The sequence below is a fragment of the Arachis hypogaea genome, chromosome 16 (assembly GCF_003086295.3).
Source record: "Arachis hypogaea cultivar Tifrunner chromosome 16, arahy.Tifrunner.gnm2.J5K5, whole genome shotgun sequence".
NCBI classification, from domain to species: domain Eukaryota; kingdom Viridiplantae; phylum Streptophyta; class Magnoliopsida; order Fabales; family Fabaceae; genus Arachis; species Arachis hypogaea.
In genome coordinates this window covers 141,153,960-141,298,138 of record NC_092051.1, presented here as the reverse complement: position 1 = coordinate 141,298,138, position 144,179 = coordinate 141,153,960, and the positions used below count along the sequence as shown (strand labels likewise).

The window sequence follows — 144,179 nt, the reverse complement described above, 5'->3', positions numbered from 1 at the left end:
AAGAGGTGCAATCCTTCCTTGGAAAAGTTAATTATCTTAGAAGATTCATATCGAATCTTTCAGGTTGAACCCGTGTATTTGTGCCTTTGGTAAAACTTAAGAATGAGTCACAGTTCCAATGGTTAAAAGAACACTAGGAAGCTTTCGATTCAATTAAAGCTTATCTGTCCAAAGCCCCAGTAATGGCAAATGTTCGCCCCCATGAGCCTTTAAAGTTATACAGTGCAGCATCCATGAATACAATTGGGTGTATGTTAACCCAAGATGATGAAAATGGACATGAACGAGCCACTAGTTTGGAAAAAGGGCTTTAGAAGTTCAGATCCTTGGGGATTCGCAATTAGTTTTAAAACAGTTATCAAAGGAGTTCAAATGTAACAATGAGAAGTTACGAAAGTATTTAGCAATGGCAAGGGAATTATTAACTTCTTTTTGGAAAGTTTTATTAGTTCATATTCCAAGAATTCAAAATGAAATTACTAATGAGTTGGCCAAAATTGCTTTGAGATACAAGATATTCCCAGAAATGCTAAGAAAACTGGCAAAAATTTGTCAGATTTTAGTGCCTATCGATGAGAGATAGGCTTTGTGTTCAGATGAATGGGAAGATGATGATTGGAGGAAACCCATTGCCATTTATTTAAAAGCTCCCAAACTTCAAGTTGATAGGAAAGTAAAGTTGAAAGCGTTGAATTTTGTATTGATGGCTGACGAGTTGTATAAGAAAGGAATTGATGGAAGCCTTTCAAGATGTTTAAGTCAAGCTGATAAGGATATTGCTTTAGGGAAAGTCCACAAAGGTATATGTGGGGCTCATCAGGCTGGGATGAAAATGAAATGGGTGTTACGTCGAAACCATGTCTATTGGCCTTCTATGATTAAAGATTGCATTGATTATGCAAAAGCATGCCAAGAATGCTAACGTCATGGAGTGGTACAACAGATACCAGCATCTGAATTACATTCGATTATTAAACCATGGCCTTTTCGAGGATGGGCTTTAGATTTAATTGGATTGATACATCCTCCTTCATCAAAAAATCATAAATTTATTTTGGTAGCAATTGATTATTTCACGAAGTGGGTTGAAGCTGTTCCCTTAATAGAAGCTGGGCAAAATGAAGTGATAGATTTTATTGAGGAACATATAATCCATCAATTTGGAATTCCCTAAACCTTGAGTACTGATCAATATGGTTACTTCAACTCCATATTATGCGTAGGCCAGGATCAACAGGTACTTCTCCTTATAAATTGGTGTATGGTCACAACGCAATTTTACCATTAGAGGTTAATCTCAATACGTTGAGAATTTTGAGGCAAGATGACTTGCCAGTTGACGATTATTGGAATTCAATGTATGATGAGTTGAATCAGTTAGACTCGGAATGTATATTGGCACTCGAAAATATGATTCAACAAAAAGAAAGTGTTGTTCGAAATTATAATCGTAGCATAAAAGAGAAATGTTTCAATATAGGAGAATTGGTCCTAAAAGTTGTATTACCAATGAAAAAGAAGTCAAGATTCCTTGGCAAATGGTCTCATAGTTGGGAAGGACCTTTTCAAGTAATCGAATTGTATTCTGGAAATGCATATCTAATTAAAGATATCGATTCTGGGAACGTAATTAGTTCGATAAATGGAAAATACTTGAAGTAATATCGATGTATGCCGAATCAAGATCAATAATATAAATAAATAAGTAAGAGCATAAAAAGAGTTATTATACATAAAAGTGCTTAATTAGGTGGAATAGAAGGTACTAAGAGTTCTGCTAAGTCAGAGTAAAGTTGGACTCCTTCACTGTTCAAGGTAGAAAGTGCTTCGATTTGCTCATATTCTTCACTTTGAGCTTTGTCAAGCTGCTTCTCGCATTCTTCTTGTTTGGCTTCTACAATGCAAAGCTCCTTGAAAAGTGTTTATTGCTTGTTTCGAACTGAAGCCAAGGGTACAACTAAGCCAGCTTTCCTTTTTTGAATTTTGGCTAATTTTTCATTAATTTGGTCCTATTCTGCTTCAAGTTCTTCCTCTTGCTTGTCATAATAGGCTTGAGCAGTGAAGACTTTTCTTTGCAGGATACCTTCATTGGTCGAAGAACTTTGCTGATTTCTTCTGTCTCAGTCTTGATTGCCACTTTTTCCTTAGCTTCTTATAACTTATCTTGAACAATGATGCAGTCATTGAAAACCTTTATAAACTTCTTGACTATAGCAGGGAATTGGAGAGGAACCTAAAATTCAATGGAAGAGCTCAAAATATCAGAAAGGAGTGAATTCAGGTTTGATTGGCCAGTCCATTTAGTAGGTGGATGCAATAAGAGCCTAAGAAGGTGGTTAATTGTCTGCGGGTGTGTCGATTGAGTTCTGAAGGAAAGCCGGATGTAGAAGGGTCTGTAGGAGGTGGAGTTGAAATCGGTACTTCATCTTCTTGAACAATTTGAGTCAAGTAGGCAACCAGTTCATCAAGATCAGCATCGGACGGTTGAGAAGGTATGTAAGAGACCTCAAATGATGGTTCTGGACTGTGTGAAGTAGAAGGCTCAATGTTTTTGTTTGGGCTTGGAGATTTTTGGGGAAAAGGTATAGTCCCTGGATCCTAAATAGGTAAATCGGAAATATGAGTAACAGGAGACTCATTAAGAGTTCCAGTTTGAGTTGGAGATGGAAGATTGTCGATGTTTTGGTTTTGAGATGGTGAGAGTTGCTCTTACGTCAAGTCGACCACTTGAGTTTCAGTCGGTGTTGGAAAAACAATCTGTATAGGTTCAGCAGATATGACAGTCTGAACTGATGAGGGGGATTCTTGTTGTTCTGATCTTGGTTGGTCTTGTTGAGGTGATTGTCCAGGAGCAAACGAAGAAGATGTGGTTTGAGCAGTTGTTGTAATCTAAAATATGACATTTAACAGGTTAAATCTTTCCAATTAATTTGACATATTCGAAATTGATGTAAAATTACCGGAGTGGGTCTTTTTCGAATCAGATTGGAGACTAATTCGATTTCTGAATCATCATCTGAATTGGAAGAGGCAGCAAAGATATTTTGTGTTGGCTATTCACTGTCTTTTGAAGAGCTCTCGCTTGATGACTAAACCTGGTAATGAAAGAAGATTCGAAATCAAGATGTGTCCAAACGAATATAGTCGAGAAAGGTTTAGAAAGGTGTGATTGAAAGATTACCCTTTTAGAAGTTTTGGTAGGAGCTTTTCGAGTTCTCTTTTGTGGCTGCTTTGGTGGTACTGTAGCTTCAATTATTCTTTTTGAAGTTCTTTTTGGTGAACTTTCAGTAGTTGGAGTGATCTTGATGGCAGAATTTTTTATCTCATCAAGGATACAACTATATCTGGAAAAATATGTAGTCCATCAGTTGAAGTATGATTTGATTATGTATGAACTACGCTCATAAATAAGGTGAGTATAGTTTGTTTTTTGTTGTTGATTAGAGGAAAGACAGAGTTCAAGTTGTTCCTTCGAATTCAATTCGACGTGACAAAGAGGTCGATTGTTTCGAGGAAGAGGAACTGGAATGGTTTGGGAGAAACCGAATTTCCTGGCAGTATAATGAGGAGCATAGAGAGTTGTTTTGAATTATTCCTTTTTGTGTTGAGGTAATCCAGTAGGGATTATCTGAACAGCAATTAAGTTGGCCCAATTCCTGTTGGCAATTTCGTCCTCTTATCATTGGGAAAGAGAAAGCGTTTGAGCCATGAAGGACCACAGTTTTGATATAGAAAGGGGGTAAAATTGAGATCATTATTGTTGAAGTTTTTGCAAGAGTGAAAGAGAGAAAAAACAGCCTAGGAATGGTCCTCAGTCGACTGGACATCTGGGAAATTTGGTCGAAAGGACCAGACGGAATCGTTCGATATGTTGTTTACCAAATAAACTGTCTGTATCCTTCTGTATGAATTTTTCAAAGACTACATTCAACCAAAGCTGGAGAAGCCAGAGAGGACCTCCTACATTAATCGAAGAGTTATTTCGGAGGCAGTTGAATAGGTGGCCAAGTTCTTCGAATAAGTGTCCCAGAATCAACTTTGCCAAATTGAAATTATTACCCTCATGTAAAAGAGATGCCAGAGGATGAAAGAGTTTTTGTATTTGGACCAACGTTCTGAAAATCGGACCGAACTGAACTGGCCGGTTCAACTGGGTTAATCGGTCACTTAGCCAGTCCGGTCCACATGCAAAACCGCGCTACAAAAAACCAGTGGAAAAATCGGCTGAACCAGTGGTTAACCAATGAACCGGGCAAACCGGCCCGGTTTTTCCTCCTGCTAATGAAACGGCGTCGTTTGGCTATTTTATAAAAAAAAAAGAAAAAAAGAAAAACAGGCTGAACAACGCGTGTAGAAGCACCATTTTCACCCTAAATCCCTGTTCTCTCAAAGTCTTCGAAGAACACTCCACTCCCAACCCTAAGCTCGAGGCTGGAGCTTCTGCATACGACGGACGACCGATGCCGTGAAGAACACTCCCACCGTCGCTCACCGTCGCGGGTTCTGGGTTTCTGGCTTCTGGGTTTTTGGCTTCTAGGTTTCTGGGTTTCAGTCGCGGGTCATTGGGGGTCGTCGTGCACCGTCGCGGGTTCTGGGTTTCTGGCTTCTGGGTTTCTAGCTTCTGTTCATGCTGTTTTCTGGGTTCTGTTCGTTCTTCTCTTGCGGTAAGTTCTGGGTTTCTGGCTTCTGTTCGTAACTTTGTATGTTGAATAAATTTATTCTTCAATTTTTTGTATGTTGAATAAATTTGTTGAAATGTTGAATTTGAAAATAAATTTGATGTATGTTGAATTTGAGAATTCTGCTCTGCTCTATTCTTCAATTTTTTTTATTTTTTCAATTTCGCTCTATTCAATTTTTTCATTTTGTCAATTCTGCTCTGTTCAATTGGATTATGGGTTGCTGGCATTCTGAATTTAGATGGAACAGTCACAAAATGATCAGCAACAACAACATAATGTTGTACAAGAATCTCAGACATGTTCCTCTCGAGGAAAATCTGACCCGGCTTGGGAATATTTCACTGTGAAATATGATAAAAATCATAAGGCACAGTATACATGTATCTTTTGTTTGAATACTTATAATGGAGGGGGGATATATAGGATGAAATATCATCTTGCGAAAATTCCTGGACAAATTAAAGTATGTAGCAAAGTCACTGAAGAAGTTGAACTTCAATTCAAAAGGATTCTGATGGAAAACAAAAAAAATAAGATGGAAAAAAGAAAATTTGAGGAGGAGTCTTATGGTGGGGAAGCACCTGTAAAAGAGGCTGAATCGCCTAACCATGTACAAGCTGTTGTTCCTACAACAACGAGAGACAAAGGAAAGAGAAGAGCTGTAGTAGCTACACAAATTGAAAGTTACTTTAAAGAAAGGACTACTCCAGGATCTCAACCGACTTTGAAAAGTGTTTTGGCTAGTAAAGAAATTGTGCACAAGGCTAAGTTGGGACTTGCCAAATGGATTGTTGATGCACGTATTCCTTTCAATACAATTCAATCACCTTACTTTCAACCTGCATTGGATGGTGTTGCTACAATTGGACCTGATTTCAAGGGACCATCATATGATGAAATGAGAGTTCATTTGTTGGCTGATCTTAAGAGAGAGTGTTAGTTGCTGGTTGAAAAGTATAGGAGCTCATGAAAAAGCACCGGTTGTACGCTGATGGCAGATGGGTGGACTGATCAAAGGCAACGAACTTTAATTAACTTTCTAGTTTATTGTCCTGCTGGTATGTCATTTGTTAAGACTGTTGATGCTTCTGATGTGATAAAAACTGCCAATGCATTGTTTAATTTGTTTGCTGATGTTATTGAGTGGGTTGGGCCTAGTAACATTGTGCATGTGGTCACTGATAATGCTGCTAATTATGTATCTGCTAGAAAACTTATTCATGAAAAATACCCAAATATATTTTGGTCTCCTTGTGCTGCCCATTGTATCAATCTTATTTTGAAAGATATTGCAAGTATCCCTCACATAGCTGACCTTGTTTCCCGTGCTTCAAAAGTGACTGTGTTTGTCTACAATCATATGATCTTATTGTCTTGGCTTAGAAAAAGAAAAAGTTGGACATAAATTGTTCGACCAGGAGTCACACGTTTTGCCACTGTTTTCATTACTTTGAAAAGTATATATGATCACAAGGAAGAGTTGCAGTCATTGATGGTGGACAAATATTTCACTTCTCATAAGTTATCCAAAAGTGCCAATGGAAAGATTGTTAGTTCAATATTCTTGGACAGTAAGTTTTGGCAAGACTGAGTTACCACTGTAAAAATTGTTGGTCCTCTTATTAAGTTGTTGAGGCTTGTTAAGGCTTGTTGATGCTGATGAAAAACCCTCTTTGGGAATCGTGTATGAAGGCATGCAAAGAGCAAAAAATGCTATCAAGACAATGTTCATAAATCGAAAAGCTGCTTATACGCCATACACGAGTATCTTGAAAATGAGGTGGGATAAGCATTTGAAGCGTGATCTCCATGCAGCAGCGTACTTTTTAAATCCAGGAATTTTCTATAGTGAGGGTTATGTTGAGAAGGCAAATGTTTTGAGATCTTTACTTGATTTGCTTGATGTTGAAATACTTTGTGATGACTCAGTTGATGCAATGCAAGAGATACAACTATATCGAGATTGTAAAGAAAGTTTTGGGAGGGAAAGTGCTAAGACAGCGGCATCAAGACTCGAACCTGGTAAGTTATTTGACTTATTTCATATCCAAGTTCAGTTTAGTTCCAAAGTTTAATATGTTGGGTGATAAACATTAAAAAGTTTTTTATTTTTGTATCTACGTAGGTGAATGGTGGAGGCTACACGATGAGAGTACTCCTAATTTGCAAAAAATGGCAGTCTGTCTTCTTCATCAAACCTCTTCTTCATCTGGATGTGAGAGGAACTGGAGCCTTTTTGAACAAATCCATTCAAAGAGGAGGAACCGGTTAGAGCATCAAAGGCTAAGTGACATTGTTTATGTCACCTATAACCTACGCCTTCAATCTAGGTTGCATCAAAAGAAGAGGAATTATGATCCAATTGACATTCAAAGCATTGACACAGTAGATTTTTGGGTAATGGCAGATGAGGATGATCCTGAATTTACTACTGGAGATGTTGAAGGCACTGAAAGTTTAATATACACTGATAATGCTATGCCTTTGTATCCTAATGGTGAGTGACATAGCAATCTTTGTTTCCTTCCATAAAGATACATGTCATTAATATTGATTTCTTATTGAGTTTTCTTTATATTTTATTAGATGGTGGAGACATGGAAGTTGAAGTGGATATGCCTGATGTTGTAATTGAATCCTCAAATACTTCTTTTGGTGGTATTTCTGAAGATGCTGGCTTTGGATTACCTGTTTATGATGGAGACATCGGAACACTTAATGATGATTATGACTTCTAGTGTCTTTGTTTAGTTGAAGTATTGTTTGTTGAATATTGTTTCTTTTGGTTGCAAAACATTGTGTTTGTAATTTATGTGCATTTTAATTTCTTTAGTTATAAACTTTCATATTTGAGGTTGTTTATGACCTTTTAATGATAACTTATGTATTGTTTATTTTGTGAAATTGTTAAATTTTGAATCTTTTTAGTTTAAAAATTATTGCATTTAACTTTTTAAAATTATGTATTGAATTTTTTATAATTTTACTCTATATTTAATTAAACCAGTTCAACTACGGTTCAACTCTGGTTGAACCATTGAACCATTGAACCAGTCACTTGATCAGTTCGATTATCGGTCCGGTTCTCGCAACCTTGATTTGGACACTTCAAAAGCAAAAGACAATGGCATTCAACTAGTAGTATAGAAATGCAACGTGCTCATCATCAGTTACAGGTTCATTTTCTTGACCCATGTTTTGAGCAATAAATTTGCTATAGAAAGTCCTATGGATTATCCTATAGTCTCGATTCGGTTGCACATCAGAGGTTAGTTCAGGAGAGCTGATTGGGAAGCCAGTAATGGCAGCCACATCTAATAGAGAAAGGTCAATCATCCCATAGGAAAGGTGAAAATTGTTTGTGGTCCTGTTCCAGAAATTGAACACTGTCCCAATCATCCAAGGATGAGTTGAATGGGTGAAGTGAGAAAGTCGAAGTAAGTCTTGGATACCAAGAGCCCTCCAGGCGGCGTTATTCTCTGAATGGAGGTGTCTATGCCAAACTCGAAAGTCAACTCCTCGTGGGGTGATTTTAGGATTGTTACTGAAGGGTTTCTGAGGATTAAAGAAAGGGGTTATGAGAAGGTTGTGGTTGATAAGCAAATCTTTCCCTTGTGCATTGGGGAAGAAGTGAAGACATTTGTTGGCACGCTCTAAAGTTTGAATAGGACCAATGAAACAGTGGGTTTCGTCACCAATGTTAAAAAGTCTGAGGATCCTTGGGTTGTCGATTTGTGGCTGAGGGTCTTCAATAATCTCATCGTTGATTTGGTTGAGTATGTGCAAGGTTGGGGGAGCCTGATGCTGAGCCATAGGGCCTTTGCCCTTGTCCTGAGCAGTAACGTGAGTTGAAGGAGAAGCCATTGATGAGTGAAATGAGAAGTTGGTAGAAAGATTGCAGTTGCAGAACAGAAAGTTTAGAGGAGAAAAAGAGATTGGAGCTTCAGAAAGTTAGAATTCGGGAAGTGAGATGACGGAAAGAAAATTTTATTTAAAAAAAAAGAGTTGTTTTTAACCGTTGTTGCAGAAGAAAATCTAAAAAGGGAGGCAACTTCCTAAAGAAGGTGAAGTGGTGGAAGAAAGAGACTGTAAATCGTGGTGAAGGTTTAAAATTAAAAATCGATTTGCGGGATCACTTGTTGAATAAAAGATTAAAATATTTAAAATAATTACTATATTTATTTAGTGAAATCCAAAATATTAAAACTTTTAGTATATACTAGTTATATACTAGTTATTAAGATTCAACAATAATTTGAGTTCTATCATATAAATATTTTATATTAAAATATTAAGATTCAACAAGTGATTCGACAAATCGTTTTTTTTAATTATTGAGTTCTACCATATAAATTAAACAATAATAAAAAATATAATTTTAAAAATTTAAAAGATTTAAATTTTTAAATATATATTCAACAATAATTTGATAAATTCGTTTAAATAAAAAAATTTCACTATAAAAAATTACAATTTGAAAAGGTAAAATTTTAAAATACAAATGACAAAATAACTTTATAACAATTTAATTATTTTATGTAAAGAGAATTTTGTTTATTAAGGTCTAAAAATAATATTAAAATTAGTAATATTAAAAAATATTTTAAATTTAATATTAGGAAAAAAATATATAAGGACTAATTTGATTAATTTTTAAAATTTTAGGGATGAAAATGACTTACGTCTGAAATTTCAGGGATTATTTTGATTATAAATAACCTTTTTACATGTTAAGTGACATGTGGCATGCTATGCGACACTGACATGACACGTTAATGACACGTTAACCAATCATCTGTGACACGTGGCACTTAATGTGACACATCATCATCTAACTAACGGAAGGACCAATTTGACTTAGATTTAATCTTTCAAGGACTAATATGACTAAAAAAATCATTTGAGGACTAATTTGAAGAATGGGTAATCTTTTAGGGACGGATTTGACTATTAAGCCATTATTATAATTGTATTTACTTGTATACAACTAAATAACAAAATGTTGTTATAGCAACCTTATCACTCGTCACCAAAAAATGATTCCCACTTCGTTGGAAGAGAGAGGCTTGTGGGCTGTGGCCTGTGACACGATCCTTACGACTTTACGACTGCGACTACTACGTGTCAGGCGTGCTCTCTCTCTCTCATTTTGTCTTTTTTTCTCAACCCCCGCACTCTCTTCTTCGATTAGCCCTCTCCACTCCTCTTTCTCTCTCTCACTGCTCATTCACACTTCTCATTTTTCCTTTTTTTTCCATTGTCACTCTGCATCGACATGAACGGCCACGTCAACTTCCATGTTGCCAACGGCCATTCCAATGGCCCAGTCAAAAATGACTATCCCAACAGCAATGCTAATGTCAATATTAGCAGCAGCAGCGGCAGCGAAAGAAGAAGCAGTAGCAGCGCTGGAGGCAGCAGCAACGTTGACGGCGGCAGCAGCGACCGCAACGGGGAGACGTCGAGGATGATGACACGGACGTAGACATTGTTGGCATTGACAATTCAAACAACAGCGACCGCGGCGGGGGTGACGTCGAAAACGATAACACAGACATAGACATCGTCAGCATTGACACCGACAGCAAAGCCGTTAACGGAGACATTGGCAGAGACGGCGACAATAGCGACGTCAACGAGGAAAGTGACGGAGGCGATGAGGAAGGCGACAGCCAAAATGCGGAAAGCCACATCGACCATGAGGAAAGCGACTACCACGGCGATAAACCTTAATCGTATCTATAAAGGTCCACTCATTCTTCTATATTATATGATTTTGAATATATTCCCTTATTTGCAAGCACATGATAAACAGATTGATATGCTAATCTACTGCTTAATTAATTCTGTTGTTTTGGACGGACATTATTTTATTTTGTTGCCTTTTATTGAATGAGAATCTTCTAATTGTCTCTACTAAAGGGATCTTAAAACTTAAAAGAGTATTTTTGGTATGGTTCAAGATGATTCCCACTTTGTTGGAAGAGAGAGGCTTGTGGGCTGTGGCCTGTGGCACGATCCTTACGACCTTGCCATTACTACGTGTCAAAGCGTGCTCTCTCTCTCATTTTGTCTTTTTCCCTTAACCCTCGCATTCTCTTGTTCGACTAGCCCTCTCCACTCATCTCTCTCACACTACTCGTTCACACTTTTTAGCTTTTCTTTCTCTCCTATTATCACTCTACATCAATATGAACAGGCACGCCAACTTCCCTGTTGCCAACGGCCATCCCAAGTTGCCCAACAGCCATCTAAATGGGCCCGTCGAAAACGGCTATCCTAACGGCAATGACAATGCTAGTATTAGCAGCAGCGGCAACGAAGGAGGAAGCATCAACAGCGGCGGCAGCAGTAGTGGCGACAGAGGCGACCGCAGCAGGACAACGACATCGAGGACGATGACACAGACGTAGACATGGATGGTATTAACGATTCAGACAACAGTGACTGCGGCGGGGCAATGTCGAGGATGATGACGGAGCCCGACAGCCAAAATGTGGAAAGCCACCAACAGCATTGACACCGACAGTGAAGCCGAAGAAATTGGCGGAGACGGCGAAAGCAACGTCAACGAGGAAACTGATGGAGGCAATGAGGAAGGCGACAGCCAAGATGTGGAAAGCCATAGCGACCATGAGGAAAGCGACGACCACGTCGATAAACCTTATTCTGTTGTTTGGACGGGACATTATTTTATTTGGTTGCCTTTTATTGAATCAAAATCTTCTAATTTTCTCTACTAAAGGGATCTTAAAATTTAAAAGACTATTTTTTGTATGGTTCAAGTGTGTTATAGTTAAAAGTATAGTGTACGCACAGCCTAAATATTGATAATGTCAAAATTAATTAGCAACCTTACCACTCGTCACTAAAAAAATGATTCCCATTTCGTTGGAAGAGAGTGCCTGTGGGCTGTGGCCTATGGCACGATCCTTATGACCTTACCACTACTAGCGTGATCTCTCTCATTTTGTCTTTTTTCTACAACCCTCACACTCTCTTCTTCAACTAGTCCTCTCCACTCCTCTCTCTCACTGCTCGTTCACACTTCTCAGTTTTCTTTTCTCCCCATTCTCACTCTACATCGACATGAACAGGCACACCAATTTCCCTGTTGCCAATGGCCATGCTAATTTGCGCAATGACTTTTCCAACGGGTCCATCAAAAACGGCTATCCCAACGGCCATCCTCATACGCCGCCGCCAACGGCCATCCCAACGGGCCCGTCGAAAACGGCTATCCCAACGGCAATGTCAATGACATATTAGAAGCAATGGCAGCGAAGGAGGAAGCAGCAGCGGCGGCGACCGTAGCAGGGTGACATCGAGGACGATAACACGGACGTAGACATCGACGGTATTGACGATTCGAACAACAGCGACAGAGGCGGGGCAACGTCGAGGATGATAACACAGACATAGACATTGTCGGCATTGACACCGACAGCGAAGCCGGAGACATTGGCGGAGACGGCGACATCCGCAACGTCAACGAGGAAAGTGAGGGAGGCAATGAAGAAGGCGACAACCAAGATAAGGAAAGTCACGACGACCACGGCGATAAACCTTAATCGTATCTATAGTGGTCCATTCTTTCTTCTATATTATATGATTATGAATATATTCCCTTATTTGCAAGCACATGATAAACATATTAGGCTAATCTACTGCTTTATTCTATTGTTTTGGACAGGGACATTATTTTATTTTGTTGCCTTTTATTGAATCAAAATCTTCTAATTGTCTCTATTAAAGGGATCTTAAAACTTAAAAGACTATTTTTTGTATAGTTCAAGTGTGTTAAAGTTCAATGTATAGTGTACGCACAACCCAAATATTCATAATGCCAAAATTAATTAGCATATATCGATATTAATAGTTGCTATTTGTTATTATAGTTACATATACCTGTATATAAGTAAATAATACAATGTTGTTACTAAAAAATGATTCCCATTTCGTTGGAAGAGAGAGGCTTGTGGGCTGTGACTTGTGGCACGATCCTTACGACCTTACCACTACTACGTGTCAGGCGTGCTCTCTCTCTCATTTTGTCTTTCTCCCTCAACTCTCACCCTCTCTTCTTCGACTAGCCCTCTCTACTCCTCTCTCTCACAGTGCTCGTTTACACTTCTCAGTTTTCCTTTCTCTCCATTCTCACTCAACATCAACATGAACGGGCACACCAACTTCTTTGTTGCCAATGGCCATGCCAACTTATCCAACAGCTTTCCCAACAGCCATTCTCATTCGCCGGCCGCCAACGGCCATCCCAACGGGCCCGTCAAAAACGGCTATCCCAACGGCAATGCCAATGCCATATTAGCAGCACGGCATCGAAGGAAGAAGCAGCAGCAGCGGCGGTGACTACAGAAGGGCAACGTCGAGGACGATGACACGGACGGACGTAGACATTGACGGTATTGACAATTTGAACAATAGCGACTGCGGTGGAGGCAACTTTGAGGACGATGATACGGACATAGACATCGTCGGCATTGACACCGACAGTGAAGCCAAAGACATTGGCGGAGACAGCAACATCCGCAACGTCAACGAGAAAAGTGAGGTAGACAATGAGGAAGGCGACAACCAAGATAAGGAAAGCCACGACGACCACGACGATAAACCTTAATCGGATTTATAATGGCCCATTATTTCTTCTATATTATATGATTATGATTATATTCCGTTATTTGCAAGCATATGATAAACAGGTTGATAGGCTAATCTACTACTTTATTGTATTGTTTTGGACGGGACATTATTTTATTTTGTTGCCTTTTATTGAATGAAAATCTTCTAATTGTCGCTACTAAAGGGATCTTAAAACTTAAAAGACTATTTTTTGTATAGTTCAAGTGTGTTAAAGTTCAAAGTATGGTGTACACACAGCTAGGGGTGGCAAGCGGGGAAGCCCGCCCCGCCTCGCCTAGTGAGGCGGTCCCAAAATCCCAGCCTGCCCCGCCTAACGGCGGGCTGGCGGGCCAGCGGGCTAAGCCCTCCAAATATCTTTTTTTTTTTTTACTTTTAACTATTAAATAATATATATAAAAACATAAAAAATCTCTTCTATTTTTTACTTTTAACTATTATAATTTCTAAAAGTATAAACAAATTATAATTTTTATATTCACAAACATTAAAGTCTTTGTAATTATAAATATTGTTCCCAAAACAAAATAAACATAATCTAAAACATAATTATAAATAGTCTCTAAAACAAAATAAACATAATCCAAAACACTCAATTTTCATCCTCATTCTCTTGTAAGTTGGGTTGGGGGAAGTTGGGTTTTGGCAAAAAAAATTGTAAAAATACCCCTTGATAAAAAAATACTAAGCACGGCGTGAAAGCCCGCCCCGCCCCGCCAAAGCTCGCGGTTTAAGAGGTGCGGGTTATGCGGGCTTTTGCTATTTGGCGGTCTTAATTTCCCAGTCCAGCCCGCCTTTTTTGACGGGTTACGCGGGCCGACCCGGCGGGTTTAGGCCCGTTTCCAACCCCTACGCATAGCCCAAATATTGATAATGGCAAAATTAATTAGCATATATTAATATTAATAGTTGTTATTTGTTGTTATAATTATATATACCTGAATACAAGTAAATAACAAAATGTTGTTATAACAACCTAAACACTCGTCACCAAAAAATTAATTCCCATTCTTACGACCTTACCACTACCACGTGTCAGGCATGCTCTCTCTCTCATTTTGTCTGTTTCCCCCAACCTTCACACTCTCTTCTTCGACTAGTCCTCTCCACTCCCCTCTCTTTCTCACTACTTGTTCACACTTTTCGGTTTTCCTTTCTCCCTCATTCATACTCTACATTGACATGAAGGGCACGCCAACATCCCTGTTGCCAACGGCCATCCCAACTTGCCCAACCTCACTTGTCGGCAGTGAACGGCTATCTCAACTTGCCCAACGGGCATCCCAACAGGCCCATCGAAAACGGTTATCCCAACGGCAATGCCAATGCAAACATTCGCAGCAGCGACGGCAGCGAAAGAGGAAACAGCAGCGTTGGAAGCAGCAACGGCGGCCACATCGAGGACGATTACACAGACGTTAAAATCGACGGCATTGACGATTCAGACAACAACGAACCGCGGCGGGGAAAATGTCGAGGACAATGACACGTAGATATCGTCGGCATTGACACCGACAGTAAAGCCGTCAACAGAGACATTGGCGAAGACGGCGACAGCATCAACGTCAACAAGGAAAGTGATGGAGTCAATGAGGAAGGCTACAGCCAAGATGAGGCAAGCCGTGACTGTAAATCATATTGCTTGTATGCGAAGTTTGTATTCGTAGGTTTTGATGAATGACAAACCAACAAACGACATGAAAGACAAACCAACAAACAACTTGAATGAACAAGCATATTGAAAGATCAACCAACATTCAACGTTGAGGAATGAAGAGTTGAAAGCAACACAACAACAACAAGAAACTCAAGTCCACAACATTTGAAGACAAGTATAGTGTCTTAGGACTTAGGTAAATTCTTGTTAAGAACCAATTGCTAAATCTCTCAACACACACTCACAAAATGTTTTGATGCACATCTTGCAATTCGATGCTAGCCAAATGGTTTAAAAACTTGTTTTCAAAGGTACAAAAGCATAGGAATTGACTCCAACAAGTTTGAGATCAATCCTAAGCATTTTGAAGTGATTTTAAGCCATTCTTTAAGGTTTGCATCGATGCACACTCATCTTGCATCGATGCAAAACATGCAACGACTTGTTGCATCGATGCAAAGATGTTTGCATCGATGCAACCTAGCTGAAAATTCAAATTTCAGCTTCAAAGACACATTTGCATCGATGCAAAGTGTTATGCATCGATGCAAATGATTCAAAAACATAAAAAACGGCTAGTTTTAACAAAACGGCTCCATCCCATTAACTCCCTAACGTTTCTAAAGTTTGGGAAGTCTATAAATAGATGGATTGAAGCCTTATTTCATATATGTGAGTATTTGCAAACTATCTTGTTCATATTCTTTCATTCTACACATTTTTAAGGTGTTATAATACACAATTTGAGAGAGCAATATCAATTGGTTCAATAGTGCTAAACTTGTTGTTATACACTCTTCTAGAGAGTACTCATTTCATCTCAACAATTCTTTGAGAATTGTTTTCTTGTAACACTTTGTAAATTGGAGTGTGATCTCCAAGGTTGAGTCAAGAGTTATAAACACTATAGTCGGTGAGGATACCAAAGAAGTATACTAAGTACTCAAGGCAAATCTTAGAGAAGGAATCTCTAAGTGGAGTGGGTTAGTATACGAGTGGTGATCATATACCGTGAGGTGTTAGAAACTAAGGACTCAGATTGTAAAAGGTTTTGCGCGAGCACCTTGAAGCTTGGCAATAGTGGAACTTCTCAATAGCGATTGAGAAAGAAAGTGGACGTAGGACAAGGATTGTGCCGAACCACTCTAAATAGCGTTTGCATCTCTCCAAACTCATCTCTTCAATATTATTGTCTTTTACCTTTGAGCAAATAAATTGTGATCGAAAAGTAGCTTCGTAAGTACTTAAGGAATAGCTTAAGTCCGATTGGTGAAAAGCTTGATCAATTTATTTGAGTTGGTATCTATTGGAAAGTAAAAGCTCCTTATAAATGCTTAGCAATTGAGTTAAGCTCTTGGAAAAATACTAGTACAATAACACTTTTGTATATTGTCTTTAACTTTCGCAAAAAGATTCATTGTTGTTGCAATACTCAATTCACCCCCCCTCTTGAGTAATTGTGCATAAGTTCTACAAGTGGCATCAGAGCTTAACCCTTTGAAAGACTTAACCGTTTAAGGGAAAAGATCATGGCAAGCACAAGCTTTAACAACAACAACACTAGTGAAGGTAACTCAACCGCTAGACCTCCTCTTTTTAGCGGAACAAATTACTCTTATTGGAAAAATAAGATGAGAATTTGGATCCGTTCTCAAGATGTGAGAATTTGGAAAGTGATTGAGAATGGAAATCACATTCCAACAAAGACAACAAGCGCTAAAGAAGGAGAAGTCTCCGTCTCAAAGCAAGTACCGAAAGGAGAAAATGAATATAGTGACGATGATTGGAAGAAAGTGGCAATGAATGATAAAGCCATCAACTTCATTCATTGTGCACTTAACGAGCATGATTATATGAAGATCTCTACATGTGAAACCGCTAAAGAAATTTGGGATAAACTCCAAATCACTTACGAAGGAACCGACCACGTTAAAGAATCAAAGGTATTTATGTTGGTTCATGAATGGGAGAACGAGGATGAATCCGACTCCGATGACGACGAGGTTGCAAATCTTTGCTTAATGGCAAGCGAAGAAAAGGTACGTGTTGGAGCTAAAGATACAAATTGGTATGTTGATAGTGGATGCTCCAAACACATGACCGGCGATGAATCAAAGTTCACCGCAATAGAGCCTACAAACGGAGGAAAAGTGATATATGGAGACAACAACACCGGCAAAGTAATCGGCGTTGGAAAAGTTGGTAAAAATTCTTCTACCTCCATAGATAATGTTATACTTGTCAAAGGTCTCAAACATAATCTCATTAGTGTTAGCCAACTTTGTGACAAAGGAAACTTAGTCACCTTTGATTCAAAATGTTGTTTGATAAAAAGGCAAGACACTAATGAAATTGTGCTAATTGGGCACCGTGTTGACAATGTATACATGATTAATCTAGATGAAGTTTCCTCAAATGATGTGAAATGCCTTGTTAGTAAAAATGATGAAACTTGGTTATGGCATCGTAGAGTAGCTCATGCTAACATGGACCATCTTAGCAAGTTGGTCTCTAAAGAGTTAGTAATTGGCTTACCAAAGCTACGTTTTGAAAAAGACATCCTTTGCGACGCATGTCAAAAGGGAAAACAAGTAAAGGCCTCTTTTAAATCTAAAAACATTGTTTCGACAACAAGGCCATTACAACTTTTGCACATGGATTTATTTGGTCCTTCCAGGACTATGAGCTTTGGTGGCAATTACTATGCTTTAGTTATTGTTGATGATTACTCTCGATTTACATGGACCTTGTTTCTAGCAAACAAGAGTGATGCATTTCGAGCATTCAAAAGATTAGCCAAAGTTATTCAAAATGAAAAGAATTTGCATATATCATCTATTAGAAGTGATCATGGTGGAGAATTTGAAAACAATCTTTTTGAAACTTTTTGTGAAGAAAATGGCATTGAGCATAATTTTTCCTCTCCTAGAACACCACAACAAAATGGTGTGGTTGAAAGGAAAAATCGTCATTTAGAAGAAATGGCGAGAACTATGCTCAATGAGGCTAATATTCCTAAGTACTTTTGGGCGGATGCGGTTAGTACCGCGTGTTATGTTATGAATAGGATTATCATTCGACCTATTCTTAAGAAAACACCGTACGAATTGTACAAAGGAAGAAAGCCAAATATTTCCCACCTTCACGTCTTTGGCTGTAAATGCTTTATTCTAAATAATGGAAAAGATAACTTAGGCAAATTTGATGCTAAGGCTGATGAAGGAATCTTCTTAGGCTACTCTTTAACTAGCAAAGCTTTTAGAGTATATAATAAACGCATCATGACTATGGAAGAAAGTATTCATGTCGCTTTTGATGAAACTAACCGTTGTTATGCTAGAAAAGATTTTGATGAAAATGTAGAAAACTTTGATTCACTAAATTTGAATGGTGAAGACAAAGAAAAAGATTTAAATAAAGCCTCTACAACAAAGGATAATGTTCAAGTTGAAGAAATTGCACCATCACAAGCACAAATAAATGCACTTCCAAAGGACTGGCGTACTTCAAAGGATCATCCTCTAGACAACGTCATTGGTAATGTTTCGAAAGGGGTAACAACTCGATCCTCTTTAGAAATTTATTTACATATAGTGCTTTTGTTTCTCAAATTGAACCATCTACCATTGAGTCCGCAATTGATGATGAACATTGGGTTATGGCAATGCAAGAGGAGCTTAACCAATTCAAACGAAATGACGTTTGGGAATTGGTGCCTAAACCAAGTAATCAAACAATTGTCGGAACAAAATGGGTTTTTAGAAATAAACTCGATGAAAATGGTACAATTGTTAGAAACAAAGCTAGATTAGTAGCTAAAGGTTATAATCAAGAGGAAGGCATTGATTATGACGAAACTTATGCTCCCGTAGCTAGATTAGAAGCTATTAGGATGTTACTTGCTTTTGCATCCTCTTATAACTTCAAACTTTATCAAATGGATGTTAAGAGTGCCTTTCTTAATGGTTTCATTCAAGAAGAAGTATATGTTGAACAACCTCCCGGTTTTGAGGATTATGAAAATCCTAATCATGTTTTTAAACTCAAGAAAGCTCTTTATGGTCTTAAACAAGCTCCAAGAGCTTGGTATGAACGTTTGAGCAAGTTTTTAATAGAAAAGGGTTTTAGAAGAGGGAAGGTTGATACAACTTTATTTATCATGATTGAAAACAAAAATATCCTTTTGGTACAAGTTTACGTCGATGACATAATATTTGGTTCAACTAACGAATCACTTTGCAAGTTTTTCTCAAACCTCATGCAAAGTGAATTTGAAATGTCCATGATGGGCGAACTCAACTTCTTCCTTGGTCTTCAAATCAAACAAGGAAAAGAAGGAACTTTCGTTGGCCAAACCAAATATTGCAAGGAATTGCTCAAAAGATTTGGAATGGACAATGCTAAGGCAATGGACACACCAATGAGCACTACTTGCTACCTTGACAAAGATGAACAAGGTAAAAACATAGATGTAAAGAAGTATAGAGGCATGATAGGATCATTGCTTTATCTAACGGCAAGTAGGCCAGATATCATGTTTAGTGTATGCATGTGTGCGAGATACCAAACTAATCCTAAGGAATCTCACTTAAGTGCGGTGAAAAGGATTATGAAGTATCTCCTAGGAACATTAAATGTTGGATTGTGGTATCCGAAAGGATCCACTTGTGATTTGATTGGTTATTCCGATTCCGATTTTGCCGGTTGCAAATTGGATAGGAAAAGCACTAGCGGCACTTGTCACTTGCTAGGAAACTCTCTTGTTTCATGGCATAGCAAGAAACAAGTAAGTGTAGCCTTATCTACCGCCGAAGCCGAGTATGTAGCCGCCGGTAGTTGTTGCGCCCAAATTTTATGGATGAAACAACAACTTGTGGACTATGGACTCATGCTTGATCACATTCCTATCAAATGTGATAATACTAGTGCAATAAATTTAACCAAGAATCCGGTTCAACATTCAAGAACCAAGCATATTGAGATTAGACATCACTTCATAAGAGACCATGTTGAAAAGGGTGATGTGGTTATTGAATTTGTCGAAACTAGTAAACAACTAGCGGACATCTTCACTAAACCTTTATGTAAAGAAAGTTTTTTTAACATCCGAAATGAACTTGGTATCTTGGATTCTAATCTAATATGATTTGTTTGAATTCATTGTATTTATATTGCTATTTTATCTCTTACTAACTTAAGCATTGGAGATATCCAATTAGCCATTGTTTTGTAGGTTTATGAGTTGATGAATGAGTGATTAATCTTGAGGTAGATTGAAGAATTTGAAGATTATAAACAATGGAGGATCAACAAATTGAAGTTTATAATAGTTTAAATGAGTATATACATGATGGAACTCAAAGGATTGAAGAAAGAACCACCAAAGGATGAAAATTTGGTGATTTTGGGCAAAATGATGCATGTTGCATCGATGCAACCAAGCTTTGCATCGATGCAAAGCACACGACGTGCTATGTGCATCGATGCAAAGCCCATTGCATCGATGCAAACAAGACCAAATTGCATCAAAACACGTAAATTTGGCATTTTTGTGCAATAAAACCCCACTTTTTCATCATCTTCAACCTCACAACTCATATCTCCACCTCCAAACCTCCATTACCTCCAAAAAAAAAAAAAAAGCTCACATATAGCTTCATACAACTCACAAAACTTAGATACCCACTACAAACAAATTACATATTTGAAGTCCCCACATTCTCCTCTACAAAACCCATAAAACAAAATCATCCACAATGCCTAGAATCAAGAGAACCGTCAAGAAGTCAAAAGGTTCTTCAAGTGTGGTTCCACCTCCAAATAATCATCCTTTGGCAAGGTACTTTGCTTCTAATGAAGATCTTCAATTCTATGAGGCAAGGCTCGCCGGAAGAAAGGAAATTCCTCCGAGGTATTTGGATCCGACCCTTCTTGTCATTCATAACTTTGATACTCTTAAGGCTATTCTAGTTCATCAAGGTCTCATGGATTTTGTTCAAATTAAGAGTAAATTTTATCCAGATTTAGTTTCCATAGCCTATAGTACACTCATGATTGAGATTGATGAGGAAGATGAATCAAGTTTCACATTATTCTTCAAGATAGGAAGAAAGGATTATAGGCTAGATGGTGATGAGTTAGCCACCATTTGGGAGCTGCCAAATCAAGGTGACTTGTTTCAAGGTGGTAAAACCCCAATTGATGAATGGGGTTATTCAAAGGACAATGCCATGCATTTGTTCAATCTTGTACAAGGAGCTCATTCCAAAATTAGTTGCAATTCAATGAGTGCGGAACATAGAACTTTGTTATATCTAGTCACCTATGTATTGCAACCTAGAATATCCGGGCATGCGAATGTAAATGATGAAGATTTGATTGTCATGTGGGCTATGATGAATGGAATTAAGATTAATTGGCCATACTTTATAATACAACATATGGTTAGGCTCAAGATGAAGGATAGGAATGGTGGATTAGGATTCCTTTGCCTATGGTCTAAAGTCTTTGATTATGTTGGTATTGATGTATCAAATGAGATTACCAAGGAAGTACCACCTCAATCTTGCATCAACACTCATATTCTCAACAAAATGGGAAGAAGAAATGTTGATGAACAAGGTCCTCAAGAGGAAGCTCCTCCACAAGCACCTCAAGCTCAAGAACCACCCTCCTTGGTTGATATAATGAGAGAATTACAATCCATCAACCAAAACATCCAAAGGATTGACGTAGAGCATGGTAGGCAACTTGAAGCACTTAATCGTCGTGTGTCTCGTGTAGATCGTCGCACGGGTCGCTTGGATCGTCGTATTGATGACTTATATGAGCATTTCGGGATCCACCTACCATATGAAGAGGACACTGATGATGATGAAGACCAAGATTGATTGTCTCCTCTTCATCAAGTCACTTTTTATTGCTTTATGTTTATTTCATTATATGAATTGTTAAACTAACTCCTAGTAAGCTAAGGATTTCTATTATGGTTTTAATATTTTGATATGCTCTTCATAATTTTGTTTAATGATTAATGCTTGTATGCTTATTTGGTGAATAACTCAAAATAGGCTTGGTACCCCTATTTTAAGTTAATGAGCATGCTTTAATATATTTCACTTATTTAGGGGGAATTATGCATGCTTGTTTTATATATAAAAAGAGAAAATCAAATTCTTTTTGAAAGGGGGAAATATCTATTTTCATTGTTTTTATGCATGCTTCTATGACACATTTCAAAATCCTTTCTTTTTTGATAATGTCAAAAGGGGGAAGAGAAGTTTGAGGATATTTGAAATTTTAAACTTTTGAAAAAGAAGAAGTTTAAGGATTTGAAAAGAAGAAATAAGTGTGCGAAACAATGTTTTCAAAAAGACTTCCGCTAAGCAAAAACTTTGATATCTAAATTGTTTTCTTTGATAAACGCCCATTAAGGGAACAAATGCACATATTTAGGGGGAACTCCTGCAAAAGTTTTTTGTGAAGTCTTCTCCAAAGCTTTCTATAAAACAAAGGGCATTATTGTTGCTTTCAAAATCATTTATAAATGCATATCCTCAAAATTGGTTTGTCATTATCAAAAAGGGGGAAATTGTAAATCATGTTGCTTGTATGCGAAGTTTGTATTCGTAGGTTTTGATGAATGACAAACCAACAAACGACATGAAAGACAAACCAACAAACAACTTGAATGAACAAGCATATTGAAAGATCAACCAACATTCAACGTTGAGGAATGAAGAGTTGAAAGCAACACAACAACAACAAGAAACTCAAGTCCACAACATTTGAAGACAAGTATAGTGTCTTAGGACTTAGGTAAATTCTTGTTAAGAACCAATTGCTAAATCTCTCAACACACACTCACAAAATGTTTTGATGCACATCTTGCAATTCGATGCTAGCCAAATGGTTTAAAAACTTGTTTTCAAAGGTACAAAAGCATAGGAATTGACTCCAACAAGTTTGAGATCAATCCTAAGCATTTTGAAGTGATTTTAAGCCATTCTTTAAGGTTTGCATCGATGCACACTCATCTTGCATCGATGCAAAACATGCAACGACTTGTTGCATCGATGCAAAGATGTTTGCATCGATGCAACCTAGCTGAAAATTCAAATTTCAGCTTCAAAGACACATTTGCATCGATGCAAAGTGTTATGCATCGATGCAAATGATTCAAAAACATAAAAAACGGCTAGTTTTAACAAAACGGCTCCATCCCATTAACTCCCCAACGTTTCTAAAGTTTGGGAAGTCTATAAATAGATGGATTGAAGCCTTATTTCATATATGTGAGTATTTGCAAACTATCTTGTTCATATTCTTTCATTCTACACATTTTTAAGGTGTTATAATACACAATTTGAGAGAGCAATATCAATTGGTTCAATAGTGCTAAACTTGTTGTTATACACTCTTCTAGAGAGTACTCATTTCATCTCAACAATTCTTTGAGAATTGTTTTCTTGTAACACTTTGTAAATTGGAGTGTGATCTCCAAGGTTGAGTCAAGAGTTATAAACACTATAGTCGGTGAGGATACCAAAGAAGTATACTAAGTACTCAAGGCAAATCTTAGAGAAGGAATCTCTAAGTGGAGTGGGTTAGTATACGAGTGGTGATCATATACCGTGAGGTGTTAGAAACTAAGGACTCAGATTGTAAAAGGTTTTGCGCGAGCACCTTGAAGCTTGGCAATAGTGGAACTTCTCAATAGCGATTGAGAAAGAAAGTGGACGTAGGACAAGGATTGTGCCGAACCACTCTAAATAGCGTTTGCATCTCTCCAAACTCATCTCTTCAATATTATTGTCTTTTACCTTTGAGCAAATAAATTGTGATCGAAAAGTAGCTTCGTAAGTACTTAAGGAATAGCTTAAGTCCGATTGGTGAAAAGCTTGATCAATTTATTTGAGTTGGTGTCTATTGGAAAGTAAAAGCTCCTTATAAATGCTTAGCAATTGAGTTAAGCTCTTGGAAAAATACTAGTACAATAACACTTTTGTATATTGTCTTTAACTTTCGCAAAAAGATTCATTGTTGTTGCAATACTCAATTCACCCCCCCTCTTGAGTAATTGTGCATAGGTTCTACAGTGACGACCATGAGGAAATGGCGACCACGGCGATAAACCTTAATCGTATCTATAATGATCCACTTTTTCTTCTATATTATATGATTATGATTATATTCTGTTATTTGTAGGCATATAATAAACAGATTGATTATCATATGATATACCTTAATTCTGTGGTTTTGGACGGGACATTATTTTATTTTGTTGCCTTTTATTGAATGAGAATCTTCTAATTGTCTATACTAGAGGAATATTAAAACTTAAAAGACTATTTTTTGTTTGGTTCAAGTGGTTAAAGTTAAAAGTATAGTGTACGCGCAACCCAAATGTTGATAATATCAAAATAAATTAGCATATATTGATATTAATAGTTTTTATTTGTTATTATAATTATATATCCCTGTATACAAGAAAATAAAAAAATGTTGTTATAGCAACCTTACCACTCGTCACCAAAAAATGATTTCCACTGCGTTGGAAGAGAAAGGCTTGTGGGCTGTGGCCTGTGGCACGATCCTTACGACCTTACCATTTCTACGTGTCAGGCGGGCTCTCTCTCTCATTTTGTCTTTTTTCCTCAACCCTCACTCTCTTCTTCGACTAGCCCTCTCCACTCTCTTCTCTTTCTCGCTGCTCGTTCACACTTCTCAGTTTTCTTTTCTCCCCAATTCTCACTCTACATCGACTGGAATGGGAACACCAACTTCCCTGTTGCCATTGGCTATGCCAACTTGCCCAACGGCTTTCCCAACGGATCCGTCGAAAACAGCTATCCCAACGACCATCCTCATTCGCTGGCCGCAAATGGCCATCCCATCGGACCCGTCGAAAACGTCTATCCCAACGACAATGTCAATGCCATATTAGCAGCAGCAAAGGAGGAAGCAGCAGCAAAGAGCGACGACCGCAACAAGGCGTCGTCGAGGATGATGACACAGACGTAGACATCAACGGTATTGACGATTCGAACAATAGCAACTGCGGCGAGGGCAACATTGAGGACGATGACACGGACGTAGATATCGTCGGTATTGACACCGACAGCGAAGCCAGAGACATTGTCGGAGACAGCGACATCCGCAACGTCAACGAGAAAAGTGAGGGAGGATATGAGGAAAGCGACAACTAAGATAAGGAAAGCCATGACGACCATGACGATAAACCTTAATCGGATTTATAATGACCCACTCTTTCTTCTATATTATATGATTATGATTATATTTCGTTATTTGCAGGCATATGATAAATAGATAGATAGGCTAATTTACTGCTTTATTCTGTTATTTTTGGACGGGACATTATTTTATTTTGTTGCCTTTTATTGAATGAAAATCTTCTAATTGTCTCTACTAAAGGGATCTTAAAACTTAAAAGACTATTTTTTGTATAGTTCAACTGTGTTAAAGTTCAAATTATAGTGTACGCATAGCCCAAATATTGATAATGTCAAAATTAATTAGCATATATCGATATTAATAGTTGTTATTTGTTGTTATAATTATATATACCTGAATAAAAGTAAATAACAAAACGTTGTTATAGCAACCTTACCACTCATCACAAAAAAATGATTCCCACCCCGTTGGAATAGAGAAAGGCTTGTGGGTTGTGGCCAGTGGCACGATACTTACGACCTTACCACTACTATGTGTCAGGCGTGCTCTCTCTCTCATTTTGTCTTTTTCCCTCAACCCTCACACTCTTTTCTTCGATTAGCCCTCTCCACTTCCCTCTCTTTCTCACCGCTTGTTCACACTTCTCGATTTTCCCTTTTCCATCATTCTTACTCTACATCGACATGAAGGGCACGCCAACATCTCTGTTGCCAACGACAATCCCAACTTGCCCAACGGCTATCCTAACGGACCCGTCAAAAACGGCTATCCGAATAGCCATCCTCACTTGCCGGCCGCCATCGGCCATCCCAACTTGCCCAACGGGTCCGTCAAAAATGACTATCCCAATGGCAATGGCAATGCCAACATTAGCAGCAATAGCGACAGTGGCAGCGAAGGAGGAAGCAGCAGTGACGGCCACGTCATACGATGACACGGACGTTGAAATCGACGGTATTGACGATTAGGACAACAGTGACTGCGGCGGGAAAATGTCGAGGATAATGACACGGACGTAGACATCGTCGGCATTGACACCGACAGCAAAGCCTTCAACGGAGACATTGGCGAAGACGGCGACAGCAACAACGTCAACGAGGAAAGTGACGGAGGCAACGAGGAAGGCGACAGTCAAGATGAGCAAAGCCACAATGACCATGAGAAAATCGACGATCACGGCTATAAACCTTAATCGTATCTATAATGGTCAACTCTTTCTTCTATATTATATGATTATGATTATATTCCCTTATTAGCAAACACATGATAAACAGATTGATAGGCTAATTTACTGCTTAATTCTGTTGTTTTGGACGGTACATTATTTTTTTGTTGCCTTTTATTAAATGAATATCTTCTAATTGTCTCTCCTAAAGGGATCTTAAAACTTAAAAGACTATTTTTGGTATGGTTCAAGTGTGTTAAAGTTAAAAGTATAGTGTACGTGCAGCCCAAATGTTGATAATGACAAAATTAATTAGCATATATTGATATTAATAGTTGCTATTTGTTGTTATAATTATATATACCTGAATACAAGTAAATAACAAAAGAGTAGTGCTAGGAAGCCAATGGTATATGCATACAATCTGTACAATGGGCTAAAATTTTTGGCCCAATATAAATTTTTTTTAAAAAAAACCCAGATTTACCCTAGTGGATAAGTGATGTTCAATTTAGAAATAACCACCCCACAAAATCAGGAATCCTAATTTTCCCTCTACCCCCTTTTCTTCCGTTACCGTCACGTTAGAAAACAAACCTTTCATATTCTATTTTGAACATCCCATCGTCTCCCCCATTGGAACTCTGATCAGCGCTGACCATCCTTTAACGCGACCATCCGTTGCGTGTCTCTCGCAAAGCAGAATCCACCGGCTCTCTCGTCGTCATTGGTGCACAACACGCAGGCGGCTCAGCCCAACCTCTGCCGTGCCTGACCATCAGTGCAGTAAGGAGAACAAACTCTAAGCTTTCCTCAGCGTCATTTCACAGTAGCAACTCCCAGCTTTTTTGCGGCACCACCAACCCCGGCCTTCAACCTGCCATTCCACTATTAGTTAGGCGCATGCAGTCCAAACCGAAGGCTGCGCGCAAGTTTCATGTAGCCGCAGGTTAGTGCGTAGTGTCTTTTTTTTTCAGTCATTTGAATTGCTTTTTGTTGTTCCTGGTATGACATGCATTGACCTGTGTGTTGGTGTTTGATTTTAATTAATGATAACATAAAATGTTCGATTTCCAATGGGCTAAAACGTCCCCAACCAGCTGTAGGGGTAGAGGTTTACTATTTAAAAAGTCTTGGCGCAGGAAGGTTTTCAAAAGTTTGTCCTGTTGTTGACTAGTGTTGTCCTGTTACTGAAAGTGTGTCGATGGTTACCGTAGCAAGCTTTCATATGCTTATTTTGGTATGCATTTGGATGTTGTTCAATTTTTAATGGTTGCTGCGATATTCATTTTTTAATGTTTGCCGGGTAGGTCCGTGCTTTATCACAGGTGGTTATAATTGTCAATCATTCAGCCTTATTTAATTCTTCCCGAGCAAAGAGTTTCATATTAAATTGAAGTTTTCCGGATTTCTGTTTGTGCCGTATCTAGTGCTAGATGCTGTTTATCTCGATTTGTTGGCGAATTTCTAAACCTGAAATCTTGACCTTGCTGCATTTTATTGTGCGGGATCATGTAGTTTAGCATTGTGAAGTGAATTCTTTTGCTTTTGATGTCAGCTGGGTTATTTTATATTGTGAATCTATAGTCTTTCCCCACTCTAAAGGCTGTAGTTTGTGCAGTAAAAAATTGTTTAAGTATTTTTATTTATGTACTGATTTATTTTCATTTTTTTAGTTTAACAGAATAGTAATTTTAATAATAATTTAGCATGCCAGATTGATGTAATATGATATAATAATTTCAATTTTTTGAATCTGTTTATTTCCCCTTAAACAGTGAAGTCACCCTATTTATTCCTACTTAAGTATCTATTGACAAATGGAAAGGTGTTTATTTCACTGAAGTCAATCTCAGATCTCAGTCGGTCAATCATTTAATAGTTTGAATTCTGCTCTGTTTAATAATGCCACTTCATGTTCAAGTTGCCATCATATTAGTTGTATGGTTGTTTACCTATGAAAGTGGATGATTTGTCGGTTCTTTGTAATGGTCTGCATGAATATTGTGCAAGTGCTTGTTTTTTACAATTTTTTCCTCAGTTCTTCGATTTAATGTTCCTCGACAGGTTATTTTAGAATGTGTCTTGACACTACTGTTTCACTCTTGGGGCTGTGATTGCTTTAAATAAATATTGTTTTAATATTTGTAATGGTTTAATTAGTTTTTTCCCTGGTTATTTTTTTCCCTTTACATTTACTTAAAAATAAAAAAATTAAACCAGGACAAGTTGTGATCTATTTTAATATTTTCAATGCTGTTCACCCTTGGTTATTTCATTATTTACCAAGCCAAGCTCTCCAGGTTGCTACTCATTCAGAAACATTTTACCGTTGTAAAGGTTTTATTGTTTTCTGTAAAACTCAAGTTAATGAACTTGCTCAGTGAGTTAGTCACTTAAAAAATGAATTTCCATTGTCTTTTGTGTGACACCAACATATCGAGGTTCCTTTAAGTTTAGATTTATGGGTGTTTAACTATGAAGGTGGCATCTTTGAATATTTTACGTACTTTTATTATGGTTTGATTCTTTCAATGCAAGTGCTAAATCAATAATTTTATCTCAATGCTTGATTTTAATTTTATAACTAATAAAGGGTTTGTTTTGCATGTCACTTGATTGTTCTCATCCACTTTATTGGTGCTGATTTGGTTGAAACAATTTTGTTGCCATCGTTCCTCTTATTCTATCATTTTTCCATTCCTGTTTTTTTTTCATCCAAAACGAAATTATTTAAAAAAGTCTACCATGTGACTTGGCTATATAATGTTTACGTTGCTTGGGTGTTCATTTTGTAAAAAATGAGAAGATCACAATGCTGAATGATTATTGTGCCAGAACTTCTTGTTTAAAATAGTATTGTGGAGTTGGTGGCTGTAATGTTTTTTTTCCTGGCGATAGGTATTTGGTTCCTTAGTTTTGAGTATGTAGATCTCTTATGTTGCCTGCATTTGTTCGAAATTATTAGATCGTAAACTCTGCATGTTATTGAAGGGTTGGTTTTGATATGGGATTACCTGTTATTATAACTCTACTTTTACCTTGGGTGCTGTACTTTGCCCCTTTTAATTTGACGCATACCCATCCACCCAAAGGCAGGAATGAACATCTAATATCTTATGGAAACAAACATGTAAGTTAATTCTGTCGTACATACATGTTATTTGATGTATCCAAGGAGTATCTACATAACAAAGCATCATGTTTCAAGAGAATTTTAGACTTCCAACTTAGACATAATAACTTTGATGTCATTCTCTTTAAGGGGGCATTGCAGATAAATTTATTCCCACACTGCTATGTGTGAGGATTAATCATGTCACTTTATCGGGTAGAAATTTATTTATGATGAATTAATAAAATATACACATTGGTGAGACTAATTACTCATACATTCCTTCCAGGCACGAACTTGTTTGGATTTTGATCTATTGAGGAAAAGTCTGATGGGGAAAAAGGTAATCCATGTTGCATCATTCAGCAATCTTCCTTTTCATGGCTTATACCTTGTTTTATTGATGTACACAGAAATTAGTAGAAACGCGTTGTTCACCATCCTATATCAATGGCATGGTTACCCATCTGAAAAGCATTAATGCCGTGGAAAAGCTACTGGAGATCGACACAATTGGTTTTGGTTTTGTGAAGAGGATTCCAAAATGGCTGGTGAAGCAAAGTATAATGAAACAACTTGCGTTTGCATACGATGTGGATACGAATACGCTTATTGTGGACGTTGGAAACATCCGCATCAATTCTGAGTTGATAGGGAAGGCATTAGGCATACGAGACGGGGGTCAGATACCAATGTTCCATTTTTAGTATTTACTTAACATATCCTGATTTGATACCCTTGTCGTTGCGTAATAGTTGTTGTTCACACTGTTCTACACTTGATAATGTAGGTGATTTCATACCCGAACTTGACAAGAAGAATCCGGACCATCGCGCCATCAAAGCACAGTTTCAAAAAAAGACAACAACCCAGTTGCGCGATTTCGTGTATTCCTGTCCCATGGATACTGAAGCGCAACGGGCAGATTTTAGAAGGCACTTCATCCTTCTGGTGCTAAAAATGTTCTTATGCCCAACGAGTCAGCAAACCATCTCTCCATGGCACATCCCTCCTATTCTTGATGTGACCAACCCCAGCAGATTTAATTGGGCTCATAAAACATTCAAGTGGTTAAGGCTAGCAATTGATAAATTCCAATCTAAGAACCACAAAACCTGTGGTGGCTGCATGTTCGCCCTTTTGGTAAATTGTAATGTTTAGTTGGTTTTTTTAATTGATTAGTTCTAGATGGCAGACCATAACATTTCTAAATTGGCTTTCAGCTATTATACTTCCAGCGATTGCAGCATGGTTCACTTGAGCGATGTCGAGAGCAAGAACCATGGGTCATTGCATGGACTGCTACAGAACTTGAGAAGAAAGCCGCCAATGTGCTAGCTGAGGTACTATGCTGGTTAATTAATTCCTTCCAATATGCTAACCCAATACTAGGATTGTACATTATTGATTTCTAAATACCATTGACGTGTCCATACTAGGGTTGCATCGGAGATAGGAAGAGAGGGATCAAGGAATCAACCTCCACTAAACAAAGCCAACGGAGGGCACCGAAGAAAAGAGAGGCGCACAAGGTAATGTCTTTCGTAGATTTTTAGTTTAGTACATTGTGTTTATAATAATGGTAGTTATAGACATGATGATGTAATCTGTCATCTCAAAAAATATGTTACATAAACTTTTGTTTGCATACCATCCTGGTGTCTCTATTATATGTGTCAATTACTTACGTAGCTCGTTCACATACCAGGAGGCCCGTACAGGCATGCGTAAAAAGTTGCTGATCATCAGGGGCAGATCCCGCGACAACAGCACAGCAGCTCATGAAGGCCCAAGTTGCAACGAGAGACATGTTGAACCTTCAGAATCCGACGAAGACGATGATGTGCCCATTGCTCAACGAAGGCGCTGACCTGTTGTTCCTTCAGACTCCGACGATGACGATAATGTACCTATTGCTCAAAGAAGACGCCGACTCTTCCAAGACAACTTGAACCCAAATGGTGAGAACGTAAATGAGCAAGACAGTGCTTTTCCTGCATATAATCCGGATCCAATTATACCCTCTTCAGCAGTTGTGGAAGTTCTTGATTACGATTTTGACAGGCAAGTTCTATACAAGTAAACTTATTTGGTCCCCTCACTTATCTCTTTCTATTTCAACGTATTAACTAATCGCGTTAAACCATAGTAGGTAAAATTATGTAGTTGTAATGAAATTAAACTAGAAACACGTCTTCAATTAGTTGTAACATATTACACATAAATGACATTGATTATTTCCGCTGACAACCTGTTGTCTGGATCAAAATTGCATGCCTTAATTTTACTATGATTTCAATGGTTTCTACACGTGTTTTGTAAGTATAGTTGCTTTCATTGCAGAGAATTCGACGTGAACTTCGTGCAGTGTCAAGAAGTTGAGGAATTATTGGAAAAGTTTGAACAAGGTGGGAACACAAATCCAATTAACGTGAAACCCCTTCAAGTGGTCGTGGCTAACAAGTCACGCTATCACACTCCGAGTCCTGGAAGGCCTAGCTTTTCCCTTGGCTTGACATAGCTAAAGAATTCACCAGCCACACCCCCCTCATAACGGTCCATCCGAACCTTAAGGGTGTGAAGTTAGGCGAGAAGAAGGAGGAAATGGTCCGGTGCTGGATTCTGAACTCTCACCTTGACAAACACACACCATTGGCAACATATGAAGGTAGGTCGTATCTTAAGCTGTCAAGGTTGGATTTGTGGACTCTGAAAGCACGCGATTGGGTCAGTGGCAATGTAAGTTATTAAAAATCATGCTGTATTTTCAGTTAATTTGTTTCTTGTATGCTGGATTTCATGTGTAATTACCTTTTCTACGCAGATTATTTAATGGATGTGCAACACGTTTAACGATGCTCCGACGGCGCGCTTCAAATGTGATTTCTATTGCATGTCTACAGGAATATTGGTATGAAGATTGTAATTTTTACGAATTCTCCTAATAGCTATAGCATCACTGGATACTTCTTTGGCAACAGGAAATGGTGATAACACAGCATAAGTTGGATGCATTCCAGAACGGGCCAGTTCCGGTGTATGATGGATTTGGTCCGAATTTCGGAGACGACAACAGATTTTTTGACAGAGTGGAAGCATCAAAAAGAAATTGGGTTAGACATTATTCTTTTTTTTTTTACACGTGGTTACCCTTTTTAGGATAATAACTTATCTCTCCGGTTCACTTATTCTTCTTAAACGGATGGAAATTCTGAGAATTTTTAAAGGTTCTCTCATATGTATTCTGCATGCACCTATTCATGCGTACATCCTATATGTGAAAGTTACATTGCTAAGTCATTTAACCAATAATGGTGAAGATTGAACCAACCTGTGAAGTTTATGATATGTTTGTCGTGCATCTTACTCCATGGATTAAATATTTGCATGAGTTGTTAATTGTGCTTTCTTCTTGCAGTGGTTTATTCCAATGTGTTGGAAAGGACACTGGTGGCTATATGCTTTTAATGTGGCGGAAAAACGGGTGTTGGTGCTTGATAGTCTGAAATGTAAGGAACCTACTGATGAAAGGAGGAAACTAGATGCATATGTGGTAAGTTAGGACCCCAAGTGTGTGACTTTTTCGAATTCATCGATAAATAACTTCAACAGTTAACACAGTATTGTTGATTTTTTTACAGGGTCGATTTCTTGAAGACATGTCCAAGGTGGCTATCCCAACTTACGAGCATACTTTGAATGGCCCAACTATTGCATATGCATCAGTCCCCGTGCAACCCAATGGGTAAGTATTAGTAATCGCCGCACATAGCAAGTTCATGCTTTAGCAATTGCTTTGACATTAATATCACACTGATTGTACCCTCGTTATTTACATAGCTGGGATTGTGGCATCTTTGTAATTAAATTCATGGAGTTATGGACTGAAGATTGTAGACTACATGAATATGATGATGTAAGTTATTCTATCTCTCATTTACAGATTTTTAATTCCATTTAATGTGTCTTGCAAAATTCAATCACTATCCTCATCATGTAAATACCCACAGGATATGCTTCTAGATTTGAGAGTTCAGTTAATGCTGGACATTGTGATGGGAGCGCACAATGAGAGAATAGGACAGGTGCGAACCTTGTTGGAGGAAAATGAGAAATCTGCTCGCCAGAACCCTGGAAGACACAAGAAAAAGGAGGTCCAATCACCATTCACGGCACCAAGTACAAGGACATTAATGAAACGGGTCGGGGAAAAACCTATGAAAAAAAAACGAAAACGGAGAGCTCAATAGTTGAACATAGTCTTAAGAACATAGAAACCTTTATTAACTTATGTTGATTTTTGGCTTAGGTGTTTATTGTCTTTTGCAGTTAGACTCTTGATATAAGATATATGATGTACATGGTTGGTTCTCTAAGTTCTCTGAAAATAACCATTCAGTTAACAACAGGGTTGATCATCCACTTTCCTATTTAAATGAACATCCAGGTGAAAATAGCTCGGCAGAGAAATGCTAGTTCCCAAAAGTAACTATTCAGTTAAGAGAAGGATTGAACATCCGCTTTCCTATTGAAATGAACATCCAGGTGAAAATAGCTCGGCGTAGAAATCCTAGTTCTCAAAAAATATCCATTCAGTTAACAGTAAGGTTGAACATTCGCGTTCCTATGAAAATGAACATCCAAGGCAAAATTTTGGTATAACATTACACACAATAAGCCACGCAAATCTTATATTACCATCTGCATATAAGAAGTAACCATCCGCTGTCTTAGATGTTCGAACATCTGGATTACGAATAACACTAAGATAAAAACCAAAATTCACCTAAATAATACAGAATAACCATCTGGTGATACTAAGAATTATAAACATCTGACATCCCATTGAATTGAACATTTAATGGAAAATGCCTGAAACTGATCTCACACATGCACGTTACCTATTCCAAAACAAGTATACGCAGAAAGCCTTGAATAAACATGTGATTTCTGTATTGATTCTTACATCGAAGTTAACACACTAATTAGAAGTCATAAAGAATGCAACATGTTAAATTGGTTTATTTGCAATAAATAGGACTTGTATATTGCAGTAAATCATGAATAGATTCTTGGAATAACTTCATTCAACCCCGTAAAATCAATATTCATAACATAATACTACCCACCTCATCTATTACCCATGGTACATGAATGCCATCCGGAATAATATGTACATGAAGATGAAAAATAAACACACGCACACCCATGTCCCCCATATTCTAACTTTTGTCAAACGAGCTTAGCAAAGACATGAAGCTCCCCACTTGTTCGGGCACAGTCCGGGCAATAGGATCACCAGTGTTTGTATCCTGATAAGTATTTGACCGAACCACCTGCTAAATGACCCAAAAATAACAATATTGAACTAATAGCATAGTATAATATCAAAATTAATAGTTCAAGTCATATTGACACAAGAATTGTACCCGGGAAGCATTCTTGTTTTTCCTCCGACTAGATTTGTTTAAGGACTTCTCAAGGGTTGATCCGAGCCTCTTACTCTTTGGCCAGCCCTTTGTAGTGACCAATGGTGGTGCTTGGATGTCAACAACACCGAGAACATTCGAATGTTGTGAGCCAATGCTGGTGTGGTTCTCCGCCACGCTCTCAGACCTTTTCTTAGCACGGTGCTTGCTCAGCTTGGCCCTTATTTCTTCTAAAGCAGCATGCAGCAATGCTGTTTCATCGTCATCATTTACGAACTCTTGCGCAATGTTGTAAAAGTGTGCACATAGTCCCTTGAATGCATCATGACTTACATCTGACCGACTGACGTCGTGACTGCTCTTGATATAAGTATGCTTGCGCTTTATATTCTTGCTCCAACGTGGGAGAACATAGCAGCTAGGTACTTTATACACTTTAAACGAGTGAAAAACTTCAAGACAGTGACAGCACAACACACCTGAACTCTCAAAAAGATTGAACTCACAACGAACCTCTTGTGTGGAGCGGTCAAAGTGGACAACATACGAATCACAGATCATAGTATCATGTACTAATTTTTCCTCTTCCACCTTCATGCATACCAATGGCCAGTCTTCAGTAACTACAGATGCTCTGCAATCAGCCTTTTTCACAAACTCAACTTGAACATCCCTAAACATGCTAGTAGTGTACTCCTGCTGAAATTGTTTCTCCATAGGCGAGCTCGTTGCACAAGGTATTACCCCCCTGGAGTCTACTACATCATCCTCCAATTCCCTCTGCTCCTTGGATCCAAGCACATTATCGTATTCGTGAACAAATTGGACTAAGCTAGTCTTGCTGTGTAAGATTCCACCATAGAATGCGTGCATGCTCTCACTCCTTTGTGTACTCCTCATGGCAGCCCAAAATTCACCCTTGAAGAATATAGGCACCCACATGCGTCGATCATCATAAAGATCTACAAATAACACACAGTTTCTATATCAAAAACCTTTCACTGAACTCATTGTTACAAAACAAATAAAGCCAGCTACCGCATTATTATGAATTGGAAAGCAAAACGTAATTGAAAAACTACAAACCTGACAGCCATGTGTTGTCATGTAAATTGTACTCCTCCATAAATTCAAACCATTTTCTCTCAAATGACTCCTCCGTCCGAGAGTTAAAAACAATGTTCCTGAGGTCGGCATACAACTCTCCGTACCGACGATAACCTCCAAGCTTCTGAGGAAACTTCTTCATGATGTGCCATATGCACCAACGGTGACGTGTATTGGGTAACGCCTTTCTAATCGCACCAAATATGGATCTGCATTGATCAGTAATGATGCACTGTGGAGCTGTTCCCATGCACGTCAACCATTGGGTAAAAACCCACTCATAACTCGGAATTTCCTCGTTTTCCAACAGCGCACATCCAAGGAGGATTGACTTATCATGGTGGTTGACACCGACAAACGACGCAAACGGTAACCCATGTCTACACACATAACCATATGCCATTATGAATTCTCAGTCACAACCACGTGGGAAAAAATTACCAAAACCAATAAAACCAACTACAACACCTGTTACCTGTTTGTACTGTAAGTGCTATCGAGTGACACAACGTCTCCGTAGTATTCATAGGAAGCCCTGCACCTTGCATCAACCCAAACTGCACTCCTAAATCTACACTCATCGTCCAATTGCACTGCATAGAAGAAGTTTGGATTGATGTCTTTCATTCTCATAAAATAGTTCATCATCTCCCTAACATCCGCATTTGCGTTGCTTGTTCGGAGTCTTACTGTAATATAGTTTCTTAAATCCTTTTCTGAGAATCCCAGATTCGACGGGCCCCCAGCTTCATTGGCCAAAGATAGGAAGGTCTTGTTTGGTCGAATCTCAGCCTCATCATTATTCTGAATCACGTACTTCGCATGCATGCTCAGCTGCCTATACTCACGGTAGTGCACTGCCTTCTTCGCCGAACATGGGTGCGTATGCCTCAACTCAACCTTGAAAAAAAGCCACTCTTGCTTCTCCTTATCAAATTTCACATATATTCTTGCCTACACCCAGCGGCTGAAATCGGGTTTTTGCGCGTTGGTGCTTTGACACGAGACCCGCGGATGCAATCCCGATTACAGTGGATAGCCTGGTTAACGGGTTCCTTCGTGATCTTGTCAAATGTTGTCGTCCTTATCTTAGTTGCAAATCCAACTTTCTTGGCGTAGCTAACATAAAAATCATGAGCTAGTTGCAACTTCGCAAACCGCATCCCGACGCTTGGTATTTCATCTTCCTCCAGGGTACCGTGATCAGGCAACTACGTATCAAATAAAAAATAATAGAAACAAAGCCATTAGTTATGACATAAAAAATGCAAATCCTGACTGCACAAATTTAAACTAAAATCCAAACCTCGTCCCAAATATCCATCTCATCACTACCAACATCAGTAACATCCAACATTTGCGTGGCCTGCACTTTCAACATAAACACACAAATTACAACAATAAAAAAAAGGAACAATTTTTATTCAACATCATATACATGAAACCTCACTTACTAGCACAAAAAAATTCAAACTAAATTTATAGATCAATTCATCCACCCAACCAGTATAGGCTTTACACCAAAGTCATCTAAATGCTACTCATGGTAATTGAATCAATTAATTCATTTGAAATATTATACAATTATTGTGACTACTACCTACTCTATTTCACGTTAACACTGCATACCATACAGCTGAACATGCATCATGTACAAATCCTATACACAGTTCCTTCCTCGGTTTCCCAGCCACTGGTGCATATTTTTACTTTAAAGAGATGCTTTCTTTATGCATACATTGAGCATCATGGATAAATGTATCTTCTAATACTAACGTGCAGGAAGCAAATACAATAAAAGCATCAATATATTACTCCTGCATTCCTCCTTTTCATTATCAAAATAAATTCTCCATATCTATTATACCATTGACTACAACTCTAGTTCAATTAAAACCTCTTGCACTAGCATTGCCTACATGCCCCTGTATTTTATTTATGAGGGAGTATAGATTATTTTAATGAGTTTTCATATAAGCTTCTTCAACATATAAATATTTTCTTCCAGAACCACATTTCACATACATATAACAATAGAATGATATGTCAAAAACTTCCTAAACTTCGTTGACTAATTCATGTTGTTCATGCATCTGAATACCAATTAACAACATACACTTAAACAAGCCACTTGCATTGATTCTAAACTGCCCAGTCAAATAAAAATGACAATCCATTGAAGAGCATTTCGTACGTAACGATGCTCACCTTAGTCATTTGCACATGATCGACGACGAGAGGTTCAACTATATTTTCATTTGAATTGGATGAAATCTCATTTCCGCCGGGAGATGGAACACAATCCACCGGTTCAACCACAACGCACTCCATTAATGAACTCCGGCGGGGTGACGGGGTGGAAGAGCAACCACACTTGAAACCCCTTCTACTTGCGACGTCGACATCAAGCACAAGAACCACAAGCTCTCTCTTGCTGTACACGCTGGATGTCCGCGTGGTTGCCGTTCCAACGCAGATCGAACAACAAGCATGTTGCTGTTGCCGGAAGAGGGCCTTTGCGGCCTATGACGGTGGTGATAGTCGAATCCGACGGCGGTAAGTGACGGGTGGGAGAGTAGTTTTCGTTGAGACCTGGAGATGACGGAGACGAAACGGTATTGATAAACTGCCGTCTACGTTGTGCTTCTATAACTGCTCCTATTCCTATTTTTTTCATAATTTAAATTTGAATTAATTCAAAATTAATTAATTATCCATTATTTTAAATTTTAATTCAAAATTAACCCCCATTGTATGCATTGTACATCAAGCACATTGGCTCCCTAGACTTTCTCATAACAAAACGTTGTTACAGCAACCTTACCACTCGTCCCAAAAAATTATTCCCACTTCGTTGGAAGAGAGAGGTTTGTAGGCTATGGCGTGTGACTCGATACTTACGACCTTACCACTACTATGTGTCAGGCGTGTTCTCTCTATCATTTTGTCTTTTTCCTTCAACTCTCACACTCTCTTCGTCGACTAGCCCTCTCCATTCCTCTCTCTCTCACTGCTCGTTCACACTTCTCAATTTTCCTTTCTTCCCAATTCTCACTCTACGTCGACACGAACCGGCACGCCAACTTCCTTGTTGCCAACGTCCATCCCAACTTGCCCAACAGCCATTCCAACGGGCCGTCAAAAACGGCTATCCCGATGGCCATTCCAAGGGGCCGTCGAAAATGGCTATCCCAACGGCAATGTCATTGCCAATATTCACAGCAGCATCGTCACCGAAGGAGGAAGCAGCATCGATAGAGGGAGCAGCGAGGGCAACTGCGGCGGCGACCACAGCAAGGCGATGTCGAAGAAGATGACACGAACTTAGACATCGACGGCATTGACGATTCGGAAAATAGCGAAGACGGCGGGGGCAACGTCAAGGACGATTACGCAGACGTAGACATCGTCGACATTGACACCGATAGCGAAGCTGTCAACGGAGATATTAGCAGAGATGGTGACAGAAGCAACGCCAACGAGTAAAGTGACGGAGGCAATGAGGAAGGCGACAGCCAAGATGAGGAAAGCCGCGACGACCATGAGGAAATCGCGACCACGGCGATAAACCTTAATCATATCTATAATGGCCCACTCTTTCTTCTATATTATATGATTATGAATATATTCCCTTATTTGCAGGCACATGATAAACATATTGATAGGCTAATCTACTGCTTTATTCTGTTGTTTTGGACGAGACATTATTTTATTTTGTTGCCTTTTATTGAATCAAAATCTTCTAATTGTCTCTACTAAAAGGATCTTAAAACTTAAAAGACTATTTTTTGTATGGTTCAAGTGTGTTAAAGTTCAAAGTATAGTGTACGCACAGCCCAAATATTGATAATGTCAAAATTAAATAGCATATATCGATATTAATAGTTTCTATTTGTAGGGCCGTCAAAATGAGCTAAACTCATTGGGCCAACCCGCTTACCCATTTAAATGGGCGGGCTTTGCCTCTAAAATTAAGCCCGTTTAAATTTCGGGCTAAACGGGCTGAGGCCGATTAACCCAAAAAAATGACGGATTAAACGGGCTATCCTGCGGGCTAAACAGGTGGCCCGTTTATTTTTTTTTACATTTTTTCAAAAAAAGCAGTACTTTTAGATGATATTTCTCCCGGTCTGACCCGAAAATCCAACCCATCAACTAAAAAAATTTTTTAAAAGAGGTTTTTGACCTAAAAGTGGTATTTTTTGTCAAAATATTTTTCAAAAAATTAAATTAAATAATAAACAGATTAGCCCGTTTAACCCACCGGGCTTACCATAAATGGTCCGGACTATAAAATTTTGGCCCGCGAATAAAGCAGACTTAAACGGGACAGCCCATTTAACCCACGGGCTTAACGGGCCGGCCTTAAATGGGTCGGGCTAGCCCGTTTGGCAGCCGTAGCTATTTGTTGTTATAATTATAATTATATATACCTGAATACAAGTAAATAACAAAGTGTTGTTATAGCAACCTTACCACTCGTTCACACTTCTAGGTTTTCTTTTCTCCCTCATTCTTACTCTACATCGACATGAAGGGCACGCCAACATCTCTGTTGCCAACGGCCATCCTAAATAGACCAACGGCTATCCTAACGGATCTGTCGAAAACGGCTATCTCAACAGCCATCCTCACTAGTCGACTGCCAATGGCCATCCCAACTTGCCCAACGGCCATCCCAACGGGCCCGTCGAAACAGCTATCCCAACGGCAATGCCAATGCCAACATTAGCAGCAGTAGCGGCAGCGAAGAAGGAAGCAATATCGGTGGCCACGTCAAGGACGATGACACAGACGTTGAAATCGACGCATTGACAATTAGGACAACAGCGACCGCGGCGGGGAAACGTCGAGGACGATGACACGGACGTAGATATTGTCGGCATTGACACCGACAGCAAAGCCGTCAACGGAGACATTGGCGAAGACCCAGCAACGAGGAAAGTGGCGGAGGCAATGAGGAAGGCGACAGCCAAGATGAGGAAAGCCACGACGACCATGAGAAAATCGACAACCACGGCGATAAACCTTAATCGTATCTATAATAGTCCACTCTTTCTTCTATATTATATGATTATGATTATATTCCGTTATTTGCAGGCATATGATAAACAGATTGATAGGCTAATTTACTGCTTAATTCTATTATTTTGAGCGGGACATTATTTTATTTTGTTACCTTTTATTAAATGAAAATCTTCTAAATGTCTTTACTAAAGGGATCTTAAAACTTAAAAAGACTATTTTTGGTATGGTTCAAGTATGTTAAAGTTAAAAGTATAGTGTACGCGCAGCCCAAATATTGATAATGTCAATATTAATTAGCATATATCGATATTAATAATTATTATTTGTTATTATAATTATATATACCTGTATACAAGTAAATAACAAAATATAGTTATAGCAATCTTACCACTCGTCACCAAAAAATGATTCCTACTTCGTTGGAAGAGGCTTGTGGGCTATGGCCTGTGACAAGATCCTTGCGACCTTACCACTAAGGCGTGCTCTCTTTCTCATTTTGTCTTTTTCCTTCAACCCTCACACTCTCTTCTTCGTCTAGCCCTCTCCATTTCTCTCTCACTGCTCGTTCACACATCTCAGTTTTTCTTTCTCCCAGTTCTCACTCTACATCGACATGAACGGGCATGCCAACTTCCTGTTACCAACGGCCATCCCAATTTGTTCAACAGCCATCCCAATGGGTCCGTCGAAAATGGATATCCCAACGGCCATCCTAACCGGCCCGTCAAAAATGGCTATCCCAGTGGCAATGCCATTGCCAATATTAGCAACAGCAGCCAACTTTCCTGTTACCAACGGCCATACCAATTTGCCCAACGGCCATCCCAACGGGTCCATCAAAAACGGCTATCCCAACGGCTATCCCAACGGCCATCCTAACCGGCCCGTCAAAAACGGCTATTCCAATGGCAATGCCATTGCCAATATTAGCAACAGCAGCGGCAGCGAAGGAGGAAGCAGCAGCGAGGGAAGCAGCGGCGGCGGCAATGACTACGGCGATAACCTTAATCGTATCTATAATGGTCCACTCATTTTTCTATATTATATTATTATGATTATTTTCCCTTATTTGCACACATATGATAAATAGATTGATAGGCTGATCTACTGCCTAATTCTGTCATTTTGGACGGGACATTATTTTATTTTGTTGCCTTTTATTGAATGAGAATCTTCTAATTGTCTCTACTAAAGGAATCTTAAAACTTAAAAGCATAGTTGTCAGAACCAAACCGGTGATCGAACCGGTGAAGTTATTGGATCACTAGGTTACTGGTTCAATCGGTGGGTCACTGGTCGAACCGGTTAACCTAGTATAATTAAATAATTATGTAAAATTTAATTATTTTTTCTTTATTATAAGTACTTTTATTTTGTTTTTATAAAAATAATCATCATTTTCAAATTTTAGTATTTTATTAATTAATTTATATTTATTGTATTATTATATTATTATAAGTAAAAATTTACATACAGTTAATTTTCATGTGAAGTTGATATTTAAAAATAGTTAGATGATTTGACAAGTTTAACTAAATATCATCTAACGATTTTCAATTATTAACTTTATATGAAGATAACTGCATCTGAGTCTTTACCTATTATTATATACTACAAGTATTTATTGAAAAAATAATATTAATAGATATCATATAATCATAAAAAGAAAAAATAAATTATGGTTAATAATTTTTTTATCTATATATATATATATATATATATATATATATATATATATATTAATTAATAAAATTTATAGCTAAATAAAATATAATTGATTTAAAAATGAGTGACTTTAAAATTAAAATTAATTGAATATAAGTAAAATAAAAAATTACTATATGTATTTATTAAAAATAATATTAATATATTATATAATTATGAAAAAAATAAGTGAGTTTATAATTATTGTTAAATAAAAATATAATTAATTTAAGAATAAGTGAGTTTTTTTTTTTTTTACCAAAGATATGAGACTCGAACCCGCAACCTCTTAATTGAGTATGGGGAGACTATTCCATTTGAGCTATTACAAGAATGAGTGAGTTTATAACTAAATTTAAAATAAATTAAATAAAAGTAAACTATTTGATGAAAGATATCTATATATATATTATAATTTGCATATATATTATTGAAAATCAACACAGTTCAGCGGCAAGGAGAGGTTTTGATTTTACAAAGAAGATAGGGTTCGAACCCTATATCACATATTTTGGATAATTTTGACTTTCAAATGGTTTGATCAGACTGATCTTACCGGGTTTGACCGGTTCGTTCCAGTTTCATACCTTGTACGGTCCAAATGTCAAATCGGACCGGTACTAAGTTTGGTTCACCGGTTTTTCGGTCGAACTAGTCGGTTCGGTCCGGTTCTGCTAACTATACTTAAAATACTATTTTTTGTATGGTTCATGTGTGTTAAAGTTAAAAGTATAGTGTACGCGCAGCCTAAATGTTGATAATGTCAAAATTAATTAGCATATATCGATATTAATAGTTGCTATTTTTATGGGTTAATAGTCAAATTCGTCCTTAAAAGATAACATATTCTTTAAATTAGTCCTCAAATAATTTTTTTTTTAGTCATATTAGTCTTTGAAAGATAGAACGTAAGTCAAATTAGTCATTTCGTTAGTTAGACGATAACGTGTCACGTTAAGTGACATGTGGCATGATGACGTGTCTCCAGATGATTGATTGACGTGCCAGGTCAGTGACACCCAGTACGCCACGTGTCACTTGACATGTATAAAAGTTATTTCTAATCAAAATAGTCCTTGAAAGTCCAAACGTAAGGTATTTTCATCCCTAAAATTTTAAAATTAATCAAATTAGTCCTTATATAATTTTTTTTATTTTTTTCATAATATTAAATTTAAAATATTTTTTGATAATACTAATTTTAATATTATTTTTAAACCTTAATAAACAAAATTCTCTTTACATACAATAATAAAAATAATTAAATTATTATAAAGTTATTTTGTCATTTGTATATTAAAACTTTACCTTTTCAAATTATAATTTTTTATAGTGAAATTTTTTTATTTAAACGAATTTATCAAATTATTGTTGATTATATATTTAAAAGTTTAATATTTTAAATCTCATTAAAGAATATAGTAGTTATTTTAAAATTTAAATCTTTTAAATTTTTAAAATTATAATTTTTATTATTGTTTAATTTATATGGTAGAACTCAATAATTAAAAAACCGATTTGACAAATTACTTGATGAATCTTAATATTTTAATATAAAATATTTATATGATAGAACTCAAATTATTCTTGAATCTTAATAACTAATATATTCTAAAAATTTTAATATTTTGGATTTCATTAAATAAATATAGTAGTTATTTTAAATATTTTATTCTTTTATTCAACAAGTGATCCCACAAGTCGGTTTTTAAATTATTGGGTTCTATCATATAAATTAAACAATAATATAAATTGTAATTTTAAAAAATTTTAAAAAATTAAATTTTAAAATAACTACTATATTATTTAGTGAGATTTAAAATATTAAATTTTTAAATATATAATAAACAATAATTTGATAAACTCATTTAAATAAAAAAATTCACTATAAAAAAAACTTACAATTAAAAAATGTAAAACTTTAAAATACAAATGATAAAATAATTTTATAATAATTGAATTATTTTTATTATTTTATGTAAAGAGAATTTTGTTTATTAAGGTCTAAAAATAATATTAAAATTAGTACTATCAAAAAATATTTTAAATTTAATATTATGAAAAAAATATAAAAAAAATATGTATAAGGACTAATTTGATTAATTTTTAAAATTTTAGGGATGAAAATGATTTATGTTTCGACTTTCAGAGACTATTTTGGTTATAAATAACTTTTTTTACATGTCAAGTGACACGTGACGTGCTAGGTGTCACTTACTTGACACGTCAACCAATCATCTGGTGACACATGGCACTTAACGTGACATGTCATCATGCCATGTGGCACTTAACGTGACACGTCATTGTGTAACTAACGGATGGACCAATTTGACTTACGTTTTATCTTTCAAAGACTAATATGACTAAAGACCAATTTGACTTACGTTTTATTTTTCAAAGACTAATATAACTAAAAAAATTTATTTGTGGACTAATTTAAAAAATAAATGATCTTTAGAGATGGATTTGACTATTAACGCTAATTTGGTATAACAATGACGTATATTATCACAAAATGATTTGATAATGTGTTATTGATATGAGTATTTTATATATGGTCAAATTAGTCTCTAATTTAATGTATGGTTTAATTACTCTATTGGTCTTTATAGTTTCGTGAAATTTTCAATTAGGTCCTTATATTTTTTTTTAATTGGGTCCCTACACTAATTTTTTTTTTCAATTAAGTCCCTCTTAGTAGTAATTAGCTTAATTTTATAGGGATCCAACTAAAAAAAAATTTGGTATAGGGACCTAAATAAAAGGAAAAAAACTGTAGGGACCCAATTAAAAAAAAAATTGGTGCAAGGACTCAATTAAAAGGAAAAAAAGTATAGAGACCTAATTGAAAATTTTGCGAAACTATAGAGATCAACAGAGTAATTAAACCTTAATGTATAAATTATTATAGTATTTGAAATCTTTTAAAATAAATGTGTAAAATATAATTTTGTCTTTTGGTAAAAAAGTTTAAAAAATACCACTACTATTAATTTGATTTAATTTTTTTTCTCAATGTTTGAAATAAATTTAAATCTTTTTTTTATCATTAATTTTTTTACGATCAATAGTTAACCAATTTATTTTTTATAATTTTATTCCTCTATAATTATAAACCCAAATTCATTCCGAATTACAACCTCTAACTTTAATTTTAATTGAACTCAATTCAATCTCATTTCTAAACTTAAATTCAAATTCAACCCTAATAACTAATGTTTCTCGTTCTATTGCCACCACTTCTATACTACAGTTAGCACCATCTTTTTACCCACAAATGGGAGTGTTCAAGACTCATTACGTCGGTCCGAAATTCGGTTTAAATTCGAGACATATTTTGTTGAATTTAAATTTTGATTTTTTATCCGGTGTTATTTTTAGATTGAATTCAAATTTTACTTTGGGTCATTTGATTTGGTTGAATTTAAATTTTGATTTTTTATTCGGTGTTATTTTTAGATTGAATTCAAATTTTACTTTGGGTCATTTGATTCGGTCTGAAATTATTTTTTACAATAAAAAATATATATATTTGAGTTAATTAATAATATTATATTATATTTTTATAATTCAATTAATATTTTTTATATTATACAGTATTATTTTTATTTTAAAATAATTTATTTTAATATAAATATGATATAATATTTGTTAAATTTATTTTTTTAAAATAAATTTTTATTATTTTAATATATAAAATTTATAAATTTATATAAAATAATGTTTCATCAGATCGACCCGATTTAACCTGACTTTTTTCGAGTCATTTTAGGTCGAGTCAAAATAGATATGTTGTTCTTTTAAGGCCAAAGATGGATCTACTTAAACTTAATTTGATCCGACCCATGAACACTCTTACCTACAAATAGGAAGAGATGATGATCAGAACATATATAACAACAAAAATCAAAAGATTTTTTTAATAATATTTTGATTCTTGAGATTAATAAAATTATTTGTTTTGTTCCTTAAAATTTAAAATATTATTTTATTTTTAATTTTAAAAATTAAAATAATTTATACATTAAAATTTGAAGATTAATTTAATCAGATATAAAATAATAACATGATGACATGTCATCAAAATATTTTGTGACATGGACAATTGGACATGGTCAAACAAAATCAGCATGCCACATATCAAACAAAAGGTGTAATAAGCACATAATTTACTTATAGTTTTTATATTAATTTACTACACGGAAGATGAAGGAATGACCCATGGAAAACTACTATACTTCTTAAGAGAGGACAAAGGGGAGTCCCTAGCTGCTTCACTATCACTATCACCATCACTGTTGCTATAGTTGGTGGATAACAAAATTATATGGAAGCTTCTTGGCTAGTAGGGTCAAGATTTTTGGTGCTGGTCTTAAAACTCATAGTAATAAGTTAACAACTTCTATGTTTAGTTGATTTTTTTTTTTCCCAAGTACACTGAATTTTGGTTTGATCCTAAAGTTTTTTCTTTTCTAGTTTTAGTCCAAACATTTTGTTTATGTCCCAATAATTATTTGTTTGGATTTTGCCATAAAAGGTTTTATAGAGATCAAAACCTGATACTTCGGAAAATAGGTAGAAGGAAGGTACAATAATTATAGAAATTAAAAGAAAGTAAATATTTATCATATTTACAAGAATAGAAAAACTTAATAATGTCTTATTTCAGTTTTTGACTATTCCCAATAATCTAGAAGACAATCTTGGCATGGACAACGCGTATTGGCCCTATTTTTCCAAATGGTAACTCAAATCCGTGAGTTATTATTGAAGATAAATTTATGAATGTTCGTATGAAATTAACAAACAACAACCGTCCTATTTGATTAGGTGGGATCTACTATATAAATTAGACAATATTATTGAATTCTATTATATATATTGTTTATAGTGAGATTATTTATATATAAAATACAAAAATATTTTTTATCATTTTATCTATAATTTTTTAGATTTTATTCTATTTTTATTTTTTGTCTATTTTTTATCTCATCCACTATCTTAACTTATTTATAAATCTTCTTTTGACATATCAAATCATTTAAGACCAATTTTTACAATTTTTTAATAATAGATATCGTTCCAATTTTTTCTTTTATATCTTCGTTCTGAAATTTAAAAAAAAAACTTATTATTTCTTCATAATATTCTATTATGAAAACGCTAATTTAGTAAATTTTTTATTTTTTAAAGTAACTTATTAAAATTAATTTTTTTTAAAATTATAACATTTCTGTTTCGAATTAAAAATAAATTTTAATAAATATAAATAACAGTAATTATATTTAGTAAAACAAATTTAAAAATTTAGAAAGACCATAACAAACATAAATATAAAATTTCCTCTTATATTTATTGAGTAAAAAGGATCTTTATCATATTTAATCCGAAATTAAAAGGATATGATTTAGATTCAGTATCTTATAGTTCAATAATGCCTTCAAGAAGTGGTGTCGTCTGGACTAATAGGATACTTTTGAGACCGAAATAGGATGCTAAATCGTAATACAAGTAAATGTCCAAATTTGTTATACTTAACTATACTTTTATATTTGTATAGATATTCAAATAAATTTAAATGTGTTCGGCTTCGAAGTGCTTTTTAAGATTAGTCGCTTGTATAGAAAAAGTTTATGATATTCTAATTGTTTCATATTAGTTCTTTATTCTTTTATTGAGTTACTTCTCATGCCATGAGTGAGGTGACACGTTCTTTTTACATTGAACTAAACAAAACAACGTCGTTTTAGTTTTGGTGCTAAATTATTAATAAAACGACATCGCTTAACCTTTATGGTCATACATTTTTTTGTGAGGATAAGACGTTTTGTGTTCAATAAGATTAAATGATGTCATTTCATCAAGTATTTAGTGTGAAAACTAAAGTAACGTTGTTTCATCTAGTCTAACATGAAAGGTTATGTGCCAAGTCACTCAGCGTAATGAATATATCTCAACAAAAAAGTGTGAAAACTAATATGATGCAATTAAAATCTTGATAACATTTTTTTATGAAAAGTAGTCAATTTCAGAGATAACTTCGTAGTTTATCTCAAATTTAAACTATATCTACATATTTAAATAATGAAAAATTATATAGCTTTAAGAGTTTTGGATTAAAGTGGTCCTGCATTACACTATTGATGACTTCAACAACTAGATGATGAGCTCCTTAAATCTCTAATCATAATTTTAAAGCCACTTTTTAAGTTTGGTCTCTACTGTATAGTTATCATTTGCTAGAATCTCCTAAATTCGTTTGTTGGCACTTTAAAAGGCAACGATTCACCAGATATCGCTAATTTATTTTTTGTGATGGTTTAAAACCGTCACAAGTTTATTTTAAAATTGCTACTATTTTATGTGTTCTTTGTAGTATACAATTATTTTTATTAATAAAACATGTACATTACATGATGGCCCAAAAAAATTAATAACTCAAGGGGAAAAAAACTGCAGACCCACACACAATAGCCCCCAAAGCACAACCACACTCTATCGATCTTCTACTCCCAAGCAGTGCTGCAGTGAATCTATTTCAATTTGTTGTCAGAGATTCGATTCACGCAAGTTGATTGAGTTACCTGCATAGGCAGTAAGAAAACTTGAAAACAAGAGATCCAATTGAAAAATTATATATATTTAAAAATCCTCATCAAATCTCTTATCCGATAAGATCATTATTTGGATATGAAGCATGTTTTGTGCTTCCAATTTAAGAAAGTTGTTTCTAGGCTTCGATTAGCTGAAATAGATTATTATTCTAGAAGATGGAAGCAAAGGAATGAGCAACCCAAGAAAAGAAGGAAGAAAGTGCAGAAGGATAAAAAGAAAACGAAGAAAGTGTACAAAGAGAAGGTCTGCACATACAAGGTGGCGAAGGTGGTGAATGGAGAGTGGAGAGTGAAGAGTTCAGATATGGCGATAAGGGAGAGAGGAAGAGGGATGTGAAATGGCTAAAGTGCAACAAGAAAGCGAGTTGAATCTTGCTTAAAGACTTTTTCAAAAGAAACTTTTAAAGTTTATCAAGTCTTAAGAATTGTGATAAGCCAAAGAAATTAGTTCAAACTTAGGTTGGATTTTAAATCTATTTTTAAGGATTAAGAGAGTATGAAATCTTAAGCTTTAGTTTTGAAATTAGTTTATGCGATCTTTAAATAGATATAACAAATGGTGCTAGAGGAAAGAAGATTTCAAAAGGTGGTACACTAAGAAATATATTGGTTCGACTAATATTTTGCTTATGTCTAGTTATCCTAAAAACAGATTGAGAGCACTATAAGAAAAATGTCGAGTATTGTTGGATTTATCGTTGAAAAAATGAAAAAAAAAATCATACGATAATTAACTTACCGTCGAACGAAATCAGATGGTATAAATTTCGCTAATAAATATTTACCGTTAGAATTTTTTCGTTCGATGATAATTACCATCGAATTTAGTGATAAAATATAATTAGCATGAAAATGGAATATGTGGGGTGTTACCGTCAGAAATTTTTTAACAGTAATATTGACGCCACATCACCCGTCTCCCCCGCCATATTACCAGTGGAGTAAGCCGACAGAAATATTTTTAAAATATTTTTAAAAAAATTTGACTGGGCTGTTATCGTCGGAATATTCCGTCCATAATTTTGATGGTAATATTTTTATTTTTTTAATTATCTTTATTTTCCCGTCCATCTCTAATGTACCCTAATAATTAACAATTGAAATAGTGCTTTTAAAAACCGTTTTGGTTTGGTTCTTTTGAAGAAGGGATTTGCTTTTCAGTTTTTCCTTTCTTTGCTACTGACACACTCACAAAGGAGGGGGTTGGGGGAAGGGGGCGTGAATGTTGAGTCAAGCATGGGGGTTCTTTTTTTTATTTTAAAATCTTATTAACCAAAACGGCGTCGTTTAGAGTGAATCGGCCAGTTTTCGGTCCGGTCCAACCAACCAAATTCCGTCTGGTTCAGCGGTTTTTAGGTGGTTTTCAAATTGGCGGTTTTTGGCATCGGAACAGACCGTTTTTATCGTCGGTTTCCGATTCGACTGGCGAATCCAATCCAGTTTTTAGAACCATGTTTAAACCGAATGTAAAATACAAAAAATATAAATTACAAATACGGAATGATGGTAACTGAAATATCTGAATCAATGCTAACTATGTTACATTCATAGAACTATGTTTACATTCACTGAAATATATATTACAAATATGCAAAGTTTCTTAAAGAAATACATATCATAGAACTATGTTTACATTAATCCTAGTCAGATTCATCATATTCTTCCTCTGGTTCACCATCCTCCTCCTCCGATATAGTTTTCTAATTATCATCAAACTCGTCTTCCTTTTTTTCATCACCATTGACCCCATTTTTTTCATGAAGATCGTCGTCCTCTGGTGAAAGCGCGTCGACATCTAGTCCAAGGTCAATGATATCATCATGCATAACAGTAGACCTCAGGGTGATTGGCTCACCGGTATCAGCCACCATTTTCGAAGGAGTTCGGTCCTCAATCTGGTAAGGTTTCTGACCCTTTATCCTATCATCAGACTCAATGCGGCCTCTTGACTTAGTCTTAACCACAACCACCCAACTAGACTTGCATGAACTCAGATAAGGAAAATAGTATACATGCCGTGCATTTTGAAGTAGTATAAAAGGATCATAGTGCCTATATTTCCTGGTTACGTTAACTTCAGTGATGTCGTAGTCCTTATGCTTTCGTGTTCCTTGTCGCAAACTTGGATTATACCATTCACATTTAAACATGCACACCTTGTACGTAGTGCGACAGAAATACTGTAATTCAATTATGTTGTGCAATACACCAAACCAATCTGAATGACCTCCACCTGAATCCCACGAACCCAAACTCCGGTGTTATCTATTTTCTTTCTAATTGACCACTGTAAGGTATGGAACCGATATTCGTTAACATTGTATATCAGGTAGCTAGTGACCTTATTCATTGGGTCACAACTAAGTGTCAGTTAGCTGAACGCTGACGTATTCTCTGAACCGACATGGAAAATTATTCAATGGGATATCAGGATTTGCCTCTTGGAATAACCTACACGATAGAATAGGATAACAAAGTTTTAACTAGATTAAAAAGCTAGTATCTTACTAATTGTAATATTTACGAAGACTTTAAAAACTCACATGAGGTACGGTAAAATTTGGTCACAGTTAAGAAAGACATGCAGATGTGCAGCATCGATTTCCTTCTATTCTAACCAGTAGTCACTACCCGCACCCATTGCAACTCCTTCTGAAACAAAGATTGGGTATGTTGTTCCACTTGACAAGGATTCTTCCCTCTCACCTTGTAACCCTTGTTCTACGTGACTCAATATGAGACTGAAAATAGAATGAGCAAAATGCGAAAGTTTTCTTAGCTAGGAATGCTACGCAGATGCTGCCCTCAATCCGAGCTCTGTTCTTCACGATGCGCTTGAATGAACCAATCATCCTCTCAAATAGGTACATCCACCGAAATTGGACTGGCCCATATAGTATTGCTTCATATGGTAGGTGGATTGCTAAATATTTCATAACGTTAAAAAAGGATGGAGGGAATATCCTCTCTAGCTTACAAAGTATGATGGAAATGTTCTTTTTCATGACTGTGAGGTCATCAATGCTAAGTTTCATAGCACATAACTCCCTAAAGAACTCACTTATTTATGTGAAAGGTTTCCAGATGTTGATTGGAAGTTCTCTGAACATGACAGGGAGCAAGGACTCTATGAAGACATGACAATCATGACTCTTTAACCCAGCAAGTCTACCCTGTGACACGTTTGCACACCTGCCCAAGTTAGAGGTGTAACCATCAGAAAATCTTAATCCTCTAATCCACTTACAAATATTTTGTCTCTACACCTTCGTTAGAGCAAATACCGCCTTTGGTTTAGTCCACCGCTCGTTATCAAGTCTTTTTAAGTTCAAATCTGGCCGCCTGCAAATGTCCATCAAGTCTAACCTAACCTTATCATTGTCCTTTGTTCACTCATCATCCATTACTGTGTGCATGATGTTATCAAACACGTTTTTTTCAATGTTCATCACATCAAGACAATTTCGAGAAGGCGTCACTACGTGACCTTCTCCCACTTCTATCCTAAAACTCTATTTTAGAAAAAGTAAGTCCAACATAAAATTTAAACAATTCATTATATTCAAAGATAGAAAACCAACCTAGAATATTACTGCAAGGACAACAAAGAAGAAAACTCCAATTGAGCTTAGAGGAAATAACATCATCCTAATAAAAAGAATTACTTATTAAATTCACAAGCTGAAACTAATTCGAAAACTAATTTAAAAGAATAGGTAAAACTCATTACTTCAATTAATTAAAACCTAATTCTTAATTCAACCAAACTAACAAGAGACATGACAAATTCAATTTTTACTTACATTAAATTAACACAGCTACTCCTAATAATATTAACCACAAAATTAAAAAAAACTTAGCAAAATGTTAAACTCGTAAAATAATATGAAAAATATAATAACCATACCAACAAATCAATCTGATGATAGTGGTTGCAATCTCATATATATTTCGTGGTGACAGAGGTGGCAGTGACAGCGATGTGAACAGCAACCGCGACGGAAGATGCGACGGGGACATCAGCAGTAACAGATTCGATGAGCACATGCAGCGGCAGTGATAGTGGGTGCTCCAGGCGCGATGGCGACGTCGATGGCAAGCTTCGACGGTGGCCACGGTGAGCGCTGAACAACGGCGGAGAGAGAGAGAGAGAGAGAGAGAGAGAGAGAGAGAGAGAGAGAGAGAGAATGGTGTCATACAAGTGAGGGGGAAGAGCTTCGCGTTTGAATTTAGCCCCAATTTTACTGTCGGATTAATCCAATCTGACGGTATCTCAAGAAAATGACGCATTTTATTAAAGGAAGATACTGTCGGATTTTGCCGTCGCTAATCTGATGATAGAATTGGCGTGCGTGACTTCTATCTTCACCCCAACAATTACCGTCGGATTTAGCGACGAAAAATCTGTTCCAACGGTAACCTTTTATGGCGAAAAATTTTTTCTTCTTTCCGTCGGAAAATCTGATGCTAAATCTGCTATTACATATCGACGCTAATTTTAACGATAAACCCGATGATACTCATCATTTTTTTGTAGTGGAGTTCTACTATTTAAATAAATTTTATAAAATATTATTTTTTTCGAGTCTTTTTAGACTAAGCTTGACTTAGATCATCATTGAATCTAAAAATTTTATATATTATTGCCTCAAGTCTTCTCAAACTAAGAATTATGACTATTAAATCAAAATACAAAAAGTAAAAAAATAATGTGTATATGATAGATGTACAAACATTGTGATATCCATTTATATATATGTCTTTTTCAAGGATTTTATATATATTAGTTTGTCATAAATTGCTTACAAAAATTCACTAAGCAAACTGTTAAATATTAGTAATAATTTTTAAATTAAATTTGCCTTGTTAATCATTAAATTCATTGTAAGATATGAAGCGTAGCATAGTGGAAAGGGGAGAAGTGCATACGGAGGGGGAGTGGTCACCCACCAAAGAGGGGGAGTAGATGGCGGGCCCATGGACAGCTCGATTCTATTTTTGAAGTGTTATCCTTTATGGGCTTACTATTGCATATTGGGCTAGGACCATTTTTATAGTACAAGGTCAAGAGCCCAAAAGCTGGTTGCATGGAGCCTCCTCCTGGGATTAGCAACAACAACAACAACAACAACAACAACTAATAATAATAATAATAATAATAATAATAATAATAATAATAATAATAATAATAATAATAATAATTGTTCTGAGAATTATCTGAAACTGTGTTGCTTTTGGGTTTGAACATGAGGTTCAGACTCTTTTTTAGGCAGTGTTCAACTTCTTCTGATATTGAAGTGCCACCATCCGAGTTTCTCGTGAGAAAGTGGGAGTAGTACCTGCAAAGGACTCCGATACTTAAGTTAGAAAGAGTTTAAGTAGACTTTTAGTAGATTGGATTCTGAATATATTTGAGGATGTCAGTGTATTTATAGTAAAAAAGATAACTACCTTTTAGAGTAGTTACACCTTTGATAGTGGATGACCATTCCCTTTTTCTAGGGAAGTTGTTGAGAGCTCCTTTTTAGATGAATGAGAGATATCTTAGTGATTAGTTACTTGTTCAGATAAATAGAGTTGAGTTGTTTGTCGTTGCGCCCGACCTCTATGAGGTCGGGTATGTGTAGATGAGGCCAGCTCTCTTAGGTAAACTTTTATTCATTTTGGGCTTGGCTATATTTTTGGACCAAGGTATGAATAGTTCCCCTACTTGAGTCTAAGTTTTATGAGGTCGGACTCGAGCATTTGTAGGTTAGACTGGTATCTTATGGATTAGAACATCAGCTCGGGCAAAACGCCTTCCTTGGGGCTAGGTCGAGTACTCGATGTGTTTTAAAATTTGAGGTGTTACGTCTTTTCGTAGTTATGTGCACGTTATCCTATGGTTACCTTGGTAATCATGCGCCATAAATGAAGGGGTATGAAATTACTCTTTTACCCCTATTGTCTTATAAATACCTAAACTCTTTCTCTTTTTTCTTTTCTGTTCCTTCTGAAACGTTTTTGTTCATTCCTCTCCATCTCTTTAGATTTTTCAACTTCTTTACTGTGACCATTCTTTCATTCAAGATTTTCTTATCTTTTGAAGGCTTTTCTTATGCTTTTTTTTAGAGGAACGTTCGTATTTTTACTTGCTTGTGTGCGCTTCATTTCGCTTTTTAATCAAGGTTGGTCTTCCTTCTCTATATTTGCATTCTTGGTGATATGCTTCTGTCTTGAATTTTCATTTTAGCAAGATTCTTTGTTCGTTTGATGTGTATTTGAAAAATTTTTTTCTTAAATTTTGATTGTTGTTGTCTCTGTAAATCTGACTGTGAAATTTTTCTCTGTGTTGCCCTTAAATGGTGCCATTTTATCTATTAAAGATGGCACTATTTTCATGTTTGGTAATGCTGTGTATTTGTTTTGTGTACAAGAAGTTGTAAGAAATATAACGTTATTTGGGTTTGTTGAAGACTACCCGACCTCCTACAGACTTGCCTGAATACTTGTGTTGTTGTATCTGACTTGTTGTGATGATATTCTTTTGTTGTATTGTACGTGTAGTTTTTATGTCTTGTTCAGTAATTCTCAACATGTTATCTAAAGTCCCATCCGACTTAACTTGGGCAGATGTATTTGTTCTTTCTGCCGTTACCATTATTGATAATGAGTATGCTGAGACCCTTCGCAGGTATTATAAGTTGTGTGAAAACCGGGAGGATGAGCATAGGTATGAGGTCATAGTTGTCAATCCTGAAGAAAGGGTTTGTTTTTTTCGACTTGACAAGTCAAAACGTCATTTCATATATGTGTATGAGTGTTTTTTTACAAAGTTGGGGGTTATCTTCCTTTCACCGACTTTGAGTCCGAGGTCCTTAGGCTCTGTAAAGTCGCTCCTTTTCAACTGCACCCCAACTCTTGGGTTTTCTAAAAATTTATCAACTCCTCTGTCGTGAACTCAACGTCCCTCCTTCTGTTAAAGTTTTCTTTTACCTTTTTGTATTTACCAAACTTTTTAGTTCTAGGAAGCAGGGTTATATCTCCTTCCGAGCTGTTCAAGGGAGGAAGGTCTTTGCCATCTTTTATGACTCTTTCTACGACTTTAAAAATTACTTCTTTAAAGTCTGATTTGTTGAGGGTGTCCGACCTTTCTTTCTGGATGAGAGGGATAAACCCCTTTTTAGCCTGTATTGGGAGAAAAACTCTGTAGTTATTAAGTACAACTTGGATGAAATTGAGGAGAGTGTAGTCGCCTTATTCCAAGAGTGTTGGGGTCAAGCTCCTTATTGGACACCAAACAATATTTAGAAAATCCAAGCCAAATCAAATCCGAGTTAGATAGCATTTTTTCATTTTGTAGTTACAATTTAATTGATTATTTTGTTGGCTAATATGATCTAACTTTGATGTCGTGCAGAAAAAATGATTGGAAAGTCAGCTACCATGAAAACTACTCTTTGTTCTGCTAGGAAGAATGTTGTTACCCAAACTATTCAACTAAAAGAAGCCGGCAAGTCAGGCGATCTTCCTTCTCCTTCCAAGTCGGAATCGGGTGCCTCTGCCTCCCTTAAGGTTACTCCTGATCCAACTCATCCTCCTCTTACTCCTCCTTCTAACTTTAAAAATCAAGCAATTCCCCTTGCGCCTCCTTTTTCCCGAGCCTAAGCCTAAAAAACGTAAGACTTTTGAGTCAGGAAGCATCTATGAACCGGGCTTTGATGGTATAGAATTTTGTGAGAAACACATCCTTTCACATAGCTTTATTAGTATGGATGATGTTTCTGTAAAGAACCATCTTCAAGTACTTGCCTGAGGTGGAATTCGGACGGTCGGGGTGTGCTCTGCTTTGCTGAGGGAATTGGAGAAAACTCTCCCAGGTGCCACTCGACGCTCTTTGGCTGACCTGCAAGCTAAAGTGGCATCTTTGAGGGAGTCCAAAAAAGGAGATGGAGGATAAAAAAAGAGGTGCTTATTTCTGACGTTGCGAAGGCTCGAGAGAGGGTGAAACAATCCGAAGCCACTTGTGCCATGGCGAAGGGCTTAAAGAAAAGGCTGATGAGAGCTATAACAGGGTCTTCGGGGATAAGCTAGATTTGGTGGATGAGGTCGCTAAGTTAAGGGAGAGGCATGCGGACTTGGAGGAGACTATAGCTTAGGAGATGGATGAACTAGTTGATAACCTGAAGGCCCAGTTTTGAGTTATAGCTCATGAGGTAGACCTCTCTTTTATCAGTCCTGATATGATCGTGGTTGATAGGAAGATCATCCCCGCTCCTGATAACAAAGAAGACACTCCCATGCCCGACCCAAAGACTTCAGATGTCCGAGTTGAGAGAGCTTTTCAGAGCTTTCCGACTCGGATGGAAGACGAGCTTGTTTCCTATCAGCCTGAAACTCTCCTATCTTCTTCAGTACAGGCCGAAGACACCACTAACATGACTTCCAATGAGCAGCTTCCTCCCTTTTAGTTTTACTTTGTGATATCTAATGGCTCGACTTGTGGGTCTTTTATGAACAACCTTTTATAATAGTTATCGTTTGGATATTTTATTTCTTTGCTTTGCTATGTTTCTTAAAAAACCTTTCCCAACTATTATGATTTGTGGTGGTTTTTTGTATGAATGTCTTTTTTCTTGGATTGCCTTTAGTCAGTGTAGTTGTTTCCATAGTTTTTTGTGACTTAATAAAATTTTTGTTAAAGTTACCTGATAACTTTTGATGCTAATTTTGTTAAGTTGCTAAAGATGTCGGTCAATAGTAGGTCAGTCACGACATTGATCTTTTTTGTAAGGTCGGGACTATATGCTTCCCTTAGTTAGTTTTGCTCTGACTTTAAGTAGTCAGTTTTAATAAGTTATTTTTGCGATTCATTTTGGGCTTGCCTCTTTTTAAGTTTTAATGAAGTCAGACTACAATCTGCTTATATAACTTCTTACACTAATTTGGATTTTGTCGCTTTATCTTGTCGACCACCTAGGTCGGACAATAATTTTTGCGGTTTTTTTTAGAGTAAATTAGTGCATTTTAGTTGAAACTTAGTAGAAAAATGAACTATCATTAATGAGAAAATAATTTACATAAGTTACTTTGATACTAAGAGTTTTCTTTATCATTAACTCTTAGCCCTTGCTATGATGCCTCGTTAAAACCTCCTCAAGGAAAATCTTTCTCAGAAAAAAACCATGAAGTCGGAAAAAGAGTACACCAGGGAGTAAGATGTGCTTTTAACTATAGTACCTTTTCAAGTTACATGCATGCCACGACCTGGGAAGCTCGTTCCCCTCTAGGTCAGACACTTTGTAGTAACCTTTTTCTAAGACTTCAACAATTTTGTAATGTCCTCTCCAGTTTGCAGCCAACTTTTTGTCGTCTGACTTTTGTGTTCCAATGTTATTTCGGATTAATATGAGGTCATTTGTGGTGAAGTTTCTTTTGATGACTCTTTTGTTATACCTTAAGGCCATTCTTTGCTTTAATACTTCCTCTTTTATCCGAGCTTGTTCTCAAACTTCTGAATGGAGATCAAGTTCTTCCTTTTGAGCTCAGACGTTTCCTACTTCGTCATAGAATCTAACCCTTGGGGATTCTTCATTGACTTCTATAGGGATTATGTCTTTTATATCATAAGCAAGTCGGAAAGGAGATTCCCCAGTTGTTAAGTGGGGGATTGTCCGATATGCCCACAAGACTTGAGGAAGCTCATCAGCCCATGCTCTCTTTGCATCTTGTAGTCGGTGTTTCAGCCCGGCCAATACAACTTATTTGCAGCTTTTGTTTGTCCATTAGTTTGGGGGTATTCTATCGACATGAACTGGTGCTTAATTTTGAGACTTGCTACCAAACTTCTGAATGCTAAATCAGTAAACTGAATTTCATTGTCTGTGGTGATGGAGTGTGAAACTCCAAACCGGATGGCAATGTTCTCGTAGAGAAATTTCTGACTTCTTTGAGCTGTGATGGTTGTTAGAGGTTCTGCCTCTATCAACTTAGTGAAATAATCAATTATAAGTATGAGGTACTTTACCTGTCTGGTGCTTGTGGGAATGGTCCGAGGAGGTCTAAACCTCCATTTTGCAAATGGCCAAGGTGAGGTAATGCTAATGAGCTTTTCAAAAGAGGTGTCACATGGAAGTTAGCAAATGGCCAAGCTGCCTGTCTTTGTAAGGTCGGTCAAAAGAAGCCAGCTCGGATCACTTTCTTAGCTAGTGATCGTGCTCCTAAGTGGTTTCTACATATGTCACTGTGAATTTCCTCTAAGACTTCTTTAATTTTGAAGGTCGGGACGCACTTTAATAGCAGTGTAGATATTCCCCTTCTATAGAGGATGTTGTGAACCAAGGTGTAGTTTTGTGCTTCCCTTTGTGAACCTCCTTTCTTCTTTAGAGATGATATCGAATTTAAGGTATTCGATGATGGGAGTCATCCAACCCAAACCTAGATTGGAGATAGCCATTCTGCCATTGTGTCCGACTTGTGAATTTCTTTGGCCATTGATGGTGTCTGGAGAGTTTCATGGATCAAGCTTCTATTGTTGTCTCTTGGCTTGGTGCTGGCCAACTTGGAGAGGACATCAGTTCGGATATTTGATTTTCGAGTTATATGTCGGACCTCTGCTTCCAGAAATTGAGCTAATTGCTCCAGTATTTCTTTCAAGTATTTTTTCATGTTGGGATCTTTAGCCTGATAAGTCCCATTTACTTGAGAGGTTATTACTTGAGAATCGCTAAACACAATCAACCTTACAGCTCTGACCTCTTTGACTAACCTCAAGCCAGCAAGTAATACTTCATACTCTGCTTGATTGTTAGACGATGGAAACTCAAATTTCAATGAAAGTTCTATCTGAGTTCCTTCTTCATTCTCAAGAATGACTCCTACTCCACTTTCAGCTTTATTAGATAATCCATCTATATATAAATTTTAGGCTGTAAGACTTTCCTGGGTTCCGGTGTACTCAGCCACAAAGTCGGCCAAATATTGGGATTTGATTGCTATCCAAACTTCATACCTTAAGTCGAATTCGGACAAATCTGTTGCCCACTGAAGCATCCGATCTGTAGTATCTGTCGTTTGGACGATATGCTTCATAGGTTGATTGGTTCAGACTTTTATAGTATGAGTTTGGAAATAAGGTCAGATCCTTCTGGAAGTGAGCACAAGGGCATATGCAAACTTTTCTATTTTCTGATAGTCTAGTTTTGCCCCCGTAGAGCCTTGCTAACAAAATAAATTAGTTGTTGTCCGTTCTCATCTTCTCAGACTAAAGCTGAGGCTATGGCCTTACTTGCAACTGCAAGTACAGTAGGAGCTCTTTTTCTGAAACAGGTCGGGTGAGTATTGGTGGTTGACTCAGGAAATTTTTGAAGTCTTGAAAAGGTTGCTTACATTTTTTAGTCCATTCAAATTTACACCCTTTCTTGAGTATTGAGAACAGGGGTAGAGACTTCAGGGCTGATTCTGCCAAGAATCTGGATAAGACTGCTAATCTTCCATTCAATTATTGGACTTTCGTGAGATAAGTCGGGCTTTTTATCTCGAGTATTGCTTTACATTTTTCTGAGTTGGCTTCGATGCCCTTTGGGTGAACATGAAGCCTAAAAACTTTCCGGCTTCTACTGCAAATATGCACTTTGAGGGATTTAGTCTCATCCCATACTTTCTTATTGTGTTGAACACCTCAGTTAAGTCAAACAAGAGATTAGTGTCCTCCTTTGTTTTGACAAGCATGTCATCAACGTAGACCTCCATTAACTTACCAAGGTGGGATGAAAACACCTTATTCATTAGCATTGATATGTGGCTCCAGTATTTTTTAATTCAAAGGGCATCACCACATAAAAATAGTTGGCCTTTAAGGTGATAAAGAGGTCTTCTCTTGGTCCGACTTATACATCGGAATTTGGTTGTACCCCGAGTATGCATCCATAAAAGACAAGTATCGATACCCTGAAGCTGAATCCACCAAGGTATCAATGTTGGAAAGTGGGTATGGGTCTTTAGGACAGGCTTTATTGAGGTCGGTGTAATCGACACACGTTCTCCACTTCCCGTTCTGTTTTTTCACGAGTACCATGTTAGCTAGCCACAAAAGGTATTTTACCTCTCTTATAAATCCGGCTTCTAATAAAGCTTGTACTTGCTCCTCCACAACTTGTGCTTTTTCAGGACCAAGCTTTCGTCCCTTTTGTTGAATAGGTCATGAGCCTAAGGAGACAGCGAGCTTGTGGCTCATGAGGTCGAAGTGTATCTCGAGCATGTCGGAGGCTTTCCAAGCAAAGAGATTGGAGTTTTGTTTTAAGAGCTTAACAAAATTTGTTTTCAATTCTATATCCAGGTTAGCTCTTATGCTTGTTGTTTTCTCTGCTTGATCTCCAATTTGAACCTTTTCGGTCTTTCCACTAGGTTGAGGTCATAGTTCTTCTCGTGCTCGGACACCACCCAGTTCAATGGTATTGATTTCTTTTCCCTTAATGCTTCCCCGTAGATTTAAGTTTTCATTATAACATTTTCACGCCAACCTTTGATCTCCTCTTATGGTAGCGATTCCCTCTGAAGTCGAGAAATTCATAAAGAGATGAGGAGTGAAAATGACTACAGCTAGTCGGTTAAAAGTTGTCCGACCTATCAATGCATTGTAAGTTAATGCTACGTCGACCACAATGTAGTCTATACACAAAGTTTTAGACTTCAACCCTTTACCAAAAGTGGTATGCAAGGAGATAAAGCCAAGAGGTCGGATGGGCGTGTCTCCTAATCCAAAAAGATTGTCGGGATAGGCTCTTAGCTCTTTCTCTTCTAACCTGAGCTTGTCGAAAGTAAGTTTGAATAATATGTCGGCCAAGCTCTTCTGATCTACCAGAGTTCTGTGAAGGTTTGTATTGGCAACTATCATTGTAAGCACAACAGGATCGTCATAGCCAGGGGTTACTCCTTGAACGTCTTCTTTGGTGAATGAGATTGTGGGTAAATAGGGAACTTCGTATTATTCACCGACTTGGTAGACTTCTTTTATATGTCTTTTACGAGAAGACTTGGTTATCCCTCCTACTGCAAATCCTTCAACTATCATGTGGATGTGTCTATCAGGGGTTTGTGGTGGCCGATCTCGTCGATCTCTGTCTTCATCACCCCTCTTCCGTTTTCCTGGATCGTCTGATCTTTCTACGAGGTATCTTTTTAACCGACTTTTTCTGGTCAGTTTTTCTATCACATTTTTTAAGTCATAGCACTCATTGGTAGAATGTTCATATAGTTTGTGATACTCACAGTATTTCATCTGACTTTCAGCTTTCTTATTCTTGATGGGGTGAGGGATGGAAGTTCTTCAGTATGGCAAATCTCCCTGTAGATGTTGACAAGAAAAACTCAGAGCGGTGTGTAGTTGTGGTATCTTCGAGACTTGTCCGAGTTGTACTCATACTTTTCCTTTGCTTATTTATCTTTATCCCGAGCTTGATAAGGAATATTTTGCTTTGGAATTGGCTCTCTAAGTTAGGAATTCTCCTATATGTGGATATACTTTTCTGCCCGTTCTTGTACTTTGTACCGAGTGGTCGGATGTCGCTTGGATATAGATTGAGAAAACGGCCCTTCTCTGAGACCGTTAACCAAACCCATTATCACTTCTTCTATAGGTAAGTTTTGAATCTCCAAACAAGCTTTGTTGAATCGTTATAAACTGGGAGAGTTTCTCTGACTTCTTGTTTAACCCCTAGAAGGCTAAGAGCATTCTTGACTTTATCTTTCTGAATTGAAAAGCGGATGAGAAACTTTCTTCCAAGGTTGTCGAAACAAATTACTAACCTAGGTGGTAAGCTATCAAATTACTTCATCGCCGCTTTGGTTAACGTCGTCGAAAAAGTTTTGCAGCGAGTTGCATTGGACACATCAGCCAAATACATTTGACTTTTAACATTACTGAGGTGGTGTCTCAAGTCGGTCGTTCCATCATAGAGGTCCATGTCAGGGATTTTGAAGTTCCTATGGACCCTAGCCCGTATGATCTGTTTTATGAATGCATCTTCTCCTCTAAGAGGGCTTTCCTCCCGATCTCCACGGTTGCTCCGATTTCGAAGGTCAGTTTCTTGTCTTGAGAGCTTTTCTTCTAACTCTCTTCGTCGCTGCACCTCCTTTCGTAAGACTCTTTCGGCTTTCCTTTGTCGCTCGATCTCTTGCTCAAATTGCTCTAATCAACCAAGGTACCCATGTACGAGTCCCATGATTTCTGTGGGATGCAGGAGTTCTTCATTCTCTGGTGGTGTATTTCTGAATTAATTCTCCTAGGTAGGAGTTTCCCGATATTCCCTCCCTATTAGGACCACCTTCTCTATTATGTTGGAGGGGTATGATGAGTGCTTGGTCATCATTTTGAGATTTTGGTTCTGATTTAAATACTGTGTATCCGTCTTCAAACTGATTGTCCGCCATGGTAGGGTGTAGACTTTTAGGTCTCCGACAACAGTGCCAATGTTTCGAGGGTTACCTGAAATTGGGTTGCTTTTGGGCCTGAAGTGAGATCCAGACTCCTTTTTAGGTAGTGTTCGATTTCTTCTGGTATCGAAGTGTCGCCGCCCGAGTTCCTTGTGTGGAGGTGGGAGTGTACCTGTAAGGGACTCTGATACTTAAGTTAATAAGGGTTTAAGCAGGTTTTTAGTAGATTAGGTTCTAAATATACCCGATAATGTCAGTATATTTATAGTAGAGTAGATAATCATTTTTTAGAGTAATTCTACCTTTGATGGTGGATGACGGTTTCCTTTTTCTAGGGAAGTTATTGATACCTCCTTTCTAATAAATGGAAGATATTTTAGGAATTAGTTACTTATTTAGATAAGTAGAACTGAGTTGTTTGTCGTTGCGTCTAACCTCTATGAGATTGGGTATGTGTAAATGAGGTCAGTTCTCTTGAATGGACTTTTATTCATTTTAGGATCGACTATATTTTTGGATAATAATAATAATAATAATAATAATAATAATAATGCTGTTTTAAAAAAAAATTTAGAAAGAAACATGGTGGAGGGGCAATCCAGGGACCATCCACTTTGCCGCAAACAATGGCACTGATTATTATCAGATTTCATAATGGACACCGAGAACTCGGCAAGTGACATTGTTTAATTAGAAAAGGATTTAAATTTGTCAAGTCCAAAAATAAAGAACTATTTGTCATTTGCCTATGCTAGTTATTATTGCATATCAACTGCTTTGCTAACCTTTCTATATCAACTGCATGATTCCTTATCCCCTCACTCACTTTTGAAATATAAAAAAAAAACCATCCAACGAATACACTAAAAATCAGTCATAATAAATAGGGTGATAAGTTAAACACAAAATACATAGGGTGAATAATTTGATAGTGGCTTTTTGTGTATATGACATTTTTTTATCGAATTAGTATTCTATAATTTTTGTGTTGGACAATTTTATTTTTTATTATTTTTAATTTCGTATGAAAATTTAAAAATAACATTCATTACTTACCATTAATTGTCCAAAACACAATTTTAAGAACATGATGAGAATTTGCTTTAAAAATAATTTACTTTGAAAAAATATACGGTCAGAAACCCCAAAAAGGTAAAAGCAAAACACTAGTGTGTATAGTCATTGCCTTTTCACTTTTCAGATCTAATTAAGTAACTCCCGAAATTGATGGAAGCAAAAAAAAATGGAGCCCATAAGATGGCAATGATGAGCAGTGGTTAGTGGTTACCACTACTCAGTTTCTGTTTCTCGAAGCAAAGAAATCGAGGGAATGAATGTTCTCTTCTAACCTTTTCTCATTAGCATCTATTTATGTCTATCTTCTATCTATCCATTAGGCTCGGTGGTTTTTTTATATAACACCGAGGAGATATAGACATATACACACACATATACACATATACATATATATATATATATATATATATATATATATATATATATATATATATATATATATATATATATATAACTAATGAGATATAGATAAAAATATTATATTTAAAAATATTAAATTAATATATTTTATATTTATTTTGATAAAAAAATACATAAATATTAATAAGAAATATTATTTATGTTTTTTATTATTTTTATAATTTTTTATTATCATATTTTTTCTAAACTTTTTTAATAAAAAAATTAAATTTTTATAATTTATTTTAGTTTATTAACAAACAAAATACAAAAATATTAATTTTTGTGTCTCTATTATTTATATCTTGTTTTGTCCTATTTTTAAAACCAAAAACAGTCTTATAGAATGATAATTAAAAAAAGTTCGATGCACAATTTTTTTAAAAAATATTTTTTATCATATATAATTTATTAGAAATAAATTCTTTAACTACAAAAAGTAAATTCATAATCTTTCGATTTTAATATACCTTATTTATTATCTTAAATAAAATCAAATTTATTATTAAAATTCATACTTAATGTATAAAAGGATAGATTAATAGTATGTTAGTTTCTTATAATGCATTAGTATCATATAAAGTCAATACTCAATACTCAATACTCATTAGTAACTCTGTTAGTGCTAAGAAATTTAGATATAACTAGTGTGAGATATAGAATTATTAAAAGTTCAAAGTGACACGTTTGGATATGGTCATGGTAGTCTTTATGTGTTAAGTAAAACTTTATCTTTTCAGTAGTTTTAGTGTTTCTAAAGATTGACTCAAATTTGATGAAGTATCAAAATTTATCATGTTTATTAGCTGCATCTCTTGCACATTTTCAAAGATATACTTTTTCTAATATATATATATGTTATTTCTAAAATTATAATTCAAAATTATTTATTAATAATATATAAAATATTTATTATTTTAATAAATCTCATATTTTTTATTATATATTTAATAAAAATCATATATTAATAGGCACATCGGTAAACATAGTAGCCTTTGTAAATGCTTAAGAACTCCCAAAACTTAAACTACCATTTTGGATTAAACTAGATCCACTAAATTAGCAAATCAGTAAAAGGGAAATGATATTTATTTATTTTTTTATACATTTTTTTATGGTATTTATACTTTTTATCAATTTTTTAATATTAAAAATAAAAAATATTCAAAAAAATTGTATAAAAAAAGTATTATATATAATATAACAATCACTAAATCAGTCACTATTATAGATATTAAAAATAAATTAAAAACACATTGTTTATATATAAATATATAATAACTTATTTAGTGGTTGATTTTGATAGGTATAAATAATATTTTTTATATAATATTCCTGTAAATGAAATGACTAATGAAAAAGAAAGCAAAGTTCCCATTTATTGTTATCGAATTCCTCTACCTATGACAATGGCATTATGATTTATGTGCACTATTATATTCCTCCCTATGTTTCTGTCTCGATGACACTACTTTTCTCAATAAATCTCCAACTTTAGTGGTTGGCTTGTTAGAAACTTTGATGCGTCACTTTCTTTTGTTCATGCTTAGTCAAACACATCGAGTACCACCAAACCACTCTCGTTAGTGTTGGAGTGAATGAAGGGTTGGTCCACAACGTGCTCCTTTTGACTTTTCTTTTTTCTTCTTCCCTCTCACCACTTTGGTTCAAATTAATGTGTCGTCCTTGTATTCCATACCACTCATGAGTTAAAACAAACAACATCATGAATCTCAACTGAATAGAGATACAACAAAGGTTAGATAGTTTCTGTATTTTGGGTTTGCATATAAACAATTTGATTCTCTAGTAAACCAATTAGTTAACATAAAGAGTAGCCATTTTTTAATTTATTAACATAATGAAGTTACCCTTTTGATTTAACTTTGCCTATGTTTATTGAAAATTTAAAAAGATTTGAAGCTGTTAAGGCTGTGAATTTTGGAAGATTTTTAAATAAAAAAGATTGCATGCGTTATACTATAATATTAGTATATGTTAGTTGTTACCACGTTACATTCTGCTGATTTTCTTAAAATTAATGTTTATGCACGTTCACATCTACTATTTCAGAATTCAGATACATATTCCTTGATAATAATGTCTCATTATCTCTTTTAATTTTTTGCCATTTTTTATAGATATATAAGAATCGGCCAAAACTTTTTCCATTGATTTTCATTCATGGGGAAATTTGCAACTTCTGTGCCGGCGGTGGTACCTCCGCCGCCGGCGCCGGTATATCGGGTGTCCTCTAATTATGATGAGGTTTTCATGCAGCAGAGCTTGCTTTTTGATGATAGTTTACAGGTAAAACTTTGATTATGTTCTAGTTTTTTGTAATTTTGTCCTCTACTTGATTCCCTGTTTTTCATTGTCATTAAATTTGTTGAACTATTGATTTTGATTTGAAATATGTAACTCTTAATTAAGTAAGTGGACTCTAGAAAATATTGGAATTTCAAGCGTGAAAATCTTGTTTTAATTAAATTGGTATTAAATAAATAGTACATATTACATAAGTTCATTTTTTCACCTATATATATTCCCAGGATTTGAAGAATCTGAGAACACAATTATACTCAGCAGCTGAATATTTTGAGCTCTCATACAACAATGATGAGCAGAAAGAGATGTGAGTTAAATTAATTTATTAATTAATTGGATTGGTTGGTGTGTAAGCTAATTAATTATATGTTGATGTTTTCAGAGTGATAGAAACATTGAAGGATTATGCCATCAAAGCTCTTGTGAATACGGTGGACCATTTAGGGTCTGTGACATTTAAGGTTAATGATTTGTTGGATGACAAGGTTTCTCAACTTTCTCAAGCAAATCTTCGTCTTTCTTGCATTCAACAGGTATGTTTTTCTTCGGAAATTTTTGCTAACTAAAGAGTAGAATTTAATTTGATGTATTATTAGTGTAAAACTGTTTTACATTGACATTCAATCGCATAACGTCATATTTATAAAAATAAGTACATTTTATATTAACCACGTGAATGGTCGTTCAAAAAAACAATTGTGATTGAATTATTGTATTTTATACTATTAGTACATCAAAATTAAATTTTCAAAAAGTATTTGCCGTCAAATTTAAACTGTTTATGTTGATTATTTTTTATCTCCTTAACATTACGAATTTCTTTCTTAATTAATAATACAGAGAATAAGGACGTGTGAAGCATTTATGGATCACGAGGGACGAACCCAACAATCATTGGTGATTAGTGCTCCAAAATATCATAAGCGTTATATTTTGCCAGGCAAGTTTATTTATTTATATCACATTTTGTTTTCCAAAACCAAAAACTGTTTTATTATTATTCATCATAAATTCAGTTGGGGAGAGCATGAATGGTGCCAGCTTGAGAAGAATGAAATATTTAGGATGCAGCCTTGATGATGAAGATGATTGGCATCACTTCAGGAATGGTATCTGTTATCATTTCTACTGTTTTCATTCTATTTATGCTTAATTACTCTATTGGCTCATATAGTTTCGCAAAATTTTTAATTAGGTCTTTATATTTTTTTTTTTAATTGGATTTTTACACTATTTTTTTTTCAATTAGGTCCCTTTTAGTAGTAATTGACTTAATTTTATAGGGACTCAACTAAAAAAAAATTTAGTGCAGGAACCAAATAAAAGGAAAAAAAAAGTGTAAAGACCCAATTAAAAAAAAATTTGGTGCAAGGACTCAATTAAAAGGAAAAAAAAAGTACAAGGACCTAATTAAAAATTTCGCAAAACTATAAAGACCAACAGAATAATTAAACCTTCTATTTATACTTAATTATGTTTCTAATTTGTTTTGCAATACAAAGCTGTTCGAGCTACAATAAGGGAAACGCCTTCATCCACAGTCAGGTAATTTCAAATTCAAACATTTCTAGTTGCTTTTAATTTCTAAATAAAAATAGAAGACATGTTGTGACTCTTGACCATGATGTAGCAATAAAGGGCGTTCCCCTTCACCTTTACAACGTGAGAGACCCGGAGCTTTTGCATTCACTTCAACTTCAACCTTGCCTAAAAAAGATTTAGGTACATTCATAATTTCACTAATATTATAATAATTCTTCACTAATATGAGCTTTTGCAGAAAAGAATTCGGTTTCACCACACAGATTTCCACTGTTACGTACTGGATCTTTCTCAAGTAGACCTACAACACCAAACAAGACAAGTAATCAAAGCAGCACAGCAACCACACCAAGTCCCTCTAATAATGCAAAATTAAGAGTAAGTCAACTCGATATAGTGCTAGTTTGGATCTACTTTTTTAAGTGAAAAAAATATTTTTTTTAAAAAATAAAATAATTTTATTTAATTTAAAATTTATTTGGATACGTCTTCAAAAATAAATTATTTACTTTTTTTTAAAAGCTAGCAATATTTTACTTTTAAAAAAAGTAAAAATAAAAGACATTTTTAATATTTAAAATTTTTTTTAAAAAAATTTATTCAAATATAAAATAGTTTTTGTCTATTATAAAAAGATTTTTTTTAAAAAAATTAAAAAAAATATTTCTTTCAAAAGTCAATTTAAACCGACTTATAGGGTTAGTTTGAATTAGTTTTTTTTAGTAAAAAAGTACTTTTTTCTTAAAGTAAAATATTTTTATTTAATTTAAAACTTATTTAAATACGTTTTTAAAAAAATTTATTAAAAAAATAAAAGATATTTTTAATATTTAAAAATATTTTTTAAAAAATTTATCCTAATATAAAATAATTTTTGTTTGTTAAATTTTTTTTTAAAAGATAAAAAAAATAAATACTTTTTTTTAAAAAACAATACCCATAATATAATGCATCTCTTTTACTCTTCTTTAAAAATACACCTAACTAAAAATTTGTCACCAAATTAACTACTATGTATTTACATATAAATATATTATTAAAATGTATTTTGTATGTTTTATTTGGAAGCTGATTTTTAATGTACACTTATCATACTTTTATTTTTAAGTTTAAATTCTTTAGTTAATTATTTGACAGTTATTCTTTATTTTGTAATTATGTGTTTAGCAGAATGCTTCGGAACCTAGGAAATCAGCTTCAATGCGTTTTGCAGGAGAAAAAGCGGAAAACAGAGAAATGGAACCTTCTAGTAAAAGTAAACGCCTCTTGAAGGCATTACTTAGTAGGCGCAAATCTAAGAAGGATGAAATGCTATATACTTATTTGGATGAGTATTGATCTTAGTTTTACATGAGAGTTTATCAAAATTGATTTGGAGTGTGTATTTTAAATTGCCATCTCATCAGTTTTGTATTAGATAAAATAGTTTTTTTAATTTATAAAATATGGTTGTTGATGTTGTCATTATAATATATTTTTTTATTTTACGAATGACTGCCTTTTTTTTTATTATAGACTAATTTGTCTGATATGAAAAAAAAAATTAGAGATCAATTTAAAGTACTTGAACAAATGAGCGATTATGTTGTTCTGCATAATACAACTACACAGAGATATTTATATTACATTTCTAAACATAGCTAACTTAACCAACACAAAAGAGTCTCCAACTAAATATAGTTGTTACTAATTCTAGCCAGCTTAACACCTGAATTTACCTAACTAACCTTTACATTTATCACTTTGATTGTTTTGCATTCTGAATTTTGTGACGAGGAAAAGAATTGAAAAATAAAAAATAAAATAAATGTGTGGGGACCAAAGCCCAAATGGAGCCCAAAATGACGTAGAGGCAGACTATTTGGGCCCATTTGAGCTTTATTGGAGTTTTAACTTTTAACGTAACTCATGACAAAAAAAAAGACACTTTTAACGTGACTTGAGAGCATATAAGTATATTCCATAAGAATATATTCCAAGTTTTCGTCCAAATCCAAGGCATATTATTGAGCATAACAAATATTCTCTGCATTCTGTTTTTTTTCTTTTTATTTGAGCTGTGTGTTGTGAACTCTTTTCTTCAATGTTTGCAAGCCAACATTGCCAGAATCATCATCTCTGTCTCAGTAACCAAAGTACCTGGTACGTTTTCTCTCTAATTTATGGTTTAGGATAATAGGATGAATAACAAACCATGCCAATATATATCATATGGATTTACGTACAAAGTTTAGAAAACAAAAATTACGTTTCTTTTGGAGTAGTTACGTGCTAGAATGAGAAATTCATATTATGGTTAAAACCTCTTTCGTCCGGCATAGGCTTTGTTTAGCTATTATGTTTTCTCTTCCCATGCATGAATTTGTTTCAAGTTTGAACCATTATTACAGGGTTATTCTGATTTTGTTTCGTGTCCATGACAACGGCTTTTCGTACTAACATATTTTCACCCCCAAATTTAACATTTCTTACACTAGCTTACAAGTCTCTTAGATTGATATAGTTATTTATAAGAATATGTTTGGAGTAAGAGACAAGTCTAAGATAGAGAGTGTATTTAAAAATACAAATTTGTTGGAGTTTTTGTTCTTGTAAAAGGTGACATATGGTCTTAAATATTCTTAATGTTAGTTACATCATCTACTAAAAGGTATGGTGCTACACAAGTAAAATTATGAAATAGTTCAGCCTTAGAATGAGCTTCATGATCTTATCAGGACTTTTGATCTAACTAATTGCTTAATATTAAAATTGGTTTTAATTAATAAGGCTCAATAATTTTTCAATCACTACTCTGTATCTTCATAAGTACCTCAGTAATCTCCTTAAATTAAATGTTTGAGTTAAAACATTTCAAGAAAATATGTTACATAATTACTTAATTATATATCATTATTTATTAATTTATTTGTGACACATTTTGTTTCCAAGATAGCCTTAAGAAACAAACACTCGAATGATTCAGAATCAGGTAAATTAAGAATTAAGAATTTATTAAAATTTAATTCTAAAGGTTTTCATTTCAAGGTATCTTAGGTTTGCTTTACATTATCCAATATACAATTTTCACAAAAGTATTTGGTAATTGGTAGGGAGGAACTATACTTTCTCTCTCTCTCTGTTTTTTTTTTTTTTTGGGGATAATTGTTATTGTTAATATAAAATTATGGTATACAAAATGAATGATAATCATCCATCATCTTCTCTGACTCTGAATTTAGCCAATGAAGGGAAATGTTAGGTCACGCTAGAATCCTCTTCGAACTTTTCCTAAGAAGAAACCCTTTACTCCTGTAGAAAACACAGAATCTACATTGCCGCAATACATGAGCCTCATCTTGCACAACGAGTGCTGAGATCTCTCACGTTGAGGATATAAAAATTAAATATTCAACCACCTGCAATGAGAGGGAGTTAAGAATTCTTTAGTCTGAATGCACTTATAATGTGTAAAAAGCTAAAAAAAAAAAAAAAAGTAATCATGTAAGGATTGTTGTGCAGAAAAACTAAATAATTACCAAAAAAGAAGAGGTTATGAACTATCAACATTAACATATGAAGGGGAACATCCAACTCGAACTGGTTTTAAGCTTCTTAGAAGCTTTCTTCCGTTCTCGAATGCTAAAACGAGGATACCAAACAAGTATAGTAGGCAAAGATAGAGTTTTTCTATTAGGGAAAATTTAAAGGAGACACGGCTTCCACCCTGAATTGTTCTGAGAAATAACATTCTGTTCTCTTTCAACCCTGCACAAAACCATTATGTAACATATCAGAATAAATTCAAGTTAACAAGTAAGCAAATTAAGAATGACATGTTACTCTTCCATAATCATTGTAACTTTAGCCACATAAGCCTATAGTTGGATTGATGAGATATCTGAGTAGCCTAAAAATAGATCCTTCAGAGCACATTGCACTCTTATTGACTAGTAGTTTATTTTTCAAATAAGGATGAATGTGATATAAGACAGTATGCTCACTCACTGAAACTCACATGCCCAGAAAAGTTTTAGTGGCCTAGGGAGGGAAAACCTCTTGGTCAACCTTCTTGGTAATATATTTTTTTTTAAATTTAAACATTTGTTTTGTTATTGTTAGTAAACTTCCAAAGGCAGGCAGTGGTAATGTCAGTGCAAATATCGTCATTCCTTCAGTGTGCTCGGCAGCCAGTTAGTTCATGTCATAGGAATTCACCCGTGAATCCATCTGGGACAAGGCATGCACTGAAAAATGGCTCTTTGCTGTGTATATGTGGAGGCTCAGGCTGTTAGGTGCTAATTAAGTCATCTAGCCAAGTAGAAAACAATTAATAGTTTAACATAGTCAGTGAAATGGGTTTGTGACTGGGAAGAGAAGGATTAGCTATGGTTAGTTAGAATTGGAATTTACTCAATCAACCTTGTTATGGGGAAAAGCTTCTTAGGTCGACTCGGCAAATTAGCAATTGATGCACAAAAATGGGAAAATGTGAATATAGCAATATAGTATTGAGTCGGAAAATGTGCCCCAACACCCACCAATGTGGGTCCATCTCCTCTTGGAGCTTAACGAGCTACAGGAAACATTGATGGCACTTATGTGAGCTCATGCCAAATAGCATAGTGCAAGAGAAAGAATTCCTTTCAATATGGAATACTTACAAGATTGGTTCGTCGACAAATTAGTCCAATCATGTGGGCTCTTATTCTCTCCTGCTGCCTTGATCAAGTCAAACAGTGCTTGATTAACCTGAATTTTAAATTCTTTTAAGTTCATTTCCAGTATCAAACATTGCAAATACTACAAATGCCAATCTGAACAGGCAAAGTACGACATGCTACTTTTACAGAACTCAAGTAATCAGGTATTTATCACATCTTTTACTTGCATAATATACCTCTTCAGGCCGCTCATGACTCACTAAATGACCTCCATGAAGATCAACCATTCTGGCTATCGGGTGAAGCCTCTCAGCAAGTCTCTTTGCATGATCAATCTGAGCAATTATGTCATGCCTGAATGTGCAGGAAATGTATAATCAGAATCTATAGGATAAAAACCTTGTCAAAGATGAATTCTCTGTGCATGTGTACGCATATTCATGCATAATTCTGTGTATGTTTCATGCATAATTTTAATTTCGCTTCTCTGTAAGGATAATATTGCAGACTAGCTGACAAGCAATATTACATAACAGTGCAGTTATGATCATATGAATCACGGTAAGATTTTCGTGATTCAATCTGGTTCCAGAAGCCAGCAATGTATTAACGAAATTTTGGGTTTGGAGGTATGTATTGCAATATGCTTCATGATTTTCGTGATTTGATCTGATTACTAAAGCCAGCAGTGCAAATCACATGAACTCTGTGTGAACGTAGAGCTCATGCATTATTTGGCCTGTCAGAGTAATCTTAACATGACCAAGTGTCAAAATAGTATTACATTACATATTACATAAATGTCTGCAGTTATTCACCTTCCATGAATGACTGAAACAAGAAAACCTCCAGATTTCATTGCATCAATATCTGGTTGAGTCACACTATGTGTCCAACATGCATGCATTTGGCCATCAAAACCACTGCTAGATTGCATTCCAGATGATGATATACATTTGACATATTGCTGAGAGAAATAGTGAAATTGAATTAGGATAACTTAGGAAAACAATTTCTGAATGCTTAAACAGGCATTGCATGATGATTAGTAATATGTGATCCATGTAAGGGTGTCCAGGAGTTGAAAGGGTAAAAAACAGAAAGGAATGTCTACATGATTATTTTTCAATATAGGGCAAGGAAATGGAGAATTGAATAAAAGCTAATGTTTTATTGTAAAATATTTGCAAAGTTAAACTTTTGTAAATTAAATATTTAAATTATGTTTCAAAAGTTTAAGTTAGAAAGAAACTAAATACATAGGTTTCCACAACAACTGCTTAGCTTAAAAGCTTATATTTAATATATCATACCTGATATAATATTGCTCTCCTCTTTTCGGTTCCAACATATTCATCAAGATATTCCTGCATTTTTTAAATAAAATGTTCATGAACATAGATCTATAGTTTGTGTACAGCCTAAGTAATTCAATTTATTAATTCTCCTTCCACACTTTCGTAAAGATTGGGCCTTTTCAACTATACTTTATGGCGACAGATTATCAAGAGGATATAATCAACTAATACAAGAAATGTTTTACCTGTGAGTAATGGGTGTCCAAGTCAACAGCAGCCCTTTGCTCAGGAGTCTTTGCTTTCAAGAAACGGAAAGCGACAGAGAATGTTCGTCGGTCAAGCTGATGAAAAGAAGGGGAGAAAAAGGAAAGATAATGAGGATTTTAGCTATTGTAACTACGTTCGTGGACATAAATTAAAAATCATGGTAAAAGCCTATAAATCTTATATGCCATGGATCAGATTGAATATATCATAACCCAACGTCAAATACAGATTAGTGAACATATAAACAATTGATGAGTCTACAAATTACCCATTTCCCCCAATAGCTAAGATTTCTGTACTTTTCTTTTCTCTTTCTTCCCTTTGCCCCAGTTGTAAAGAAAATTATTATAGTTCATAAACCTGTTTCTTTCAACCCAGCAAATGGGGAAGTTTATAGAATTTTTAATGCCATAAAAAATTTCTCTGGCAAGTTTGGTCAGTGAATTGTCTACCTACACAGCAGCATGGAGTGTGAGTGCCTGCATAGTTGCATGAGGTTCCAAAATACCCAAAAAACAAAACATAAAAAGGAAGAAGGAAAAAAAGAATCTTTACAATGTGCTATAAGCCTGAAACTGTATCGTGATTGACATGTGCTATAAGCCTATGGCACACACTCAATGGGGCTTTTTCCTTGGTCAAAATTTTTGTGCCTTGGTGATCGTTAGAAAGGTCTTTTTAATAATAACAATGGAAAGCAAGAATCTAAGGAAGAAGGAATAATACGGATGCACTACGAACATGTACAAATGCACTTTCTTCCTTTTTTTTCTCATTTAACACCCCTTGTTTTATGGAAAGAGACGTTTTCAACATGTCTCCTAAAAGAATTGCCTTATTGTGCTCAAAATTCGAATTAAAAACAAGAATAGGGTATAAACAAATTTATGGTATGCAAGTTCACACATGCCACATCCTGACCCGAGCTGGTTTGATAGTTAGAAGGGAGTACAAAAATTTATGATATTTGTTCCCTTAAATCACTGACGGGCAGAGAATGAGTGAGAAATTAAACTTTGTAATATAAATTGTACATAACTCTGTCTAAAATGTTGACTGGAAAAAAAATGAAATCCTTCATCTAAAAACAAACCAAATTACTTTTTAGATTGACCAAGTGTTGAAAGATATAGTTATACAAAAATACCTTTGGAAAACATTGAAAACCTCCCCCTGTTGCATTGAGCAATGCCAAGGAGAGAACTCTATCAGGAACCAATGCTGCTACTTTACAAGCTATCATAGCTCCTGTTATGATAGGGAAAAGTAATTAAAATTGTGTACATATAAACAAAACCAGAAAGCAGATTTTTCTATAATACAAAATAGAATCACAACCAAATCTAAGGAAAGGATAGTCACTCCTATTTCCATTGACTATTACATGAATATGTTTAAAAAAATCATGTAAAAGTGTCATTAATAAAGAGTGTCATGATCAAAATAAGAGTGGCAATATAAATTCTCTCAAATCTAAATCATAAGCAAAAGATGCTGTTGTCAGCAGCATGTTAATCTTCCAAAGCACCGATTCAATTTTCAAGAAATCATCTCAGGAGGATATATATCAGCTACATTTTGGAATCGTCTTAATCAACATAAAGTTTATATTTGGGATTAATTTATTAATGCAGAAACCTACTCCAAAATTCCCCAAATGAAAATTTCACTATCCAAGACTAGTACTTACCCATTGAGTGCCCAAAAACATGGGCTTTCTTCCAACCTAGATGATCTAACAATGCAATTGCATCCTTCGCCATGATCGTGGTTCTGCAGCCAATAATAATCACCAATCAAGACAAGCCAGAATCCATAACCTTCAACAAAACTTCCATTCCACTTTGTTCATTTCAAAATTGACAAAGGTGTTGGAGAACATAAATAAAGAAAGAGTTTAGCTAATATGTGCCCTTTGATAAACTTATTATTAGTGGAAGGTTTTAAATTTTTTTATTTAATAAATGTAAAATAAAAGTATTGAAAACTTAAATTTTTTGTATTTCCAATAAAAATTTCCTCAATTTGTAATCCTAAGTGTGCTGCAAACAAGATAGATAAATCTATAAAGAAAACAAAAATGGTCGCACAGTTAAAAACAAAGGATAACTAGAACCTTTGCTAAAGTAGAGAATGGTGGAGACCACTTCTTCATCCAATGGTGGGACTCACAACAATTTCATCTCATTATCACAACAAAATTCTAGCAAAAAATCTAATTGTCTACGATTTTCCCATTTAATGAAACTCAAGCGTGGCTCAAAGTACAACCACTCAACAAAAGAACAAAATAAGAAATCGAATCAGTGGAATCACCTTCAAAATTAAAAAGACAAAAAAAAAGGTGCCAAATTCAATCCAAAATGCGGAATCAAATGAAAATTGTAACGGAATGAAACTCGGAAACTCACGAGTATTCGGATTTTTGGACTGGCACGGAGCTCCTTCCCACGCCCCGATTATCAAACGCGCAAACCTCGATACCCTCACCGCATTCATTGTCATCTCCGCTCGAAACGTCGTCGTTAGGGATGGTGGTTCCGGTGAAGGCATCTATCTGTGGGCCCCACGCCTCGTGCGTGGCAGCCAATCCTGACCGTTCATCTCCACAAAATCAGTAAAATCCAATAAAAAAAGGAAAAAGTAAATTATAATGGTTAAAAAATAAAATAAAATAGAAGAATGGAAGACCTATGATGAGGAGAACTTTAGTAGTGCCGCGACCGTAGGTTTGATAGAATAGCTTTATCTCATTGTTGATGGGACTATCGACGGGAACGACGGCGGAGGATGCGGCCGCGGAGGGGGAGGATTGGTGGACTCCGACCTCGCAATACGGCATCTTTGCGTCGGCGCGTGAGGGAGCGAGGGGATTGGGAATTGAATAAGAGAGAGAGAGAGAGGAGCAGGAACAGGAGCAGGAGGAGGAGAATGGAGGGCGCATTTTGGGGGAGGTAATATAGGGTAGCGGTGGAAGTTGGGCGGGGACACGTGGCGGATAATGAATGGGTGGATTCCACGTAGGATGGACGGTTCAGCGCGACGCGGAAATGGGTTTGTTTAAATGTCAAAGTGGCAACGCCAACATTGAATTGAACCGAGTCAGACAGGTCCGGGAAAAGTTTTATAAAACGTGCTTAGTTTAGTTAAGCGATTTGTTAATAAAATAAGAGAGGTTAATTAAGATGTTATAAGTTATAACGGATTATATTAAGTAATTTAATCAAATATATTAGATTATTTAATATTTTTAATTAAAAATATTAGAAAATTATTAAAATGTATTATTTTTAATTATTAATTAATTATTAATATTTAAAAATATAAGATAAAATATGTTGTTAGATTATTAAATTAAAATAACTAAATTAAAAGAATTGAATTGATGAATAAATAATGGCTAAAAATGATAAATTTTTAGGTCACTTAGTATTTCTCTTTTAATTATTATATTTTTTATAAAAATATCTTTATGAATAATTATCTAGTAAAAAAGATTAAAAGTATTTAGTTGTATATTTTGTGTTAAATTTTTGTAGTAAAATAATTAGTTTTTAATAAACATAACAAATTAATTATTATTGTATTTTATATTTTCAGTTGCATTTTAACTATAAAATAAATACATTCTATATTCTTATAGTAACTAATTTGTAACTATATTTTTTATAGGGCAAAAAACTAGAATAAGCCAAGAGAAGTTACAAATTACCTAAATAAGCCAAAGTGAAATTCGTTTCAGCAATGAGTCAAACCATATATTTATATAATTCGAACCAATGTGGTTCGAACTCGAATCATTAATAATTCGAACCAGCTTGGTTCGAATTACACACAAACACAAGCACACACATAATTCGAACCAGCTTGGTTCGAATTACACACAAATACACGCACACACTAATTCGAACCAGCTTGGTTCGAATTACACACACAATAATTTATGGTATAATTCGAATTATGCTGTTAAAAAATTAATAATTTATTAAAAAAATTTATTAAAAAAATTAATAATTTAAAAATTAAAAAATATATATTTTTATTTCATACGTTAAAAAAAACTAACAAAATATTTAATTACGATACTTCTTTAAAATATTAATGAGCTATCAATTCGAATTCCATACAATACTTTTCTGTCCATTTTTTATAGTTCATGAATATTTTTTAATAAATTTTTTTAATAAATTTTTTTAAATTATACTACAAAAAATATTTTATCCTATGCAAAACAATTTTAAAAAAATGGCTTAAAAAATGTTAGGAGTACTATAAAAATTTGTAATGTTATAATAACTTAGGTAAATACATGCATGTACTCAAATTTTAAATAAAATACTCTACATAGTCAATAATAATTTAGAAATGAAAGAAAATATTTTATTTCATACAAAATAATTAAAAAATATATTTTATCCTATGCAAAACAATTTTAAAAAAATGGCTTAAAAAATGTTAGGAGTACTATAAAAAATATTCATGAGCTATCAAGAATGGGCAGAAGAGTATTGTATAGAATTCGAATTGCTTACCATATAATTTGAATCAGAGTAATTCGAACTTCGCTATGCGTAATTCGAATCATGTAATATCTCACCATATAATTTAAATAATTTTATTAAAAAATTATCATGAATATTTTTTAATAAATTTATTTAAATTATACCATAAAAAAATATTTTATTCTATGCAAAATAATTTAAAAAATGGCTTAAAAGATGTTAGAAGTACTATAAAAATTTGTAATGTCCTAATAACTTAAGACATTAAAGAAATACTCCACGTAGTCACTAATAATTTAGAAATTAAAGAAAAAATATTTTTATCATGTATTTACCTAAATCACTAGAATATTACAAACTTTTATAGTACTCATAACATCTTTTAAGCCATTTTTTAAAATTATTTTGTATAGAATAAAATATATTTTTTAATTATTTTGTATGGAATAAAATATTTTCTTTCATTTCTAAATTATTATTGACTATGTAGAGTATTTTATTTAAAATTTGAGTACATGCATGTATTTACCTAAGTTATTATAACATTACAAATTTTTATAGTACTCCTAACATTTTTTAAGCCATTTTTTTAAAATTGTTTTGCATAGGATAAAATATTTTTTGTAGTATAATTTAAAAAAATTTATTAAAGAAATTTATTAAAAAATATTCATGAACTATTAAAAATGAACAGAAAAGTATTGTATGGAATTCGAATTGATAGCTCATTAATATTTTAAAGAAGTATCGTAATTAAATATTTTGTTAGTTTTTTTTAACGTATGAAATAAAAATATATATTTTTTAACTTTTAAATTATTAATTTTTTTAATAAATTTTTTTAATAAATTATTAATTTTTTAACAGCATAATTCGAATTATACCATAAATTATTGTGTGTGTAATTCGAACCAAGCTGGTTCGAATTAGTGTGTGCGTGTATTTGTGTGTAATTCGAACCAAGCTGGTTCGAATTATGTGTGTGCTTGTGTTTGTGTGTAATTCGAACCAAGCTGGTTCGAATTATGTGTGTGCGTGTGTTTGTGTGTAATTCGAACCACATTAGTTCGAATTATATAAATATATGGTTTGGCTCATTGCTAAAACGAATTTCACTTTGGCTTATTTAGGTAATTTGCAACTTTTCTTGGCTTATTATAGTTTTTTGTCCTTTTTTATATCTAGATAGCATATAGTTGTCCGTTACCAGTTAATATGGAGAGGTAGGAAAAGTTGGCGGAAATAATAGTTTTCTGTTTCAAAAATATATTTGGCATGTATTTAGATAATTTTTTAGTTAATAACTTTAGAAGTTAGTTATTTTTGTTGGCCATTCAATTCTCTTCACAATTGTTTGACAAACCTTTATTCTTTTAGAAAGTTTTTAAGTATATTGATACATAAGTGTTTTAGTAAATTTTAATCGATAATTTTAATTATATATTATATATGTTTTTTATAATTAAAATTAATAATTAAAAATTACTGAAATATTAATGTATCGATACATTTAAAATTTTTTTATTTTTTTAACAAATTCAGCAACAAAACACTTTTCTTTAATAAACATCACTTCACAAAAACTGTAGATCACACTAAAAAAATACGGTGATTTATACAATACATGTTAAGTAACTTTTTGAAAAACTAAAAAATATTTTATCAACCATACAGGTTGTCAAAAAATACGGTGATATAGATTTAAAAATAGTATAACTAAGTATTTTTTAAATAAATTTTTAAAAAAATTATCAAAGACTAAATTTTTTAAAAAGACAAATAATATTTTTTGTTTAAAAAATGACCAAACCACAATGATTATTCAGCACTCTTTTCATAACTAATTAACACAGCACTCTTTTTTGGTGTTACTCATCAAGTACGTACTTTATCAAAAGTTTGATCTAAAAAATTACTCTCTTCAATTTGAGTTTGTCAAACTACTTTGTAAAATTTATTTATACATATGGATTATTTTTTTAGATATTGAACAAATTTTAGTATAATATTATAAAATAAATTTTTATTAGATACATTTAAGTTAAGGGCAGCTATTATATTTTTTGGATGATGTTGATTATATCATATTATATGTGCAGTGTGTTATTATACAGGTCAAATAAATATGTTAATTCTTTTAAATATTACGTAAATATTTTTACATCGACTTAACATAGTTATCACCAAATGAAGCGTATAATGAGAACAATAATATGTATTTTAATGTAATAACACAAAATGAATCTATTAAATAGATAGAAATATGACTATGTAGTATTTTGCGATCGAAATGAAAAAGAGAAAATTGAGAAAATTAGATGATTAGTGAACAGTGTCTTTAATAATCTTTCATGTTCTTTTTCTGTATTTTTTAGTGAAGATTTCGAATTTAGCTTTGGACTTTTTTTTACTTTTTGCGACGATTTTGAGAGATTATGAGCTTGGTTTGAATTTTGAACGTTATAGTTTTTTTTTTTTTTTTACAAAAGATAGGAGACTCGAACCCGCAATTTTTTAATTGAGTATGGGGAGACTATGTCATTTGAGCTATTATTCATTGACAAACGTTATAATTTTGATTGAAAGAAAAGAACCATTTTCATAATAACGTTCACACTATTCAACATATAACACGCACTTTAATTTGAGGTTAATTTTTGTTAAATTTGAGCCAAATTAATTATACTTAATTATTAAAAAGACTTATATGTAAAACACTAATTTTCTTCTAAGACCAGGTAGAGTTTTTCAAACTCCGATCCTCTTTCTCCTCTTTAGCGGCATTGATGACGAGATTTTCGACAAAATCCTATCATTCTAGTTTGAATATTTGAGGAAGTTAAGGATTCTAAAGTTAGGGTTCAATAAAAATATTGAAAATATACAGCGACGGATCTAGAAAATTTTGATAGTGGGGGTAAAAATATATATATTTTTATAATAAAAATATTATATGTACATAAAAATTAGTTATCAAATTATTTAATAATTATTATGTATTTGTATATAAATATATGTATTATATAATTTATTTTTAATGTGTATTTTTTATTTCAATATATATATACAAGTAGTTATTTTTTATGTAAATATAACATGATTAGTTTTTATAATATCTAATTTTACAAATTAAAACACTAAAATAATCATTTATAAATAGGGTAAAGTATATTTTTTGTCCTTAAAGTTTGACAAAAGTTTTAAAAATACCCCTATGTTTTATTTTGTTTCAATTTTGTCCCAAAAATTTTCGATTTGTATCAAATATACCCCTGAACGGCTAATATTTCAAAAAATTTAAGATCGATTCAACAACAATTTCATAAGAACAACCCCTCAACACAAGCAAATCAAGTATAATTTTCATGCATTATTGTTATATTGGCCTTAAATTTTTTGAAAATTTAGTCTCCGAGAGTATATTTGATGCAAATCGAAAACTTTTGGGACAAAATTGAAACAAAATAAAACTTAGGGGTATTTTTAAAACTTTTGCCAAACTTCAAGGACAAAAAATATACTTTACCCTTATAAATATCTGTCTTTTTATATAGGATAATGCTACATATTCATATTTTTTTGTTAACCAAGTCCAATCAAATTTGTCTAAAACAACAAAAATCAGTTATGATTAATATTATTTTAAATTTTATTGTTTAACTTGGTTAGACTTAGTTCATAAAAAGACTTGGATGTGTAGTATTTCTTTTACATATATATAAGTAAATACTTATTTAAAAATTTACTTCTTATATAATTAGAAGTCAATTCTTATTGAGATTCATAGTTGAAAAAGTTTTTTCAATTAATGTAGTTACAGAAAAAATTAAAACTAATATAAAAAAAAAAGATAAATAACACTCTTTTAAGTTAATTTCTAAGAAAAAGCACAAATTTCATTTAAATTAAAAATTGATCATTCTAATAACATCTAATATGAAACTTTTAAATTGACTATGAAATACTAAAAGTTGAGTAAAAACTTATTGTGGGGTCAAATTTAATAATTTAGTGGGGCAAATAAATATTATTATCATATACTACTTAAAAAAATTTCAAATCATAGCCCACACTCGTATACAAACATCCGTCCCTGAAAATATACCAAGTTCAATTACATTACTTGAGAGTTTGGTGGGATTTAAATTTAATTATTAAATGCTAATAAGTAATAATTTGAAGATTCTGTACATGGTTTCTTAGAAAAAATTAGAATAATTAAAGAAAAAAAAAGTGTAAATAATGAAAGTGATGGTGCAAAAAATAAAAATAATTTTAAAATTTAAAATAATTTTTTAACTTTTAAATATTTTTATCATATAAAATTTATCTTTTATAAATAATTAATTATTTTTTATAGATAATTTTATCGGTATTTTAAATATTTATTGAAATAATTAAATAATAGTCTTTTCTTTCTTTAAAAGCCTTTGAAATATGAAAAAAATTTTCATTAAATAATAAATAAATAATAAGAAGAAGATCGCACTTCTAGCTAGACAAGACAAATATAAAAGGAGACGACAGACGAGTAGTGACTTTGGCCTCCCAAAATTTTAAAAAACTATGCTTATATATGATATATGTGTTTAAAAAAAATAAAAAATATTGCATAATTTAATAATTTAATATATATTATTTTTCACTGTATAATAAATTTATGCCTCAATTATTTAATTTACTAATATTTTTTATTTCACCAATTTAATATTATATCTTTAAATTTTTGTATCTTTTAAATTAATTTTTATATAATAATCCGTATATCTATTTTTTAAAAAATTATTTATCTTTTAATATTAACGTATTTAATATTTATATTATTATATAAAATATTAATAATCACTTACGTAATTATATTTTGGTAATCGTATTATATATTTTAGATGTTCTTTTCTTATAAAAAATATTTATTTTTCTTTTAAATTTATATTGTTAAAAAAATTTATAAAATTATTCTATAAAACCTATGTGTCTTTCATGTAATTAACCGTTTATAATTTATTTTTAATTTTTTTAAAAAGATTAATTTTAATTAATAAGAAATGTAATAATTTTGTAATTAAACACATTATAAATTAATATTTTATAATTTCATAATGTGTTATTAATATTGTTATATTTCTTTTATATAATTATCATGTTAAAAATTAAATTGTAAAAAAAATATAATTTTTAATATATATATATATATATATATATATATATAAACCTTTTGATAAATCAATTTAATAATTATATGTTTCTTAAATTATTTTATGAAATAAAAAAATATAATAAAAAATAATTAAAAATTTTGTTTAAAATTGGACTCTTTCGTAGTAACATGTTTGGATCTGTCTCTATTTCTAGATAACCATGCCAGATTGACATTTCATGTCGGTATCCAAATACCAAAGTCCAAACTCCAAACTCCAAACCCGATGGACGATGGTTTATCCTATTTTAGTATTTTAAATCGAGTGCCAAGATTTTTTTGGGTTCTTAGACGGGAACCAGAAAAAGTAAAGAAATAATAATTAATAATAATAAGATAAAAACAAAATATTTTAAAATTAATAGAATAAGATATTAATTTAATATTTATATATTATCTGTAGTTTCCATGTTAACATGATAAATTTAGTAAGAATTTCTCATATGTAATAAGTATCTTCGAAAGTATATAAGACTGGATTTATTTTTATAGACAGGACATGATATTGAAATAGAGATACTAAAATAAAAATAAAATATAGAAAGTTAATGAAATATTTGTACAATATATATAATAGAGGTTTAAAAAAATATTAGAGATATAACTATTAGTGTTATCTTTTTTTATCAGCTAAAACTTTTAGGATGAGTGGTATTATAACATGGTATCAGAACTCTAGATCCGAAAAGTTAAGAGTTTCTTGGTGAACCCCAAAATCAATTTAAGATTTTGGGATGAGATGTTTATTATCCCTAGTACTCAGATAGTTATTCTGGATAGTATAAGGAATGTTCATTTTTTAACTCATATAACCTATTGTACAAATATACCATTAGTTCTCTAACAAAATTTTAAAATAAAATATTAAAAATTATTTTTTATATATTATATTTAGATATAATAGACAAAATACTAATATAATATTTAATATTATATTTAGATAAATATAAACAAAATTAAAATATAATGTAAAATTATTAAAATAGATCTATCTAATAAAATAGATAAAATTTTTCGCAAGATAAAAAAATGCGGCCTAACCGGCAAAAGAAAGAAAATGGTGTGTTTATTAGTAGGGAAAAAAATTTAATACAGTTGGTTAATTGGTGATATTTAAAAAATTGAGATTATGAGTGATTTGCGAAAATGAGTATAATTTTAATATATAAATAATATATAATATTTTATAAAATTATCCGATCTAATTATATTTATTTTTTGAATAATTATTTATGTGTTTAATATAAAAAATAATTTTTTTAATAATATAATATTACATAATTAAAAGTAGGTGTAAAATTATTTTATACTAATTTTATAAAATTAAACTTAAAAAAAAGGGAATAACCGAATAAGAGAAATCATTCGCAACAAATTGTGATGTTTTTTATATTTTTAAAAAGCAAATTTGTTTAGACAATTGTCTTTTAAAGAATAAATCGATCTCTAACGTTTTGATACGTTAATATAATAATATTTAAGTTTTTGAGAATTTAAAAATATATTTAAGTCTATAATTTTTTTAAATTTGTACACATGGATCATTGAGTCTAATTTATTTCATCTTAAAAATTCTCAACCAAGTCACGTTTGATTTTTTCATTGGATTTGACAGACTAAGTGAACATGAGAGATCAATATGTCTAAGTTTTGAAAAAATTAAAGACTTACATATATTTTCAAATTCTCAAAAACTTAAATATCTACGAATCAAAAGATCAAAAATCTATTTGTCATTTTTTCTATTAATTTTTTAAAATACAATAATTCACCAGAACGAATGCGAATGTTCGTTTTTAAATTTTCAATCTTTTGAAATGCATTTTGCTAGAAAACAAATTGTCGTTTTCAATTTTTAATTTTTAAAGAAAAACAATTCGCAAGAAACAAATTATAGGATAGAAGTTCTTGTGGAATTCCCATATCAACCATATCTTATTAATAATGTGGGATGTTATGATATTTAAGTTGAGTAATTGTTATAAAAGGGAGAGATAGTTGTGTATAAAAAGAAAATTAACAAACAATAATTTTATTTGTGCTGTTTGTTTGGTGTATAGTGCGCATACAAGAGAATAGAAGCTTGCTGTGTGAGAAGAGTTGAGTTTTTTTTTTCGAAAATATGTCAGGCTCCTCTTTACTATATGGGTGTCTTCAATGAGGTTGTGCAGTTGGAAGAAAGAAAATGTGCTAGTGTGTTAACAGCTTTGTCGAATTGGTAGATATAAAACTAAATGATCGTAAGTTTATGTGGTTCAGGGGATCAATCGTGCAGTCAAATTAATAGAATATTGGTGAGTTTGGTTTCATTGTTATCATTTGGAGCACTTGGTTGAAAATGAATGACAGAATTTTCAGAAATCAAGAATCAGGTGTTGCAGAAGTAGTTAACAGTTCAACATTGATGCTCCACCTTATTGTGTTGAGCTTTTTATTTCAAAAAGAAAAATCATATCTTGATAAATAACAAAATTACACTATTTTTATGTAACTCACCTCACACATTATCATGTTAAAATTTAAAAAAATGTGTTCAGTAAGAGGGGTGCATGATGTGGTCCATTTGCTCAATTTAGCCACTGGCATGTTACATGTGTGTGGTTGAAATAGGGCTTCACGTTGTTTGCATTTCAGAATCAGAATTGACTTATATCTATCAACGTGGCACACAATCTCATCCCCTACATTGTTCAGTGCTGATGTTTCATTCTTATGGATTATACTCGAACATATTGCTATTGAAAATTACAAAGATATAATATTTCGAAAAATGTTTGTAATATTAAGGAAAAACAAATGAATTGTTTCCTGTCCAAATTTGTACAAATTTTCGAAGAAGAAAGCCGTGCAGTGAAATGATCATGTAGTTGTAAAATTCAATTCTCAAAATAGTATTTCTAATTTTAATTTGCGAGAAATAAAGTAAAACTATATTTATGTAACTTTTAGAAATTGAAACAGTAGTAAACTTTTAATTTTTTTTTATATTTATAAGATACATTGATTTTATATTATTTATTATTACTTAGAGTTAAGTTTGACGATTTTTTCTTCTTCTTTTTTTAATTTGAAAATTCAATAGAATAGTTATTATTTTTATGTGAAATTGATAGTTAAATAACAATTTAATCAAATATATTAAATTATCTAACAATTTTCAACTAACAATTTTATAGAAAGAAAACTGCACGCGAGTTTTTTTTTTTTTGGGTTTATTTTAAATTAAATCTTTGGCTCTATGTAAGACTCCGGAACTTCTACCATTTAACTAACGAAAACGACTTTGCCAACACTGACAAATTAGTGGTTCTAGAAATGTTTTTGTATACTCAAAATAGTTTAGTATGACTGCGACTTTTAGTCTTTATCCTGAGGACTTTTCTAGCTTTTTCTTTTCTATATTTACAATTTTACATACAGTTTATGAATAAATTGTTATTCAAAATAATTGTCTCATTTGAAAAAGTAACGCTGCATTAAAATACAATTGCGCATCACGCTTTTTTGGAGACACTGATTTTTCAATATATTTAGGTAACTTAGGAACCAAGTCAACTATAGGTTAAATGTTCCACTCGGTAATTAATTCCTGCAGAATCTAAGGGGAATAGTTTCCTTAGATTTATAATTCAATCAGACTTTATTAAGCTCAAGAAGAAGCTCCACAATAGAAATAAGACTATATTAGTACACACGTTATTCAAGAAAAAGAACTGTAGCAAGTAGCAACATATTGCATATCCAATTAAAGTCTGAACTCTGAAGCCACATAATATACATTTCTAATCGAATTTTGGTACACTATCCTCTGTATTGTATACAACTATTAAGTCTGCATTGATAAAGAATATTTTACATATAATGGAAATCACAGACAGCACCACCATATATATACACACACACACACACATAAATACATTTCTTTGGATCTTTATAAGCACAAAAGAACCTATCTAGTATTAGTATGAACTATGAAGCACAGGAGAATGCAATTCATATTAGTGGGAACATCCACCCTAAGGTCCAACCAAGAAAAAAACCAGCACCAACAAGACTTAATCCCAAAGCAAAAGCAAATGCACAATTTCTAACCCCACATCTTCTGATTTTCCTCTTTGCACCTCTGTGATAACTCTTCTTAACATCTGGGAGGAGATTCAACAATGGTTGGTTCTTGTTCCTGAGTTGAAGGCAGAGATTCTCGAGCTGAAGCATGTGGAGCCATTGCTTGTAAGCAAAGAGCTGCGAAGCCTGTCTGAAAAAGAGGCTCACGATGTGCTCCTTCTCGATGTAGGCTTGTTGTGCTGCCATTTCAGCCTCTCTTGCGCGCGTTTGAGAATGACACAATGCTTTTAATAGCTCCGCCTTGTGATTGTCCTTGGAAATTGTTCGGTCATCATTGTCACATGAATCAGAATCTTTGCCCTGGCTGGAACTGGAGATATGCAAACTGAATTGATAATGTGATAACAAATATTTGTTTGCTAGAGTATTTGGTGTAAATTGAACATAGCATGATCATGACAGTTCGATTAACCAAAATATATTGTTAAATTTAGGGAGGAAAAGGGGTGTCAACAAAGAGTTTGGCATACAATATCCTGAATTTCTGGTTATCAAAACAGCTATAAGTTAGGAATTCAATGCGCACAATGCTTATATTTTATGGAAAAACATCATATAAAATGTGCAAAAACAAGAATAAGTAGCATCAATTGTTATCATATATTATTACGTATGCAGCTGTAGAAGTACTCCGATTTATGAGTTCACCATTTATGAGTTCATATGAGATACGACAAAGATCATACCATGTAGATATCAGGAAATTTTAGAAACCATATACTTAGATGCTTGTTTACTAAAATGCTACTTGAAGTAACCTCTGAGGTTGGAGAGAAGTGTTTAGATTGCTAAAACATTAGTATCCTGCAAAATTCAGCTTTGTTAAAGAGAAATGCAACTTGTTTGATTTACTCAAGTCCTCTATTTTTCATTCAACTCAGTTATTCATCATTTGTTGCTATAAAAAAACATTTAATAAACACATCAACTGCTTTCAGCTATAATGATAGTGTTAATCTTATATGTTTCAGCATCATTGAGTTCACTGTTTAGAACATGCATAACCAAACCTGGTTTTAGAATAATCAGCATGGTTCTGAGCCATGACTTGGTAAGATTAAACAAAAAGTGATATTATCATATAACCACATTCAGGTACACCTAAAGTGAAGTAGGTGTAGAACCTTCCAAAAGGAAAATACAAAAGAAAAAGAAAAAAATGCTGCATATCATGGAATTGGGACCCATTAACCAAAGAAGGAAGTCTTGGAACATGGATACTTGTAGAGGTACAAGAGGCAAATAGAATGACCAAGTATTTATTGAATAATATGCAAGAGGTTTTGAAATCCGTCCAAATTCTTAAATGGTGAGAAAGAATGTTATTTGATGACAGCTAGGTGACTGAGGTTTAAAATGGATTAATAGATATACTAAAGGCAAAAGAATAGTGTATAGAGTAACAATTAGAACATAGAACACAACAATATTTCATGGGACTGATGGGAGCAATGAAAGCTAAACACATGGTAAAATTAGCTTCCATCAAGCCAACAAAGCTGCAGACACAAAACAAACGGCATAGAGACTAACACTAATATGGCATCCATCAGGTGCTGCTCATGAAGCAGGACATGCTTTTCTGAATCAGATGTCTCATGGATGACAAGTAATAATCACTCGCTATATTTTACGCCTATAATCTGATGACTGGTGCTTCAATGATTTTCAACTAATTACTATAAAGATAAATACCTATTTGTACACAAAATAATACAAACATATGTATATGCATTACATCCCTCATTGTGAGTTCTTATACGCGATGAATTTCATTAATCCAATAGTTGAGTTCCAACATTTCACTATATAGATCACTCTACCAAAATTTTATAAAAATTTGGAATTGATTTGATATGCCATGATCATAACACTATATTATAGTTTTAGAAATAAAAGAAAATATGAATACTACTTTCTTAAATGTTTGATATTATCATAACACTTTATTTGATATGTCATGATAATACCTTCTTCTTAAGGCAAATGAGGGTAAATAATTTGAAAGATTTTATTTCTTAACCTCCTATTGTAGTTCCAAACAATGGATTCAAAAGTTCTTTTAATTCCATTCCACTTCGCACCCATCATGTAATATTCACTCCACAAAGAATTAGGTAAATCCAACATGATAGCCAAAAATACAGAGAATGAGAGAGCAGTAAACACAATTTCTGGCATTCTTCTAAAGCATTTACCTGAGAGCTCTTTCTGAATCCTGAAATGAACAGCCAGAATTCAGCATTCCAGATGTATAATCATTTGCAATAGAAGAATCCATCATGGCTTTCTGATCTAAGGATGATGGAAGACTCTTATGAAAATCAACACGGTTGCTTTTAGGGGATGGTCTATCACTTAAATGCTTAATCTGCGGCTGAGGGAGATCACAGTTCTCAGTTTCCTCTAGTGACTTCTGAGAAATCAATGAACCCAACTCATCTTTTCCAGCATTACACCACCAAGGCCTAGTTTTCTCGGCTCCCATCCATTGCGATTCCAGATCAGACGATGTCCTTTTACATTGTTCAACGACAAAGGAATCAGCACTGCAGTCCACAAAATGATCATCGAAAATCCAGAAGTCCTCCTGACCCATCATTTTAGGTGTTAAATGTAAGTCATTTTTCCGAGCAGCCTCAATTTTTGGGAGTTTCGTATCATTGCTTTTTGTCATGCATTTATGAGAGACATTCCAAGGCTGCTCTGAGCTTGAATTAGCACTTTCAACACATGAAAGAGTATCAAAGCTTTTGACAGATTGATCTCCCCCACTTTTGACATCAGCATCAACAAACCGTGAGCACAAAGCATCAAGCTCAGATTCCCAAGAATTCTGATGTTGGCACCTATAATTCGCTTCTCCCCCCACATTGGTTTTCACATGCAGCCACCATTTCATATCCGGCAACTTATCAGAATTTCGATCATGGAGCACTTGACTTGAATTGGACTCACTCGGAGACCAATCAGATTCCAAACCTTTTGAAATTGAAGATGGATGATGGTCAGAGGAATCAGGAGGCATTCTCAAATCCTGGGTAGTAAACTGACGCTTAACTGCAAAAGCAGCCCGAGCTTCTGCAGATGCCATTACTTCTTATCTTGTTCACTGATTTTGTACTTTCTAATGGATGGACATCTGTTAAATCAGTTAGAAACTTAATAAGTTGCATCATTCTATGCAATAAGAAAATCTAATATTATGAAGGTGTTATCCTCAAAATACATATATAAATAGACCAAGACCAACAAAGTATCATTCTTCAAGCTAATCCATAAGCAATATAGAAGGAAAAAAGAAATGTAGGTGGCTCCGAATATAAATTGGTGACCTTTTTTGCCCGCATTTAATAAAGAACAGGCCAAAAGGTTTTATATTAACTAAATACTCTTTTCTTTATTGCCTGTTGTCAAAAATCAACATTTGTTGCTCTGATACCATGTGAGGTATCAGATTTCTTACGAAGAAGAAAACGAAGCAGGTAAAAGAAGGAGAAGAAGAAGATAGAAGTAGAGAGAAACTGAAAGATAGAAGATGCTAGAAGATTTCGAAAAGAGGTTATGAATGAATTCAACAACTAAAAGTTGTTACGGGGACTGGTATATATACACAGACAAAGGCTTAACTTTCTAACAACTTTGCTAATTTGGCTTGATAGTTCTAACTAACTGCACGTGTTTCTGTGTGTGCAGGTCATTGCTATTAACATCAACTCTGCTGCTGAACTCTACTCTTTCATTGCTGCTAACATCAACCCTGCTGCTGTTAACATCAACTCTGCTGCTGGACTCTACTCTTTTGTTGCTGCCAACATTCTTCCCCCTACATTAAACAGCTCTAACCTCTAAGCTATATAACATTCCATACAAGTCATCAAAATGCATGTTAAGTATGACCCTAATCCACAAAGATAATCAAATATCCTAGAAAAAATAACCCATTCTCCAACTAAGTAACACTAAGGATATGTTTGTTAGGGTGGTAAAAATTGAGTGAAAATATTTTATGTAAAAAAAATAAAAAGAGATGTTATCCAAGCAAGTTTTCTCTCCATTTTTCCCCCAAGCACATTAAGGTTTTTTCCATTCTCTTGGAACATGAAGGAAGAATCCAATAAGAACAATATTCTATGTCATTTTTGCTTTCCAACAAAGGATTAGTTTGTCAGAACGAGGTAACTTCCAATTTGGTCCCTGAGTTTTATATCTACGAATCATGATTCTTCTATCACTAAACTGATTTAAAACTTGATTTACGGTGGTATAAAACTCAGAATCAAACTCATTATCAATGATGATCAAATTGAGCCTTACCTCTTGTCCATCACAAAAGTAATTAGTTTTTACAGATCAGGGAGTTGAATTGCGAACATGTCCCATAGCAAGCATCACCAACATGCTAATTTTCTTCGATTTCTAAAATTCAGACTCTTATTTCAAAGAAATCACTGAATCGTAACATATATCCAGGAAAATTTGGCATGCAAAGAAAAATCAAATGCTTTCTTGCTAATTAGACAGACAACAATCCACCAAAACTAACTCGCGAACTCAGATAGCGAAATTGTCACGCTGAGAAGAAGTAATTCAGTACGTGAAGAGCAAGAAAAAGAAATAAAAATCAGATCATAAAAAAAAATAAAAAGAAAAAGAAAAAACACAGTGACTGAGAGAGAGAGGACCTGGTTTCCTTATGAAGAAAGGATCTGCTTTGGATCTGCAAGATTATCCGTACGGTTTCAGTTTTTCAAGAACTAATAACACTGGAACTAGAACGGAGAGAGTGAGAATAATATTTCATAATTTCTTTTTTTTTTCTTTCTTTTTTCTTTCTTTCACACACTAAGCATTGTCCTTTATTTTGTCCCCTTCGGAGTTGCTGAATTAATTATCGCCCAAACTATTTTGAACAACTTGTCAAACAAATAAAGCAATAAATATCTTGAGCTTCTAATCTTCTATTACTTTTTTGTTTTTATTCCCTTTCGTGTCTCGGTGTGTTTGTAGTGTAATCACCACGACCACAATTATGAGCAAGTTAAGTTGTAACTTCATTGAGGCTCTGGGAAATTGGAAACTGGAAAGGGAAAGGTGGTGTGATAGCTAAGTAACGGTGCCACTGCCACATTTCGTGGCGCTATATGCTTTCGACACGACACGCCACCTTCTAATTAATTACACGGCTTTTTCAAGTATGTTTTGGATAACCAATTTGAGTTGGCCGTGAGTTTATTCGATCGCTGAAGTAAATGTATAGAGATTTGAATTTTGTGTTATGCATAAATTTTTAAATAGAGTTTAGATCTACAATAAATATTATGGACAATCGAAAAACTTCAATATTAATGAGGTTCGACAGATTTAATAAAAAGCTTAACCATTACTAGATTTTTTTTTTTTGGTGACTATTTTTAGACAATTTTTTTAGTTAAATTTAAATCTTTTAAATTTTAGTTTTTTATTTTAGAAGATAAAATAAAATTTTTATTATTGAATATTTTTTTTTATGTTTTTTCTTAATTTTACCTATAAAATAAATAGTAATAAATTATATTTTATCTTCTAAAATAAAATTTAAAATTTTAAAAATTTAACTCCTTTTTTGTTATTAATTTAATTTTTTAATTTAATAATTTAATAATATATTTTTAATTTATATTTTTAAATATTATTAATTAACTGTTGACAAAAAGTAATAAATTTTATTGGTTCTCAACATGGATACAATATAATAAAGGGTTATAATGAAGTTCTGACAAAATAAGAACAGCAAATATATGAAGAATGTTGTGATTGAAAAAATATAAAAATAAAATTAAATATATATATTTATATATAATATTGTCTGTGAAAAAAAAAATAAAAACAAATAAAAACAAATAAAAATTTATGAAAGATAAGAACAAATAAAAATAAGATAAGAACAAATAAAAATAATAAAAACTAAAATTTTTGCAGAATCTATGTATTCTGTTAAGCTAAATTTATGAGCTAGTGTGAGACTTCTTTATTGTTGTCATAGACTAATGTGAAAGAGTTGTTTAATACGCTTTTGCAAGTTAGAGGATGAAAAATGTCAAGAACCTTATTGAGATTGAGATTTACGGGTTGAGAAGACAAAGGTTTGGTGAAAATATCAGCTACCTAGAAAAAGGAAAGGGGAAAAGTTTCATCACTCCAACTTGATCTTTTTATTGGACCAAGTAACAATCAACCTCCAAATGTTTGGTCTGTTTATGAAAAACTGGATTAGTAGTAATATGAAGGGCACGCTGATTATCACAATATAAAACTAGTGGTCGAATAGGAGAGATGCGTAAAACATTAAGTATCCATTGAAATTTACAAGTTGTGTTGGTAAGTGTACGATATTCTGTTTCGGTGGATGAGCGGGTAATGGTGATTTGTTTCTTGGTCTTCTAAAAAACTAAGGAACTACCCAAGAAGAAACAATAACCTGTTAAAGATCGCCGAGTGTTAGGACATCCAACCTAATTAGAGTCACTAAAACTGAGAATCTAAATTGTTGAACTTTTGAGGAAGAAAATTCCTTTCCTAGGGCTACTCTCTAAGTGCCTCAACACTTGCTTTGCGACTTAAAGATGAGATTGAATAGGAGATGTCATAAATTGACTTAATTGTTGTATTGCATATATGATGTCTAGTCTCATGGTGGTAAGATATATGAGGCGACCAACCAAATGTAGATAGACAAAAGGATCCAAGAGAAGAGAATTGTCATCCCGATGAAGTTTTATAACACTATCCATGGAACAGAAATCATTTTGGCCCCTAACAAGTCAGAATCTTCTAAAAGATCAAGATAATATTTTCTTTGAGAGAGAAAAATTCTCTTTTCTAATTGAGCAACTTCAATACAAAAAAAAAAAAATTCAAAGGACCAAAATCTTTAATTTTAAAATACTGGTTCAAAATTGTTTTAGTAGCAGCAAATTCAAAAATAGAATTTTCAGTTATAACAATATCATTAACATAAACTAGAAGAATAGAGATTTCAATACTAATAAATTTAACAAACAAACTATAATAAGAAATAATCTGCTGGTATTCATGGGATAGTAAAAGATTGGAGAGTTTCTCATACCACATGTGATTAGATTGCTGTAAACCGTATAGAGATTTCAACTATTTGCAACATTGATTCGGATGAGTTAGCACAATTCCAGAAGACAAAAACATATAAACATCTTCCGAGAAGTCACCGTGCAAAAAAATATTATTGACATCTAGTTGATGTTTGGCCAATGCTTTATGGATGCCAAAGTCAGGACTAATCTGACAGTGACAGGTTTGATAATAGAAAAAAATTTCTTCAAAAAATTAACACCTTCATTCTGAATGGATCCCTTAGTGATAATACGCACTTTATATCTATCAATTAAACCATCTGACTTACGTTTAATTTGTTAAACTCACTTACAGCCAATCAACTTAACATCTATAGGACAATCAATAAGACATCAAGTTTTATTCAACTCAAGAGCATCCAATTCATCTTTTATGGCACTACGTCAACTAGAATGATTGTTGGCATCCTTGAAAGACTTTGGCTCAACTTCAAATTACAGAGATAGAAGATAGGTTTTATAAGTAGGAAAAATAGAGAAAAAAGACATAATAAAAGAGATTAAATAAAGACACCTTGAGAAAAAGAAATTTGCACGGCTGAGAGAGAAATTGCAAACATAATCAGAAAGGTAAGTTGGTGGTCAGCGAGCTTAGTGGTTGTATCGGAAAAAAAAGGACTCCTCTAATGAAGGAGACGGTGATGATGGACTTAATGGAGAAAAGGAGCTGGAGGAAGATGATGGTGTTGTGTTGGATATATAGAAGATTAAGATGTGTCTTGGCTTGGTAAGACTTCGGTGGAGACTAAAGGAATAATGGAAGATGTTGATAGTGTAGGTGAAGATGAAAGAATGAGTGAGTTAGTGGGTGGGTTAATAGAAATGAGGTGTGGGTCAAAGGTCAATAGAAATAGGTTCTAGCCCAATAAGAAGATTAACTGAATCTTGTTTTTGAGAAGATGTGTTTGCTAATGTTGGACCAAGTGTATAGAATTGGACTTTTTTGTGATTAAAGATAAGATTATTTCATAAAAAATTACGTTTCTAGAAATCTCAATTCTTTTATCTTCTATAACATAAATAATATATCTTTTAAAATTGTGTTGAAAACCAATAAACATAGTCTTTTTGCCTCTTTGATCAAATTTTGATCTCTTGCCATTAGGGTAGAAATAAAACATAATCATCCAAAAATTTTAAGATTATGATAATTTGGTGGATGATCAAATAAAGCCTCAAATGGTATTTTAAAAATAATTACAAATGATGGAACTCTATTAAGCAAATAAACAACATGATTAACGGCATAAGACCAAAAAGATGATGGTAAATTAGATTGAAACATAAGAGCACGAGCTATATTCAAAATATGTTGATGCTTGTGTCCTATTCTTCTATTTTGTTGAGAGATTTCAACACAACTACGTTGATGAATAATGTCCTTTGAAGCATAAAAACATTTTAAAGGAATTCTGGTCTATTATTTGAATGAACAGTTTGACTTTAGAATTGAATTGTATTTCAACTAAATTAATAAAATTCTTTACATGATTGTACACTTTCTCTCTTGATTTTAATAAAAATAATCTATATAAAGTGGCTAAAATCATCAATAATAGTTAAAAAATATTTATGATTATTATTAGAATTTTGTCGTCCCAAATATTAAAATGTAATAAATCAAAACTTACATTAGCTTTATTGAAGCTTTGAGAAAATGAAAGTTTCTTTTACTTAGAAAGATGACAAATATCACAAGATTCATCATGATGCATAGAAATATAAAGAAAATATTTATGTAAATGATTGAGTTTTTGTCTAGAAAGATGACTTAAACAAAAATGTCATATATTTGAAGGTGTAATGGGTGATGATTGGATGAAATTTATGGAATGTGTAATGGATAGATTATTCGTGAAGTTGCATTCAAGGACATATAATCCCTCTCTCATTCTACCCAAATCAATCATCCTCAAATTATCCTCAAATTATCGGCATGTAAAGTACAAAAAGAAGATGAATAAGTGAGAATACATTTGAGTACGAAAGTAATTTTTGAGATAGAGATAATATTAAAATTGAAATAAGGTAAATGAAAAATATCATGAAGAATTAAGGATGGTAAAAATTGAACAATGCCTTTATAAAAAGTAGTAATTTGAGAATCATTTAGTAAATAAACAGTAATAAAAAAATTTGTGTGTAAGAAATGAACCGAGCCAAATTTGATATAATGTAATATGTGACACCAGAATCAATGATCTAAGTGTTCAAAAATAAATTTCAGTTTAAAAAATTATTAACAATAGAAAAAATACTCAAAGAATAAAAATAACGAGTACTTGGACTTGGCAAAAATCCAAGTTAGTTTGAAGGACCAATTTTTTTATTGAAATAATGGTTTTTCTATTTTTACAATATAAAGGATGAGTTTAAGCCTTTCTTAGAAGTGGCATGAGAGAAGAATGTTTGACTGGTGAGAGACTCAAAAGGGCTGGTGTGTCCTTTCTCTTTAACTTAGGGCAGAGTTGTGCAGCAAAAAATGTTGGGAGACAAGGGACAACCGCGACATTAATGGAAGAATGGTCCTTGTCATAGAATTTTGATCTACCTGGGTAGCGCGGGTAACCCGGTGGGTGGGTAGCTATGCTTTGTATGGTGTGACTGCCATAGCCACAATCCGAGTATAATATCGAAGAAAAAGAAGAAAGTTGATGATTAGGATTGATAGTCTTAATCATGGATAATAAAAGTAAAGATGAAGAATGTTGTGTTTTGTATTTTTTAATTGAAAAATTATAAAAGTAAAGCCAAATATATAGAGCATTGCTTATGAAAGATAAGAATAAATAAAAATAATATAAGAACAAATAAAAATCTATGAAAAATAAGAATAAATAAAAATAAGATAAGTACAAATAAAAATTGTGGTAGAATTTATATATTTTGTTAGACTGAAATTATAGATTAGTATAATTTTTTTTTTTGTTATTGTTATAGACTAATATAAAAGAGTAGTTTAATAGATTGGCTAATTAGGAGTCATCATTCAACCTTAATTTTATTAGTAGCTTATAAATTAAACTTATTCATCATGTAAACATATTTTATATTGATTTTTTTTTAATATAAGAAAAAAAGTTGAATTAAGAACACTTAATTAAATTCTTTTTTGTGCTTAGTCAATTTTTGCTTTTTAACTCAACATGTAAAAATAGAATAGAGGAAGGATATATAATCTAGTTCAATCTTCAAATACAATAAAGCATATATTCACTTTTGGCAAGTAAGTCCAACTATATGAGAACGTAATTATTTTTACTAACGTAAACGTTCATATCTTGTATTTTTTCTTCTTCTTCTTTTTTGCGTTTTTTTTTCTTTCTTTGCGTGTTACAATTTTGTTTTTTTTTTAAAAAAAAAAAACAAAAAAATTGTATAGGTCTTAAGGTACATTAACAATGATGCTATACGACATTACGACCAAATTTTTTTTTGAACTAAGTTCAATCAAGTTGGTCCAATAATTTATTAACATAATAAAAATCAGTTAAGAAAAAACTACCCGTAAGAAGAAGAAGAAAAAAAAACTTAATTGAACTTAATTATAAACATAACTTGGTTATCTAGTATTTCTCATATATTTTGATATACTTTAGGAAAAAAAGGTTTTAACAAAATCGATATATCACTTCATGGCGTTACATATAGTTAATAGTAGAGTAAAGTATATTTTTTGTTTCTAAAATTTCTCTAAATTTTATTTTATTTTAATTTTGTCCCAAAATTTTTTTATTTGCATCAAGTATATCCATGACAACTTAGTTTTTATAAAAACTTAAGACCAATCTAATAAGGAAAAGTATGAGGAGCCAATATATGTATTGTACAATGTGTACAATGGGGTTAAATTGAAATTAAAATTAAATAACACTTAAGTTAATTAATTTCAAAATTCAAATTTTTAAAAAATAAAAAAACCCATCCTATAAAACAAATCTATTCTCACTTATTAGTATCAAAGCTCTCTCCCTCAAACCCTAATCCCTCTTCCCCAAACATCCAACGCCGTGCCGCCTTACCCTGCTCCTAACAACTTGACGTGCCTTTTCTTCGCGCCATTACCACGCCGTGGCGGCACCGACCAGACTTCCGTCACCCACGTTCTCATTGCAGACCGCCGCAGCCACTGCCATTGATGCAGGAGCCCACGTGAAGGACAGCACCATGCCGTCATGGCACCGCGCCATCGTTCGGGGACCACTCGCCCTTCCTCTGTGACGGAATCAACCGCAGCCACTGCCGTTCATGAACACTCGCATCCTCCCAGTCGCGATCGGAGGAGCCGCCACCACTCTGTCCCCCTTTCACTCGCGATTCGCAGTTCACCGCCGCAGCCCCCTCTCCTTGCAGTTCGCAGATCGCTGCCGCAGCCCTCCTCCCCTCGCAATTGCATCATCGTCGATCGTTGCCGCATTCCAAAAGGTCCTCATTTCTCCTTTTTTTTTTTTTAGAATTTTATGAAATTTTATGAAGCACTAAGTTGGATGTTCATTCTCTATTAAATTTGACATGGTTTGATGCAACTTCCTTAACTTTCAATCCTAATAATAATAATAATAATAATAATAATAATAATAATAATAATAATAATAATATAATTGCAACCAAATTCCTTAGCTTTTCTGTACGGTGTGTATATTGAGTTTCGAAACCTAAATTATTATAGCATAAAGCTTAGTTTTAAGGGAAATAATATAATGTTTGATCACATTAAAACACTTTCTTGAGCTAACTCTCCCCTGATTAGGACTTAGTTTTGACTTAGGCATAAAAATCAATCAAATAATTAATCTTCATAGTAATTACCTATGAAAAATTAAAGAGTTTATCATCGTGTTTCTGTTTTATATGCTGTGCATGTTAGTTCTTCAATTTGGGCCAAAAATAATACCAAAAAGAATAGAGAGTTTCAATAAATAAGCGTATGTTTTTATGGGATGGCAGGGCCCTTATGCTTATATACATCTTCATAGCTTTTCATTTCATTTTCATTACTTTTGATCGGCAGGTGATAATATCTGTGCATATCAAGTTATATAGGTCTCTTCCTACTGTATTGTAACGGCCTAACTCCTAGCATTAGATCATACCAATTTGTTTTTCCTAAAACCTGATGAATGAGTGTGGTATCTAATTTTCTCCATCAAATAGGTAAGGAAGATCGAAAGCAGCAGAATCGTTCTTCAGTTTGCGCTCCTGTTTGATGTGATTAATCTTTTGGTAGTCATCATTTGTAAAGTGAAAAATTAAATATATCTAAATTTTGTTTCATTCTCGCTTTGTTGTAGCTCTTCATTGCAAAAGTCACACCTTGATCATACAACCATCTAAGACTTACCTATAACCAATTCAAATACATTACATCATTAGATAGTTCGAGTTAAGTTGTAAATGGTTCTCTCTCTCTCTCTCTCTCTCTCTCTCTCTCTCTCTCTCTCTCTCTCTCTCTCTCTCTCTCTCTCTCTCTCTCTCTCTCTCTCTCTCTCTCTCTCTATATATATATATATATATATATATATATATATATAAACTCAAAATTGATTAATTATTTTTCTATTTATTTATTTTTTTAACCTGAGCAACTGTTTTACCATGAGCATGTGCAATTTGCTTGAGCAATTCACTGTCCATAACATCGTTACTACCCCAACGGGCTCCTTTAGCTCCAATGGTTCTTTTTCATGTAGAGAAGCATAGATATATATTCTAGAATTTAATTTTGATATACTCTCAGTGTAAAGTAGTCTTAATATAGGCCAAATGTTCATTTTACTAAGTAAGTCGATAGTTATTTTCATTCTAATTTGGATGTTTATTTGATTTGGATTGAATTTAATATAATTTTGCCTGATTAGAAGAATTTGTTAAAAAATATTGTGAGCATGGTGCCTATTATAAATTGAAATTTTACTAACATACTTAATTCTGTTTAAGTTAGTCATTTTCTTGGAGGTTTATATTGCCGATATTTATGTCATAGTACCATATGTCACTTAATTTCTTTGGTTGATTTTTTTTTTGTTGTGTTCGATTGCAGGTCGTGGAAGTGACGGACATGACTGAGCTAGAAACTGATGAGACGGGACTTAGTCATATTGTAGAATTGGATTTAGTGTACCATGCATTGAATTCAAGTATGCTTGGAGTTGTTGCAGTTAGATATAAGTGATTAAGTTATATCATGGTTATGTGACATTTAAATTTATAAAACAAATACTAAATTGTATTTTTCTTTAGCCATTTAAACTAAGTCGGACGTTCATTTTACCATAATTGCAGACGGTTCTTTCCATTTTAAAGTAGATGATTATTTTGGGTATATTATTTGTCTTTTACTTGATTTTTTGCATTTTGTTTGCACATGCCCCGCAAGTTGAATTAGATTTAGTTTAATTTGATTGAATTCAAACTGGGTTTTAGTTATGCCATTTAAATATGATGCACGAGTGGTATTTTTGGTCAATTGCTTAGTTGTTTCTTATCAACTAATGTGGATGTTCATTTTACTGTGTATGCGAATTGTTCATTTCCTTTTAGAGTGGATGTTTATTTTGGGTATACCATTTGTCCTTTACTTAATTTTTTGGTTTTTGCATCCTCATGCTCTGCATTTTTCTTTTGTTTTATGGTTTTGGAATTATAGATTAAAATACGATTCTTGTAAACATTGATATTAACTTGAAAAACAAATAAAGACTTAATTTAAAATTAAAAGAATTTTTTTATTACATAACATTTACACGAGATATATAACTTATAGTTTAGAGAAATACTAGAAAGACAATAGTTAGTCATCAATATTTAAAAGTGTGTTAACATAAGAAGAATCTTCAAAAAATGCTGCATCATGATGACAGTATTAAGCTCTTAAAGGCTAAGTTAAGGATGCTTGTCAGGAGCTCCCTACTTGTAATCTTTCTCCAACATTTAGCTGCTAGAGATTGTACCTATGATCCTTCTTTCTCTTTTTTGATCTTTAATTTTGTAACCCATACAATAGTTGATGTGCACTGAAAAATAGGAACACAGCTCAATTTTCAGGCATATCAATTATTAGTGTGTAACAAGAACTCATTAACCCCAAGTTTTAAAAGATAATCAACAATCTATGGAAAAAATCTTAACCTCAAAAAAGCATAACTAAACGATTAACTAAATAATTGCTTTCACTATAACCAATAAAATAGAGTGAAACTCAATTCCAACACAAAAAAAAATGAACATATGCATACATAGTAAAATGAACATCCGCTTTAGTTAATAATAAACATCTAACAAATTACTCAAAATTTCATCATTGTACCATATTTAAATAGCCTAACTCAAACCCAACTTTAATTCAAGAAAATATAAACAAAGTCTAATCCAATTTTTCTCCATTACTCCAAAACCACTTAACAAAAGAAACTAGTGGAGCATGTACATGCATAATTCAACAAATCAAGCAAAAGATCAATACTATAAGTAAAATAAGCATCCACTTTTTAAATAAACGAACTATCTGCATACATAGTAAAATGAACATCCACTTTAGTTGATAATAAACATCTAATAAATATTAAGAACTTTTATTCAATTATTACATTCTTAATTAAAATCTAATGCCACCACCAACAGCACAAACAGACAGCATATATGCTACTACATAAGGTCTTCTTTTGTTATTATATGCATGATGTGTTGCTAGTAATTAGAAAGAAGCTAAGTCATAATTGGATGCATGCTAAAAGAAATGTAGAATACCACTTCTATATTATGCTGCTTATTTTTGGTAAAAGTCTCTTCCCTCCTTGTTTTATTATTTAAGAAAAATGCTTAAATTTCCAATATATGTAATTAATGTTGTATTTTTTCTATTTAGGAATCGAATCATATCCTCTCTATGATTAAATAAACTAATTTAACACCAAATAAAAGAAAATTAATCTCTTTATGTGATATGTTCACAATAAAATTAAAGTAAGACGTATGTGTGATAGTAAACATCTAACTTGAACTTCTTCAAACTAAATAAACAGTTAATATAATTAGCATCATATATGTACTAAGATCAGAAAAGCAGTCACCATCAAACAACAACTCGTTCAAACAAGGTGACAATGTACTAAGATCAGAAAAACAGTCATCATCATGAAAATCGACCATCCAAAAGTATGGTAAAGTAACCAACCTATTCGCATTTTAACTCATCATGTGTACAACAAGATATTCGCAAAGTCAAAACAAAGCATACTTCTAAAATCAAGGCAACAAAGTTATATTGAACTATGATCAAATAGAAAAAGAAGACCTGTTTCCAATTTAGAGACTTAATTTAATATGAAGCGCGTCTTCATGAAAACGGATACTAAGAATGCTGTTATGATATGAACACTATTAAAAATATGAAAAATAAATACTCCAGTGTTTTATATTTTTACTATTTGCACCCAATGATATCTCTCCAAGACAAAATAAACACTAAAACAGTACTCATTCCATATATTCTTTCTCAAGCTACTTTATTAGAACTTAGCGTTCAAAACTCAAAACACAAGAAATAAATTCTATATAATATATATGACACAGTAAACAACTAAAGTTTCATTTCTATTGTATTCAACTACAAACATGTTTTAAATTTTACTAAGGTCTATGCTCTAACAAGAGAAAGGAGTACAACTCTCATTATTCTCCTCTTAAAAACGGAACATCAATTGCAACTTTTCAAAATCTAAACATAAGTGCAACAAGCAAGGAAAATTAAAAAAAAAGGACCAAAAAACATAATAGTTAGGAAGGCTCAACATAGTACTATGGCAGTTGTTAACTCTTCTTTCCAGATTCGGAAAAAAAGTCATACAGAACTCAGCAACTCAAAAGTAAAAAGGAAAAAAAACCTTTTTTCCCTTTCCCCAACAAGAAAGTTATCACATACAAGGAAAAAACCTTTTTTCCCCTTCGGCGCTGATGGGGGTTCCAGAACACGCCGGGAAGCTGTGGCCCGGTGTTCAGCCGTGACGTTTCGCAGCAGTTGCTTCCTGCAAGGGCGGTCGCGCGCGTCGGAGGCTCTGTGTCAGGTGGCAACTCGGCGGGGGATGTTCAGCTGTGACAGTGCGCAGCGACTGCTGCCAAGAAGGGAGGACGGACGCGGTGTGGGTTGGCTCCCTGAAGTGCTGATCGGCACGGACGCACGTTGCAGGTCACGCAGAGGCTGCGGGGACGGGATGTTCTTTGTTTAAATGGCTAAAGAAAAATACAATTTAGTATTTGTTTTACAAATTTAAAAGTCACATAACCCTGATATAACTTAATAACTTATATCTAAGTGCAACAACTCCAAGCATACTTGAATTCAGTGAATGGTACACTAAATCCAATTCGACAATATGACTAAGTCCCGTCTTATCAGTTTTTAGCTCAGTCACGTCCATCACTTCCACGACCTGCAATTGAACACAACAAAAAAAAATCAACCAAAGGAATTAAGTGACATATGGTACTATGCCATAAATATTGGCAATATAAACCACCAAGAAAATGACTAACTTAAACAGGATTAAGCATGTTAGTAAAATTTCAGTTTATAATAGGCATCATGCAACAAATTCTTCTAATAAGGCAAAATTATATTAAATTTAATCCAAATCAAATAAACATCAAAATGAGAATGAAAATAACTATTGACCTATCTAGTAAAATGAACATCCGGCCTATATTAAGACTACTTTACACTGAGAGTACATCAAAATTAAATTCTAGAACATATATCTATGCTTCTCTTCATGAAAAAGAACCATTGGAGCTAAAGGAGCCCGTTGGGGGGTAGTAACGATGTTATGGACAGTGAATTGCTCAAGCAAATTGCACATGCTCATGGTAAACAGTTGCTCAGGCTAAAAAAATAAATAAATTGAAAAAAATAATTAAAGTTGTGCATCAATTATATATATATATATATACTTAACTTGAACTATCTAATGATGTAATGCATTTGAATTGGTTATAGGTAAGTCTTAGATGGTTGTATGATCAAGGTGTGACTTTTGTAATGAAGAGCTACAACAAAGCGAGAATGACACAAAATTTAGATATATTTGATTTTTCACGTACAAATGATGACTCGAACTATCTAATGATGTAATGCATTTGAATTGGTTATAGGTAAGTCTTAGATGGTTGTATGATCAAGATGTGACTTTTGTAATGAAGAGCTACAACAAAGCGAGAATAAAACAAAATTTAGATATATTTGATTTTTCACTTACAAATGATGACTACCAAAAGATTAACCACATCAAACAGGAGCGCAAACTGAAGAACGGTTCTGCTGCTTTCGATCTTCCTTACCTATTTGATGGAGAAAATTAGATACCACACGCATTCATCAAGTTTTAGGAAAAACAAATTGGTATGATCTAATGCTAGGAGTTAGGCCGTTACAATACAGTAGGAAGAACTTATATAACTTGATATGCACAGATATTATCACCTGCCGATCAAAAGTAACGAAAATGAAATGAAAAGTTATGAAGATGTATATAAGCATAAGGTCCCTACCATTCCATAAAAACATACACTTATTTATTGAAATTCTCTACTCTTTTTGGTATTATTTTTCGCCCAAATTGAAGAACTAACATGCACAGCATGTAAAACAAAAACACGATGATAAACTCTTTAATTTTTCACAGGTAATTACTATGAAGATTAATCATTTGATTGATTTTTATGCCTAAGTCAAAACTAAGTCCTAATAAGGGGAGAGTTAGCTCAAGAAAGTTTTTTAATATGATCAAACATTATATTATTTCCCTCAAAACTAAGCTTTATGCTGTAATAATTCAAGTTTAGAAACTCAATATACACACCGTACAGAGAAGCTAAGGAATTTGGTTGCAGTTATATTATTATTATTATTATTAGGATTGAAAGTTAAGGAAGTTGCATCAAACCATGTTAAATTTAATAGAAAATGAACATCCAACTTTGTGCTTCATAAAATTTCATAAAATTCTGAAAAAAAGGGAAAAATGAGGACATTTTGGAATGCGGCAGCGATCGACGACGATGCAATTGCGAGGGGAGGAGGGCTGCGGCAGCGATCTGCGAACTGCAAGGAGAAGGGGCTGCGGCGGTGAACTGCGAATCGCAAGTGAAAGGGGGACGGAGTGGTGGCGGCTCCTCAAATCGCGACTGGGAGGTCGCGAGCGTTCGTGAACGGCAGTGGCTGCGGTTGATTCCGTCACAGAGGAAGGGCGAGTGGTCGCCGAACGATGGCGCAGCGACGTGACGGCATGTTGCTGTTCTTCGCGCGGGCTCCTGCGTCAATGGCCGTGGCTGCGGCAGTCTGCAACGAGGACGGGGTGACGGAAGTCTGGTCGGTGCCGCCGCGGCATGATAACGGCGCGAAGAAAAGGCACGTCAAGTTGTTAGGAGCAGGGTAGGGCGGCACGGCGTTGGATGTTTGGGGGAGAGAGATTAAGGTTTGAGGGAGAGAGCTTGAATACTAATAAGTGAGAACATATTTGTTTTATAGGATGGGTTTTTTTATTTTTTAAAAATTTGAAATTTGAAATTAATTAACTTAAGTGTTATTTAATTTAAATTTTAATTTAACCCCATTGTACACATTGTACAATACATATATTGGCTCCTCATACTTTTCCTTATAATACATAGAACTAGGGGTGGCAAAGCGGGCCGGCTCGCCCCAACCTGTCCCGCCCCACTTAGGCCCGCACCATAAATGGGGCGGGCTGGTCCGCTCCGCCAACTAAAGTGGATTCAAAATGCTAGCCCGCCTCGCTTTATGGTGGATTGGCAGGTCGGCAGGCTAGCCCGCTTGATTTTTTTTTGAAAAATAAAATTTATTAAAAGTAATAAAAAAATAATAATTAAAAAATTAAATACAAATAAAAAATAGTCAAATTATAATATAATTTTTTTATTATCTTTTTTTTAATTTTTAACTTCAATAAAATTGTTCAAAATAATATTTATCAATAGAACTATCTTTATTTTAAAAAAATAAGTCACATAATTTAAGCATATATCTAAAGTTATAAAATAAAATAAATAAAGTTAATAACTAAAAGAAGAATAAAAATAAAAATAAAAAATGTTTTAAAATTATATAATTATTAATTTTGTAGTAGTAATCACTCTTTTATTTAATAAAAATAAAAAAATAAAAACGTTGGCCCGACCGCTCCGCAAAACGCACAAATTTGACGGTGCGAGTTTGACGAATTTTTTTAATTTGACGAATTTTAAAATCTAGCCCGATCAACTTTTTTAGCGGATCGACCCGATGGGTTCGACCCGTTTTGCAACTCAACATAGAACCACTTATATATATATATATATATATATATATATATATATATATATATATATATATATATATATATATATATATATATATATATATGGGTCCATCTAGTGTATAGATGTATTTTGGTACAGATTTACAGATTTTTGTTTTTATTTGGTTTAAAAGCGTATCACTAAAAGTGTTGCTTAAAGAGAAAGTGTTACCCTTAATCGTTAACTTGGCTCTGATACCAATTTTTAACTCTTTTATGTTTATAATGTGTATAGATTTGAAGATGTTGAAAAATTTTTATTATTACTAGTATTTATAATTCTGATATCATTTTTATAGTTTTTTAATCTTGTTTTAGTTTATAATATTCTTTTTTGCATGGATTATTGTTTATAAAATCTTTTATCTGTTTGTCTTTTTCTTTAATATATTTTTTCAAATCTTCAAAAACTTCTTTTATCTTTTTAATTTTTCAACCTCATTCTCCATTTTTTCTTTCAACAGCTTTAATTCTTTTAAGTCATAATATGGTTTTCCAGGCATTTATAAATTTTTTAAGTTTAACTCCAACTTGTTTATATTTATTCTTATTTCTATCCTTTTTATTATAAGGTCATCAATTTCGATCTGAAGATTATTTAATTCCTTTTTATACTCCTTTATTTTACTTTTTAATTTTTTCGTTCTTTTTCTTTTTATTTTATTTTCTAGTCTTTCAATCTTTGTATGCTTCATTATTTATTTTAGAATTTCTGCAAATTCTATCATTGCTTCATCACTTTTTTCTAGAGATTCTATTAATTTTTCTAACTCTTCAACTTCTCTTTTTAACTTGTCATAGATTATTTTTAGAGCTTTAAATGCTCTTTGATTTATTCCAGAGAACTGCAAATAATTCAAACGATTTTCTCTTTTAAAGAGCTCTTGTTTCTTATCTTGATAAGTTACATATATTTCTTCTTTATTTATTGTCATAATTTAGTATTTAGGGTTTCATTTAATTTTTCGACCTTTTTTGTTAATTCTTTTATTTCAGAATCTTCTTCTTTAATATTTAACTTAGATAAACTTAAGGGACTATTAATTTTAGATTCTCTTATTTGAAAATTTGATGAAACCAATTTTCCTGATGGTTCTTTTAGTAATAGAACTGAGTTTTCAATAGCTTTATATTTTGGTATTTCTGTTTTTACAATTTTCTGAAATAATTCATCGACATAAATTCTTTCTCTGTTTTTAAATATTATACTATGATGGCTATTTGTTAAAGCATAATTTATTGCATATGTAATTGAAAATGGTTCATCATCTTGTTCCATTAGATTCTTTCTATGAAATTTATAAGCCAAACTTATAGATCTTCCAAGATTTTCAGTTGATAAAGGTATAGCAAATCCAAGATGGGCATTAAATTTAACATTTACGTTTGCCAAATTTCCATGAACAATTCCAATTATTTGATCTATTGGGTCATCAGTAATTCTTTTGTCACAGATTGCTAAACTTATTGGTGAATTAATTCCTTTCATATATGTAGATTTAATTAAGACTTGTATAGTACTAATATGAATCCATCCAATTTTAGATCTTTTTTGTTGATCCTTAATTTTCTCAATCTGTTTACTCAATTCTTCATTATTTATCAAAGCTATTTCAAGTTCTCCATTGGCAGATTTTATTTTTATAGGAGCTTCAAGTTGAATTTTTCCATAGTATATTATATTTTTTCTGTTAAAAACTTCTTTTAAAAGATTTTGTTTATTAAAATTTTCATTTGATTTGAGATTTAATTCTGTTTTTAGAACAGCCTGCTTTTCATTATCTAATAAAGCAGTTAATCTATAATAATCAGATTCTTCTGTTAATTCTAAACTTTCTAAATAATTCATAATTGAAAGACTAGAATGAAGATGTACCTTTCTGGAGAAAAATTTCCTTTATTCAGTATATTTTACATAAGGGATTTTATCTCCAGAGGGGAGATTGTAGATACTAACTCCAGAGGGGAGTTTAGAACTATTTTTCCCTAAGGGGATTCTTCCTCAGACTATAGAATCGCCTCAGCAGCTTCCTCCTTGCTCTCCTAGCATATGAGTACTCTTAGCCTCCTGCTTTCTATTGTCTGATGCCTTTACAATTGCCTAAGCAGCCTATTTATAATAGTTGGGTTTGATGGACAATTCCCATCCTTACCCTTCTTATGACATCATTGCTTACGTCATTGTTTGTTCTCTTTCACCAGCTACATTGTTGGTGCTCTATGACCTAAGTGCTTACGTCACTATGCAATAATGTTGAGAGATGCTTAAGATGTGCTGTCCTCTTCTTTTATCATGTGACCGTCAGATGTATTGTCTTCTTCCTTCATCATGTGAGTTGATTCCGTTTCATTATTGCTTTCTTCAGATAACTCTGAGGCACATAGCTGGCACTTGTGATCTTCTCTGTCTTTTATCAAATAGCAGAGATTCCTCTTTATCCCTTCAGGGAGCTTTTCCAAAAGTTCAGATAAGTTGTAGAATGCTGATTCAAATTCTACCAAGAGTCTCATCTCTCTTTCTTCAATTTTATTTCTTTTACTGGACACAAGCAGAGTATTTCTACTTTTATAATTAATCCTTGTGTGAGATTCCTTCGTTATTTTTTGAGTTCTTTCAAAGACCCTTGCTAATGTGCTGGCTAGCCTTCCTTCATGACTGTAAATTGTTAAATCTTGAATTTGATCAATTGGTTGAAAATTTCCTGGGAAGACGGACATGAATATTACTTGGTGTGCTGGAACCAAGCATTCTTCTTCTTCATTAAAAATAGGTTGAGTGTTTGTAAATTTTAGGGATATATCCCTTGGATTTACATTGTCAATCATATTTTTAAATCTCTTTACTGCATCAACGAATCCTGCAGGAAACTCACTAATAATTTTTAGATCATTAAAAATTAAGATTGTATCAATTAATCCATACTGGAAAAACTGATAGGTGTCAGATGGGGAAGCATCTGGAAATATAACCAGCTTTGTTAGCTGTTCTTTGGCAACAGGATAATATCCCAAAATTGTCCTTTTTTCTTCAGTCCAATTCAGGACTATGTTAAGGGTTTCTCTGAGATTAGATCTACAGACCCTTTTCTTTTCCTTGATTTCAGCCCTTGTAGGAATGTTTCTTATTATCCCTGTTCTCTGGGTTTGAATTGGAGCTTTATCTGCTCTTTTTAGGGTTTGCTCTGGATGGAGAGCTTCATATTCTTTGAAGGATTTCTTTGCCTCTTCCAGTGTTAGGAACCCTCCTTTATGAATTATCTTTGACTGGTGTGTGAATGGTGCTGCTTTTTCCCAGGCATCATATACTCCTTTCATGGGGCCATTATAAATTACATAATATTTTTTATCTTACATAATATTTTTTATCTTGGGTGGATTTTTTAATGATTTCAGCAATTGTTTTATTTTCTGAAATTTTTTCTTCACCTGATTTGTCAACCATGCTTAGCTGGCTGAACTCTGATGTTTCTGCTTGTTGTGTTGATTTCATTGCTTCGATGGTCTTCTTGAGGGATTGGATCTGTGTCCTTATTTGCTGACAATGCTTGCATTTTTCGAGCTCTTGCTCATATTTTTGAATTTCTTGATCTAATGCGTTGTAGACGAACTCCATTCTCTTGTTAATGTATCTGCAATAACATTTTTGTCACCCTTAATATATTCAATTTTTATTGGATATTGTAACAAAAATAATTGCCATCTTACCAATCGTCCATGATTATAATCAACTTTTAAATTATATCGTATGAAACCTGTTAGGTAGCTTGAATCTGTCCTTAATGTAAATTCTCTTGGTAGTAAATCAATTTTCCATTTCTTAAGAGATTTAATTGCTGCTAGAGTTTCCTTTTCATGAGTGGTATATCTCTGTTCTGTTGGAGTAAAAGTTCCTGAAATATACCTGCAAAGTAATTCCTTTAGGGAATCTTTAGAATCTAATGATTCTTTTCCTTGTTCCAAACTTTTTATAGCTTTCTTAGCTTTTAGACATCCTAACCATGTTATGTCTGAAGCATCTGTTTCTACTATTAAGTAGTCATTTTCTTCTGGAATATAAAGTTCTGGAAGTTTTTCACATAATTCTTTAATCCTTTGAATTTGCATACTATCTTTTTCATCCCATTTTCATTCTTTTTTCGTACTTATTTTTGGAAATAAGCTTTTAGTGTATTCTGTTATATTCTTTAAAAATCCTTGATCAGAAATATAATTTATACATCCTAAAAATCTTTGTAATTGTTTTCTATCTTCTATTTTATTAGGAAATAAATTTACCTTTTCTAGGACATTTGGTTGAAGTTTTAGCTTTCCTTAAGTAGATAGAATTAATCCAAGAAACTCTATTTCTTGTTTTGCTATTCTTGCTTTCTTTTTGCTAAGAACTAATCCTTTTTCTTTACATCTTTCTAAAACTATTAGTAATTTTTGAAGATGATCTTCTCTATCCTGTTTTGTAAAAATTAGTATATCATCAATATACACTAAAACAAATTCATTTAACTCTTTTAGATTTTCTTCCATAAATCTTTGGTAAATACCTGGGGCTTGTTTTAATCCGAATGGTAATACATTCCATTCATAGAGTAACACACTTGTTGATTCTTTTGTTGGGCAAGTAAAAGCAGTTAATTTCTTTGTTTCTTCGTCTAAACGAAGCTGCCAATATCCTGATTTTGCATCAAGAGATGAAAACCAAGTTGCTCCTTTGATTTTTTCTAAAATAGAATCTTTTCTTGGAAGTTTATGAGCATCACCAATAGTTGCTTCATTCATCTTCTTATAGTTAATAACCATTCTTCGTTTTCCGCTTTTAATTTCATTATTGTTTTCGACATAAAAGGCTGGAGCCGCATGAGGACTTTTACTTAATCTTATAATTCCTTTTTCCAAAAGATCTCTACATTCTAATGAAAACTCTTCTCTATCTCTTGCGGAATAAGGAATTTTATTTGGAACATTTATCTCTTTTGTAGGATCTTTTAATTTAATACTTACTAATTCGTTATTTGTATTTTTAACATCTAAAGGATTTTCAGCACAAATTTCATCCAAAAGTTCTTCTATCTTTATTTTAAGACTATTTTTTGGGATATTTATCTGAAAGTATAAATTTAAATAACATGTCTCTAATATAGAAAATATTTTAAATTTTAAGATCTTATCTATAGTGGTAGTTGGTATTTTTATACGTTTTGATTTTTGATTTATTGAAGAATCGTGTGGTGCTTTTAAAACTATATATGTTAATTCTTGAATGAATGGATGATATAGCTTTAAAAAATTATTTCCTATGATAAAATCCATTCCAGAGTCTAACATATATATAGATGGAACAATGAACCTATAATTTTGAATAAAAATTTCAACCATCTCTGCTTTTTGGTTAATTTTATGTATTGATTTGTCAGCTATTCTAACTCTTAATGGTTTCTTTAATTTTTTCCAATCAAGTTTTATGTTTGAACTAGCAAAGCATTGCGTTGCTCCAGAATCTATGAAAGCATTTATAAACTTTTCTGTTATTTTTATAGTAATAAATGTAGCATTATTACTCAGTCTCTGAGTCTGTTTCCGAGACATATTCAAAAATATAGTCTAAGTTATCATCAGATTCTTCTAATGGTTCCATGAAACAGGACTTAGCAATTTCTATTTGTTTAGTAAGATCCTTTTTATCCTTCTTTTTCGGACATTCATTTGCATAGTGTCCTTCTTCTTGGTAATACCAACACTTACAATTTTCTTTTTTATTCGGGCAATAATCACTTTTTTGTCTTTTATTTTTATTGTTATTTCTTTTTCTAAAATACCTCTTTTTTCTCCAGTTTGGATAGTATTTTCTTTTTCTAAATTGATATTTTCTTTTTCTTTGAAAATTTTTATTAAGACCATATTTTTGAGGTATCTCTTCATTATCCTGACAGCAAATTCTAATTATATTTGCAAATCTTTTTTGAGTTGCTTCTTGCATACAACGTTCTTTTATTTCCTCTCTTATTGCAGAGGTTGCTCCACCAAAATTATTTTCAATTGTTCCTCTATTTATTTCTCTTATAAATCTTCCCATAATAAATTCATTAGTAGGATATGGAAGTTTTGTTATATACATACTAAGATAATGATTTTTATCTTCTTCTTTTAATTTGTAATAATGTATTCTATATTCACATATATAAGACTCCACATTACATAGGTCATATATCTGAATGTTAGCTAAATGATTTTTTGCTTCTTGATATTCTTTATTATAGACTTCTTGTTTATGATCTATAATATTTTTTCCAAAAAATTCTTTATATAGAATCATCATTATATATAATATCTTATCATAAGCTGTTGTTTTTGTTGCTAATTCTTCTATTATTTGGTTTTCTATTGATGTCATATAATCTCTTATAGCTCCTTTAGTATGAAACCCTATGTAATTCCAAATATCTCTTCCAGATAATTCATTAAGTTTTGGATTAGTAAAGGCTTCTAATAAGAAGGAATTCAACCAGTTTTCGAAAATTTCTTTTTCATTCTTTTTACAGTCTAAATCGAGCATTCTTTCTCCTTCCATTTTCTGGATTTTAGGAACGTATTTTGATGGTGTTTTTGTATATTTTGAATCTTTATTTATAAATCCTTTTTTAAAAGCATAATTATCAAAACCTGTTTCCCATTTAAATTGAGATTGATTATCCCTAGATGTTCCAGCTTCATTTTTTACTTGTATTGGAATTGCTGGTTCTTCGTCACTTGAATAATCTAGGATGTGTTATTCATTTTCTATATTTTCAGAATTCACTAATTCTTCTTCTATCTGAAATCTCTGTTCCATAATATTATTTTCTTGAGCCATTTTTAATTGTTTAAAAAGCATTGTAACTTCTTCTAATTTTTCTTCAATATTCATAATTTTAGTGGTGGTTTTACTTTTAAATCTGTTATGTTGATTATATTTTGAAAATTTTCTTCTTTGGAATTTTCTTTTTCCTTATTTCTTTGAAATTTTATAGATACGAATATTTCTTCAAGCATATCTACTATAGAATTTAATTGTGAGTTAAAAGTATGATAAAGATGTGGGGAATCATTTCCATGGTAACATTTCTTAGAAATTCCGTGTGAAAAATAAGTTTTTTCAGGTTTTTGAAGTCCTTCAATAAAACTTATAGTAAAATAAAGATTTTGAGAAAAATCATTTTGTATTGATTTTAAAAATTCGGTGTCATTACAGTTAACATTAGTTAAAATCATTAATTTTTGATCTATTAATTTTGATAACTTAATTATTTCTTCTCTTAAATCTTCTAATTTACTTTTTTCCATTAGGTGACGTTTTTCTTTGTGAAGAGTTACGGTTTTAAGTGAAAAGTGTGGCTTTAGAAAGTGTGGTTTAAGTAAACAAATCTTTAAATCTACCATATAATTTTCTTATATATATATATATATATATATATATCAAATTCTGATAAAATGATTTCTTTTGTATAATAACTAAGATGATATTATACATTTGTTCCTTGATAGTACAAACGTGCTGATATTAGTCCCATGTTGTCATCGTTATAATTAACATAGTATAAAGAAATATAAATTTTTTAAAAGAACACAAATCCATAAATATTAAATTTATTTTAAAACAAATCCCTTTTGTAAGTCAATATTTTTAGAACAGATAGTAACTAAACTTTACTGAGGTGCAAATATTTCTCCAACAGCATAGCAGAAAACAGCTTTCCCTGCCCTTCCTCCGCTATAAGTGCTTCAGTATCGGAAATCCCTTCCTTTCCAATCTTCCTCGATTTTCTCAATCCAAAACCAAAATGACCATCCTCTACCCCTAGTCTTCATTTTCCGTAACCCTCCCTCCATTTCTAGGGTTTCCGCCATGGCTGAGTGGCAGCCCCTCCTCCAATCCATCTTCGTCGGCCTCATTGTCTCTTTCCTCATCGCCAAGCTCATCTCCTCCGTCCTCGCCACCAAGCACGACACTCGCGCCTCCCCTCCCGAACCTCACACAACCGGTGCCGTTCCTGGACCTGGGCTTGGGACCACTTTCACAAGGTCCGATGCTGACGAGACCGAGTCCGTATCGGCTGAGCAGGGGAGCCCGACTCACAGTGGAGTGGGCAGCGACAGTGACGACGACGACGATTGGGAAGGCGTGGAGAGCACGGAACTCGATGAGGCGTTCAGTGCTGCGACCGCGTTTGTTGCGGCCGCGGCGGCGGATCAGCGATCTCAGAAGGTGTCGACGGATGTGCAGCTGCAGCTCTATGGGCTTTACAAGATTGCCACCGAAGGTCCCTGTAGTGTGCCGCAACCCTCAGCGCTGAAAATGACGGCTCGAGCGAAATGGTAGTGTGCTTTTTTCTTCTTTCTTGCCATTGCCGTTGATTTTTGGCTAGTAGCATTTTAGGCTTAATGTTTTCATTGGATGCTAAAAATTAATGGAAGTGTGCTTTTTTAAGTTTCTATTTATATATAGTAGCTCACTTATGGTGTTAGATGTAGAAAATTTGTGCTGGAAAATTAAGAATTCCGAGTTTTCCAAGTATTTATTGTATAAGAAATATATAAAAGCTTGGGGATCTTGTTAGTTAAACTCTTAATTATATGCCTTTTTGGGATTGTAGCTGATTCAATATGGTTCTTTTCTTTTTTGTTTTGTCATATTCTTCTTTTATTTTATTTGGCAACCATTTTTACAGGCAAGCATGGCAAAAATTGGGTGCTATGACTCCTGAAGATGCGATGCAGAAGTACATTGATATTGTTACAGAGCTATATCCCTCATGGCTTGATGGAGCTTCACTTTCGGTGATCTAATAAGATGTTTATCGTGTTATTTATTAGATGAATTGCTGTATCTTTTGTCAAAATGGAGAATGGTATATTTAAAATGAATGTGATCAGTCTCTAATTGTTGTTTCAATGACAGAGGGACAAAGGCAGTGATGGTGACAGTGGCGGCTCTGGTTCAGAGTCTAAGGGACCAATGGGACCAGTATTCAGCAGCTTCGTGTTTGAAGAGGACTCTGGTAGTGACTTGTAAGATTCTTAGAACTTTCAGTTGTATGAAAATTCAATTAATAGAGGTGGTCATGCTTTGTAAGTAGTTTTATATCCATCCATGCATATTGTTTCACATTACAGTTTTCCACTTGATATATCTTTTTTTTATATTAATGGGTTTAATTTCTTCTACTTTTCTGTTGACATTACAGGACCTTTTAGGGATTTATTTCATTACAGTTTTCCACTTGATATATCTTTTTTTTTATATTATTTCTCTTGTATTCCACATCTCTACCTTAATTAACTACTTTGAACTAGGATTGAGACTCAGACATAGTTATATGTGCTTACCTTGAAACTGTTCCACGTCAGGTTCTGTTTCGGATCCACTACTCATCTCTTGCAATGTTGAAGATAAGCAGTGTAAAACATTAACAGTTTTATGCACTTTCCAAATTCGTATACTACTTATTTCCATGTGGCATGAGGTGATTAGTGGGATTATAGAGAAGGGGACATAATTCGGGGACGAAGAATTTCCATCCTTGTTGACAATACTAGTATTTATCTGTCTACTTTCCCATTTGCCTTTCTTGTATGTCACCTACTCGCATTTTTATTTATGTTTGAAAGCATCAGCGATCCTCTCTATTCTAGTGAAGAAGTTTATGGGCTAATTTAAGTTTTACAAATAATTGTTGTTGAATCTTTCTGTGCTTCTATTTTATTGTATTCTAATATATCAAGAACCAATAACCAATATATCCTGTGAATTTTTGAGCAATTATAAAACTTAAAATGGGGAGCTTTATTCAAAAGGTATAGTTTGTATAAAGAACAGAAAATTGACAGATATTGTTTCCCTATTTTCTTTAGGAAAATGGACGCCATTCATGGATTTGCCAGAGAAGGGGATGCGGTTAATCTACTCAAGTGTGTTGAAAATGGTGTTTCAGTGAATGTCAAGGGTGAGTTATTCATAGCTATTTCCATTCCCCTTTTACTTATCAATCACAACTCACAAGTGTGCTGAAAATTGTGAAATGATGCTTGTCTGGTTGTTAAGTGGAATGAGGTTATCATAATGGCCTGTGCCAAGCATTAAGTACCATTGCTAATTACTTTTGGTAGCATTGCTTGGCAAGCATAGCTTGAGCTTGGCAGTTATGAACATTTTGTTGCTACATGTTCAATTTTTCATTTTAGTCTTTCATTTGTCCTTGTCTCACACTGTATTTTGCACATTTGAGTAACATGGATGATTCCCAGTTGTCTTTTGAAAATGGGGAGTTTTGATTCGTAATAAATGAAGTAGCTATAGTAAAATTGTATTTTTTTTGTCCTTCATAGTACATTCTCTCAACAAATTATTTTATGAAACAGGTTTTCAATTTTTTTTTTTGAAAATGGTAGTTGTGCTACAGCATTGGTCATCATCACATTATATCTGATATTAGTAGATAAATTGCTCTTCTAGATCGCCATTGATCTCCCGAAAAGATTCCTCTTTGGTATTACCAGGAATATTGTTTATGCTGTTTTATTGCCAGTGATTTAACCATCGGTTTCCTATAGTCATAAAGGATTTTTTTTTTTTCATTTTTCTGTGCTACAACACTATATCAAATCATTTAGTTTGCTATTATGCTTTCCCTTTCTCAATATTTGATTAATGAGAGTGATTGCAGACAGTGAAGGTCGGACACCATTACACTGGGCCGTGGATCGTGGCCACCTTAATGTCACAGAGCTACTTATTAGCAGGAATGCTGATATTAATGCCAAGGTATTTCATATATTGCAATTCAAAACATTCCAATTTAAGTACTTAACATATTTGAGCTAATCTATATGCTTTAGAGTTTTAGAGGAATGGAAACAGGATGGAAGCTAGCTTGAATGTTAAATTAAGTGTTATTCCTTATTGCAATAGTTGCTTAACTAACACTCAAAGTTTAGCATGTGCAGTAGAAGACCGTTCTATGCATTTTTACTTATTTCCCAATTGCTGAATTTGAAAATTTGCTTATATTGTCGTGTGTTATACTTTTATAAGGATAATGATGGACAAACACCACTGCATTACGCCGTTGTCTGTGAGCGGGAAGCAATAGCTGAGTATTTAGTGAAGCATAATGCAGACACAAACTTGAAAGACAACGATGGCAGTTCCTCACGTGACATATGTGAGTTTAACTGGCCTTGTATGCAGCGCATCTCGGAAGCAAATTGATTCCCAGCCTGTTTCAGAACTGCTTTTGGCTGTATATCTTGGCAAAACACAACCTTGGGAAAATCTATTCATACACAATGCACATACTATATAACTCAATTTTTCACTCCTTAGTCGTTGGGATAGCTACCATTTTCACTGTACTCCCCGGATATGCACCTACTAGGAAAATGGTTTAAATCAAGTATATTCTGAAGATTTCTAGTTTCCTTTGCTCAGCTCCAAATTTATGGTCCATTACATTTGAAATTTGATCACACAAGATGTATACAAGAAAGACTAGCATCGGTATACTTTTTTTGAAAGAGAGCATGCTTCAGGAAATAGGTAGTGAGAAGGGAGAGGTTTAAGAGATTTGAAGTGGAGGAGGAAATGAAGAGATTTATAGAGTATGGTTCAGGGAAATATGTATAACTCTAACTTTTATTCTTTTACCACTTTATAGGAGAGATATGTTTGAGGATTTTATTAATTTTTTATAGATCTATTCTCATTTATGATCCTCTTAAATGGAGTAATTATATTTAATTTAGTATATAGGAAATTTTGCAAATATATTTTGAATTCCTCATTTTCTTCCATACTGGTATAATATTATTATACTCACATATGAACTATGAAGTACATTTATAGAAAAGGATGTAAATTTTATTCTTCTTTTGCATGTTTTTTATTCACTAAATAGTATTTCTTTTATTTTAAAACTATTGGTTTGAGAAGTTTTCGTATTTATATATATTAGTAACTCAAATATATGGATAAACACAAATACGTGAGCTTCTCAAGCTTGTACAACAAAAGTTGTTAACCTAGCATTAGTGTTTTTCATTTCTGTTCTAGTTACCAAATGCGGCTTAAGAGGCTTCAGGAACATTTTGCTACCACCAACAGCTGTGAACACCACCCCAAGCGATATTGTCATTGTTTGTAGACATGGTTGCGTGCTTGCATGAGTTGCATCAAAGGTGTGTGGCATACTGTCTGTTTTTTTGGTGTCTCTGCATCCAAAATATCCAATTCTGCTATGGCTTCCATATCAATGCTGTAGTCTGTAGATAATGCTCTTATTGTTCCTACAAAAGAAAGAGTATATGTCTTTTACAAGTAATAAACATATGGCCAAAATGTAGTTTTGACGTATGATTTCCACTAAAAATATCTGCAGTCCAATTTGAGTAGAATACTTAAGTATACGAATAGAATACAAGTATTCGACTGAGCATGTCAAAATTAAAGTTCCCATTTACCTTTTTCTTTTGCTTATATGCGACGATACTGTTCCGAGAGGTACATGTATTTCTTCTTCCAGCAAAATATAGATCCAATAGTACCCGGAGCAGGTCTATTTATAATGGAGCATTCCAAAAGTCAAACGGTCCCATAGATTGTAGCTTTTACCATTGGTTTCTGAGTTGCATTCTTTTATCTCCCTCATTCCAATGATAAAATTCAAGTGATCACAAATTGAACCTTCTTTAAATACTCCAGTTTGCAAGATATTGAACCTACAAAAATATTGAACCCCGCCAGGAACCAATGAAGCTTAAAATAACCATGATTATTAAACGTGATTTATGACGATAATGAGCAACCCCAATGGCAGTGTTCCTCATTATATGAATGTCATAGACAGGAGTCATATTGGGCCAGAAAAGCCCAAAATTCCTTTCGCATGTTGGGCCGGGTTTCAAGTTCTCATCAAACAAAGCAAAAATATAAGTCTCAAAAGTCCGGTTAGGCATGAGAGGAGTTCCAACCCCGGAAGTGACATGACGTATGAGATTCCCATTGTACTCCGAAGCACTCATTGGATCCACACCAATTTGGGCCGGGTCTCCCTTAGTGGGCCAGCCCGTTTCACCGATCACAATCTCAACATCTTCGAATCCCAAAACCTTCATGGCAGAATAAACAGAATCAAGTTGTGCATCCAACATGTTGGTGTAACGTAGATGAGTGACGTCATCAACCATGCCAGAATTGGGTAAGAAAAGTGCATAATCAAGGGTATCAACGGAAAATCCAAAGAATGGGTAAGGGTTAACCATGAATGGTGAATTCGAATCTCTAAGAAAACTAAGCATTGGTTTAATCACATGAGTATCATAGCCTTGCCTAAATCTCGCACCGGAAGGTGTAGTTGAATTTACCAAAATGCCCAGAGAGTGTGGTGTGGTAACTTTTATGTGGCTATCTATTGAGAGCTCAACAAGTGCCACGTGGAGTGTTTGCATTGCAGGGACTAAGTTGCTAATTAAAAGTTTGTTGGCAGTGGACAACACTTCGTTGCCAACGAGAATTCTAACTAATTTAGTTGAAGGGATGAACGGTTGGACGTTGGTTTGGACCCATTCACGTGCAACGGTTAAGTTAGTTACACGTGGGATTTGGTTGTTAGGGACGGTTATTGTGACCTCGATTCTTGTGTCCTTAAAAGCGCGTAGGAGTTCGGGGTTGGCATCGAAGAGTCTCACCCGGTTAATGATGGTGGATTTTGAGAGGAATTTTGCTACTTCAGCTGGTGGAGGAAGGTTATCTGCTATTGTGCCATAATTAACACCAATTCCTTGCACCTCTGTAATTTATACATAAATTTATTTAGCTTAAATTTATCTCATGCTAGTGTGTCTTGATAGTTGATAATTTGATAACAATTTTCAATTTTTAGGATATGTAAAAATAATCAAAACATTAGAGACAAATAAAAACAGTGTTTTATATCTTGTCTTTATCTTTTATTTCCATATTTTCTCACCTTTACCTAACATATTTCTAAAAAAGAAAACTCGTTTAACTATGCATTAGAAATTTAGAATATCAAATACAATGTCACAATTTTTGGATATAAGTATAATCTCTAGGATGTGGTGCAAAAGGTGCGGTAGAATGGAGAATTTGCATAGTAAGCATACCTTGGATGAAAACTAATGCAAGGAGTAGCAAAGTTGCGTGTAATGTTGAATCCAAGGATATAAGAGGCGTTTTCTTCTCCATAGCTACATACACTGTTTGGATGTTGATAAAAAAGGTGGTTACATTGGTGAAATGAGTGAAGTTGTTTATGAAGAAGTAACCTTGATGCTTTGCTTTCTGATAAGGCGAGTTCAATTCCTGCCATGGTTTCTGTGATGCATGACAACTTTTTCTCTTCAGAATTGGGATTGCGTAAGTTACTAGTTGAATACGCTATTGCATCTTCCCTTTTCTTCTTTGAATCTTCCCCTTTTTGAATTGTAAAATAATAATGTTCTACCCACTAGAATTGATGCCAGCAATTTGATTCTTCTGTCTCATTGTGAAGACTCTTTAGATAAACAATTCATAAACAAAAATACTAACTGCACACTAAAATTCAGTTATCGATCAAATTAATTATTGTTTAACCTATTTTTAATGTATAATTTATATTTTAACATGTATAATAACTAATTTAGTAATTGATTTTTGAGTAAAATGACAAATAAACCTCAGAATTTGTGAGGATTTACATTTTGGACAGATTAGTTGTTAAAGAAAAAAAAATAATAATAAAATCATCTAAAATAATAAATTTAGATAAATTAATTCAAATTAAGATCTTCTATTTTAATTATAGAGACTAATGTAAAGATAGTATATCCACATTTGATATCATAAAAAATGTTATTGGTATTTTTTTTTAAAGAACTAATATGTCTAAAATAGTGTAAATTTTTAAAATTTATTTGTCATTTTATTTTTAATTTTTTATATACATATAGAATAAATAATTTATAAAATTCTTATAAATTGCTTAATTAATCTCTCTCTCTATATATATATATATGGTGAATTCTACCTTACCCCCTCTAAAATAACATGTAAGTTACCCTTCATGATGTATCACACTTTAATTGGTTATTATCTTAACTATAGTTGGGTTATTTTGTAATTTATTATTTGAGATGGGTAATTGTATAATTTCTTAAAATATTAAAATTCTACCCGCCTTTCACGCAATCTCTTTCTACAGTGCATCATTCATTGACGAGTCGTTGAATTCCCATGGCTTGTAACTTCTTCGTTCTTCCCCAGTATAGTCAGCACCGACTTCATTGCTATCTCATGTCCTCTCACTCAATCTCTCTTTTTTTTTTTTTTTTTTTTTTTCCATGGATCACTCTTTACCAATATAATTAATGGTTAGTTTGGTTATTAAATTTTTTTCATTAAAAATAATATATGAAATATATATTCATATGTAAAATATAATATAATATAATATAATAAATTTATTCAGAGTACTTAAAAGTATAATTAAAATCAGAAATATACAAATATAATAATAAAATTTGTACTTTAAACAAGTAAACATATCTTTTATCATACATAAATTATTTAAAAAAAATATAAATTATTAAAATTAATAACATAAATTTAAAATGATAAAATTCAATTTTCTTACAAGTAATTTTTATAGTATTTTTATTCTTTTAATTTTTAATTTATTAATATTTTATTATTTAATTAATGATTAAACAAATTATTTTCATGAGAAATATTTTTTGTATAATCTTAAAGAAGAGACCAATATACCAATTTAAAAATTAATGTAAAAATGATATTTTAAATAAAAAATAGTTAATATTAAAATTTTTAAATACAAAAACAAATTATATAGATATTCAGGATATAAATATGAAATACATGTTTAAAATAAATAAAGGAGAAAAAAATAATTATTTATTTTTTATGAGTACTCCCATTTTATCTGTTTTATTTATTTAAGCATATATTTTATATTTATCTTTTAAATATTTATACAAATTATTTTTGTATTTAAAATTTTAATATTAAATATTTTTTATTTAAAATTTTATTTTTACTTTATTTTTTAAACTACTATATTGGTCTCTTCTATAAGATAATACAAAAAATAATTTTTTATAAAAATAATTTGTTTAATCATTAATTAAATAATAAAGTACTAATAAATTGTAAATTAAAAGAATAAAAATATTATAAAAAATACGGTAAAAAAGTTAGATTTTATTATTTTAAATTTGTATTATTAATTTTAATAATATATTTATTTTTTAAATAATTTATGTATGATAAAAAATATGTTTACTTGTTTAGAGTACAAATTTTATTATTATATTTATATATTCATGATTTTAATTATACTTTTAAGTATTTTAAATAGATTTATTTTATTATATTATATTTTAAATATGAATATATATTCCATCTTGTAATTAAATAAAGATATATTTTTTTAATGAAAAAATTTAATAACTGAACTAACCATTAATAATGTTGATGTTGGTAAGGAGTGATTTATGGCAAAAAAAAAAAAAAAAAAAAAAAAGGATTGAGTGAGAGGACAAGAGATAGCAATGAAGTCGGCGCTGGCTATACTGGGAAGAACAGGGACGTTACGAGCCATGGGAATTCAACGACCCATTAAGAAATGATGCAATGTAGAAAGAGATTGCGTGAGAACGTGCTTCAATTAACGGGGGAAGAATTTTAATATTTTAAGAAATTATATAATTACCCATCTCAAATAATAAATTACAAAATAACCCAACTATAGTTAAGTAATGACCAATTAAAATGTGACACATCATAAAGGGTAACTTACATGTTATTTTAGAGGGGTTGGATAGAATTCACCTATATATATTCGTTTGCCATTATTGAGTATAAAAAAGTATATACAAAATGTGCCATATTGCTGGAAAATTTTAACTGTCATGAAACGACAGTTAGTATTGGGATCTGATGAAATATATATATAACATAAAGTCATATGCTTCATCTGAGTTTTTATTATAATAATAATTAAGAGATGAGTAACCAAAGTACTTAAAGAAGACGTTTGCTTTAGTTGGATAGAGAGGGGAATAATCTTTTCTTACATTGCTGGATGGACAAGGTATTGTCACGTTGTAGAATGACACTCTTAACAAGCAATGCTTCTATCAAATAAATAATAATAAAGAGATAATCATTTTATTGTGCTTAATTAATAATCTCTTCATAAGAAACTGAACCACTTTCCTTCCTTCTCTTCTCTCCAAGCAAAAGACAAAATTTTAAATTTGTATTATCATTCAAGAAATTATTCTATATAACATCAGATTAGATCGAATTTTTGGTTCTTTATTATGATGAATCTTCTACTATGTCTATTTCAAAACAATGATACCTCGTACAAAATAAATCAGATTATGCTTTTGGAGAAGAGGTAGAAAGAAGCTGTGTTTTCTAGAAAAATATTGAATTTATATATATATATATATATATATATATATATATATATATATATATATATATATACTCTCTATTTTAAAATAAATCTACTTTAATTTAGATAAATCGATGTAGTTAAAAAAATTAATATAACTTAATACAATGTATATCTCTGAATACATTAAATTTTGAATATATGATCCAAAATTATTATTTAGTCATCAGTGGAAAAAGGTTTAGGAACTTACCGGATATTTAGAAAAAGGAATATATGTAGTACTCTAGGGTTTCATTCCTATGATTGCACATTCTCATCGATCTACAAAGCATTTTTCATTTCTATGTGAAAGGTGAAATTATAAAATTTCTTTCCATGAAAATATTTCCAATAATAAATTTAAAATATCTATTTTGTCCCTCTATATAAGTAAATATTAATGTGCTAAGTAAAAAATAAAAAGTACAACATTTATTGAAAATTAACTTGATATTAAAAAAAAGAAAATAAAAAAATATGAAATTTTATGAATTTTAAATCTTAAATTCTGAATTATTAATATAAAATAAAATAAATAAAAAAATTAAAATGTATTTAATTTAAGTAACAAATAGTATAACGCGAGCATTTAAAAAGAGGCAATAAATAGTGTTTAAAGATGAATTTTTTGTGTATAAACTAAAATTATTTGGCCCAACCCTTAACCTTATGATGTGTCACAACTCACAAGTCAGAACCACCACTTATCCCCACTTTTTTAACATTGCTTACTCAAATGAGCATCTCAACCTGATTAAGGGGATATACGTGCATACATGCGAACTGCAACTATATGGTTGGAATACTCATTTGAGCAAGAAATGTTCAAAACTGGGACTCTCTCTCTCACTTCAACAAGTTATATGCTATAAGCAAATGAAAAAACAATTGCCCTTACATTGGTTCTAACTTCTAAGTAAGTGCAAAGAAATATATGTAGAGACATTAAATAATAATGATGAACAATGTATGATGTATTATTATTATTTGAGGTGGTTGAGAATTGAACCGATTGCACGGTGGAGTAGTTGACCTTTTGATAGTCAGTTAATGAGTGTAAATGAAAAGGACTTGTAGTTATTACTTTATTTTTTTAGGTTTTCATAGAATGGCAGGTAAATGACAGTTAAGCTCAACAACCACAATAGTTCTGTGAAATGCTAACTAGGCATGTTTATTTACTACTGAATATACTAATTAATTAATAACATGTTACGGTCTAAGTATCTCCAATTGAACATAAAATATAGATATTATCGACCCAAACGCACCTACTTACCCCTTTGGAGACATAACACTCCGTTTGTTTGATATGTGTATCAGGACAAGACATAGACGCAGTAGTAAGATGTATTTATTGTTTAGTTTGTGAGACATAAAAATAAGGATATGTTTATACATAAATATACACAAAATATAGGGTAATTTACTTGAATAAAATGATTGAGAGAAATCTTTACTTAAATGTAATAATTACAATTCCTTTATTTGTGTGTCTTGTTTCATTATTATGTAAACCGTGGTAAGTTACCACGTTTTAAAATTTACACATAAACAATGGCAAGTAAACACGGTTTATGAATATAGCTAGATGCGCGTAAACCGTGGGAAGTAACCACGGTTTATGAGGAGAGAACTTTGATCATAAACGTGGTAAGTCATAGTGGTTTCCTAATCAGACGTTTTGTGAACATAAAACATTGTTACTTGCCACGGTTTATGAAGGGATATTTAAATGCAAAAACCTTTGTTTTTTGCCACGGTTTATGAAGAGAAAAATTTTATATATATGAGTGAGAACCAAGCTGTTGAAGAAGAGCATTTTTACAATGGCAAGTGAGGAAGAGAGTTTTCTTGTGTTAGTACATTGCTCTGGTAAAATTCAAAGAAGCAAAAAATACGGTGTGAAGTTCACTGACAGAGAACCGTTGAGTATATTTATCAGTTCATCAAGTACTTTGTCAGATGTAAAGAACAACATCTTGCAGAAGCGTGGGGTATTAGGGAGCAAGTGGGTGAAGAAGCTATTCTATAAGATTTCCATCGCAGTTGTGTCGACCGGTGTTAAGTATGAGACGTTTGTGATAGCGGCCGATAAAGATATTCGGGTTCTGTTTCATTGTGTTAGGAGTTTTCCAGAGGTCAGAATACACGAGCTGTATGCGAAGTTGGAGTTTGGTGTCGATAGTTCTGGGGCATCAGCTCCGGTTCATAGCTCGACTGCCATGGGCGGTGCGTCTAGTTCGATGCCTGCGGCCGCACCAACTGTTCCGCAGGTTGCATCACCTTCCTTTGCGGCTGATTTAGATCGTACGGAAGCAGTTGCTTTTGTACCGTTCGAGAATCGTGGGGTCCGGCAATAGACATATGAGGTGGATACTGGTCCTGGCATTATTCACGATGTTCAAGGGTTCGGGGAACCTGATCGAGTTGAGAATGCAATGCGGGACGATGACTCAGACCAGGAGCTTGTAGATATAATTGGGGACAGCGATGATGGCACAGGTGCCAATCCACATACACAGCATGGCCCTTCAAGTTCTGGCACACAGCAATACCCGCCGCACTTCTCCACTTTAAACTTGGAGGCTTTGGGGCAACAGGCAGACGGAGGTACAACTATTGAGGGTTCTTCTACAGAATTTCAGACTGGACAATCATTTCATAATAAAGATGAAGCTGTTTTAAGTGTGAAGGACTATAGCATCCGTCGAGGTGTTGAGTACAGAGTCTTAGAGTCGGATCATCTGAAGTATCATGGAAAATGCAAGGAGTTCGGCAAGGGTTGTAGTTGGTTGATTCGCATATCGCTTCATGCACGAAAGGGTACTTGGGAGGTTAGGAGGTACAATGGTCCCCACACTTGCTTGGCCACCTCTATTTTCAGTGATCACCGGAAGCTTGATTACCACGTTATTTGTGCGAGGATTTATCCGTTGGTTAGGACGGATGCTGCGGTAACGGTAAAGGTCTTGCAAGAAGCAACGGAAGCCGATTATGGATTCAAGCCTAGTTACAGGAAGGTTTGGATGGCAAAACAGAAGACAATAGCACAAATATACGGAGATTGGGAAGAGTCGTATGTCGAGTTTCCACGTTGGATGCTAGGGGTCCAGTCCACCATGGCCGGGACAGTTACAGTGTTAAGACTTCTCCTGTTAGACTTGGAGATCAGGTCGATGAGTCTACACTGTACTTTCATCGTCTTTTCTGGACGTTTCCATCCTGCATTGAGGCCTTCCGACATTGCAAGCCCCTCGTGAGCATTGACGGTACCCACTTGTATGGCAAATATGGAGGCACGTTGCTGTTGGCAATAGCGCAGGATGGGAACTCGAACATCCTCCCAATAGCGTTCGCCCTTGTCGAGGGAGAAAATGCGGAGTCATGGTTCTTTTTCTTGTCCAACCTAGGAGAGCATGTGACGCAGCAGGAGGGTATTCTTGTTATCTCCGACAGGCATAATGGCATCAAGGCTGCCCTTGAGGCCCCCGATGGTGGTTGGCTGCCTCCACGTGCTTTTCGAGCATTCTGTATTCATCATGTGGCGGCGAATTTTAGCCTAAGCTTCAAAGGTAAAGACGCAAGGAGGATGTTGGTGAATGCTGCCTATGCAAAGATCGAAGCAGAGTTTTATTACTGGTTTGACATTATGCGGACTGAGAATCCAGCCATGTGTGATTGGGCCAATCGGATGGAATATGACAAGTGGACCCAACATCAGGATAGCGGGAGACGGTTTGGGCACATGACAACCAATATTAGTGAATGTGTGAATTATGTCTTAAAGGGAACTCGGAACCTCCCGGTAACTTCATTGGTTAAGTCAACATACGGGAGGCTTGCTGAGCTATTCGTGGTTCGCGGACAGATGGCAGAGGCACAGCTGGGGACTGGGCATGAATTTTGTCAGGCGTTGGTGAAAGCAATAGAGCGGAACATGAGAGACTCTAGGTGCTTCACCGCCACGTTATACGACAGGCACCAATCAGAGTATACAGTGGCTGAGACGACACCCACTAGAAACTTTTCGTTTGGTAGCTATCGAGTTTCTCTTAAGGACCACACATGCGACTGTGGGTACTTTCAGGCTTTGCATTACCCATGTTGTCATGCCATTGTATGTTGTGCTCACTCGCGTCTGAATTGGACCTCAAATGTTCATGAGGTGTATCGTATGAGAGACGTGTTCAACGTGTACAAGCAAGGGTTTGTTCCGATCCGCCTATCCCAGAAGGCCTCTGGCCGCCATATGCTAGTCCGACTGTCATTCCCGATTCTAACATGAGGCATGCAAGAGATGGACGTCCAAGGGCAACCAGGATCCGCGGTAGCATGATCAGACTGCTGAAAAGGAATTGCAATTATTGCATTTGAGTAAAGATTTCTCCCTTTCATTTTATTCAAGTAAATTGCCCCAAAATATATGTATTTTATGTCTTAATAAAATAATAAGAAATAATGAATACGGATCTACATTATTTTTTTTGGATTATTTTAATGTCATATCTATTATATTCAAATACCATATATAAATAATACAAATATTTTATGTCTATGTCTCAATTATTTATGTCTCAATGCAAGCACGGACCTAAATGTATTAGGCACTTGTCCCAGTTTCATTTTAAATTTTTTTTAAAATATACATATATAATCTGTCTCCATTTTAAATTTTAAATGATTCCACTACAAATAAATTAAGTTCAATTATTTAAAGTTTCAAATCCACTTTATCTTTCTATTATTTTGAGCTTTTGACTATTAGTTAACCTAATCAAATTTAGTCTTTTTTCATTCTTAAATCTCAGTCGTCACCACTCCTTTATTCTTTTAAACCCTCTTCTTAGTTTCATATTTTTAACCTTCTTTTTTTATTTATTTTTTAGTGGTTATCTTCTTTTCGTTAAAAGGTAAATTTTAAATATTTTATTTTTTTTATATAACTTTCTATAACTCTATGTATCTTTCAATTTTATTGTTTCTCTTTTTGATATTTTTAATTACAAATTTTAATTTAAACAATTATAGTTTAGATATTAATCTAATTTTTTACTCCCTTCATAAATTTATATATTTTATTTTATTCTCAATTTAGTAATCTTTATTATTTATTTGTTTATCTTTCGTTTTATTTTATTATATGTAATTATGTTGCATATAAATTTCTAAAGTCAATTGATCAATTTACTAATTTAGAATATATATTTTTTATTTTTAAAAATAATAATAAAATATTTTAAAAAACATTTTTTATCTTATTTTATTATATGTAATTTTTTAGTTTTTTTTCATTCGAATAATTAATATGCACTTTTATTTTTTAAAATTTAAATTAATATATCTTTTAATAATAATATATATTATTTTCGCCCTTTAACATAAATCTTCTAAGTCCGTCCCTGTCTCAATCTATATATCTTAATACATACATAAACCAAACAGAGTCTAAATGAGTCGCGAGATATATGAACTAGATATCAAATTCGGCTAGAATTGGGTACAAATTAAATCTCTTTCAAATCTATGACGGTTACCATATAAATGTTAGGTGATATATCCATCTCTAAGATAGGCTATTTTTTCTCCTCTTAATCTTTATACCTCTTGAACATTTCGTTAATTTTATTGTTGGTCTTCTGTAGATACCATGCATCCTCCATCCCACTCATGAATTGCGACTGATTGGAAGCCTCCATCCCCTTATAGTATAGTAGATTTTTTGAGAAATTGATGCTAGGAATATAGTTGAAAAAATGGTTCTTTTCAAGATGGAAAGTGAGAAAGTGGTCTAAGTGGTCGATGATTGTCAGAATCTCGCCAAAACAATTTTTGTTGTAAGACAGATCGAGATGATAGAGCTAGAAGATGAATAAAGAAAGATGCTATAAAGGTGGAGGCAGATCCAACGATAACTGAGCTTGAGATTGAAGATAGTTTTAGAATTTATGTATTATTCATGTATAGGAAAATATATTATGAACCAAATACATTAGTAATTTTTTTGGCAATATAAAAGATAATTTTAAAAAACTTTTAATGTTAAACAAACTAACACTTATGATACTTGAGAATAATAATCTAGGATATAACTCCCATAGATGTATTTAAAAAAAATGTAGTTTCAAGTAATAAAATAAATTATCTTATAAGATGTGTGTATATAATTGTTCATACTCTATCCCAACGCTAAAACCCAGGTCTAAATAAAAGGTCCAATCCAAAGATTAGCTTTCACTCAGCGACCTCCTCACAAGAAGTCGGAACCAACATTGACTTGCTCTAAGGAAGTCGGGATCAAATATTAGCTGGCAAATAACCCTTATTCAAATAAGTAACTGCCTCTAAAATCTTTCAACCCACTTCCAGGGGCCGTATCTCAACCTCCTTAAGATAAAAGGACGGTTATCCACCTAAAAAGATGGAACTACTCCAACGATGGTTATTGGTTCACCACTATAAATACACTGACACCCCTCAGGTATCTCTAAGTTCCAATACTCTATAAACCTGTAAAGCCATTTGCTGACTTAGGCCTCGAAGTGTCCTTGCAGGTACCACCTCCCTCTCCTTCATACACACAAGTCGGACGGCGGCTCCCTGACGTGAACTTACTCGGAGACCTCTTCCTTCAGACGATTGGGCCAACCTTACAAGTCCAGTCCATTAATCTCTGGTTACCTAACGTAACATTGGCGCCGTTGCCGGGGACCCGAGAGATCAACCAGTAATGGCAGACGAATTTAATGAGAATGGAAACACAGCTTCTGATTCTGAGTAAGAGAATCAGGACGTTGGCAATAACGAAAGAACAATAGACATCCACCAAGGGGTAATCAACCAGAACAAAGAAGGCCCTTCAGGGGTAAAAGACCCAAAGGGAAACCCCTCTGAGGGACATTGATCAGGAAAGGAAGGGCTGCCCCATGCGACCGACTTCATGGGTTTGTTCTATGGCCACCAGGGGCGTCTGGAGCAGTTGGAGCAAGAGCTGGAACGATAGCGGAAGGCTGAGAGAAATTTGAGGAGCGAGATTGAGTGGCGAAAAGAGCTTGAGGAAAAGCTCCTAAGACTAGAGTCTGCCCTCAAAGGTCGAAACACTCGCAGTGACCGAGAAGACTCTCCCCTGGGAGGAGAAGATCCGTTTAGTGAGAACATAATAAGGGCAAAAGTACCAAGGAACTTTAAAAGCCCTGATATGGACCTCTATGACGGAATCACGGACCCAAAGCATCATTTAAGAAATTTTAAAGTCGGATGTACCTAGCTGACGCTTCTGATGCTACTCGCTGCAAGGCTTTCCCGACAACCCTAACTAAAGCAGCGATGAAGTGGTTCGATAGTCTCCCTCCGAGGTCAGTCAATAGTTTCGACGACCTCTCGCGGAAGTTCCTCATGCGATTCTCGATTCAAAAGGATAAAGTAAAGTACGCACCGAGCCTCCTGAGAGTAAAACAGGAGGTTGGAGAACCTTTAAGGGACTACATGAAAAGGTTCAACAAAGCATGCTTGGAGATTCAAGACCTACCCATGGAGGCAGTGATTATGGGACTAGTAAATGGACTCCGAGAAGGTCCCTTCTCTCAGTCCATCTCGAAAAGGCACCCGACCTCCCTGAGTGATGTACAAGAGAGAGCTGAGAAGTACATCAACATGGAAGAAAATGCCAGGCTTCGAGAGCCAAGCTGGCGACCTGGGCACTCTCACTCATTAAAAGAGAAAGAGAGGGGCCCAAGAAAAAAGAGGAAGTCGGCCTTGAAAGTCCTAGGAGATATCACTCCTATACTCCTCTACGAGTTTCCTTAGTTGATGTATACAGGAAAATTTGTCATACTGAAAGACTACCACCTCCTAGGCCCATCAAAAATAAAAAGGGGGGAGTCGTGGCGACTACTGTGAGTACCATAAGCTATATGGTCACTCAACAAATGATTGTTACGACCTCAAAAATGTGATAGAAAAGCTGGCAAGAGAAGGTCGGCTGGACAGATATCTTATGGAAATGTCGGACCATCATGGCAAAAGGAAGTGAGATGATAAGGACCGAAGAGACCCACCACCACAAACCCCAGAAAGACATGTACACATGATCTCAGGAGGGTTTGCTGGAGGTGGCCTCACAAAGTCATCTCGAAAAAGATACCTAAAAGAAGTCTACCAGGTCGGGGTGAAGCTCCCGGCTTTCCAACCATCTCCTTCACTAAAGAAGACGGGCAAGGAATCATTCCTGGACACAACGATCCAGTGGTGATAACCATGATTCTTGCAAATGCTCATCTTCACAGAACCCTGGTGGATCAGGGAAGCTCAGCCGATATCTTGTTCAAACTGGCATTTGATAAGCTGGGGCTGGACAAAAAAGAGTTAAGGGCTTACCCCGATACTCTGTATGGGCTGGGAGATACACCAATAAAGCCACTAGGATTCATACCCCTACACACAACTTTTGGAAAATGGGTGAAATCCAAAACTCTGAGTATCGACTTCATAGTCGTCGATGTGAGTTCAGCCTATAATGCCCTAATAGGCAGAACTACCCTAAATCGGCTCGAAGTAATGGTGTCCACCCCCCATCTTTGCATGAAATTCCCAACTTCAGAGGGAATTGCAACCATTAGGGGAGACCAGAAATTGGCAAGAAAATGCTACAACGAAAGCCTGAACCTGAGAGAAAAGGCAAGGAGGTTCACATCATTGAGTTCGGAGGAGTCAGAGCTAAGGAAGAGCTGTGACCACAACCGGGGGGAAAGACTGAAGAGGTACAGGTCGGAAAAGAGAAAGGAAAAAACACCAACATATGAGCAAACCTGAAAGAAGATTTGAAGCAGAAGTTCATAAGGCTCCTACAAGAGAATTCCGATCTCTTCACCTAGAAGGCCTCCGACATGCCCGGGATAAACCCCGAGCTTATGACGCACAAGCTTTTAGTGTACCCCGGATCACGACATGTTCAACAAAAAAGACGGAAGCTTAGACTTGAACGGGCCCAAGTGGTGGAAGAGCAAGTACAAGCCCTCCTAGAAGCCAGCTTCATCAAAGAGGTTAAATATCTGGCGTGGCTGGCAAATGTGGTGCTGGTCAAAAAGCAAAACGGCAAGTGGAGGATGTGCGCCGATTACACCGACCTGAATAAATGTGTCCTAAAGACCCATATCCACTTCCAAACATTGATACCTTAGCAGGCTCCAGCTCGGGGTATCAATAATTGTCGTTTATGGATGTGTACTCGGGGTATAATTTAAATTTCGATGTACAAACTGGATCAAGAAAAAACATCTTTCATCACCCCAAGAGCAAACTATTACTATGTGGTCATGCCTTTTGGGTTAAAAAATGCAGGAGCCACATATCAAAGGCTGATGAATAAGGTGTTTGCACCTCACCTTGGGAGTTTAATAGAAGTCTATGTAGATGACATGTTAGTAAAAACCAAGGATGAGACCAACCTCTTAACTGACCTCTCGCAAGTCTTCAACACCATTAGGATGCATGGGATGAGATTGAATCCTGCAAAATGTACCTTCGCAGTGGAAGCAGAAAAATTTCTAGGATTTATGCTTACACAAATGGGGATTGAAGCCAACCCTGACAAGTGCAAAGCAGTCCTAAAAATGAAAAGCCCGACTTGCTTAAGGGAGGTCCAACAGTTAAATAGCCGACTTGCTGCCCTTTCTAGGTTCTTGGCGGGATCAGCATTAAGATCCCTACCACTCTTCTCTCTACTAAGAAAAGGATGCCAGTTCGAATGGACTTCTGAGTGCGAAGAAGCATTCCAGGAATTCAAAAGGCTTTTAAGCCAACCTCCCATTCTGACCCGACCTAAAGTTGGGGAAGAACTCGTCCTGTATTTATCCGTAGCCGACAAAGCTGTAGCATCAGCTCTAATACGGGAAGACGAGGTCGGACAACATCCTGTATACTTCACCAGCAAAGTTCTACAAGGCCCTGAGTTAAGGTATCAAAAACTCGAGAAGTCTGTATATGCCTTAATAGTAGCCTCTCGGAGGTTACGACCTTATTTCTAAGCTCACACAATAAGAGTTTGAACGAACCAACCCATGAAGCAAATCCTTCAGAAAACGGATATTGCGGGAAAAATGGTTCAATAGGCCCTAGAGCTATCCGAGTTCGACCTTAAATATGAAACTAGGACGGCAATCAAAGTCCAAGGCCTCACCGACTTCGTGACAGAATATGCAGGAGATCAAGAGGAAGCCTCCACTACATGGGAGCTATACGTAGATGGATCCTCCAAAAAGTCGGAAGCGGTGCGGGCATAATATTAATCAACCAAGAGGAAACTCAAATAGAAGTATTCCTCAAATTTGAATTTCCAGCTTCTAACAATCAGGCAGAATATGAAGCTTTGATTGCAGGATTAAAGCTGGCAGAAGAAGTCGGTGCGACCAAAGTAGTCATCTTCAGCGACTCTCAGGTGGTGACCTCCCAAATAAATGGAGAGTATCAGGCTAAAGACCCCAACATGAAGAGGTACTTAGACAAAACCTTGGAGTATCTTGGACGATTTGCTGAGATCGAGGTCAAACACATAACTCATAATCTCAACAGCAGAGCAGACGCCCTCTCCAAGCTTGCTAGTACCAAGCCAGGAGGGAATAATAGAAGCCTGATCCAAGAAACTCTCTAAGAACCCTCAGTTACAAAAACAGAGGGAAGACAGGACGTCCTTGAAGTATCCAGATTGGACCTCGGATGGATGAACCCACTAATCGAATATATGAAATTCGACATCCTGCCCAAAGAGGAAAAAAAGGCCAAGAAAATACGGAGGGAAGCGCAAAATTACACTCTGGTAAAAAATATCCTTTATAAAAGAGGGATATCTACACCATTGTTAAAGTGTGTCCCGACCTCAAGGACAACTGAAGTCTTAGAAGAGGTCCATAATGGTATCTGCGAAAATTATCTCGGAGCGTGGCTCAAGAATCAAAAGTAAAATCCAAGGCAATTTAGACGAAGCACAGCCTGCCCAGATAAAAGGTTTTTCCAAAAACAAAGAAATCAAAAAGGGTTTTTTTCCATAAAAAAGCCTAACAAAGAAAATTTTGTAGAAAGCATGCACACGACAATTAATCTTAAACCCCTTACCCGAAAAAGGGGGGACAAGAATTAAAGCATTTTTTGTTTACGGCCATAAAAGGCCAAGAAAAGCCAAGAGTAACCACCACAGAAACAATAAAAAGATAAAAATTGTTCAAAGGGGCCCACAAGCCGGCCCCCAAATAGCTCAAATAAAGTAGAATAAAAAAATCAAGGGTCACCAGAAGGGAGAGAGGTCGGATCAGCGGCAAGGGAGGACGGAGCAGTCTCCTCAGCGGCAGGAGTCGGAACACCTGAAGACGTCAGCTGAGATCCTTCTCGTTGATCCTCACGAGGAGAGGACTCTTCAAGTCGTTGCCTACGAGTCTTCAGCTCAGAATCCGTCTCAGGTCGGGGAGGAGAAACGATAGCCCCATTCACAACGATCTTATCAGAATCAAGAGGAGAAAGGTCCAGGCCAGGAGCAATAACTCCGACCTATTCCTTAAATATCCTCCGGGCCTCCTCCGAACTCTCAGCCACGGAGTCCTCTAGATCCTGATAAGCCACCCGACCTTTCTCCAACTCCTGCTGAAGATCAATGTTGTCGGTGAAGACCCTGACGTAATTCTGCTCCGCCTTCTTCTTCAGGCCTTCTGCCATGGCACATTGGGCCATCAACTTCTTCTCCTTCTCCTGAAGTCGAGACCTCTCCTCCTTCAAGCCAGCAACTTCCTCCATAAGCCTCTTCTCTTCTTCTTGATAAAGGAAAATTTTCCCCTCCAGCTCTTCAACTTTTTGGGTAGAACCCAAAGAGCTAAGGGGAGTATTCTCAAAAATATCAAGTTTCGTGTATACACCAGCAGCCTGAACACTCCCCTGAACCAGGATATTAAGATGGTTTCGAATGGAAGCATCATCCATATTAATATGAGTATGGGTAAAGATGTGATTTCGAACGAATTGGGGACCATCAAAATCCCTAGAAGAAGCGCCTAACCCTGAAGTCTTGCGCTTCTTCCTCTCAAGCTCAGGGGAAGCTCGGGAAGGAAGGGTAGGAGAAGAAAGAGAAGAGGCATAAGAGGAAGCTACTGTAATTGGGCGAGAAGAGGCCCCCAAATCATGAGGAGGAAGAGGAGGAGGAGGAGGAGGAGGAGGAGGAGGAGGAGGAGGAGGAAGAGTGTCGGCGGCCCTGGCCACATCGACTCGAGCTCAAAACCTCCTCTTGGCGTCCTGGACCTTCTGATAGGAGGAGCTAGAACCTTTTTTCACCATTTCTGAAAAAGAGGAAAACAAAGAATTGTTCTACAAATCGGAAGAAGTCAGAAACAACAAATCAAAAGATCACAAGTCGGGAGCTATCAAAAGAAACAATAAAGCTACCTAATTGGGTCCGTACAAAACTCGGAGACCCCTGAAGAAACCTTTTTGTATCCAAATAAGGGGCTCTTCCCCAAACTTCTCAGAAGAACCCCACAACAGCCTCCTCAACCGCATCCAAGTCATCCAGGCTGTATTTTTCCACAGGAGAGGCCTCCAACCAGTATAGAGAAAAGCAGGGAGAAGAATTTTCATCAAGAAAGAAGAGATAGTGACCCTCTATGGCTTGAACTTTAAAGACAAAGTTTTTGAAGTCATGAAAAGATTCATCAAAAATGGAGAAAACTTTCCGACCTTGAATGGCCCGGAAAGAAATCCACTGTTGCTTATTATTTTGACCACTAAAAGACTTGGTCAGATGAAAAAGATAGAAGAAGATTTTGGTAGAAATCGGAAAGTCTAGCTCTCAGCTGACAAGTTGGTAAATTTTCATAAAACCCCAAGAGTTGGGGGTGAAGTTGAGTGGGAGCAACTCGGCAGTGGTTCAGAACCTCTTACCTCAAAATCAGAGAAAGGCAGAAACACCCCATCATACGTAAAAAAGAAATGGGGGCCAGCGTCGGCAGCCTTCCCAAAACAAACCCGGTCTTTAGGACCCGGGGCAATCAACTCATATTTGGGTTCATCCTCATCAAAAACACAAATCTTATGGTGAGTACGGAGATCGGTGATGTAGTCCGTATTTACTAGGGATTCCTCCCCAAGAACAGTAGCGTCTACCCACTCAGAAACATGAGAAGTCATCTTTTCCAGTAAAAAAAAGGAGAGAAAAAGCGGCCAAGACCTACAAAGGAAAATGGGAAAGGAATAAAACACAGGGCCTCTAAAAGAACAAAGCAATCCCTCAATGAAACAGTCACTAGACCTACAGACACACTACGAAAACGCGAAAACTCCTCCTCTAATATGCAAAGTAAAGCGCAAAATGATAGAAGAAAAGGGAAAAAACTAACCTTTGTTCGCGAGAATGAAAGTAAACAAGCGTAGCAGTAGAAAAGCACTCCAAGAAGGAAGGCCAAAAAGTTTCTTTCTTCAAGAATAAGGATTGCAGGAAGATTTTAAAGGCGAAAGGAAACAGAAGAAAGAGAGGGAAACATATTCATAAGTACACCAGGGGCAAAACAGTAAAATGAGGATATCATTAAAGATATGCACCGTTACCAATGTAACCGCTCCCTACGTGTAAATACAAAATTCCTAACGGACGCGACGTTTGATTAGACGCGACTGTTGAAAATTTAAAAAAAAATCACGTCGGTTTTAGAAATCACGTTGGTTTTTGAATCACGTCGGCTACAAGCCCAAGCTCAAATACTCGAATCCAACTCATAATAAGAAGAGATTGGACTCGAGTAGGGGCACTGTTCATACCCTGGCCCAATGCTAAGGCCTAGGTCTAAATAAAAGGCTCAATCCAAAGATTAGCCTTCACTCGACACCGACCTCCTCACAAGAAGTCGGAACCAACATTGACTTGCCTTAAGGAAGTCGGGATCAAATATTAGCTGGCAGATAACCCTTATTCAAATAAATAACTGCCCCTAAAATCTCTCAACCCACTTCTAGTGGCCGTATCTCAACCTCCCTAAGATAAATGGACGGTTATCCACCTAAAAAGGTGGAACTACTCCAACGGTGGTTATTGGTTCACCACTATAAATACATTGATATCCTTCAGGTATCTCTAAGTTCCAATACTCTATAAACCTGTAAAGCCCTTTGCTGACTTAGGCATTGGAGTGTCCTTGCAGGTACCACCCCCTCTCCTTCATACACATAAGTCGGATGGTGGCTCCCTGACGTGAACTTACTCGGAGACCTCCTCCTTCAGACGATTGGGCCAACCTTACAAGTCTAGTCTATTAATCTCCGGTTACCCAACGTAACAATAATATAGATTACGTCTTTTATAAAATATATCTAAAAAAATATTCTTAAACTAGCTATAATCTTAAACCTAATTTAAGAATTAGACCATAATCGATTTAATATTGATATCAATTTTCAAGTACACCTCCCACATTTTGGATTTTGGTACAAGAAGAATTAATAATTTTTTTTATTTGGGTAAAAAATAAAAAACCAATATCACTCTATCAATATTAGGGATGTCAATGGGGCAGGGCGGGGGCGGGGGATGCCTCCCTACTCCCCATCCCCGCCCTCAGATTTACTCCCCATCCCCGCCCCATTCCCCGCCGTGGGGGAAAATTGCTCCCCATCCCCATTCCCCACGGAGCCCCATTCCCCGCGGGGACCCCATTCTCCATCTACATAATAGTTCTAACTAATTTTTAATTTTCATATTAATAGAGCTACAAGTATCTATCTTATACAAAAACTGCAAGATTTTATACAAAAAGTCTAAATAACACGATGGTGACTTCTTTTGAAATAACGCAATGGGGAGACGCAACGATGAGCCAAAGAAAAAAGCAATGGACAAGGTGGGAGACGCGACAACAGAGAGGAGAATAGACACGACGGCAGAGTTACTTAAAGGAACGCCGCAAATAGAAATTACGACGCGGTAAGAATGATGGCACGGTGAGGTGTGACGATGCGGTGAGAAGGGTGACGAGGGGGTGGCTGCAGAGAGGTTGGATGGAGTATGGACAGCTTTAGGGATCTCTGAATTGAAGAGAGGTTATGCAAATAAAGATTAGGAGTTTTGGGTTTCTATATATATGTGTGTGTAAGAAATGACTAAAAAACATATATGAGAAATAAACTATTAAGGATAATTCAAGGAATTCATAAACTTCGGGGAATAGCGGGGACGGGGCAGGGATCCCCGCTCGGGTCCCCGCGCCTGCTTCGGGGGAATTTTGTCCCCCATCCCCATCCCCGCGGGGAAAATTCCCCACAATCGGATCCCCATTCGGGGCAGTCCCCGCAGGGATCCCCGCGTCTCGGGGAATTTTGCCATCCCTAATCAATATTATAATACCATTGCTCAATCAATTTTTTTAGGTAAATACCCTATTCGACTCTTGATTTTTTTTTCCGTAAAATATAATGCACTTTAATTTTTTTTAAACCTCAACCAGACTTATCTATTAAGAAAAATGGATAGATCGACCAATGCTACTAGATGGCAAACAGTTATCCACTAATATGTCAAGTAACAATGCCAAATGTCAACCCTAAATAGTTGCAAGGACTAAAAACCCCCTTCCTCTTTTTTTTTTTCCTTCTCCTCCTCCTCGCTATTTTTTTTCTCTTCCTTAGATCCATCATCATCATTATCCACCTCCATAGCCTTAAATTTTTTTCTGCAAAAGGAGCATACCAGATTATGTCCCAAGTACTTCCTCTCAACCTGCATTAAGTTCCGAGGATAGAGACAGTTCCGATCAGCAGAAAAGCTTCTCTCATGGTGATTTGAGTTTGGATCTTGGGATTCGATCCGGAACGAAAAAGATCTGGTAGATTTTGATATTATGGAGGGCGATTTCGAAGACCCTTCAGCAAAGTTCGATCGTGCCTCCGATCAAAGGGGTGACGTCGTTGGAAAGGGAGCCACCAGAGTAGGTTATTGCAACGACGAATAAGCAAAACGAGAACATAATTAACAGCGTGAATTTTAGCTGCCAGTGAACTTCTTGGAGGACAATGATTCAACAATGGCGGCGATAAAAGGTCACTAAAATGTTCAATGGTGTCAAAAAAAAGTAGAGGAGGACCGTGTCCACGTGGTGGTGTCAGAGGAACACGATTGGGTGTTTGTGGGGGATCTATGATGAATTCAATGATTCAGATGTGTTTAATTACTTGTTTTTGAATTTATACGACGCAGTGCACAAGGAGCTCAAGAATTTGCTTTAGGATAATAAGATTGATGAAAATTTCAATTTGAGGATTAAATATTCAATCTTGACAAGTGGGGATAATGATAGCAATACTTGTGATGGCTGTATTGATCAATATAATAATAATAATAATAATAATAATATGAATGATGAAGACGAGCGAAGGATTTAGTACGTAGGATAGCGTTGAGGTCTTTAGAGAAAGTGAAATTGGAAAAAGAAGAGGAAAAAATGTCTTTATTGTAGTTATTAATGATGGGTCTGAAGAAGAGAAAAAAAGGTCTTTCTTACTCGTCTCGTTTTGTCAGTGCAGCCATTGATGATGAGTTTAAAAAAGAGGAAAAAGAAGATGGGAAGGAGAAGGAGAAAAAAAAAAAAGAAAAAAATTTAGTCCCTACAACTATTTGGAGTTGACACTTAACACTGATATGTGACACCTAATAATAATTATGGTGCCTTAACACATTATGTCTTACACTCTTACTAAAAAAAGTCAACCCTAGATACAATATTTCTTTTTTTTAATATTTTTTCTTTTTTCAAAATGCAAGGGAAGTTGATACAGAAATGTCTTATACTCTTACTAAAAAAAAGTCAAAGTCAGATACAATATTTATCTTTTTTTTTAATACTTTTTCTTTTTTTCAAAATGCAAGGAAAGTTGATACAGAGCATGTGCTTCGTTATTGCTCAATGTTAGGCACGTTGTAGAGTACACATGAGTACTTACCACCCAGGTTTTTTATTTTTTTTTTTGGTTCATGACTTACCACCATGTTTTAAAGTTGGTTCAATGAGAATTACTTGCCACGTGACTTGCTCAAGGTTGGTTACTTCTTTTAAAGTTAACAATTATTTTTTTCTCAATCTTTGAAATTGGAAAATGTAAGTCATGTGTGTCTGTCAGTAATTGTTTATTACTACAGCGTCACATTTTCTAAAACATATTTATGATATTATAGCAGAAAAATAATTAATCTTTTAAATTAGTATTCTCATATATTTGGAGAAACTGTTTTTATAGGAGATTTCTTTTTTACTCTACTGCAATTGAATTATTATATCAATGAAATAATTATTGTAAACTGCTAATAATTTCCACATATAGTGGCCCACTATCATGCCCACTTCTATTTGAAGTATTTGTTAATTGATATAGATTGTTTTAAGTTTGTCTCACTTTATATTTGCTACTTTAAAGATATATGCTTGGAATAAAATATTTTTGAATTTAATTTTAAATGAATTAATTGGATATAAATTATTATATTTTGAATTAATTATATAAAATAAAAAATTGATTTAATTTAAAATTAATTATGTGTTCTTATTCGTGATCATAGATATTTATGCATGATGAATTAATCTACTGAATATATGTTGGCTGATTGATTGCCATATTCTTAATGAATTTTGAAGGATATTAATCCTTGATTAAGAATTACCTAAAGCAATTGAGTTTGTTGTGTTGGATTGATTATTAGTTTTTAGGAATCAAGATTTTGATTCCTAGTTATTAATTGCTAATTCTAAACTTAACAAAAATCAAGAGAGTATAGTTATAGAAGAGTTGCATTTATCTATACCATGTGTTTGACGAAGTAACAAGTTAATTAAGGATATGCTTTCCAATAATCTTAAAGAACACTTGTGCTAGTATTTTCATTTCTTCAATTACTCTTGTTATAACTTAATTTCTATTCAATTTTTGCTTAAAATTGCTTTGATTTATTACTTCTCAAAAAAAAAAAAAAAAAACCACAAACCCATAATCAATTATGATATACACTTTTTTTTATGGAATAATATACATT

At 34.1% G+C, this 144,179-nt stretch overlaps 8 protein-coding genes and 2 long non-coding RNA genes across 19 annotated transcripts; 6 read left to right on the top strand and 4 right to left on the bottom strand.

Moving 5' to 3' along the window:
- Positions 1-5,673: 5,673 nt before the first annotated feature.
- LOC140180290 (uncharacterized) lies at positions 5,674-7,420 on the top strand. Its single transcript, XM_072220750.1, has 4 exons — positions 5,674-6,026; positions 6,328-6,704; positions 6,808-7,179; positions 7,269-7,420. The coding sequence occupies exons 1-4, from the start codon at positions 5,674-5,676 to the stop codon at positions 7,418-7,420; spliced, it is 1,254 nt and encodes a 417-aa protein (XP_072076851.1).
- A 26,541-nt stretch (positions 7,421-33,961) lies between these two features.
- Positions 33,962-36,832, bottom strand: LOC112757721 (protein FAR1-RELATED SEQUENCE 5-like). The gene is made up of 6 exons (XM_025806277.1): positions 36,480-36,832; positions 35,984-36,384; positions 34,898-35,859; positions 34,736-34,804; positions 34,167-34,254; positions 33,962-34,038 (listed from the first exon to the last, which is right to left on the bottom strand). Exons 1-6 carry the CDS (start codon positions 36,830-36,832, stop codon positions 33,962-33,964), a joined length of 1,950 nt encoding a protein of 649 aa, XP_025662062.1.
- A 29,917-nt stretch (positions 36,833-66,749) lies between these two features.
- On the top strand, positions 66,750-70,578 carry LOC112755382 (protein ABIL2). 4 transcript variants are annotated; one of them, XM_072221355.1, is made up of 10 exons: positions 66,750-66,996; positions 67,380-67,548; positions 67,791-67,873; positions 67,949-68,099; positions 68,407-68,506; positions 68,583-68,675; positions 69,069-69,111; positions 69,197-69,228; positions 69,347-69,486; positions 70,279-70,578. In XM_072221355.1, the coding sequence occupies exons 2-10, from the start codon at positions 67,423-67,425 to the stop codon at positions 70,444-70,446; spliced, it is 936 nt and encodes a 311-aa protein (XP_072077456.1). In that variant the 5' UTR covers positions 66,750-66,996; positions 67,380-67,422; the 3' UTR covers positions 70,447-70,578. The 4 variants fall into 4 exon arrangements, with proteins under 4 accessions (XP_072077456.1, XP_025659224.1, XP_025659223.1 ...); XM_025803439.3 differs by having other exon boundaries at positions 70,276-70,578; XM_025803438.3 differs by having other exon boundaries at positions 69,197-69,288.
- A 1,520-nt stretch (positions 70,579-72,098) lies between these two features.
- LOC112755381 (uncharacterized) lies at positions 72,099-78,416 on the bottom strand. Its single transcript, XM_025803434.3, has 11 exons — positions 78,008-78,416; positions 77,728-77,908; positions 77,007-77,089; positions 76,464-76,564; positions 75,295-75,390; positions 75,065-75,118; positions 74,570-74,718; positions 73,988-74,105; positions 73,752-73,839; positions 72,627-72,855; positions 72,099-72,506 (listed from the first exon to the last, which is right to left on the bottom strand). The coding sequence occupies exons 1-10, from the start codon at positions 78,258-78,260 to the stop codon at positions 72,641-72,643; spliced, it is 1,338 nt and encodes a 445-aa protein (XP_025659219.2). The 5' UTR covers positions 78,261-78,416; the 3' UTR covers positions 72,099-72,506; positions 72,627-72,640.
- Positions 74,101-75,755, top strand: LOC140180394 (uncharacterized). Its single transcript, XR_011874603.1, has 2 exons — positions 74,101-74,380; positions 75,252-75,755. It is a non-coding gene; the product is annotated as an uncharacterized lncRNA (long non-coding RNA).
- A 10,344-nt stretch (positions 78,417-88,760) lies between the features above and the next one.
- LOC112755378 (uncharacterized) lies at positions 88,761-94,476 on the bottom strand. 7 transcript variants are annotated; one of them, XM_072221353.1, is made up of 5 exons: positions 93,826-94,054; positions 93,458-93,715; positions 92,771-92,966; positions 91,339-92,282; positions 88,761-89,450 (listed from the first exon to the last, which is right to left on the bottom strand). In XM_072221353.1, the coding sequence occupies exons 4-5, from the start codon at positions 92,232-92,234 to the stop codon at positions 89,009-89,011; spliced, it is 1,338 nt and encodes a 445-aa protein (XP_072077454.1). In that variant the 5' UTR covers positions 92,235-92,282; positions 92,771-92,966; positions 93,458-93,715; positions 93,826-94,054; the 3' UTR covers positions 88,761-89,008. The 7 variants fall into 7 exon arrangements, with proteins under 7 accessions (XP_072077454.1, XP_072077455.1, XP_072077452.1 ...); XM_072221354.1 differs by lacking the exon at positions 92,771-92,966 and having other exon boundaries at positions 93,826-94,153; XM_072221351.1 differs by lacking the exon at positions 93,458-93,715 and having other exon boundaries at positions 88,761-89,465; positions 93,826-94,151.
- Positions 94,477-100,248: 5,772 nt separating this feature from the next.
- On the top strand, positions 100,249-102,613 carry LOC112755377 (uncharacterized). The gene is made up of 2 exons (XR_011874602.1): positions 100,249-100,716; positions 102,332-102,613. It is a non-coding gene; the product is annotated as an uncharacterized lncRNA (long non-coding RNA).
- A 13,626-nt stretch (positions 102,614-116,239) lies between these two features.
- Positions 116,240-120,383, top strand: LOC112755376 (acyl-CoA-binding domain-containing protein 1). The gene is made up of 6 exons (XM_025803425.3): positions 116,240-116,987; positions 117,341-117,449; positions 117,571-117,680; positions 118,524-118,615; positions 119,336-119,433; positions 119,704-120,383. Exons 1-6 carry the CDS (start codon positions 116,518-116,520, stop codon positions 119,878-119,880), a joined length of 1,056 nt encoding a protein of 351 aa, XP_025659210.1. The 5' UTR covers positions 116,240-116,517; the 3' UTR covers positions 119,881-120,383.
- Positions 120,384-120,591: 208 nt separating this feature from the next.
- On the bottom strand, positions 120,592-123,081 carry LOC112755375 (glucan endo-1,3-beta-glucosidase). The gene is made up of 3 exons (XM_072221350.1): positions 122,793-123,081; positions 121,128-122,455; positions 120,592-120,953 (listed from the first exon to the last, which is right to left on the bottom strand). The coding sequence occupies exons 1-2, from the start codon at positions 122,872-122,874 to the stop codon at positions 121,386-121,388; spliced, it is 1,152 nt and encodes a 383-aa protein (XP_072077451.1). The 5' UTR covers positions 122,875-123,081; the 3' UTR covers positions 120,592-120,953; positions 121,128-121,385.
- A 5,493-nt stretch (positions 123,082-128,574) lies between these two features.
- On the top strand, positions 128,575-130,421 carry LOC112757719 (uncharacterized). The gene is made up of 2 exons (XM_025806275.1): positions 128,575-129,156; positions 129,309-130,421. Exons 1-2 carry the CDS (start codon positions 128,575-128,577, stop codon positions 130,419-130,421), a joined length of 1,695 nt encoding a protein of 564 aa, XP_025662060.1.
- Positions 130,422-144,179: the final 13,758 nt, after the last annotated feature.

Excerpts from the sequence above, each read along its gene's own strand:
- LOC140180290 (XM_072220750.1), top strand. The coding sequence starts at position 5,674 with ATGGCAGATGGGTGGACTGATCAAAGGCAACGAACTTTAATTAACTTT. Across the intron at positions 6,027-6,327 it reads CGTGCTTCAAAAGTGACTGT|GCTTGTTGATGCTGATGAAA; the intron begins GTTTGTCTACAA and ends AGGCTTGTTAAG. Across the intron at positions 6,705-6,807 it reads GGCATCAAGACTCGAACCTG|GTGAATGGTGGAGGCTACAC; the intron begins GTAAGTTATTTG and ends GTATCTACGTAG.
- LOC112757721 (XM_025806277.1), bottom strand. The coding sequence starts at position 36,832 with ATGCATGCGAAGTACGTGATTCAGAATAATGATGAGGCTGAGATTCGA. Across the intron at positions 36,385-36,479 it reads AGCACTTACAGTACAAACAG|ACATGGGTTACCGTTTGCGT; the intron begins GTAACAGGTGTT and ends TTATGTGTGTAG. Across the intron at positions 34,039-34,166 it reads TTACTTCTTATATGCAGATG|GATTTCTACGCCGAGCTATT; the intron begins GTAATATAAGAT and ends TTTGAGAACTAG.
- LOC112755382 (XM_025803437.3), top strand. The coding sequence starts at position 67,423 with ATGGGGAAATTTGCAACTTCTGTGCCGGCGGTGGTACCTCCGCCGCCG. Across the intron at positions 67,549-67,790 it reads TTTTTGATGATAGTTTACAG|GATTTGAAGAATCTGAGAAC; the intron begins GTAAAACTTTGA and ends ATATATTCCCAG. Across the intron at positions 69,289-69,346 it reads CTTGCCTAAAAAAGATTTAG|AAAAGAATTCGGTTTCACCA; the intron begins GTACATTCATAA and ends GAGCTTTTGCAG.
- LOC112755381 (XM_025803434.3), bottom strand. The coding sequence starts at position 78,260 with ATGCGCCCTCCATTCTCCTCCTCCTGCTCCTGTTCCTGCTCCTCTCTC. Across the intron at positions 74,719-75,064 it reads GGAGAGCAATATTATATCAG|CAATATGTCAAATGTATATC; the intron begins GTATGATATATT and ends TATTTCTCTCAG. Across the intron at positions 73,840-73,987 it reads GTCATGAGCGGCCTGAAGAG|GTTAATCAAGCACTGTTTGA; the intron begins GTATATTATGCA and ends TTTAAAATTCAG.
- LOC112755378 (XM_025803428.3), bottom strand. The coding sequence starts at position 92,234 with ATGGCATCTGCAGAAGCTCGGGCTGCTTTTGCAGTTAAGCGTCAGTTT. Across the intron at positions 89,466-91,338 it reads GATTCAGAAAGAGCTCTCAG|TTTGCATATCTCCAGTTCCA; the intron begins GTAAATGCTTTA and ends TTATCAATTCAG.
- LOC112755376 (XM_025803425.3), top strand. The coding sequence starts at position 116,518 with ATGGCTGAGTGGCAGCCCCTCCTCCAATCCATCTTCGTCGGCCTCATT. Across the intron at positions 117,681-118,523 it reads GAGGACTCTGGTAGTGACTT|GAAAATGGACGCCATTCATG; the intron begins GTAAGATTCTTA and ends TATTTTCTTTAG. Across the intron at positions 119,434-119,703 it reads ATGCTGATATTAATGCCAAG|GATAATGATGGACAAACACC; the intron begins GTATTTCATATA and ends TACTTTTATAAG.
- LOC112755375 (XM_072221350.1), bottom strand. The coding sequence starts at position 122,874 with ATGGAGAAGAAAACGCCTCTTATATCCTTGGATTCAACATTACACGCA. Across the intron at positions 122,456-122,792 it reads TGCATTAGTTTTCATCCAAG|AGGTGCAAGGAATTGGTGTT; the intron begins GTATGCTTACTA and ends TATAAATTACAG.
- LOC112757719 (XM_025806275.1), top strand. The coding sequence starts at position 128,575 with ATGCGGGACGATGACTCAGACCAGGAGCTTGTAGATATAATTGGGGAC. Across the intron at positions 129,157-129,308 it reads TCAAGCCTAGTTACAGGAAG|GTCGATGAGTCTACACTGTA; the intron begins GTTTGGATGGCA and ends CTTGGAGATCAG.